We start from the raw sequence: 144,179 nt of genomic DNA, 5'->3' as shown, positions 1-144,179 counted from the left end.
GTTTTTCCAGTGGTCATGTATGGATGTGAGATTTGGACTGTGAAAAAAGTTGAGTGCCGAAGAATTGATGCTTTTCAACTGTGGTGTTGGAAAAGAGTCTTGAGAGTCCCTTGGACTGTAAGGAGATCCAACCAGTCCATTCTAGAGATCAGTCCTGGGTGTTCATTGGAAGGACTGAAGCTAAAGCTGAAACTCCAATACTCTGGCCACCTCATGTGAAGATTTGACTCATTGGAAAAGACCCTGATACTCGGAGGGATTGGGGGCAGGAGGAGAAAGGGACTACAGAGGATGAGATGATTGTATGGCATCACCGACTCGATGGACATGAGTTTGAGCAAACTCCGGGAGTTGGTGATGGACAGGGAGGCCTGGCGTGCTGCAATTCATGGGGTCACAAAGAGTTGGATATGACCGAGTGACTGAACTGAACTGAACTGAACTGAGTGGTTTTGTAAATTCTAGAAAGCAGCTCTTTCCTTCATGTTACAGGAAAATTAGTTTAGTGTTGTGACCAGTGCAGACATTGAGCATTGAGACCTAGAAGCTAAGGCTAATGACATTTAGGTTTACACATTAGTTATCTGTTGTGATAGTTGATTATATGTGTCAACCTGCCTGGATCAGGAGATGCCGATTTATTTCTGGGTGTGTTTGGGAGGTTGTTTCCAGATGTGATTAGCATCTGTATCTGTGAACTCAGTAGAGTAGATAAACTTCCCCATAGTTGGCATCATCCAATACACAGAAGACCGGAATAGGACATAAGAGTAGTGAGGAATTTGCTCCTTCTTTTCTACCTCAGTGCTTGAGCTGGGGCATCTCATTTCATCTTCTCTAACTCTTGGAGTGGGACTTACAGCACCAACTTCCCTTGAGTCTTGGGTCTTCACATTTAGACTGAATTACACCACTTATTTTTCTGGATCCCTGCCTTGTAAGATGGCTGATTGTGAGTTTTCTCAGCCTTTATAATCTCATGAGACATTTCCCTACAATCAGTCCATGTATCTATCTATGCCTATCTAACCTACTGGCTCTGTTTCCCTGGAGACTACTTCCTTCCAAAGGCAAAGTATCACTCATTACTTATGCTTCCTTTTTAAGTTCAAAGAAAATTGCAGTTTGTAAAGATAATACTGGTTGTCTTGATTTGGGGGCTATGAATGTATTAATATTTTTATGGATATCATACTTGGAATTTGGGAAGACTTCATCAAGCATTGCTAACAGAATTGATTCTGATGCTTATGCTCGTTACTTTAAATGCACAGCACAAATCCTTACAACATTTTAGGTTTCTGTAGCATTTACTCCAATAATTTGCATGACACTATCATCACCCAGTGATTTAAAATGGAACATTTTTTTTTTTCACCTATAGGTCCCTATCAGCTTGTTTCCCATTTTCCTACAACTGGTGTCTCCTAACCCCCACCCACAACACTGCAGTTTCCAGAACAAGCCTTTTCTAATGACTTCTAGCCCCAGCTTCTCACAGTAACCTCTGTCACCTGTGCCTCTTGTCATGCAATAGTTTTGAAAAATTTGCCTTTGTTTCATTCTCACATATGAGTTACAACAACTGGGCACTGTGTTTTCCCCTGAGGCCTCAAATCCCTCTCTTGGTTACTTACCCAGTATTTTATATCCTCTGGGTTTACTTACCTCCTGAAACAATGGGAAGGGCTGTAATCTTGCCCTGTTCAAGGTCTGCTGCCTGATCTGAGGAGGAGATTCAGCTGCTGCCTGTCTGCCTCTCTGCCTTCTGGCTGGAATTTCTAAACCTGGTCCTCTCAGTAGGCTTCCTCTGACACCACAGCTTCTAAAGTTGTCATCTATTATGATTTCTTTTCAACATTATAATCTGCTTCCCAAAATGCACTCTTCCTGACTCCTGGAATCAAGCTCTGTTTCAAAATTATCATTATACCTGGGTCAAGGTCGAGATTTCTCTAGGATTATCCAAACTCTATTTCCTGGGCCATACTTGGTCATATTAAAAAATGAGAATGTGCCACATAAACAACATATTCTTATCTCTGGGATATGCTTGATGTTTCCTTCTTTCTCTTTCCAGCCAAATCCATAGCTAGTCCATCACGAAATATATTTCTAATTCCATTAGAAGACCCAGGATGAAGTCACCATTATCTTTTACCTAGAATAAAATAGACTCTAAGGTGCTCCCCAAGTTCACTATTATCTCTTCCCCCATCTCTTCTGCATGGAGAGCAAAGAGGATACAATCACCCCCTGTTTCAAAGCCTTCAGTGTCCTCCTCATCGTTTTCACTTAGGCTTTCTGAGCCTTTTCTTTGACTAATACCTTCAGCTTCAACTTCTTTCCCAGTTACTCTTTCTCTCTCAGTAAGTTCCAGCCATACTGGACTGCTTTCTGGACTGTGAAAGTGTGATTTATAGCTCTGTGTTTTCAGAACACTTTCACCTTCACTCTTGTGGCCAAATAGTAGTAAATCTATCCTTTAGGCACCAATATCTCTTCATATAGGACTGAAATTTCTGTTGGATTACTGTTATATTCTCTGAGAGCACTCTGTACTTTTTGTTAGTAGCACTTCCAGCTTTTAAAAAAGTTCTTAGTTTCAACACTAGTCTGATATTTGGTTCTGCCATTATCCTGTAAACTTCATGATGCTATTTGGTTCATCAGTTCCAGACTCGCCCTAGCAGTATCTTGTACAAGTAGAGACTCAAAATATTTGGTCAATGAATGAAGAAAAATAGATGAATGTGAAATGTAAATGAAATGTCAGCAATTTACCAATAACATTAACTATTTCTTATTAATAAATTATGTACTTAGTGACGGGGCTTCCCTGGTGACTCAGATGGTAAAGAACCTGTCTACAATGCAGGAGACCCGCATTTGATCCCTGAGTCAAGAAGACCCCCTTGAGAAGGGAGTGGCAACCCCCTCCGGTATTCTTGCCTGGAGAATTTCACGGACAGAGGAGCCTGGCAGGCTACAGTCCATGGAATCGAAAAGAGTCAGACAGGGCTAAACGACTAAGCGTGAGCGTTAAAATATTAGTCCACAAGGAAGTCTATCAGTATTTTCTTTTATATAGGGAAAAAAAAGAAGAGAGAGGGGGGCGAGTATTGGGGTGGGATATAGTTTAGTGAAAGGAAACAGTTGATTTAATAAGTAGTGGGCCTAGTTAAGTCAGTTCTGTAAACATAACCAAAGCTTTTAAAATACTTAATTTTCATAAAAAATTTCATCTGTCGTTGGGAGAATGTAAACATTTTTATTCTTTATACATGATATTAAAATAGATATAAAAACATATTTTACCAAAATTCATATAACAAGTAAGAAGATGAGTACATTTCTTAATTTTCATTCCTAAATTTTGTCTGCAAAACTGCTGATAAAGCAGGTTCCTTCACCCTCCTCTCTCAATTTATTCTGAGACATCTAAATAAGTCTGAATAACTCTCCTGATATCTATCTTCCTAATGCAATTTCCAAAGAATCTGCGGAGTTATGCATCACAGGTATGAGAGGTGTGATGTCAGCTGCTCTCAGAGGATCAGCTAGTGACCTGGGTTTAGCTCCCTGTGCTTTCCCTTTCCCCTACTATAGATTCTTGTTTCTCATCCTCTGAGTACTGGTGTTGAGACTTCTTGAAGGTGTTGGAAAGGTTTTGCCAAAGATGCAGATTCCTGGGTTTTACCTCACAAATTTGAGTTTGGTCATCCTGAACCAGGGCCTAAATATCTGAATGATCACTTTCACTAAAAGGTCACATCTGGTCCTCCTTATGCAGATGGTCCATGCTAACTAAAAAACCATCAGCAACTTCTGTTGTTTTTCATCTAATCCTCTATTATCTGAAGTTAGCACGAGCATTCTTTGGCTTAAGGTCACCAAATTTTGTCACTGAAGCTAGTGGCTGCAGTACAGGGTCTGCTGCTGCTAAGTCACTTTAGTCGTGTCCGACTCTGTGTGACCCCATAGATGGCAGCCCACTGGGCTCCCCCATCCCTGGGATTCTCCAGGCAAGAACACTGGAATGGGCTGCCATTTCCTTCTCCAATGCATGAAAGTGAAAAGTGAAAGTGAAGCCGCTTAGTCAAGTCCGACTCTTAGCGACCCCATGGACTGTAACCTACCAGGCTCCTCTGTCCATGGGATTTTCCAGGCAAGAGTACTGGAGTGGGGTGCCATTGCCTTCTCCAGCTGTACAGGGTCAGCCTTATTTAAAAGAAATATTGGTTTCTACAAATTAGCATTCATTAAATTAGTATTACTTTTGAGAACTCATATGAATTTTTCAATTAACTTTTTAAAATGCTTAAATTCTTTTATTCAACTATCAACTTAATGAATACAGACACGATGGATTCAATTTTTGAATTTGTATATAAATTTTTTATTCTACCACTTTGACGGTACAGGTTCAAATATTTTCAAAGAATGAAAGCATGATCTAATAAACTGTAAATGAATTTGGCAAGAAAAGTAAATGTTCATTAATTTTCTTTAATATTAACAGCTCAAAACAAATATACAGTTTTATATAGATAGAAGTGGCATTCTGCTACAGTTTCATGGACATATTGTGCTGGATTACCTGTAAGAATCCCCTTTCCAATCAGAAATGGTGATAGAAATACGACTTTTCGTCACTTGACTAAAATATCTTTACTCATCAGACTTCTAAGAGTCAAACTGCAGATGCTCCAGAGTTTACTTCAGATGTCTTTATTTTTCTCCATTTTAAACTTCTTTGAAGCAAAACAGCTTAAAGGACTATCAGGAAGCAATTTGTTGGAGATTATGTCTTTACTTTAATCAACATAGAGAATTAATTCAATGACTGTAATACATTATCTGGATTCAGTTACACTCTATGTTTTCTTTATAGATGAAATACCTAATTTTCCTGCAATTCATTCAGTATGATAGAATTTCTTCTCTTTTAAATTAAATTTGAGTCTAAGTCAATTATTATTTTTCACATTAAATACTATTCTTTACTCCAGGTCAAGACATATAACCTTATATTCTATCTCAAAATCATGTCAGTACATGATCTTCAGTACAATTTTTCATACTTCTAGAAATCCTTATAAATTCTATCTTTATGATTTGCAAAAACAAAATTTAATCTATATTTCTTTAATTATCTATGTCAAAACTAAGGCAGTGTGTATTTATTTACTTCAAGATGAGGAAATCAGTATAGGTTGGGCTTACCCTTCTAATTTTTAATTGTATAATCTACATGATTGAAACAATTTACTACAATTTTTAAAACACTATAATTTTTAATTTTGCCTATTTTTTCTTTCAAAATGTTGTCATTTCCCTTGTTTTATACCAAATTAGAATTATTTTTACAATTATATAATTAAAATTTTAGTGATGCCAGGCACAATTAAATGCCCTAAATCATATTGATTAAAAAAAAATGCTTTTTCTTGATTTTAATAGAACTATGAGCTCATTAATGTCCCTGGTGGCTTAGACGGTAAAGCGTCTGCCTGCAATTTAGGAGACCCAGTCTCGATCCCTGAGTTGGGAAGATTCTCTGGAGAAGGAAATGGCAACCCACTCCAGCACTTTTGCCTGGAAAAATCCCATGTACAGAGGAGATGTGATAGGCTACAGTCCATGGGGTCACAGAGTCTGACACGACTGAGTGACTGAGTGATGAGCTCATTGTTAAAGAAATAAAAGATGTAGCAACAAAATTAAAATTTTCTGTAATCCAGAGAAAAATATCTTTTTGGTTTTCTTTTCTGACTTTATAACATATATGTAAAAAATATTCTATAGGTACCCATAGCCTTTCACTCTGTTATTGTATAGCCTGTTTTTCACTTAGCAAAGACTCATGGTTATTTTTCCATATTATTTTGTATCTTTATATATGATATGGATGTATTCATATGTATATATGATATAGCTAATATTTCAATTAAAACATAATATGCAATTATGTAAATATATCTTTCTATATATAATCAATAATGTTATGGACATTTAGATTTGCTGATGGTTTTTGCTATTATAAACAGTACTATGATAAATATCCTTATTTTTACACATTGGTCCAGTTAACTTCCGTAGATCTAATTCTGGAGGAAAAATTGGACCAAGGTATTATTTTAAAGAGTGGCATATACTTTAGAATGTTCACAAATGTTTGAAAAAAATGTAGGAGAGTGCTGTTTTATCTATACTATGGATATTATAATCTATAAAATTATTTTATCTTTTTCAATCTGAAAATTTTTGAACTCTGGAGTTTGAATTGTATTTTGTTGACCATATGTGAAGATTAATTGAAACTGGGTACATAATGTGCAGAACCTGATGCAAAATGAAAGTGCAAGGACTTTGTTGAAAAAAAATTAAGAATTTCAAGCCTGTGACAGAAAAATATTATATCAAGCATGACGCCTTTAGAAGCTTGGGACACACTGTGACTGAAAGTTTCAGACTCAGGAATCCGGTTCTGGCCTGGGCTTTTTAAATGCATGTTAACCCTTTCAGTTAGATTTCTGTTTCTGACTGCTATTTGACAATGGTTTTAACCAAGTTTTTAAAGTTCTAGTGTATTTTTTTCAGTTCAGTTCAGTCACTCAGTGGTGTCCCACTCTTTGCAACCCCATAGACTGCAGCATGCCAGGCTTGCCCATTCATTACCAACTCCTGGATCTTGCTGAAACTCATGTCCATGAAATTGGTTATGCCATCCGACCACTTCATCCTCTGTTGTCCCCTTCTCTATCTGCTTTCAATCATTCCCCAAATCAGGGTATTTTGCAACAAGTCAGTTCTTCTCATCAGGTGGCCAAAGTGTTGGAGTTTCAGCATGAGTCCTTCCAATGAATATTCAGGACTGATTTCCTTTAGGAATGCCTAGTTTGATCTCCTTGCAGTCCAAGGGACTCTCAAGAGTCTTCTCCAACACCACGTTCAAAAGCATCAATTCTTCAGTGCTCAGCTTTCTTTATGGTCCAGCTCTCACATCCATACATGACTACTGGAAAAACCATAGCTTTGACTAGATGGGCCTTTGTTGGCAAAGTGATGTCCCTGCTTTTTAATATGCTGCCTAGGTTGGTCATAGCTTTTTTTCGAGGAGTAAGGGTCTTTTGATTTCATGGCTGCAGTCACTATCTGCAGTGATTTTGGAGCCCCAAAAGATAAAGTCTCTCACTGTTTCCATTTTTCCCCCACCTGTTTGCCATGCAGTGATGGGAACAGATGCTATAATCTTAGTTTTTCGAATGTTCAGTTCTAAGCCAACTTTTTCACTCTCCTATTTCATTTTCATCGAGAGGGTCTTTAGTTCTTCACTTTCTGCCATAAGGGTGGTGTCATCTGCATATCTGAGGTTATTGATATTTCTCTTGGCAATCTTGATTCCAGGAGAAGTTTGTACTTCATCCAGCCTGTCATTTCACATGATGTACTATGCATATAAATTAAATAAGCAGGGTGACAATATATAGCCTTGACATACTCTGTTACAAATTTGGAACCAGTCTGTTGTTCCATGGCTGGTTCTAACTATTGTTTATTGACCTACATACAGATTTCTCAGGAGGCAGATAAGGTGGTCTTGTATTCCCACCTCTTGAAGAATTTTTCACAGTTTGTTGTGATCCACACAGTTGAAGGCTTTGACATAGTCAATAAAGCAGAAGTAGATGTTTTTCTGGAACTCTCTTGCTTTTTCAATGATCCAAAGGATGCTAGCAATTTGATATCTGGTTCCTCTGCCTTTTCTAAATCCAGCATGAACATCTGGAAGTTCATGGTTCAGATACTCTTGAAGCCTGGCTTGGAGAATGTTGAGCATTGCTTTGCTAGCGTGTGAGATGAGTATTATTGTGCAGCAGTTTGAGCATTCTTTGGCATTGCCTTTCTCTGGGATTGGAATGAAAACTGACCTTTTCCAGTCCTGTGGCCACTTCTGAGTTTTCCAAATTTGCTGGCATACTGAGCGCGGGACTTTCACAGCATCATCTTTCAGGACTTCAAATAGCTCAACTGGAATCCCATCACCTCCACTACCTTTGTTCATAGTGATCCTTCCTAAGGCCCACTTGACTTCACATTCCAGGATGTCTGGCTCTAGGGGAGTGATCACACCATCATGGTTATCTGAGTCATGAAGATCTTTTTTGTATAGTTCTTCTTTGTATTCTTGCCAGCTCTTCTTAATATCTCCTGCTTCTGTTAGATCCATACCATTTCTGTCCGGTATTGAGCCCATCTTTGCATGAAATGTTTCCTTGGTATCTCTAATTTTCTTAAGAGGTCTCTAATCTTTCCCATTCTATTGTTCTCTATTTCTTTGTATTGATCACTGAGGAAGGCTTTCTTATTTCTCCTTGCTATTCTTTGGAACTCTGCATTCACTTGGGTATATCTTTCCTTTTCTCCTTTGCCTTTCGCGTCTCTTCCTTTCTCAACTATTTGCAAGGCCTCCTCAGACAGCCATTTTGCCTTTTGCATTTCTTTTTCTTGGGGATGGTCTTGATCACTGCCTCCTGTACAATGTCACGACCCTCCTCACACAGTTCTTCAGGCACTCTGTGTATTAGATATAATCCCTTGAATCTATTTGTCCCTTCCACTGTATAAGGGATTTCATTTAGGTCATACCTGAATGGTCTAGTGGTTTTCCCTTCTTCTTCAATTTAAGTTTGTATTTGGGAGTGAGAAGCTCATTATCTGAGCCACAGTCAGCTCCTGGTCTTGTTTTGGCTCACTGTATAGAGCTTCTCCATAGTTGGCTGCAAGGAATATATTCAACCTGATTTTGGTGTTGAGCATCTGGTGATGCCCATGTGTAAAGTCTTCTCTTGAGTTGTTGGAAGAGGGTGTTTGCTATGACCAGTGTATCTTTTCAGTTATTTGTCAAAAATTTAGAGTCTCATGCCTAAATTATGGAAGCATTATCTAATTTTTCTTATATGTATATGATTTTTTGTTTATACTTAAATTGCATGTAAATATTTAATCTTGTTATATGTCTTTTTTTACTTCAGGTCAGAATTTAACTGTACTTTCTTTTCACCAAACTATTCAGTAGACCTGATATCATTTATCTTGTAATCTATATTTCCCCCAACGATTAGAAATGCTACATTATTTTCCCATGCCAATAAAAATATAGGAACAAATTTCTAGATTTTCTATTCAGTTCCATTGATCTAACTTGTTTTTCCCCCAAGCCATGCTATTTTAATTACTGCAGCTCTATGATTCCTTTTATTCCTCTACTTTCAATAATATTCATTTATTTTCTTGTTAATTTTCTAACCTTTACTTTTTGTTTCATCAGATGAGTTGGTAATGGAACCTTTCGACTTTGATTGCAAAAGCAGTGAATATGTTGATCCAACTGCATAAACGAATGCCTTTTTATTGTTTATTTTTAATTGGAGTATAATTACTTTACAATGTTGCGTTACTTTCTGCTGTACAGCATTGTGAATCAGCTCTACAGCATTGTGAATCAGCTATACATGTCCATATATTCCCTGCCTCATGAACCTCCCTCCCGCCCCTCATCCCGACCTTATCTCATCATGGAGCACTGAGCTGAGCTCCCTGTGCTTCCACTAGCTGCCTTCTTTACACATCAGTGTCTTCAAACATTAATGTTTCACACATGAAAACAAGATGTAAACCTCCATATTTGTGTTTACTCATATATTTCATTAACATATATATTTTTTTCTTATGGGCCCCACATATTTTTAAGTCTATTCTTTTAGATTTGATCTTTTCGAAGGGAAATAAACAAACATGCAGGCTGTTTTGCATGTTAGCTGTGTTCGCTGTCATCATGTTCTTTCTTCTAGAGGTCTGTTTTTCACCTTTTTGCATGCTGTGCCAAAGGGAAAGCCCACCATGGACTGTATCAGGTTCTTGTATTCTGGCTGCCGGTTGAATTCATAAGAAAAGGATAGCTTCAAGTACTTTGTCAGAATGTCATTAACAATTTGCAGATGAGTGACTTCTCTGCTAGAAGAATTTGGTTGAATTCTCAAGTTTTCTATTCAGTGGGCCCCATTTGATCATTCGCTTAGAACTTCAGTTTAACAGATTGGCAGGGTGTAAGATTTTATTACCTATTCACCTACTCATTTGTTTAGCTGCCTAAAGAGAGAGAATCGAGAACTATACTCTCAGACCACGAAAGTCTAGGGAATTTTATTTCTTAAATTACTTCGTCCAGGACAGTATCAACTACCTATTACAAAAGTGTTTAATATAGATTACTCTTTCATTTTGTTGTGAACTTACCACATCGGTAAAAATTTTAAAGAGATTGAAAACAAACAAACAAACAAAAACCTCCTTGCTGGCTTTCTCTTTGTTGCATGCATTATATTTTACCTGCACTTGTACCTTTTTCTATAGGCCTTCATTTATGGACTCTGGTCTAAGCAATTTGGATGTACCTTTGTATTCGGACTTTACACATCCCTTTTCTATTGAAACTCCTTGCTCTTAGTCAACTGCCAGATTAGAGAAGTATGACAAAGAGTGTCCCTTAGGACACTTTCCTGTCTACTCTTAACTGTGTTGAGTCAGTAGTCTCTGGTTATTGACCTGTGGTAGGGAGTAAGGCATCAATTATAGCACACATCTTCAGCCCAAATCCTTGAAACCTAGCGTACAGAGACTTTTATAGGATTTGAAATTAGTATTTTGATTATCATTTGTCTTACTTTTTTTTTTTTTTTACTTCGAGTCCATCTAAATTTTTGGCACTTTTATACTTATCTCATTTGACTAATTAATAGGGCATACTATTTTAATTAATTCCCTAATGTCAAACTGTTATTCCACTGTGAAGATGAATCTAAGTGTGTTGTGCTGTATTATTTTTTTTAATGTACTAGTGGGTTCTGTTTCATTTTTAGCTCTCATCTTTTTTTTCTATATTTCTTATATATAATTTCAGCCAGTTTCCCACCTCTACTTTATGGATAAATCCCAGATCTTGGCTTCCCAGGTGGCTCAGGGGTAAAGACTCTCCCTGCCAATGAAGGAGATTCAAGAGACTCCAGTTCAATCCCTGTGTTGGAAAGATCCCCTGGAGGAGGAAATGGCAACCCATTCCAGTATTCTTGCCTTGGGAAATCACATGGACAGAGGAGCCTGGTGAGCTACAGTCCATGGGGTCACAAAGAACCCAACATGACTGAGCACCTGTGCACACCACACACACACACGGCCATCCACCCACATACACACAGATCTCACTACCTACTTTTGCTTTTCCCATAGGCTCTGGTTCCACCATTCAGACGAGTGTCTACTCCTACTTTGGATATTATGATGATGTTTTTAAGTCAAAGCAACATGTTCAAAACTCTATATCTTTCCATATCCATTGCCTTTCCATATCTATCTCTCTGTATGCTCACTTATCTGTTCATTTGTAACTTTATTCATTGTTGTATTTATTGACTACTTCCTTTCTATCAAGTCTCATTGCTGGATGTATGTTAGTGAAAATAACTGACAAGTTCAGTCCTCTGAGGCGATTTCATAGAATCAAGAGACATGCACGCAGCATAAAGTTAGCAGTGTGGGATGGCATAAGAAGTGCCAAGTCATGATGATATTGGGATAGAATGAAAAAACAAAGGGAGCACCTAATCCTGACTTGGGTGTCAGGAAAAGCTTCTTAAAGGAAGTAACATCTAAGTTAAGTGCTAAAGCTTGGGTACTATTTTATCCATGTAAAAGAGAGAAGAGAGTGTCCCAGGTAAGGAAGACAGTGAGTATAAAAGTGAAAAAAAAAAAAATCATGGCACACAGCAAGACTAGAAATAGAAAGAAAGTGAAGTCGCTTGGTTGTGTCCCACTCTCTGTGACCCCATGGACTGTAGCCTACCAGGCTCCTCCATCCATGGAATTTTCCAGGCAAGAGTACTGGAGTGGATTGCCATTTCCTTCTCCAGGGGATCTTCATTATATCTGGATGCTTCTTAGAGGGTATGAAACAGTGAGTTTTCACACTAGAAAAGGAATCAGGAGTCAAATCCATAAGGGCTCTTTCAGTTCAGTTCAGTCGCTCAGTCGTGTACGACTCTTTGCGACACCAAGAATCACAGCACGCCAGGCCTCCCTGTCCATCACCATCTCCCGGAGTTCACTCAGATTCATGTCCATCGAATCAGTGATGCCATCCAGCCATCTCATCCTCTGTCATTTCCTTCTCTTCCTGCCCCCAATCCCTCCCAGCATCAGAGTCTTTTCCAAAGAGTCAACTCTTTGCATGAGGTGGCCAAAGTACTGGAGTTTCAGCTTTAGCATCATTCCTTCCAAAGAAATCCCAGGGTTGATCTCCTTCAGAATGGACTGGTTGGATCTCCTTGAAGTCCAAGGGACTCTCAAGAGTCTTCTCCAACACCACAGTGCAAAAGCATCAATTCTTTGGTGCTCAGCCTCTTTCACAGTCCAACTCTCACATCTATTTCCTATTTGACCACAGGAAAAACCATAGCCTTGACTAGACGGACCTTAGTCGGCAAAGTAATATCTCTGCTTTTGAATATACTATCTAGGTTGGTCATAACTTTTCTTCCAAGGAGTAAATGTCTTTTAATTTCATGGTTGCAGTCACCATCTGCAGTGATTTTGGAGCCCCCAAAAATAAAGTCTGACACTGTTTCCACTATTTCCCCATCTATTTCCCATGAAGTGATGGGACCGGATGCCATGATCTTAGTTTTCTGAATGTTGAGCTTTAAGCCAACTATTTAACTCTCCTCTTTCACTTTTGTCAAGAGACTTTTTAGTTCCTCTTCACTTTCTGCCATAAGGGTTGTGTCATCTGCATAGCTGAGTTTATTGATATTTCTCCCTGCAATCTTGATTCCAGCTTGTGTTTCTTCCAGTCCAGCGTTTCTCATGATGTACTCTGCATATAAGTTAAATAAGCGGGGTGACAATATACAGCCTTTATATACTCTTTTTCCTATTTGGAACCAGTCTGTTGTTCCATGTCCAGTTCTAACTGTTGCTTCCTGACCTGCATACAGATTTCTCAAGAGGCAGGTCAGGTGGTCTCTTTAAGTCGTGTTAAAGAATTTGTACTTTATTCAAAAGGACAGAGAAAACATTGGAGGATTAAAAGGAAGGATAATTTGATCAAATCTGAAGTTACAAATATCATTTTGACTGCACTGTGAAGGTTACATTCACTGCGAAAGCCAAAGACAGAGGAAAGAACAATTAGAATGAAATGAGAGATGATGAAATCTTTGATTGAAGCAGTGACATTAGAAATGGAGAAAAGCTAAGGATATTTAAATATATTTTGAAGGTCATGGTGTTTTCATTAACTGGGGATTTAGAGGGAGAAAATTCAATGATTTCTATCTTGAGTAATAGGATGTATAAGGATATCTGTGTGTGTGTGTGTGTGTGTGTGTGTGTGTGTGTGTGTGTGTGTTTTCTTCTGACCAGCTGGGTGTCCTACAATTCAGTTAAATTCTGATACTGACTACCCTGGAGGTAGCAGCAGACTCCACAAACCTAATGGCTCAGTCCTCAAGTTTGCCCTCCCTTCAGATGCCAGTTTCAAGTATTGAGTTACCATGTTATTTTCACTTCTGTCTCACCAAGCTAGAGAGTCGGAGTTTCCACAGTATGCATATCCTCTATTTTCTAGTCTCAATAATTTCCTAGAATAACTCATGAGGATCAGGAACACACTGTACTCACTACTACTGCTTTATTATAAAGGATAAAACTCAGGATTAGCCAATGAAAGAAATGCATAAGGCAAGGCACATGGGAAGGGATACATAGCTTCTGTGCCCTCTCCAGGTGTACCACCCTCTTAACACCTTGGCATGTTCACCAGCCCAGTAACTCTCGGAACTCTGTTGTTGAGGGGGTTTTATGGAGGTTTCATCAGAGTTACCTCATTAGAATAAAAGATGCTTCTATAATCCTTATCAGTCAGGAAATTTCAAGGATTTTAGGAGCTGAGTGTCAGAAATGGGGAACAAAGACCAAATATTTAAGTTTGTTTTACTACAGCCTTCTGCTGAGAAGTGGAACAGAAGAACAGCAGGTTTATTTATTTTTTTATTTTTTTAATTTTAAAATCTTTAATTCTTACGTGTGTTCCCAAACATGAACCCCCCTCCCACCTCCCTCCCCATAACATCTCTGTGGGTCATCCCCATGCACCAGCCCCACGCATGCTGTATCCTGCGTCAGACATAGACTGGCGATTCAATTCTTACATAATAGTATACATAATAGTATGCCATTCTCCCAAATCATCCCACCCTCTCCCTCTCCCTCTGAGTCCAAAGAACAGCAGGTTTAGAAACGAAAAATTTGAGTTCAATCTTAAACGTGTTGCACTTGAGTTTCTTTAAGTATAAGCATAAATAATCAGTAGAAAGTGAATGGTTCTGGAGTTTAAGAGAAAAATTTAAATTGGAAACGTTGCCTTAGTGAGCCTTAGGGCATGAAAGGTTGTTAAAAGCATGAAACTAAATGACGATTGCCAACAGTGAGTACACCACATGAAAAGAGAGAGGCTCCAGATTCTTCAAGGGCTCAACCAAGAAATGGAAGCCTGCAAAGATGGGGAAGGTAAGTCATCAAAAAAAATAACAGGAAGAATCAGGATTAAGCTAATATATTTTGAGTGTGTATGTTCACTGAGCATTGAATGCAGTAAGCACTTTGCATGGATGGGTTTATGTAAAACTACAGAGAGTAGAGTCAAGGAAGTCAAAGGAAGAAATTGTTCAATATGGATGAAACCAACTATAGAGCTGAATACAACCAAGACATTAATTATGGTAGAGACTGCCGTGTGTTTATTATATTTAGTGTAAGGAAGCCTCTGGAAAACTTGAGGAAAGCAATTCTGAAAAGTATTAGAAGCAATAACCATCCAATATTAGGTCTAGGAAGTAAAGAAGGCCAAGGAAATGTTTCTTATGACTACTGCTAGTTCAGTTCAGTTCAGTCACTCAGTGATGTCCAACTCATTGAGACCCCATGAACTGCAGCATGTCAGGCTTCCCTGTCCATCACCAACTCCCAGAGCTTGCTCAAACTCATGTCCATCTAGTCAGTGATGCCATTCGACCATCTCATCCTCTGTTCTCCCCTTCTCCTCCTGCCTTCAATCTTTCCCAGCATCAGGGTCTTTTCTAATGACTACTGCTAAAAGTGAAAAGTGAAAGTGAAGTCGCTTAGTCATGTCTGACTCTGCAACCCCGCTACAGTCCATGGGATTTTCCAGGCAAGAGTACTGGAGTGGGTTGCCATTTCCTTCTCTAGGGGATCTTCCCAAGCCAGGGATTAAACCCATGTCTCCCACACTATAGGCAGTCACTTTACCCTCTGAGCCACCAGGGAAGCCCGCTATTCTCCGTATCCAGATTTGAAGACTTGTCTTCATTTTGGATCTATTTCTTTCATTTGTTTTCTGATATTAATTCTAATTGCACAATTACTGTTGCTTCTCTCAGGCTTCTCCTTGTTGTTGACGCTAAGAGGGCCACTGTTGTTCAATCCTGGTCTCATACTCCCGCACCTCAAATTCAGCTCCTGTTTAGGTAAAATCATACCATAGTTACTATTTAAAGCCTAGTTCAAATGCTGCTTATCTGACGAATAATTTCATACTCAAGCAATCAACTTTTCTCTAAACTCTTATAAGGCTTCATAGATACCCTTTTGGTGATTTTCACAGCTTTCAGCCTTGAGTATGACCACCCACATACATGTCTTCTCTCCGTTTCTATGTGTTAACTTCATTAGAACAGAAGTCATACTTATTTTTAAATTGTGCTTAGTTCCTTAAACAGAACCTTTAAGTACTTATTTTGTTTCTGTATAATTTTGAACTTTTGGACCTTGGGCAACTCCTAAATCTTCTGAATATTATTTCTTCCAAAAAGGGATGATAATATTATCTGCTCTGCCTATTAATATTGTAGAATGGCTTTGAGAATTTACAAAATGAAAGCTTTAAAAAATGCTTTAAAAATGGTAGCATATACCCCATTAAGGTATAAACAGTTTATTATTTACACTGTTACTATCACTGTGGCATAATAGTGTTATTAGAATTATTATTATAGTGATACAAATATGATTGTTCTATGCTAAAAATGGCTGGTCTATTTAGTTATGTAACAATTCAGCCAATTAGTAGTTTAAAGGTTAATTTCTTCAATTCATAGCATATAACACCTGTGGGAAAGTATCTGCCAATTGATTTTCATGAATAATTCAAGAAATATATATTTTATTCAGAGACCATTTCTTTCCCTGGATGTTTATATTAGGAGATAACTCTGGTGATTTTGATTAAGTGTCTTGAGCCTCATTCATCACTTTGCTATTCTTTTACTTTTTAGTAAAGTGCAAAATTAATGTGTGCTTATTGTAAAAATGCAAACCATTCTTAAGAGTACACATAAAAACTAAAACTCCAATTCCAAGAAATAACTACTGTTAAAAAGTGCTTGGTATGTGTATTTCCAGAAAATTGTTCAATATGCACACATATTTATTTTTTATTATCGATATTGTTCTCTATTTTTCTCTTTCCTCATCCCTGTGGTTCTTATATATATTTGTGTGACATGACTTAGTGACTAAACAACAAAAATGTACATACACACAAAGGTATACATATGTATGTGTTAGTCAGTCAGTCATGCCCGACTCTTTGCGACCTCATGGGTGGCAGCCTGCCAGGTTCCTCTGTCCATGAGATTTTCCAGGCAAGGATACTGGAGTTTTCCATGTCCTTCTCCAGGGAATCTTCCTGACCCAGGGATCTAACCCAGGTCTCCTGCACCGCAGGCAGATTCTTTACCAACTGAGCTACACACACACACACACACACACACACACACACGTATATTAAGTGTAATATAAATATTGTGGTTGGAGAAGACTCTTGAGAGTCCCTTGGACTACAAGGAGATCCAACCAGTCCATCCTAAAGGAGATCAGTCCTGGGTGTTCATTGGAAGGACTGACATTGAAGCTGAAAATCCAATACTTTGGCCACCTGATGAGAAGACCTGACTCACTGGAAAAGACCCCGATGCTGGGAAAGATTGAGGGTAGGAGGAGAAGGGTATGGCAGAGGATGAGATGGTTGGATGGCATCACTGACTCAATGGACATGGGTTTGGGTGGACTCCGGGAGTTGGTGATGGACAGGGAGGCCTGGCATGCTGCGGTTAATGAGGTTGCAAAGAGTCGGACATGACTGAGCGACTGAACCTAACTGAACTGATTCATTTTTTGGTTCTCACATGTATTCTAATGTGATATGGTAGAGGGCCACCTATGATTTTGTGAGAACACACTCGACGTAGTAGAGTTCCTTGGGCTTCCTTGGTGGCTCAATAGTAAATAATCTGCCTGCAATGCAAGAGACTTGCAGGAGAGGTGGATTTGATTCCTGGGTTGGGAAGATCCCCTCCAGAGAAGGAAATGGCAATCCACTCCAGTATTTCCGTTGGGATAATCACATGGACAGAGGAACCTGGCAGGCTACAGTCCATGGGTTACAAAGAGTTGGAGACAACTGAGTGACAAACCAACCAACCAATCAATTCATCTTCCAAAAAGCACTTACTATATGTTGGATGTAGGAGACACTGCTGTGAGTCAGATATCTCTGCACCTGCAGAGATGGAGCTTAATACAGTGGGAGGTAGACAAAATGTATTATACAAGGCACCGACCTGCTTTTTAATTGAGCTCTCTAACAGAAAAAAAGGTTTTATCAGAGAGTAAATGCATGTTGTTTCCTTTTCTCTTTTAACAAGAGAAATTGCCAGGTACTTCTTAGAATAAGCAGGCACAGAAAAATCACCTTGCAGCAAATACTGTTGAGAAGAATTACTTGCGGAGTCTCATGTATAAATAGAGAATAAGTGGGCTCATCTATCTTAGGAAATGGCAAGCCTGTCTCCCCCAACCCCCACCTTTCAGTGACTTTATAAACCGCTCCTGTTTTATGTAAGGAGAGGATGGTGTTATGGAAGAAGACAAGTTGGGTCAATTTGGTTAAGGAAACTAAGGCATTCTAAAAAGGAAGAAACCCAAACACTAATGGCTTAGGAAATGACTCTATAAAACCTAGATTTCAGTGATGTAACGTTGGGAGTTTGGCTGATTAGGATATGAAGCTAATACACTATCACAATACATGACACTTCCTCCCCTCAAAATACCAAGAGGTTCTGGATCAACCTATAGAGCAGTTTCACTCAGGAAGTGTTGCATCTCCAGGCTGGCTCAGCTTTCAACTAAAGGCATGTATCTGTCTCAACTCCCACCATTCCTGTGAAAGGAACAGGGTCTCCCTCAGAAGAGCTGGTCCATACCCAGGCATTGGTGCATTCACATCTAGCATCGCCAGATACCCAGAGGTGAACAATCTGCCACCTCTATATGGGAAGTTACGACACTGGAACTCTCTCCTATCTCCATCAGTCAGGACTACCAGGACCCAGGATAGTGCTTGAATCAGAGAATGAAAAATGCTTTTGTCAAGGGATTTAACCTGTTTAGTTAGTGTCTTAATTTGCTCAGGGATGCTATAACCAAATACTATAGACAAGATGTTGTATAAATATCATTTATTTCTCATAGTTCTGGAGGCAGCTGGATATCCAAGATTAGGGTGCCAGTGTGGTCAGGTGATGATTCTCTTCTGGGTTGTAAAATTCTCATTTTATCCTCCTATGGCAGAAAGGGGCAAGGGATCTCTTTGAAGCCTCTTTTATAAGGGCACTAACCTCATTCATGAGGGCTCTGCTCTCATGACTTTATAACTTCCAAAAGGCCCCACTTTCTAATACTGTTATGGGAAGGACACTGATTGAAACCGCCCACCCTGGCCAGGCACCATAGTAACCATTTGCATGAGTTGTTTTATGACAGGAGATCCTGATAAGGAATACGGAACTAATAAGCCACCACCAACCTGAAGAGTTCAGGAAATGTCTAAAGGAGACAATGCATGTCCGTCCACTTCCCAGAATCCCTCTCGCTAGCATCCATCTTGGCTGAGCAATGCGTGCACCACCAGGAAAGACTCTAAATTAGAATGATTGGTCAAAGACCACCCAGAAACTAATCCCATCATCATAAACCCCGACATAGGCAGAGCAGTTCTCCTGGGTTCCCTTACCCTACTGCTCTCCACCCGGGTGCCCTTTCTCAATAAAATCTCTTGCTTGGTCAGCATGTGTCTCCTCGGACAATTCTTTTCTGAGTGTTAGACAAGAGCCCACTTGTGGGGCTCTGTAGGGGTCCCCCCTTCCTACAACAATACCATCACTTGGGGAAGCTAAGGAGATACACACATATAACCTAGGCTTAGCTAAGCAGATTATTCCTGTCCAAAATTTAAATCTTGAAGAAATGGGAGAAATAATACAGGCAGAATTGAGAAATTATTCGCTGTGGTATCAACGACTTTGAGGGTTCAGTACATCCTGAAATTATCAGTGCCTTAATCTGTACTGTGGTATGAGGCTGTGCTACCAACGCCCAGCCCCGCTGGGGCTGATACTAGCCATTGCCTAAGTACTGATACTAGCCTTTACCTTCATGCAGTACTGGATAGCTTTTCATAAAGCTATCTGTTTTAGCTGACAGATTCAGCTTCTATTCTCTGCAAAAAGTAACTGCGACTAATGGAAGTGGCATGCGTGTATCCTCAGTTGTATCTGACTCTTTGCAACCCCATGGACTGTAGACCACCAGGCCCCTCTGTCCATGGAATTTCCCAGGTAATGATACTGGAGTGGGTTGCCATTTCCTACTCCAGAGGATCTTCCTGTCCCAGGTGTCGAACTTGGGTCTCTTGCATCTCCTGCATTGACCAGAGGATTCTTTAACACTGAGCCACCGGGGAAGTCCAGTGGGAATGGAGATGATGTGAAAATGAACCAAAAAGACATCTCAAGTGAATGGCAATAAAATGGCATGATTTAATCTAAGAGATTCTAATAAAACTTCCAAGACTGGAGGGGAAACACAGACTTGAAATATAGCTGGTCTTCTCTATCCACAGGTTCCACATTTTAAAAAATTAAAATTACTGACAGTTCCAAAAAACAAAACTTGAATATGCCACACTCCGGCAACTATTTACAGAGCACTTAAATTGTATTTACAACTATTTACATAGCGTTTACATTGAATTAGGTATTATAAACAAACTAGGTGTGATTTAAAGTATACGGGAGGATGTTCCTGGGTTATATGTAAATACTACACCATTTTATATAAGGTTCTTGACCATACTAAGATTTTGGCATGGGGTGGGGTGGTTCTGGAACTAATCAATCCTCTGCAGATACTGCTGAACAACAACTGTATTCAGGAGACAGGTAATAAGGACAGTTTGGGGACTAGAACAAATAGTACATATCGGGAAGTAGGGTTAAATAATAATTACGTGTGTGTGTGTGCACGCACGTGTGCACGCCATTGTGTCTGACTCTGTTGGCCATGGACTATAGCCTGCCAGGCTCCTCTGTCCATGGGATTTTCCAGGCAAGAATACTGGAGTGGGTTGCCATTTCCTACTCCAGGGGATCTTCCCAATCCCATGTCTTGAACCCATGTCTCCTGCTTGGTAGGTGGATTCTTTACAACTAGCATCACCTGGGGAGCCCAATAATGACTAAGTGACCTCCTAATTGTTCACTCTTTTATCACTCCCAAAAACTGTTTGTTGAATTCTTGTTATATGGCAACAATTTTGTTGGCTCTGGACACTTAAAGATGAAATGGCAAAAATCTATGTAGTCAAGGAGACACTAGTCTTTTCCAGAGCAGTGGTGAATTTCAAGGCACAAATTTCTTTCATTAAAAAATTTTTTTTTTCAATTTTTTTCTTTTTTTCAGTTTTATTTATTTTAATTTACAATATTTTATTGGTTTTGCCATACATTGACATGAATCCGCCATGGGTGTACATGTGTTCCCCATCCTGAACCTCTCTCCCACCTCCCTCCCCATCCCATCCCTCTGGGTCATCCCAGTGCACCAGCCCCGAGCACCCTGTCTCATGCGTCGAAACTGGACTGGCAATTCGTTTCACATATGATAATTTGCATGTTTCAGTGCCATTCTCCCATATTCTCCCACCCTTTCCCTCTCCCACAGAGTCCAAAAGACTGTTCTATACATCTGTGTCTCTTTTGCTGTCTCACATACAGGGTTATCGTTACCATCTTTCTAAATTCCATATGTATGTGTTAGTATGCTGTATTGGTGTTTTTCTTTCTGGCTTACTTCACTCTGTATAATAGGCCCAATTTCATCTACCTCATTAGAACTGATTCAAATGTATTCTTTTTAATGGCTGAGTAATACTCCATTGTGTATATGTACCACAGCTTTCTTATCCATTTGTCTGCTGATGGACATCTAGGTTGCTCCCATGTCCTGGCTATTATAAACAGTGCTGCAATGAACACTGGGGTACACGTGCCTCTTTCAATTCCGGTTTCCTCAGTGTGTATGCCCAGCAGTGGGACTGCTGTGTCATATGGCAGTTCTATTTCCAGTTTTTTAAGGAATCTCTACACTGTTCTCCATAGTGGGTTGTATTAGTTTGCAACAGTGTAAGAGGGTTCCCTTTTCTCCACACCCTCTCCAGCATTTATTGCTTGTAGACTTTTGGATCACAGCCATTCTGACTGGTGTGACGGTTTGGCTGTGCCAGGTCTTCATTGCTGTGTGCAGTTTTCTCTGGTTGCAGCAAGTGGGGACTAATCTCTAGTTGCAGTGTGTGGGCTTCTCACTGTGGTGGCTTCTCTTGTTGTAGAGCATGGGCTCTAGGGCACATGGGCTTCAGTAGTTGTAGCACATGGGATTAGTTGCCCCACAGCATGTGAGATCTTCCCAGACCAGGGATTGAACGTGCATCCTCTACACTGGCAGGCAGATTCTTAACCACTGAACCACCAGGGAAGTCTTCCTTTCAGTTTTAATTTGACTATTTAGATAACTCTCTTTCTCGGGCAAATTATCATAATCCATTTATTACTTTTAAAAATTGACAGAAATAGAAACTAATATTTCCTATATCAAATAATAATAGAAGAATGAAAGCAAAAGAGTGTGGATCCTAAGGGCTACATTCTCTATTTTATGAAAACATACCTATTTGCTAGTTATGGTTAATCTTAAATTTTAAAGTTTATGTAAAATAATACAGTACAGAAAATAAAGAAGTGAGATTCCACATATGACAGTAGAAAGGCTGGTGCCATCAACTCTGCCCTGCTAGTTACCACTTGACCCAGCTGCCCAGAGGCACATATAAACTTGGACTCTCAGAAAGTCCTTCTTCCTGAGATACCCTTCTTCCTGAGATACCCAGGCTTGGATTAAAATTCAATTGCTACAATTCTAATAGCCCTCTTGAAACTGTCAGTTCAGTTCAGTCGCTCAGTCGTGTCCGACTCTTTGCAACCCCATGAATTGCAGCACGCCAGGCCTCCCTGTCCATCACCAACTCCCGGAGTTCACTCAGACTCATGTCCATCAAGTCAGTGATGCCATCCAGCCATCTCATCCTGGGTCGTCCCCTTCTCCTCCTGCCCCCAATCCCTCCCAGCATCCGAGTCTTTTCCAGTGAGTCAACTCTTCACATGAGGTGGCCAAAGTACTGGAGTTTCAGCTTTAGCATCATTCCTTCCAAAGAAATCCCAGGGTTGATCTTCAGACTGGACTGGTTGGATCTCCTTGCAGTCCAAGGGACTCTCAGGAGTCTTCTCCAACACCACACTTCAAAAGCATCAATTCTTCAGTGCTCAGCCTTCTTCACAGTCCAACTCTCACATCCATACATGACCACTGGAAAAACCATAGCCTTGACTAGACAGACCTCAGTCAGCAAAGTAATGTCTCTGCTTTTGAATATGCTATCTAGGTTGGTCATAACTTTCCTTCCAAGGAGTAAGCGTCTTTTAATTTCATGGCTGCAGTCACCATCTGCAGTGATTCTGGAGCCCAAAAAATAAAGTCTGACACTGTTTCCACTGTTTTCCCATCTATTTCCCCTGAAGTGATGGGACCGGATGCCATGATCTTCATTTTCTGAATGTTGAGCTTTAAGCCAACTATTTCACTCTCCTCTTTCCCTTTCATCAAGAGGCTTTTTAGCTCCTCTTCACTTTCTGCCATAAGGGTGGTGTCATCTGCATATCTGAGGTTATTGATATTTCTGTAATTGAATAGAATAGGGAGTCTAAAGCATGAACTGGTATAAACTCACTAGCCAATCAGAAAAGGAAAAAGACAAAATGTATCTCTCAGGACCAAAATGACACTGATGTCTCACCATTTTCCAAGTCCCCCTTTACTTCAAGAGAAAATAAAGGCATGCACTAAATTATAAAACAAAATTACATGATGCAGAGCTGGGAAATAACACGAGTACATGGAAGATTCACAGGGGTTTACTTACACAGAGCACTGATACGGAGACTGTGCAAACCTAGCCCTCCCTCATAGATGGATGTTACTAATGGATGGTTTCCCGATCTATCCACAAGCCACAGCGGCATACACTGTGGTCTTCTGCCAGCATAACTGTTGGAGCCCCAGTTTCCTGAGACTCTATATAGTGGTGTCTTTTGGTGAAGTGAAATTAATTAGTTATGGAAGAGCTTCTCATTAGGGTGCCATCAATGTGTGTGCCAAAGTATCAGTCTCCTTAACTCTAGGATTTACCCCGTAGAGTCTGGGATATTCAGAGCCACAGATCCATCATGTTCACTGCAAGCAGGCCATTTGCCTCATAGCTTTATGAAAATATTCTTTTTATCTGTTTGGCAAAATGTGAACAAGGATGGGAAACACCAGGCAGAACCAATACTCACTAGTCTCTCTAGGAACTCTGGGAGTCTGGTGGCACAATCCAGTCATTATCTACATAGAGCTCAGTAGGCCTTTGCCAATTCCATTCCAATTAAATTCAAGCAGAATTTTTGGGTCTTGGCTGATTCATCTTAATCTTTATGTGAAAAAGCAAAGAGCCAAGAATAGCCAAGGCAATTTTAGAGAAGAATCATATGGAAGCGGGACTTGCAAAACGTTTGGCTAGGGTGCATGGGAGTTCATTATTTTATCTGTATTTTCCTGTGTCTGTCTAAAGTATTTCACAATTAACTTAAATTTAGAAGAAAATAAGAGGGTAGCTATAGTCTCTGATTGTTAAAACTCTTGCAAACAAGACTGTAGAGAGCACAAAATATAACCTAAAAAGCTGTTTAATTCAGCTAACAGTACCTTAAAATATATAGCATTTAGTCATCAAAAGACACCATAAAAAATTAAAAGACAACCTGCAAACTAAGAGACACTATTTGTAACACATACATCTGACAAAAGAGGAGTATTTAAACTTTAAAAATATATGAAGATTATCTGAAAATTAATTAAAAAAAACAAGTCAACCAAAAAAATGAGCCAAAATTGATAACAGGCATTTCACAGAAACCCAAATAGCCACTAAACATATAAAGATGCACAACCATATTAGCAAGACAGAAAATACAAATTAAAAGATCAATCAGATGCTACCACCATCTGATTATAACAATCAGTGTGGGTTGATTACAATAGTGTGTGGGTGTTACAAATAATGATGTGACAGTCCAGTTCATGTGAAATGGATTTATGTGTAGATGAACCTCAAAAACTGAATATGCAGTGAAAAAAAAGAGGAAAAAATGTAGTGTAAACTTATTAGATCAAAATACAATACCAGGATAGCTGTATTTTTAGGGAATTACACACATAAATATTTTCAAAAAGAGCATGTAAATGAGTAATATAAAATTTAGAGTAATAATTACTTCGGGCTGGGATGGAAAAAATTTTAAAGAGGGCTCTTCAGTTCAGTTGAGTTCAGTTACTCAGTTGTGTCCAACTTTTTGGGACCCCATGAATCGCAGCATCCCTGTCCATCACCAACTCCCAGAGTTCATTCAGACTCACGTCCATGGTGTCAGTGATGCCATCCAGCCATCTCATCCTCTGTCATCCCCTTCTCCTGCCCCCAATCCCTCCCAGCATCAGGGTTTTTTCCAATGAGTTGGCTTCAAAAATGCTGGCACTTTTCTGGATCTTCAGGTCTGCAGTAAGTACCTGGGTATTGTTTTTTATTATTATCCTCTAAAATGTGCACATATGGGGTACATTCACATATATATATTTCACAATTAACATTTGTTTAGAAAATCCAGTGAGATTTAAAGAAGAGCTCTTACAAAATTGTTCATATCAGCAACTTCTAGACTGTCAGTGAGGATTTCCTTGCTACTAGGTAACCAAACAAAAGAGAGAATTCTCTTGGTTTCTGACGTAAGGTGAAAACCTTCAGCTGTAACCGCTATTTCACAAGTTCTTTTTCTTCACAGCTGCCTCATTGTTCTGAGTTATTTCTAAAAGTATTCCAACACGTGATTTTACGCAATTTGTTTGCAAATAAAAAGTGTCATTTCTGTCTTTTAGCTTCCAAGTAAAGTTTCATATATATATATATATATTTTTTTTTTTTGGAGGGCAAGATGTTCTCTAATTTACAATGTTCGAATACTGCCAGTGTAATCCAGTTAAAAGGAAGTTTTGGATTCCTCTGCTTCCCTTGTGGCTCAGCTGGTAAAGAATCCACCCGCAATGTGGGACACCTGGGTTCAATCCCTGGGTTGGGAAGATCCCCTGGAGAAGGGAAAAGCGACTCACTCCAGTATTCTGGTCTGGAGAATTCACAAAGAGATGAACACCACTGAGCGACTTTCACTTTCACTTTCAAAGCTTTCCAGCAAAACCTTAGAACACTAGTTTCTAAGGAATGGGTTTCTCTAGTTGGGGAAAGCGGGCGGGGGGAGTCCAGCTTAACTCAACTCTGAAAAATCTCTCCCTGAACGCATCTACACCCCTTCCCTCCCTTACAGACCAGAAGGACCTGTGCCGGGAAACCAGAGCCCCGCCCACTTAGCGAGCCCTACCCCACTCTGGCCCCGCCCCTAGGGGCTCCCGGTACGCGGTGCGCGCGCCCTTCGGGAGGCGGGGCTGCTCAGGCTCACTGCCCGGCAGCGGCGGGCTACCTCTGCTCTCAGCTTCAACGTCTCCGCCGGCTGATCCTCTACTGGTGTCTGGATTCCCAGACCCTGGTGAGTAGCTGTAGATTTCTGGGCCCAGCTGGCTCAGTTGTGGCCGGCACTGGGGCCACCCTCGGCGCCTGCGCTCTTACCCGCCAGCCAATCTGCTCGCCTGCAGATGGCCTTTGACCCTGCGCCCCAACGCCCTGCGGCGGCCGCGGCGGGCTGCGTCTCGCTGCGAGCCTCGAGAACTCGGGAACCCCACTCCTTCTCTTTTATACCTAATTTTGCTAGGGTTAGCTTTGTTGTCTTCTATCCTACTTTATCCCGAGCCTGTCGGCCTCCTCTCCGCCACTTTTTTGCAGCGGAACCTCTTGTCGCCTCGGTATTTTTCGCTTCCCAGGAAGTTGCGACTTCTAGGAGTGATGGAAAAGCCTTTCAGCGCCTTACCCTCTGTCCCCAAACTCGGCCTTGTGCCTCAGGGGCAAGTGGGAAGGTTGAGGCCTACCTGGCTTGGGCTGCAGCAGGAAGGTGGCAGGCTCCGGTCTCCGGACGCCGAGGCGTGGGGAGAGGAGAGCGAGGGTGGGGAGGCCAACGCATAGATGTGTTTTCCATTCACCTGTTCCGCGTTTGGCACTATTATTTTAGACTTACCGTTTGCTAAATTGAACGATGCAACTCTGCTGGAATAGTATCTTTCACGATTTTCCAGAGGAACCAATGAAAATTTAGGCAGTTAGGACTGTTGGTTTCTGTTTCAACAGAGACCTTGCAGATACAAGTTAAGGAAAAAAGTGGAAGTACTTTAAAAAAGTAAAACAGGGGAAGATAATGTTAATTATATGACTTCAGAAAAAGGCAAGTAAGACTGAAATGAGTTGGTTATGTTAATGTATTAAGGCAGGAGCTTCCTGGGTGTCTTAGTGGTAAAAATCCACCTGCAATGCAAGAGATCCTGGTTTGATCCCTGGGTTGGGAAGATCCCGTGGAGAAGGAAATGGCAACTCACTCCAGGATTCTTGCCTGGGAAATCCCATGGACAGCGGAGTGGGCTACATACAGTTCATGGAGTCGCAAGGAGTCAGACATGTTTAGCAACTAAACAGCAACAACCAAATTTAGACAATAGTTGAAAGAAAAATACAAAATAAAATCAAGGTATTGGCAATATTAAGTCACACGATTGCACATCATTTTCATGACAGTGTGTTACTCCATTCATATTGAACTATATGTAAACCTTGGAAAAATAGTGTTGTGTAGGGAATCTTGCGGATTTCTAGGTTCTATGCATAAAACATTACCAGAGCTGTTGCTGTCAGTCACACGGTGAATATTGAGTATGTAAGAAAATAAACTTTCTTCAGATTTAATCTGGACTACAGTTTATGAGTAAGTAATAACATAATCGTCTTTAAGTGAAAACATAATCACATGTCCGCAGTTTTCATCTGTCACAAAATTTATGGTGGTGTATTCTCTAAGCTTGCTTTGTCTAAAATGTAGGAAGGATGTGATAACAGGAGGAGCTTGAGTTCTAGAACTGAATTTCTCTGCTCTTTGCTCATTGCTTAACCTCAGGTTACTCAGCCATTTGTTTGCACAGGTACTGGGAAGAAGTTGGCAACTGCTCTGTTGGCAGTTTAGTTCAGTTCAGTTGCTCATTTGTGTCTGACTCTTTGCGACCCCATGGACTGCAGCTCGCCAGGCTTCCCTGTACGTCACCATCCCCCTGAGCTTGCTCAAACTCATGTCCATCAAGTCAGTGATACCATGCAACCATCTCATCCTCTGTCCTCCCCTTCTCCTCCTGTCTTCACTCTGTCCCAGCATCAGGGTCTTTTCCAATGAGTCAGTTCTTCGCATTAGGTCGCCAAAGTATTGGAGCGTCAGCATCAGTCCTTCCAGTTAATATTCAGGGCTGATTTCCTTTAGAATTGACTGCTTTGATCTTGCAGTCTAAGGGACTCTCAAGAGTCTTCTTCAACACTACAGTCAAAAGCTAGAATTAGTTATATTTCTCTTCAATGGTTTCTCAGAAGATAATGTCAGGAAAACAGCTAGAAAATGAAAGCAATCAGAAATCTGTATAACATAATAATAAAAATTAAAAAATTAAATTTTGGGGGGCTTTCTGCATAGCAGGATGGGAGCTAATCCTTTTTGAAATCATAGTATCACACTGATTCTGGATCTCTCATATCTCGCTAGATCTACAAGTTAAAGTTAATCATTTCAAAGATTGAAAGACCTCCAAATCACAAAAAGCAAAAGTAGAAGCCATAGAGTTTCAAAAGAACAAATATATTACTTCTGTGTGTTAGTTTATCATGTGTCCTTTGAAGATGCTAGATTTTCTCTTATCCAGTACCCTGAGTACTGAGTAGGTGACTCCTCTGGAAATTTATACATCTGTAATTAACTTGGAACTTTTTTCCTGAGGTGACTTCTGGAACTTTTTTGTGTTGAAACCAACTAAGTAGTTCCACCACACTTTTTCTACTAAAGATCATTAGACCTGGTAGGCATCTCAAGTTTCATTGTTTTGCTAATTTGGACACAATAGTTTTTAGTAAAATGGATTTTAAAAATTATTGGACCTATCTATTTAGCTATGATTCTTCCTATATAATATGTTCAGTATAGACTGGGCATGTCAACTGTATGTATAGTCTGTAGAACCTGTTTGTACACATACTGCCCAAATAGATACCAATGTCAAAAACAAAAGGGCCAGAAATTAAATTTTTTAAGTTGAACATTTAATAGTCATTGACTAAATATAAGATTGGAGAAGGCAATGGCACCCCATTCCAGTACTCTTGCCCGGAAAATCCCATGGACGGAGGAGCCTGGTAGGCTGCAGTCCATGGGGTCACTAAGAGTCAACCAGATTGAGAGACTTCACTTTCACTTTTCACTTACATGCATTGGAGAAGGAAATGGCAAGCCACTCCAGTGTTCTTGCCTGGAGAATCCCAGGGATGGGGGAGCCTGGTGGGCTGCCATCTCTGGGGTCGCACAGAGTCGAACATGACTGAAGCAACTTAGCAGCAAATATAAGATATGTTGGGTTCTACTATAGTGTAAAGGTAAGGACTCCATTTCTGGATCTTATGGAACAATCTAGTAGGATGTATAATACATTAAATAGCATGGTGCAATAGATAAAGAGATGCCAGTTTAAAAAGTAGATAATAATGTCATAATAGACTATATGGGAAAGTGAGTATTTTTCAGTCTGGAATCATTGGGAGAAGTATCAAGAAGAGGCAACAGTTTAGCTTTGTCTTGATGGATTAGTGTAGTAGTCCAGAAATTAGCCATATGGAGAATAGTATTTAGAGAGAGTAAACTGTGTGTTAACTGATTGCTTGCTAGACACCTGTCTTTAATGACAATCATCATCAAAATAAATGTTTGTATTCATTCAATATTACACTAAGCCAAAAAAGATTCCAAGGGTTTTGGAATATTAACTTATTTCATCCTCATAAAAATTCTTTGAGTGAGGTAATAACTCATTGTAAAGATGAGAAAGGAAAGGAAATTTTCAAGTCACTTATATAGATGAAATGGCTAAAAAAAGCCCAGCTAGAATTTTAACTGCAGAGTCCAAATTGTAAGCACAGGAGGCCTGTCTTTATTTAGGTAGATTAGATTTATTGGAAATAATATGAAAGGAAAAGAGAAATAGATTTAGAGGTAAAGGAGAGAGCAGCAGCTTTTTTAACTAGATATTTTGTGTTTTGTGTTCATCTATTGCTCTGAAAAGTGGGTCTTACAAATATATAAATGTCTCAGAACTGTTTCATATTTCTTCACTTTTTTAAAAATCTAATTGGTATTATTTGATTAAAACATTACCCTTTTATATTTTATTTTGCATATATTATCTTGCATGATTTACAGAACAACTTTGTCAGAAAACAGAACAGTTAATTGTTTTTTAGACCAGTTTTACAAAAAACTCAGGGTCACACAGTTAGGTTGACATAGTTGACTTAAACGTACATCTTCAAATTCCTGAATCAATATTCCTTCCATTATGTATCCTGACTCTTCCTTGAATTTCACCCTATTCAGCTAATCAGTGTTTCAAAAATCCATCTTATAATTTCTAAATTGAGTAGTTATTGTGCCCATTCTCTATGATTTGTCAGTATTCATTACCATTGATTATTTCCTTATAAAATACCTATTCCATATAAATTTTTCTTCCTTATCTTGTCAACTTTGAAATTTTAGGGCAACAAATCATAGAGGCAGGTCAGAACTTGGTTATATCACCTCTTTATTCCTGTGCACGAGACTGTCACATTCCGTACAAAGTAATGTTACTCCCTGGAGTCCTGCAGTGCAGAGTTGAAAGACTGTATGGGTTGGTCCTTCCTGGAAATAAGCAGGTTTATATTAACAGTTCAGGTGCTCCAGTTTGCTGGTGATAGCTTTTTTCCTTTCTTACCTGTTCTTAAATGATTTTAGACTTAAAAGTTTCAAAAAATAAACAACTTGAAAATCTCTGTATATTTTTCCTGTAAATTCACTAAATGATACTGTTTTGCCATAAAACATTTGCTTTATTGTGACACAGACACACACATTCATATATTACATTGTATATAATTTTACATACACATTGTTTATAATTTTACATACACATTGTATATAATATGTATACGTATGCATATCTTAATATGTTGTCTGATGTTTCTTCATGATTAGATCCAGATTAATGCTGACAGAAGTACTGCAGCAATGATTGTATGTTTTTCTTGGGGCATTCACTGTATGGACTCATGTTAATCTGTTTATTCAAATCAACTGATAAAATTAATTTTGATCACTTGTGTAAGGCGGTTTCTGCTAGGTTCTGCACTGTTAAGTTGCTGTATATATCTCCCTTTGTAGTTAATTTGGTATATTTTTTTGGGGGGGGGGACACTCTGCCAATATGTAGATGTCCTATTTCTCATAAACCCTATTTCTTTGAACCCCTCATTAATATCCGTTAATGATTCTTGCTTGATATAGTAGTAGCCAAGTGGTGATAGTCTAATTCTATTATTCCATCTAAATTTATTAATTGGTATTCCATTATGTTTTTATTTATTCCATTTATTTATTTTCACATTTTTAAAATATCAGTATAGATTCATAAAGTCTTATTTTTAAAAAAATAAAGCCTTATTTTATATCTATAATTTATTATTCTTATTCATAATTTTGATGTTGAAATCATCCCATATTTTGTCAGTAGTTGCCTCTTTAAGCTAACTTCTGTGTCCTATGAACATATCTCTACATTTTTTGAGTAATTCCTGATTTTCAGGCCATACTGGTTTTCATTTCAGGCTGATTTTCCTTTACAAGTTGTTCCAAGCTCATCTTCTACTTTCTTAGCCACATTCTTGAAATCAACCTGGTTCTATTCAGTATAGAAGTGTATGTAAAATTCACAATGTTGTCATCAGATGGGTTTATTGCTGCAAGGATTTCTTTGGTTCTAGACTCTCAGTGGACAGAACTAGGAAATAATGTGCATGTATTTGTATGTGTACACACCCATTTACCCACCCCCACACATGAATTTGTTTATCTTTTAAAAGCCATGCGTCTGACAATACAAGTTTCATTTTAGCTTCCTACTTTCTGTGTTTGTAACACTTTTTTCTTTTTGTTTTGTTTTGTGTTTTTTTGGTCAGTAAACAACCTGAGCCCCATTTTCTGGCTTATATTGCTTATTTTCACAATGTACATTGAATATTTTAAGAATTGCTAACCTTCATCATAGCATAAATAACCTACTTGTTAACTGGAATTTAACCTCTAATATATTTTGTTTGTTTTGAGTATGTGAAATGTAACATAACTTAAAATGACAAACCTATATAAAAAGTTATACTCAGTTACTTTCGTTATCCACACTTCTACCCTGTTTTAATCACCCCATATTTTTCAGTTTCTCTTTACCCTCTGTAGACAATCAACCTTACTAGATTCTTGTTTTTCTGTTTCTTTTGCTCACTTGGGAAAATCTATTTTTTCTTATTGTCGTTTTGCTTTTTTCACTTAGCAGTATATCCACAGAATCACTTTCTTTCATCTCAAAGCTCTTCCTCATTTTTTCTGAATACTCAGTATTTTACAAACAATGCTGCATGTTAACTTATGTACTTACTATTGGCTGTGTATTTTCAAGGTAAATTCTGTGAAGTAGGATTCTTGAATCAAAGGAAAATGGATGTGTAATTTTGTTATATATTGCCAAAATCCAAAAAAGGTTGAAGAGATTTCATTCACTATCAACGCATAAAAGTGATTATTTTCTCACTTTCCTGCCAACAGGATGTAGTTTCATGCTTTTTATTTTTTGCCACCCACATAGATAAGAAATGATATATTTGTATTGTTTTAATTTACATTTTTCTAATATTGAATGATACAGAAGATCTTTCAGATATTTTCATTAAGATTGTCAGTTGTCTTTTCGCTTTATTTTGTAGTGTTTTTTGACATATATATTTAAAAATTTATGTATTAATCTTTTTTTTAATTTATTGCGTCTGAATTTTGAGTCTTAGGTATAGAAAGTCTTTTGTTACACTAAGGATATAAGCGAATTCAGGAGGGATTATATGAATATTTGAATGATTCTGAACCCTATAACTTACATTATTCTTTGAGAGATTAAGGTGGGAAATAGGGGCATTATTTAAAACCTCTGCTTCAAAAGTAGCATCAGAGAAGCTGAGAATATAAGGAAAAAATGGCAGCTGAGAAAATGAACAGAGCTTTCAGTAGATTCATGGCTCTTTGGGGACCAAAATTGGAATTCAGGGCCCTTCTAAAGCCCATCCTAGAGGAGATATCTTGGTAAATACTTGTGACTTTGATTTCAGGACCTGTAAGTATAATGGAGTAAAGATGAATCAGAAATACACCAAATATTTGCAAGGACTTAAACCCAGTTTTGAAGATTTCCATCTGTGATTGTTGTTGTTCAGTCACTAAGTTGTGTCCGACTTTTTTGACCCCATGAACTATAGCACGCTAGGCTTCCCTGTTCTTCACTATCTCCCTCAGTTTGCCCAAACTCATGTCTATTTGAGTCAGTGGTGCCATCCAACCATCTCATCCTCTTCTCCTCTTGACCTCAATCTTGCCAGCATCATGGTCTTTTCCAAAGAGTTAGCTGTTTGCATCATGTGTCCAAAGAATTGGAGCTTCAGCTTCAGCACCAGCCCTTCCAATGTGATTATACTAAGATAATCTTCCTCTACCCTAAAAGTGTTCAAGAAATAAAAATAAGCTTTCTTTGAGGGAAGATGACATGTAGAGCCTCACATTATCTCTGAAACTTTTCATATTCTATGTGTAGCATTTAGTAAAAATAATAATTTAGCCTATAAAAAAATAGTTACTATCTGGATATTAAGAGGAAAAAACCAAACAGGCAATAGAAACAGAATCTTAAGATTCAAATTCAGGTTATTAGAGGTAGACTTTAAATAAATGGGGTTACAAAATTCAAGGAATAGGAAATTTTAGCAGAAAACTGATATCTTTGAGAAGAATTAAATGAAAATTTTAAGACTAAATTTATAACTGAAATTAGTTGCCACTGAAGAGAGTCAGGAAATTGAAGCTAGTTCAGAAGAAAATATTCAGACTGAACCATAGAGAGACAAAAGGAGGAAAATTTTAAAAATGTTTAAGGAACACATGGGACATAAAATTCTGATGTGTGTAATTTATTCCATAATGCGAGATGAGAGACAAGATCAAAATTGAGTATAACACTTGAGTTGGTGAAATGGGGTGGGGAAAAAATGGTGATTATAATTGATGCAGTCAAATAATAAGTTTGTTGAAATTAAGTTTGTTGAATGACTAGGCTTTTTATATATTCATAAATATTTCCTTTTTAAATCTAAAGTTTTTATTTTATATTTAGAAAATTTTAGTCTCTGGGTGGAATGTTTCTTTTCTATAGCCGTATATGGAAAATCTGTCCAAAGGGTGAAGAATATATTCACTTTCTTAAAAAACATGCTTAAAATCTTTATCTGACAAAAATGTAATTGTGATATTTCCAAATAACTACTGCTATTCAGTCTAATTATGTATAGATTCTTTCTGTAGCTATTAATTGTTAAACATCATAATACTCTAAAATTTTTCAGTGTAACAAACTTTATGGATTTTAGTTTTCCTTTTGAATATATTGGAAAATATTATTAATACCACTTACTAAGAGTTGTTTTTCAATATGTTACAGCTAAACATTTACCGTTTGGGAGTTTAAAGGATGACATCATGGCAAAATTTCGAAGAAGGACTTGCTTCATTTTGTCACTTTTTATTCTATTTATTTTCTCTCTGATGATGGGTTTAAAAATGCTGAGACCAAAGAAAGCAGCTTTTGGAGATCCTTTTGGACTTGAGCTTCTTCCAGAAATTCGGCAACAAACTCATTTGACGAAAGGTTTTGATTCCCAAAAGAGTGACAAAATCAGCAGTAAAACAAACATCAAGAACTTAAAAACTGAGGAAATCACTGTGAAAGCTTCCGTAGCCTCTGACGCTCATCCAGAACAACTGCCACCTCTGAATTATTACTTACATGTATTTTATTACAGTTGGTATGGAAATCCACAATTTGATGGTAAATATATACATTGGGACCATCCAGTTCTCTCACACTGGGACCCTAGGATAACCAAGAAATATCCCAAAGGGAAGCACAACCCCCCTGATGACATTGGCTCCAGGTTTTATCCTGAGTTGGGAAGTTACAGCTCTCGGGATCCTTCTGTCATCGAAACTCACATGAAACAAATGTACTCAGCTTCAATTGGTAAGTATTTTAGATATGTATGTGAATGTATCAGTAAATTTTTGTAGAACATTACTTACTAATTGACCTTCCCTGCTGGCTCAGCAGCAAACATTTCACCTGCAATGCCGGAGACAGGGATTCGATCCCTGGGTTGGAAAGATCCCTGGAGAAGGAAATGGCAACCCATGCCAGTATTCTTGCTTGGAAAATCCCATGGACAGAGGAGCCTGGCGGACTACAGTCCATGGGGTCAGAAATTATTAATTAGTCTTGCATTATAAGTTTATAATTTTAAACGTACAAATTCTAGATTAAACTGTTATAACATGTTAACACTAACATTTCTGGGTGTATTATTTTTATTGATTTCTAATTTAATACTCTGAATTTTATAAAATTCTGATTGACATAAGATACAATGAATTCTCTCACTTTATGGTATACATCTGTTTAAATATCACCTCAATAAGAAGTAAAATATTCTATAGCCCCCAAATTTTTGTCTGCTGTTTAGCTCTCCCTACATTCAAGGAAACTATGTATCATATAGAGTAGTTGTTATAAATGTTTTACTATTAAATAAAAATAGAATAATTAAATATTTGTGTGTATATATGTGTGTAGGGGGGAGTCATTTACTCAGCATGCTGTTCTGAAATTTAGTCATTATTGCCAGTCTTATTCCATTGTATAATTGTAGCAATTTGTTTCTGCATTCATCTTGGTGCACATTTGTACTGTTTCAAATTTTAGGCATGTAGCATATAATTTGGTCTTTTCTTTAAAAAAAAAAACTAGTTTGACAATCTCTTCTTTTTTAGCACCTGTTTATTTCGTTTATTTTAATATTGGTATAGTTGATTTTACATGTTTCATTTTGCTGTTTGTTTTCCATTTATCGCATCTGTTCTAGTCCTTTTCCCCAATTTTTTCTGCCTCTACTTGTATTGAAAATGTTTAGTCCATTTTATATTCTTTTCTGACTTATTAGATATATTCCTTCATTTTATGATCGGTCTGACATTTACAATATGCACCTTTATCTGATGGGAAGTCACAAAGCATTCCTACTGTTTTCCCCTGTTCCCTTCAACTTTTTCTTCCCTCTAATTTCTGTCCCTTCAGTTACATGTATTTACATAGAATCATGTCCCACAGATAAATAATATAGAAAAATATGTAATTGAGTATATGAAAATTCAACTCATTAATACACCCTTTATAAAACACTCCCTGTTTTGATTCCGTCTTCTTAGTGTCTCTACCACTAGGGCCAAAAGGAGAAACTGAGTGTTCTTAAATTTTTCTGATTCTTCAAAAGGTGCCAGCTCACTGTTAAGCTGCTATGGGTAGAGAGACATACAAGATTTTTTCATGAACAAAATAATACAGAGACATGTGAATCTATTATATATCAACTTTGTGCAAGATGACTTGTTTTTCCTTTTTTAATTGAGTATAGTTGTTTTGTAGTGTTTCTGTTGTACAGCAAAGTGAATCAGCCATAGCTATACATATATTCCCCCATTTTTGGATTTCCTTCCCATGTAGGTCACCACAGAGCATTGGACAGAGTTCCCTGTGCTGTAGTAGGTCTCTTCAGTTACGTGTTTTACACATAGTGTGTGTAAATGTCAATCCCAATCTTCCAATCAGTTTCACTCCCTCTTCACCTCTTGGTATCCATGCATTTGTTCTCTATGTCTGTGTCTCTATTTCTACTTTGCGAATAGTGCATCTATACCATTTTTCTAGATTGCACATATATGCCTTGATATACAATATTAGTTTTCCTGACTTACTTTGCTCTCTACAACAGTCTTTAGGTCCATCCATGTCTCCACTAATGGCACCGTTTTGTTCCTTTTTATGGCTGAGTAATATTCCATTGTGTTTATGTACCACTTCTTTATCCATTCCTCTGTTGATGACAATTTAGGTTGCTTCCATCTTCTGGCTATTGTAAATAGCACTGCAGTGAACACTGGATGCATGTATCTTTTTGAATTATCATTTTCTCCAGGTGTATGCCCAGGAGTTGGATTACTGAGTCATCTAGTATTTCTAGTTTTAGTTTTTTTAAGGATCCTCCATACCGTTCTTCATAGTGACTGTACATTGATATAGTATAAGAGGATTCTCTTTTCTCTATGTCTTCAATAACACTTGTTATCTCTTGTGTTTTTTTGATGGTAGCTGTTGATATAGGTACAAAAGGGTATCTCACTGTGGTTTTGACTTGTAAATATTTTCCAAGTGATTACTAATTTTTTCATTTGCCCATTGGCCATTTGTAAGTCTTCTTTGGAAAAAGGCCTGGTTTTAGTCACTGCTGCTGCTGCTGCTGCTAATTCGCTTCAGTCGTGTCCGACTCTGTGCAACTCCATAGACGGCAGCCCACCAGGCTCCGCCGTCCCTGGGATTCTCCAGGCAAGAACAAAGGAGTGGATTGCCATTTCCTTCTCCAGTGCATGAAAGTGAAAAGTGAAAGTGAAGTCGCTTAGTTGTGTCCGACTCTTCGTGACCCCATGGACTGCAGCCTACCAGGCTCCTCCATCCATGGGATTTCCAGGCAAAAGTCCTTTTGTTACTGAGTTATATGAATTTTTGTAAATGATGGATATTAACCCCTTATTCATTATATGATATGCAATATAATTTTTCCTATTCAGTATATATCTTTTAACTGTGTTATTGTTGCTTTTGTAGAAGCTTTTAAGATTGACATAGTCCTACTTTAAGATATTTCCTTTTGTTATATGTGCTTTTGGTGTCATATGCAAAATATCAGTAGCAAGACCAGTGTCAAAGATCTTTCCTGTGTTTACTTCAGGGAGTTTTATATCAGGTCTGTCTTATATTTTAAGTCTTTAATCTCTTTCAAGGTGCTTTTTGTGAGTAGTATAGGATAGACCCAACTTTCTTTTCTGTGTATAGCTATCCAATTTTCCTAGCACCAAAGGATGTTCTTGGTCCTCTTGTCGTGTATTAGGTCCTAGAGGTGTAAAGCCAGATTGTTTCTTTGTAAGTTTTCCCATTTCTTAACATCTTTATTTTATGGCTACAAATATCTTTTTCAGAATGGCTTTTGGAGCATCCCATAAGAAAGTGAAAGAGGAGAGTGAAAAAGTTGGCTTAAAACTCAACATTCAGAAAACTAAGATCATGGCATCTGGTCCCATCACTTCATGGAAAATTGATAGCGAAACAGTGGAAACAGTGAGAGACTTTGTTTTGGGGGGCTCCAAAATCACTGCAGATGGTTACTGCAGCCATGAAATTAAAAGGTTATGACCAACCTAGACAGTATATTAAAAAGCAGAGATATTGTTTTGCCAACAAAGGTCTGTCTAGTCAAAGCTCTGGTTTTTCCAGTAGTCATGTATGGATGTGAGAGTTGGATTGTAAAGAAAGCTGAGCACTGAAGAATTGATGCTTTTGAACTGTGCTGTTGGAGAAGACACTTGGACTGCAAGGAGATCCAACTAGTCAATCCTAAAGGAAATTAGTCCTGAATATTCATTGGAAGGACTGATGCTGAAGCTGAAACTCCAATACTTTGGCCACCTGATGTGAAGAACTGACTCATTGGAAAAGACCCTGATGCTTGGAAAGATTGAAGGCATGAGGATAAGGGGATGACAGAGGATGAGATGATTGGATGGCATCGCCGACACGATGGACATGAGTTTGAGGTGGCTTTGGGGGTTGGTGGTGAACAGGGAGGCCTGGTGTGCTGCAGTCCATGGGATCACAAAGAGTCAGACATAACTGAGTGACTGAACTGATAGGTTTAGTAGAAAGTGATTTTATTTTCATTTGTTTTAAGGTAATCTTTGGTTCCTATTTTGATTTCTTCTTTCACCCATTGGTTGTTCAGGAGTTGCTTGTTTATTTTTCATGTATCTTTAGATTTTCCAACTCTTTTGATTGTTAGAAGTACAGCTGTCATAGCTTCCTTTTGGTTCCCACTTGAATGGGATGCCTTTTCATCCTTTCACTTTGAGTTTATGGGGATCCTTAAAGCTTTCTTGTTGGAACCATAGAGTTGGCTCTTGTTTTTCATCCTTCCAGGCCCTTATGTGCCTTTTGCTTGCTGAATTCAATCCACTTTTGTTTAGAATAGTTATTAATACTTAAGGACTTATTCAGTCACTCGGTTGTTTCTGACTCTTTGTGACCCCATGGACTGCAGCATGTCAGGCTTCCTTGTCCATCACAAAATCCTGGAGCATGCTCAGACTCATGTCTGTCAAGTCAGTGGTGCCATCCTACCATCTCATCCTCTGTTGTCCCTTCCTCCTCCTGCCTTCAGTCTTTCCCAGCATCAGGGTCTTTGCAATGGGTGAGTTATTCGCATCAAGTGGCCAAATTATTGGAGCTTCAGCTTTAGCATTAGAACTTCCAGTGAGTATGCAGGACTGATTTCCTTTAGGATTGAATAGTTTGATCACCTTGCAGTCCAAGAAACTCTCAAAGGGTCTTCTCTGACAGCACAGTTTCTTCAGTGCTCAGCTTTCTTTATGGTCCAATTCTCACATCCATACATGACTACTGGAAAAACATAGCTTTGACTTGATGGACCTTTGTCAGCAAAGTCATGTGTCTGCTTTTCAATATGCTCTCTAGATTGGTCATAGCTTTTCTTCCAAGGAGCAAGTATCTTAATTTCATGGCTGCTGTCACCATCTGCAGTGAATTTGGAGCCCACGAAACAAAGTCTGTCACTGTTTCCATTGTTTCCTCCTCTATTTGCTATTAAGTAAGGGGACCTGATGCCATGATCTTCGTTTTCTGAATGTTGAGTTTTAAGCCAGCTTTTTCACTCTCCTCTTTCATTTTCATTAAGAAGCTCTTTAGTTTCTTTTCACTTTCTGCCATATAGGTGGTGTCATCTATGTATCTGAGATTATGGATATTTCTCCTGGCAATCATGATTTCAGCTTGTGCTTCATCCAGCCCGGCATTTTGCATGATGTACTCTACATATAAGTTAGATAAGCAGGGTGGCAATATACAGCCTTGACGTATTCCTTTCCCGATTTGGAACCAGTCTGTTGTTCCATGTCCATTTCTAACTGTTGCTTCTTGACCTGCATACAGATAGCTAAGGAGGCAGCTAAGGTGGTGTGGTATTCCCATCTCTTTCAGAAGTTTCCACAGTTTCTTGTGATTCACACAGTCAAAGGCTTTGATGTAGTCAATAAAGCAGAAGTAGGTGTTTTTCTGGAACTCTCCTGCTTTTTCGGTGATCTAGTGGATGTTGGCAATTTGATCTCTGGTTCCTCTGTCTTTTATAAATACAGCTTGAACATCTGGAGGTTCTCAGTTCACATACTGTTGAAGCCTAGCTTGGAGAATTTTAAGTGTTACTTTGCTAGTGTGTGAGATGGATACAATTGTGTGGTAGTTTGAACATTCTTTGGCATTGCCTTACTTTGGAATTAAAATGAAAAATGACCTTTTCCAGTCCTGTGGCCACTGCTGAGTTTTCCAAATTTGCTGGTATATTGAGTGCAGCATTTTCACAGCATCATCTTTTAGGATTTGAAACAGCTCAACTGGAATTCCATCACCTCCACTAGTTTTGTTCGTCATTTTTCCTATGGCCCACTTGACTTCACATTCCAGGATATCTGGCTCTAGGTGAGTGATCACGCTGGTCATGGTTATCAGGGTCATTAATGTTTTTTTTTGTATAGTTCTTGTGTGTATTCTTGCCACCTCTTCTTAATGTCTTCTGCTTCTGTTAGGTCCATTCCATTTCTGTCATTTATGGTGCCCATCTTTGCATGAAATGTTCCCTTAGTATCTCTAATTTTCTTGAAGATACCTTCAATCTTTCCCATTCTGTTGTCCTCCGTTTCTTTGCATTGATCATTGAGGAAGGCTTTCTTATCTCTCCTGCTATTCTTTGGAACTCTGCATTCAAATGGGTATATCTCTCCTTTTCTCTTTTGCCTTTAGCTTCTCTTATTAATGGCATTAAATTAAAAGATTTATTAATGTTACCTCATTGTGTGTTGGTTTCATATTTCCATTATTGTATTTTCTGCCTGCATTTGTAAAGGTTATTTTCCATGATGGTATGCTCTTTCTCCTCCTTTTTTGTCTTTTATTGATCTGCTCTTGATTTTTGTTTTATTTTTACCAACTTCAGTTCACCTCAGTTCAGTCGCTCAGTCGTGTCCGACTCTTTGTGACCCCATGAATCACAGCACGACAGGCCTCCCTGTCCATCACCAACTCCCGGAGTTCACTCAGACTCACGTCCATCGAGTCCGTGATGCCATCCAGCCATCTCATCCTCTGTCATCCCTTTCTCCTCCTGCCCCCAATCCCTCCCAGCATCAGAGTCTTTTCCAGTGAGTCAACTCTTCACATGAGGTGGCCAAAGTACTGGAGTTTCAGCTTTAGCATCATTCCTTCCAAAGAAATCCTAGGGCTGATCTCCTTCAGAATGGACTGGTTGTATCTCCTTGCAGTCCAAGACACTCTCAAGAGTCTTCTCCAACACCACAGTTCAAAAACATCAATTCTTCAGCGCTCAGCCTTCTTCACAGTCCAACTCTCACATCCATACATGACCACAGGAAAAACCATAGCCTTGACTAGATGGACCTTAGTCGGCAAAGTAGTGTTTCTGCTTTTGAATATGCTATCTAGGTTGGTCATAACTTTTCTTCCAAGGAGTAAGCGTCTTTTAATTTCACGGCTGCCGTCACCATCCGCAGTGATTCTGGAGCCCCCAAAAATAAAGTCTGACACTGTTTCCACTGTTTTCCCATCTATTTCCCCTGAAGTGATGGGACCAGATGCCATGATCTTCGTTTTCTAAATGTTGAGCTTTAAGCCAACTGTTTCACTCTCCACTTTGACTTTCATCAAGAGGCTTTTTAGTTCCTCTTCACTTTCCACCATAAGGGTGGTGTCATCTGCATATCTGAGGTTATTGATATTTCTCCTGGCAATCTTGATTCCAGCTTGTTTTTCTTCCAGTCCAGTGTTTCTCATGATGTACTCTGCATATAAGTTAAATAAGCAGGGTGACAGTATACAAACCCCAGGTCAGTAGGTGCCCAACACGCTACTGGAGATCAGTGGAGAAATAACTCCAGAAAGAATGAAGGGATGGAGCCAAAGCAAAAACAATACCCAGTTGTGGATGTGACTGGTGATAGAAGCAAGGTCTGATACTGTAAAGAGCAATATTGCATAGGAACCTGGAATGTCAGGTCCATGAATCAAGGTAAATTGGAAGTGGTCAAACGAGATGGCAAGAGTGAACATCGACATTCTAGGAATCAGCAAACTAAAATGGACTGGAATGGGTGAATTTAACTCAGATGATCATTATATCTGCTACTGTGGGCAGAAATCCTTCAAGAAAAATGGAGTAGCCATCATGGTCAACAAAAGAGTCTGAAATGCAGAACTTGGATGCAGTCTCAAAAACGACAGAATTATCTCTGTTCGTTTCCAAGGCAAACCATTCAATATCACAGTAATCCAAGTCTGTGCCCCAACCAGTAACGCTGAAGAAGCTGAAGTTAAACGGTTCTGTGAAGACCTACAAGACCTTTTAGAACTAAGACCCCCAAAAGATGTCCTTTTCATTACAGGGGACTGGAATGCAAAAGTAGGAAGTCAAGAAACACCTGGATTAACAGCCAAATTTGGCCTTGGAATGCGGAATGAAGCAGGGCAGACTAGTAGAGTTTTGCCAAGAAAACGCACTGGTCATAGCAAATACCCTCTTCCAACAACACAAGAGAAGACTCTACACATGGACATCACGAGATGGTCAACACTGAAATCAGATTGATTATATTCTTTGCTGCCAAAGATGGAGAAGCTCTATAGAGTCAACAAAAACAAGACCAGGAGCTGACTGTGGCTCAGATCATGAACTCCTTATTACCAAATCCACTTAAATTGAAGTAGGGAAAACCACTAGACCATTCAGGTATGACCTAAATCAAATCCCTTTTGATTATACAGTGGAAGTGAGAAACAGATTTAAGGGCCTAGATCTGATAGAGTGCCTGATGAACTATGGATGAAGGTTCGTCACATTGTACAGGAGACAGGGATCAAGACCATCCCCATGGAAAAGAAATGCAAAAAAGCAAAATGGCTGTCTGGGGAGGCCTTACAAATAGCTGTGAAAAGAAGAGAGGCGAAGAGCAAAGAGAAAAGGAAAGATATAAGCTTCTGAATGGAGAGTTCCAAAGAATAGCAAGAAGAGATAAGAAAGCCTTCTTCAGCGATCAATGCAAAGAAATAGAGGAAAAGAACAGAATGGGAAAGACTAGAGATCTCTTCAAGAAAATTAGAGATACCAAGGGAACATTTCATGCAAAGATGGGCTCGATAAAGGACAGAAATGGTATGGATCTAACAGAAGCAGAAGATATCAAGAAGAGATGGCAAGAATACACAGAAGAACTGTACAACAAAGATCTTCATGACCCGGATAATCACAATGGTGTGATCACTCATCTAGAATGTGAAGTCAAGTGGGCCTTAGAAAGCATCACTATGAACAAAGCTAGTGAAGGTGATGGAGTTCCTATTGAGCTATTTCAAATCCTGACAATGATGCTGTGAAAGTGCTGCACTTAGTATGCCAGCAAATTTGAAAAACTCAGAGTGGCCACAGGACTGGAAAAGGTCAATTTTCATTCCAATCCCAAAGAAAGGCAATGCCAAAGAATGCTCAAACTACTGCACAATTGCACTTGTCTCACATGCTAGTAAAGTAATGCTCAAAATTCTCCAAGCCAGGCTTCAGCAATATGTGAACTGTGAACTTCCTGATGTTCGAGCTGGTTTTAGAAAAGCCAGAGGAACCAGAGATCAAATTACCAACATTCTCTGGATCATGGAAAAAAGCAAGAGAGTTCCAGAAAAACATCTATTTCTGCTTTATTGACTATGCCAAAGCCTTTGACTGTGTGGATCACAACAAACTATGGAAAATTCTGAAAGAGATGGGAATACCATACCACCTGATCTGCCTCTTGAGAAATCTGTATGCAGGACAGGAAGCAACAGTTAGAACTGGACATGGAACAACAGACTGGTTCCAAATAGGAAAAAGAGTACCTCAGGGCTGTATATTGTCATTTTTACCAAAGAGTTAGGTATAACATCTTACAGATAAAACAGTCCAGTTTAGGCTAATAACAATTTCTTTTTAACTTGCAAAGTTTTTCCTTCGTGTGTAGAGAATAAGATGGTTAGATAGTAATACCGACTCAATGGACATGAATTTGAGCAAACTCCAGGAGGTGGTGGAAGACAGAGGAACCTCACGTGCTGCATTCCATGGGGCCACGGAGAGACAGACACAGCTTAGGGACTGAACAACAGTAAAGTGTCTGCCATTTCGCTCCTCCCTTTATATTATTGATGTCACAGTTTACCTCTTTTTGTTGCATATTTATGAATAACTTACAGTAGCTCTTCTTTTCCTCCTCTTTCATTCAGACTGTGTACTCTTGTTGAGTGGTTAACACGCCATCCTACTACATAGTTACAGTTTTCTAAATCTAACTGTATATTTCTGTTCTTTCCCAGTGTATTGTGTAATTTTGTGTGCTTTCATGTGACTGATTAGCTTGTTTTCATTTTAGCTTGAACTCCTTTTAGCGTTAAGTACAAGGCTGATGTAGTGGTGGTGAACTCCCTTAGATGTTGTTTGTCTGGAAGTCTTTACTTCTTTGTATCTGAAGGATAACTTTGCTAGATAAACCATTCTTGGTTGGGAACTTTTATCTTTCACCTCTTCAAATATGTCATTCCACTGTCCCCCTGGCTTGAAGAGTTTTTGCAGAGAAATTAGTCATTCAGTCATGTTCAACTCTTTTCGACCCCATGGACTGTAGCCCACCAGGCTCCTCTGTCCAAGGAATTCTCCGGGAGCAGGTAGCCATTCCCTTCTCCAAAAGAATCTTTCTGACCCATGGATCAAACCCAAGCCTCCCGCATTGCAGGCAGATTCTTTACCATCTAAGCCACCAGGGAAGCACAACTTTGCTAGATAAACCGTTCTTTGCTGGGCATTTTTATCTTTGAACTCTTCAAACATGTCTTTCCAGTGTCCCCTGGCCTAAAGGGTGTCTGCAGAGAAATCCTAATGGTAGTCCATTGTAGCTTCCATTCCTTTCTCCCTCCCCACCCCACCCCGCCCCTGCCTGCCTTTAAAGTCTTAGAGGGTGTCTTTTTGCTTTGAGATAGCAGGATGATCTATTAGCTTTGTAAACTTATATGTCCAAGTCTTTCCTCAGATTTTGGAAATTTTCACCTCTCATTTCTTTAACTCCCTGCCCTCCCCCTTCTCTGTCTGGAATCCTGATTATCCTGATATTTGTCTTTTTTATGGATTTCCATTGATCACATAGAATTTCTTTGTTCTCTTTTAGTTTAAATTCCCTCTTCTATCATTTTAAAATTCCTACCCTCTAAGTTACATTTTTTTCTTCCATGTGGGCAGCCATGTTGCACTGCATACTTAAGGTCATTTATTGAATTTTGTTTGGTTCTTTTTAACAATTTTAATAATTTCCTTCTCTTTAATAAAGAATCATTTGTTCATCTTTTTATTCTTGAATTCATTGATGTGTCTTTCTAAGTTTCCTTGTAATTTGTTGAGTTCCTTTAGAACAGCTAATTTGAATTCTTTATTAGATTGTATATTTGGCATATTCTAGCTTGCTTGCTGGAAAATATCAATACTATTTTCTTTCTGTGATGCTGTATTTCCTTGATTTTTTTTTTATTGTTCTTGTGGATATATGTTGATGCTGTCACATTTGAAGTAGTCGATATCTCCTTAACTCTGCTTGTGCCTTTTGCATATGCCATTGGTATCTTTATAATGTTGATATTTGAGTTTTTTTCCCTTGTAAAGCTGTATCTGCTCCAGTATACTTCTTACCCTTTGAGGAAAATTTTTAAGCATAAATGCCTACTCAGTTTTTAACATTTTCCCAGGCTGGCTTTTGGAAACCTCTTGTTATCCAGAAAGTGGCCACTATAGATCAAGGTTTTTGTGGTTTCTCACTCATGCGTTATTGATTGTGGTGGTTTGTTATCTTAGTGGACTTCCTGTTTGCCAGAATACATTTCTGGAGGCTTACACAGGAGCAAGCACAAGGAACTCATGGCAAAGTGGGAGGAGGTGTGGGCTGTAGCCTTGAGGTGCATTGAGGAGGGAGGTGTAGGCTGTAGGGCTGAGGTGCATTGAGGAGGGAGGTGTGGGCTGTAGGGCTGAGGTGCATTGAGGGGGGAGGTGTGGGCTGTAGCCTTGAGGTGCATTGAGGAGGGAGGTGTGGGCTGTAGGGCTGAAGTGCATTCAAGGGGGAGGTGTGGGCTGTAGCGCTGAGGTGCATTGAGGGTGCTGATAGGCCCGGTGAGCCACATCAGTGGGTGGTTTCCAGTAGGCTCATGGGTGGACTTTCTGTTCAGTGGTGTCCCTTTCCTCCTCTTTGCCATCACCCCCCCTTTCCTGAGTTGTGAAGCTCTCACTTTCATACTCCAGGTGAAGAGAAATGGATTTCTCCAGCCATATCCTACCCAGCTGCTTTCTTTATCCCGCAAGGGAGGAGTTGCCTCCACTGGATAAATCAGCCTTGTTCAGTGTTTGCAGCACCAGGAAGTTTTTCATACTTCATACTCTCTGACCAAATTCAGATCCTTTGGTGAAAGCTGGACTTATGCAAGTTTTCTTTCCTGCCTAAGTGCCTGCCAGGGACAGCATTCTGTCAGTTTTTGCCTGATAGCAGCTAGTGGAGGTCTAGGCAGATTTACTGGCCTAGTAAAGAATCCACCTGCAGTGCAGGAGATTCGGGTTCAATCCCTGGGGTGGGAAGGTTCAATGCCTGGGTTGGGAAGATGCCCTGAAGGAGGAAATAGCAACCTATCCCAGTATTCGTGCCTGGAAAATCCCATGAACAGAGGAGTCTAGTGGGCTTCAGTCGATGGAGTTGCAAAGAGTTGGAGATGGCTGTGTGACTGAGCACACACTGGTTCGATAGCCCTGTTTGTCTCTTTCTTCCTTGCCATATTATGGAAGAGATTCCTCACAGGTCCCTTGGAGTAAGGTACTGGAGTAAGGTATTAGATCCTGAAATAACCACAAAAGTAATATAAGGATGTCTCATTCGCTGACCATCTTATGGTACCATGTTGCTGATGTCAGTTCCTATTATACTCATCATTATTAGACAAAGAATAACTGGACTTGTTATAAAAATTGTGGACACGGAACACTATTTTGGTCCATGGACTTTTCCTGCTGACACTGGCATTTTTTGAATTGAAGAAGATAGTGAAGGCTATTTAAATTGCTATATGAATGTGCTTTGACTTGTTTAAAATTCATATTTTTCTTTGATATAAATATCCTTGTTTTTCCTTTTATTGAAATTGCTGTGTGAAATAATTATACTTTTGTATCACCCAGTGCAAGCTGATTATTTGTTTTACAATTAAAGTGTTATGTGTTTTAAATATTAGTGGTCTAACCTTTTTTTTCCCCCTGAGAAAAGAATGATGAAATTAAAATGAACTATTAATGCAATATTTAAACTCTAACCACTATAATAATGTATCAGATAGAAGTAGCCACTGATAGATATATATCCTTTTCAAGTCTTTAAAGTACCATAGGCAAGTACTTTCCATTTTTTAATTTTCTATGAAATGCTCAAAAAAACATAGTGGGGTATTCAGAATAATGGCTCCCAAGATGTACACATTCTACTCTGGAATCTTTGAATATGTTGTCTTACAAGTCAAAAGGAATTAAGGTTGCAGATGTATAATTAGGGTTGCTAATCAGTTGACCTTGAAATAGGACTAATATAATTACTAGAGTCCCTAAAAGTAGAAGAGGGAAAAGAGAGATAAGTGATCTAAATAAGAGATAAGTGATCTAAGTTGGAGATAAGTGATCTAAAAAGGACTTAGTTTGTGGTGCCTGCCTTTGAAAATGGGGTTAGAAAAGTCAACAGCCACATAATGTGGTGTCTTCTGTAAGCTAACAACAGCAAGGAAACAGCTCTTCCTTGAAACCTCTAGAAAGGAATGTAGTTCAGTGAACCCTCTTGATGTTAGCCTAGTAGACCCATGTCAAATTCTGACCTGTAAAACTGTAAGGTTATAAATTTTCATTGTTTTAAGCCATTAAATTTGTGTTAATTCATTATAGCAGTAATAGAAAACTAATATACTTCAGCAAAACATAATTTACTCTATATCTTTAAAATTATCTTCCCTTTCCTTCAGTTTAGCACTATTTATTTATTAAATTTCTACCATGTCCCAGCCTTGTGCTAGATTCAAGATGAATAAGTCACATCTCCTGGATTTCCTTTTGTTTCTTTATCAGTACTTGAAAAGCGCTAGATGGAAACAAAGCTGAAAATTATCAGTTTTTATAAGGCAACACTTTGTATTTCTGAAACTCCTGTCTTTAAAATTTGTACATAAAAGTAGAAGAAACAGAACTTATAGTAAGACAGTTCAGTTCAGTCATACAGTCATATCCAACTCTTTGCGACCCCATGGACTGCAGCAGGCCTGGCTTCACTGTCCATCACCAGCTCCCACAGCATGCTCAAACTCATGTCCATCAAGTCAGTGATGCCATCCAACCATTTCATCTCTTGTCGTCCCCGTCTCCTCTTGCCTTCAATCTTTCCCAGCATCAGGGTCTTTTCCAATGAGTCAGTTCTTTTCATCAGGTGGCCAAAATATTGGAGTTTCAGCTTCAGCATCAGTCCTTCCAATGAATATTCAGGACTGATCGATCTCCTTTAGGATTGACTGGTTTTATCCCCGTACAATCCAAGAGACTCTCAAGAGTCTTCTCCAACACCACAGTTCAAAAGCATCAATTCTTCCATGCTCAGCTTTCTCTATAGTCCAACTCTCACATCCATACATGACTACTGGAAAACCATAGCTTTGACTATATGGACCTTTGTCAGCAAAGTAATGTTTCTGCTTTTTAATATGTTGTCTAGGTTGGTCATAGTTTCTTAAGCTTCCTTTAATTTCATGACTGCAGTCACCATCTGCAATGATTTTGGAGCCCAAGAAAATAAAGTCTCTCACTGTTTCCATTGTTCCCCATCTATTTACCATGAAGTGATGGGACCAGATGCTATGATATTTGCTTTCTGAATGTTGAGTTTTGAGCCGATTTTTCACTCTCCTTTTGCTTTCATCAAGAGGCTCTTTAGTTCTTAGCTTTCTGCCATAAGCGTAGTGTCATTTGCTTATCTGAGGTTACTGATATTTCTCCTGGCAATCTTTTCTTTTTTTTTTTCATTAATCCTCCCAGTAATCTTGATTCCAGGTTGTGCTTCATTGAGCCCAGCATTTTGCATGATGTATTCTGCATATAAGTTAAATAAGCATGGTGACAATATACAACCTTGATGTACTCCTTTCCCGATTTGTAACCAGTCTGTTGTTCCCATGTCCAGTTCTAATTGTTGCTTCATGACCTTCATACAGATAGCTCAGGAGACAGGTTGGGTGGTCTGGTATTCCTATTTCTTTAAGAATTTTCCACAGTTTGTTGTGATCCACAAAGTCAAAGGCTTTGATATAGTCAATAAAGCAGAAGTAGATGTTTTTCTGGAACTCTCTTGCCTTTTCAATGATCCAGTGGGTTTTGGCAATTTGATCTCTGGTTCCTCTGTCTTTTCTAAATATAGCTTGAACATCTGGAAGTTCATGGTTCACAAATTGTTGAAGCCTGCTTGGAGAATTTTGAGCATTGCTTTGCTAGCCTGGGAGATAAGTGCAATTGTGCAGTAGCTTGAACATTGTTTGGCATTGCCTTTCTTTGGGATTTGAATGAAAACTGACCTTTTCTAGTCCTGTGGCCACTGCTGAGTTTTACAAATTTGCTGGCATATCGAGTGCAGCATTTTCACAGCATCATCTTTCAGGATTTGAAATAGCTCAACTTAAATTCCATCACCTCTACCAGCTTTGATCGTAGTGATGCTTCCTAAGGCCCACTTGATTTTGCATTCCAGGATGCCTGGCTCTAGGTGAGTTATCTGGGTCATGAAGATATTTTTTTGTACAGTTCTTCTTGTATTCTTGCCACCTCTTCTTAATATCTTCTGCTTCTGTTAGGTCCCTACCATTTCTGTCCTTTATTGTACCCATGTTTGCGTGAAATGTTCCCTTGGTATCTCTGATTCTTGAAATGATCTAGTCTTTCCCATTCTGTTGTTTTTCTCTATTTCTTTGCACTGATCACTGAGCAACGCTTTCTTATCTCTCCTTGCTATTCTTTGAAGCTCTGCATTCAAATGGGTATATTTTTTCTTTGCTCTTTTGACTTTTGCTTCTCTTCTTTTCATAGCTATTTGTAAGACCTCCTCAGACAACCATTTTACCTTTTTACATTTCTTTTTGTTGGAGATGGTCTTGATCACTGCCTCCTGTACAATGTCATGAACCTCTGTCCATAGTTCTTCAGGCACTCTGTCTATCAGCTCCAATCCCTTGAATCTGTTTGTCATTTGTACTGTATAGTTGTAAGGGATTTGATTTAGGTCATAGCTGAATGGTCTAGTGGTTTTCCCTACTTTCTTCAATTTAGTCTGAATTTGGCAATAAGGAGTTCATGATCTGAGCCACAGTCAGCTCGTGGTCTTGTTTTTTCTGACTGTACAGAGCTTCTCCATCTTCGGCTGCAAATAATATAATCAATCTGATTTCGGTATTGACCATCTGGTGCTGTTCACGTGTAGAGTTTTCTCTTGTGTTGTTGGAAGAGGGTGTTTGTTATGACCAGTGCATTCTGTTGGCAAAACTCTATTAGCCTTTGCCTTGCTTCATTTTGTATTCCAAGGCCAAATTTGCCTTTTACTCCAGGTATCTCTTGACTTCCTACTTTTGCATTCCAGTCTCCTATAATGAAAAGGACATCTTTTTTGAGTGTTAGTTCTAGAAACTCTTATAGGTCTTCATAGAACCGTTCAGAAGGTCTTGTAGGTCTTCACTGAATCGTTCAACCTCAGGTTCTTCAGCATTAGCAGTTGGTGCATAGACTGATTTACTGTTATATTGAATGGTTTGCCTTGGAAATGAACAGATATCATTGTATTGTTTTTGAGATTGCAACTGAGTAATGCATTTAGGACTCTTCTGTTGACTATGAGGGCTGCTCCATCTCTTCTAAGAAATTCTTGCCCACGTTAGTAGATATAATGGTTATCTGAATTAAATTCACCCATTCCAGTCCGTTTTAGTTCACTGATTCCTAAAATGTTGATATTCATTCTCATCATCTCCTGTTTGACCACTTCCAGTTTACCTTGATTCATGGACCTAACATTCCAGGTTCCTATGTTAAATGTTCTTTACTGCATTGGACTTTACTTCCATCACCAGTCACAGGCATTGTTTTTGCTTTGGCTCCACCTCTTCATTCTTTCTGGAGTTATTTCTCCACTCTTCTCAAGTAGCATATTGGGCACCTACTGACCTGGGGAGTTCATCTTTCAGTATCTTATCTTTTGCCATTTAATACTGTTCATGGGGTTCTCAAGGCAAGAATACTGAAGTGTTTTGCAGTTCCGTTGTCCAGTGGACCACGTTTTGTCAGAACTCTCCACCATGACCTGTTTGTCTTGTGTGGCCCTACATGTAATGGCACATAGTTTCATTGAGTTAGACGAGGCTGTGGGCCTTGTGATCAGTTTGATTAGTTTTCTGCGATTGTGGTTTTCCTTCTGTCTGCCCTCTGAAGGATAAGGAGAAGAGGCTTATGGAAGCTTCCTGAAGAGACTGGCTGTGGGGGAAACTGGATCTTGTTCTAATGGGTGGGGACAAGTTCAGTAAATGTGTAATACAATTCTCTGTCGGCTGTGATCCTTCCCTGTTGACCTGAGACCAAATTGTGGTGGAGGTAGGGAAGATGACGGCGACCTTCTTCCCAGGTCTCGTGCATGCGCGGCTGCACTCAGTGTCCCCAGCCCTGAAGCGTGCCACTGCTGACCCACACCTCCACTGGGGCCTCCTGGGCATCATAGGCGAGTCTGGGTTAGTCTCTTGTGGGGTCACGGCTCCTTTCTCCTGGGTCCTGGTGTGCACAAAGTTTTGTTTGAGCCCTCCAAGCATCTCTGGCAGGTATGGGGTTTGATTCTAAACGCAATTTTGCCCCTCCTACCATCTTGCTGGGGCCTCTCCTTTAGTAAGACAAATTAGATTTTTGAAGTTTAAATGAACCCATTCCATTCAGTTCAGTTCAGTCGCTCAGTCGTGTCCGACTCTTTGCGACCCCATGAATCTCAGCACGCCAGGCCTCCCTGTCCATCACCAACTCCCGGAGTTCACTCAAACCCATGTTCATCGAGTCAGTGATGCCATCCAGCCATCTCATCCTCTGTGGTTCCCTTCTCCTCCTGCCCGCAATCCCTCCCAGCATCAGGGTCTTTTCCAATGAGTCAACTCTTCGCATCAGGTGGCCAAAGTACTAGAGTTTCAGCTTTAGCATCAGTCCTTCCAATGAACACCCAGGACTGATCTCGTTTAGAATGGACTGGTTGGATCTCCTTGCTGTCCAAAGGACTCTCAAGACTCTTCTCCAACACCGCAGTTCAAAAGCATCAATTCTTCGGCACTCAGCTTTCTTCACAGTCCAACTCTCATATCCATACATGACCACTGGAAAAACCGTACCCTTGACTAGACGGACCTAACATAATGTCATAAAATTTCCTTTTAGAATAACTATTTTTGTATTAAGTTTAAAGTTCATATTTAAATGTAGATTGATGATAGTTTCATATTGCTATAGACACCTGAGTTTAATTCTTTCGATAACTTTCTCTTGGGATTGTGCCAGGATTTTGTTTTTCCAATTGCCTCGCCATTTTTTTCTTGAAAGCATATTATCTTTTGTAGGTTCAGAGTTCTTGTTCGGTTGCTTACTCGTGTCTGACTCTGCAACACCAGGGACTGAAGCACGCCAGGCATCCGTTTCCTTCACCATCTGCTGGTGCTTGCTCACACTCATGTCCACTGAGTGAGTGATACCACCCTACCATCTCGTCCTCTGTCGTCCCCTTCTTCCGATCTTTTCCAGCTACAGTGTCTTTTCTAATGAGTCAGCTCTTCCCATCAGGTGGCCAAAGTATCGGAGCTTCAGCATCAATCCTTCCAGTGAATATTCAGGGTTGATTTCCTTTAGGATTGACTGGTTTGGTTTTCTTTCAGTCCAAGGGATTCGCAAGAGTCTTCTCCATCACCACAGTTCAGAAGCATGAAATCTTTAGCATTCAGCCTTCTTTATGGTCCAGTTCTCACATGCATGGCATAAGTACTGGGAAAACCATAGCTTTGACTATATGGGCTTTTGTCACAAAGTAATGATGCTGCCTTTTAATACACTGTCTAGGTTTGTCATGGGCTTCCCTAGTGGCTCAGATGGTAAGGAATCTGCCTACCAGTGTAAGAGACCCAGGTTCAATCCCTGGGTTGGGAAGATCCCTGGAGAATGAAATGGCAACTCAATCCAGTATTCTTGCCTGGAGAATCCCATGGGCAAAGGAGCCTGCCAGGCTATAGCCCATGGAGTAGTACAGAGTCAGACACGATTGAGCAACTAACACTTAGGTTTGTCATAGCTTTCCATCCAAGGAACAAACATTTTTTAATATCGTGGCTGCAGTCACCATCTGTCATGATTTTGGAGCAAAAGAAAATAAAGTCTGTCACTGTTTCCATTGTTTTCCCATCTGTTTACCATGAAGCGATATGACTGTTTGCCACAATCTTAGTTTTTTGAATGTTGAGTTTTAAGCCAGCTTTTTCACTATCCTCTTTCACCATCATCAAGAGGCTCTTTAGTTCCTCTTCACTTTCTGCCATAAGGGTGGTATCATCTGCATATCTGAGGTTATTGATATTTCTCCCTGCAATCTTTATTCCAGCTTGTGCTTTCCAGCCTGACATTTTGTATGATGTACTCTGCATATAAGTTAAATAAGCAGGGTGACCATATACACCTTGACGAACTCATTTCCCAATTTGGAACCATTCTGTTGTTCCATGTCTTGTTCTAACTGTTGCTTCTTAACCTGCATACAGGTTTCTCAGAGGGCAGGTAAGGTGGTCTGGTATTCCCATTTCTTTAAGAATTTTCCACAGTTGTGAAAAATTGATCCAAAAGTTGTGATCCACCAGGTCAAAGGCTTTAGCACAGTCAGTAAAGCAGAAGTAGATGTTTTTCTGGAACACTCTTTTTCCAAGATCCAATGGATGTTGGCAATTTGATTTCTGGTTCCTCTGCCTTTTCTAAATCCAGCTTAAACATCTGGAAGGTCTCATTTAATGTACTGTTGAAGCTTGGCTTGGAGAATTTTATGCATTACTTTGTTAGTGTGTCAAATGTGTGCAATTGTGTGATAGTTTGAAAATTCTTTGGCATTGCCCTTCTTTGGGATTGAAATGAAACCGACATTTGCTAGTCCTGTGGCCACTGCTGAGTTTCCATATTTGCTTGCATATTGAGTGTAGCCCTTTCACAGCATCATCTTTTAGAGTTTGGAATAACTCAACTGGAATTCCAATCCCCCCGTTAGCATTGTTTGTTATGATGTTTCCTATGGCCCACTTGACTTTGTACTCCAGGATGTCTGGCTCTAAGTGAATGATCACACCCGTCGTGGTTATCTGCATCAGATGTTTTTTGTATAGTTCTTCTGTGTATTCTTGCCACCTCTTCTTAATGTCTTCTGCTTCTATTAGGTCCCTACCGTTTCTGTCTTTTCTTGTGCCTATCTTTGCATGAAATATTCCTTTGCTATCTCTAATTTTCTTGAAAATATCTCTAGTATTTCCCATTCTATTGTTTTCCTCTATTTCTCTGCACTGATTACTGAGGAAGGCTTCTTACCTCTCCTTGCTATTCTTTGAAAGTCTGCATTCTGATCTTGTATCTCTTCTTTTCTCCTTTGCCTTTAGCTTCTCTGCTCAGCTATTTGTTTGAGGAGTCCCTCAAACAGCCATTTTGCCTTTTTGCTTTTCTTTTTCTTGGGAATAGTCGGGGTTACTGCCTCCTATACAGTGTCATGAACCACCATCTGTAGTTCTAACCCCTTGAATCTGTTTATCACTTCTACAGTATAATCAAAAGGTTATGATTTAGGTTATACCTAATGGCCTAGTGGCTTTCCCTACTTTCTTCAATTTATTCTGAATTTGGCAATAAGGAATTCATGATCTGAGCCACAGTCAGCTCCTGGTCTTGATTTTGCTGACTGTATAGAGCTTCTCCATCTTCGACTGCAAAGAATGTAATCAGATTTTATTATTTCCATCTGGTGATGTTCATGTGTAGAGTCTTCTCTTGGGTTGCTGGAAGAGGGTGTTTGCTATGACCCCTGTGTTCTCATGACAATACTCTGTTAGCCTTTGCCCTGATTCATTTTGTACTCGAGGGCCAAACTTGCCTCCTCCCATGATGAAAAGAACATCTTTTTTTGGTGTTCACTGTGGAAGGTCTGTAGGTCTTCATAGAACCTTTCAACTTCAGCTTCTTCAGCATTAGTGGTTGTTGCATAGACTTGAATTACTCTGCTCTTCAATGATTTGCCTTGGAAACGAACAGAGATCATTGTGTCGTTTTTGAGATTGCACCCAAGTACTGCATTTTGGTCTCTTGTGTTGACTATTAGGGCTTTCATCTCTGGAAAATGGGCATGGCTCTCTTTATGATAATAATATAGTACGGAAATTTCTCACTTTATTTATTAAGAAAACTGTAGCATCTCCATTTATGTGTTCTTTCACTTTTATCAGATGTCCAATGACTATATTTGTTTATTTCAGGATTCTTTCCTAACCTATTAATTTATATGTCTATTCCTTTCATCAATACTGTTCTGTTTTGATTACTTTAGCTTCCTGAAAGCAAGTAATATTATTCCTTTGTGTTCTCTTTGAAAATTTCTTTTGCTATCTAATTTCTTTGCCTATCCATATCAACTATTCCATATCTTTAAAATATCCTGGTGGAATTTAGAGTGGAATTACCTTGAATGTATAGACAAATTTTGGGAAAGTTGACATTTTAAAAATAATATAATACCACTATTGAACAATAACAAGTTGAATATTCTATTCCATAAGCATGGTGTATCTTTCCATTTATACAGGGCTTTAATTTTTTTAACTTACTTTAGGTTTTTATTATTTAACCACATACAGGTCCTGTACTTATTTTTAAGTATTTTGGGGAGGTTTGTTATTGTAAATAATACTGTTTCTTAAATTTTTATTTTTGCCCATCAAAAGTATATAGGAATACTGTATATCTATATCTTATGTCTTGTGATTTTAATAAACTCAGCTTATTGATTCTAGGAGCATTTTTTAATGGATTTTTTTTCTTTATAGACAATCTATGTCTTCCTTTCTAATCTGCATACTTCTGTTTCTTTTTCTTTTCACACTGGTTTGGACTTCTGATGTTATGTGGATATAACTGTTAAGAGAAGAGGACATACCTCACTTGTTTTTGATCTTAGAGGAAGTCTTTCTTCAAGTATTATATGAGCTGTAGGATTTTTATAAATGTCATTTGTCAAGTCATGGAAGTTCACTTGTATTACTAGTTATGAGCATTTTATCATGTTGAGTTTTAGCAAATGCTTTTTTTCTGTATCCATTGATCTGTAAATTTTTTTTTATTTTCAAGTTCTTTTTATTATGGTAAAATACATATAACATAAAATTTACCATTGTAAGCATATTTAAATGTGAAATTCAGTGATATTAAATATTAATGCATACATAATGTTATAAATCATCACCCCCATCCATATTCATAACTGAAACTTTACCCATTAAATAATAATTCCCTATCCTCCCCACCCCACATTTGACAGCAATCATTATACTTTCTCTATTATTATTTTTTTTTTGATACAAGTAATTCATACAGTATTTATCTGTTTGTGACTGGTTTATTTCAGTGGATTCATCCAGTGGATTCATTCATCCATATGTTGTAACATATTGCAGAATTTCATTCTTTTTAAAGATTGAATGACATTGAATTGTATGTAGATAACACATTTTGCTTATATATTCATCTGTTTATGGATGGACACTTGAGTTGCTCCCACATTTTAGGTATGTGAATAAAGCTACTATGAACATAAGTGTAAGGACTTAAATATCTCTTTAATAAACTGCCTTCAGTTTTTTTAGTTGTATACTCAGAAGTGGAATTACTAGACTAGGTACTAATTCTATTTTTAATTGTTTCAGGAACCCACCCTACTGTGTTCCACAGCAACTCTACTTTTTGACGTACCTACCAACAATGCACAAAGATTCCAGTCTTTCCAAATTCTTGCCAACAATTGTTTTATGTTTTGTTGTTGTTGTTTTGTTATTTGGTAAGAGCTTGCCTTATCGGTGTGAGGTAGTATCCCATTATACTTTCGATTTATTTTTCCCTAATGATTTAATATGTTCCCTAGTGATGTTAAATATCTGTTCATGTGCTCATTGGCCATTATATTTTTTCTTAGGAAAATTTTTCATTTAAGTCCTTTGCTCTCTTTTTCTTTTATGTCTGGTAGTTTATTTTTGTAACTATTGAGTTTTAGGAGTTTTCTCTATACCTGGGATGTTTTAATCCCTTGGCAAATATGTGATTTACACATTTTCTCCCATTCTGTGAGTTGCATTTTTACTCATTTGATAGTATCTTTTGATGTACACATTTTTAAAAATTTCAGTAAGTCCTGTTTGTTTATATTTCTGATGCCTGTGTTTTTGCTGTCATATCCAAGTTGTCATTACCAAATGTGATATCATAAAACTTTTACACTATGTTTTCTACTAAGAGTTTTGTTTTAGGTCTTAAATTTAGATCTATGATCCATTTTGAGTTAATTTTTGTGTATGGTGTTAGGGTTCACCTTAATTATTTTGCATATGAAAATCTAGTTTTCCCAACAGGTTTTGTTAAAAAGACTGTCCTTGCCCCATTGAATTGTGTTGGCATTTTTGTCAAAAAATACTTGGATGTATATGCAAGGGTATATTTCTGGTCTTTATTCTGTTCCATTAGTCTATATGTTTGTATTTATCCCAGTACCACATGAGGATGATTAATATTACTTTGTAATAAGTTTTGAAGTCAGGAAGTATAAATCCTCTAATTTTGTTCTTTTTCATGATTATTTTGGCTTTTAGGATTACATGAAATTCCATATGAATTTCAAATGCATTTTCATATGAATTTCAAATGCATTTTTCTGTTTATGCAAAACAAAGTCATTGAGATTTTGGTAGGGATCACATTGAATCTGTGTATCACTTTGAATAGCTGTGGCATTTTAGCAAAATTAATTCTTTCAGTCCATGAATATGGGCTGTGCTTGCATTTTTCATATTTTAATTTCTTCTGGCAATGTTTCATAGCTTTCATTGCACAGGTCTTTCACCACCTTGGTTAAGTTACATCTGAAGTATTTTTTTTTTTTATTTTGCATGTTATGTTAGAATTGTTTTTGTAATTTCATTTTCAGATTGCTTGCATAGAAATGAAACCAGTTCCTGTGTATTAACTTTGTATTCTGCAATTTTGATTAATTCAGTTCAGTTCAGTCACTCAATCATGTCCGACTCTTTGCAACGCCATGGACTGCAGCAGGCCAGGCCTCCCTGTCTATCACCAACTCCTGGAGTTTACTCAAACTCATCTCCATTGAGTCAGTGATGCCATCCAACCATCTCATCCTCTGCCGTCCCCTTCTCCTCCCTCCTTCAATCTTTCCCAGCATCAGGGTCTTTTCAAATGAGTCATTTCTTTGCATCAGAGGGCAAAAGTTTTGGATCATTCCAGTGAATTTTCAGGACTGATTTCCTTTTTGAAGGACTGGTTGAATCTCACTGCAGTCCAAGGGACTCTCAGGAGCCTTCTGCAACACCACAGTTCAAAAGCATCAGTTTTTTGCCACTCAGTCTTTATAGTCCAAATCTCATATCCATACATGACTACTGGAAAAACCATAGATTTGACTAGACAGACCTTTGTTGGCAAAGTAATGTCTAGCTTTTTAATATGCTCTCTAGGTTGATCATAACTTTTCTTCCAAGGAGCAAGCATCTGTTTAATTTAATGGCTGCAATCACCATCTGCAGTGATTTGGGAGCCCCCAACAATAAAGTCTGACACTGTTTCCACTGTTTCCTCATCTATCTGCCATGAAGTGATGGGACCAGATGCCATGATCTTAGTTTTCTGAATATTGAGGTTTAAGCCAACTTTTTCACTCTCTGTCACTTTCACAAGAGGCTCTCTAGTTCTTCTTTGGTTTCTGCCATAAGTGTGGTGTCACCTGCATATGAGGTTATTAATATGTCTCCTGGTAATCTTGATTCCAGGTTGTGCTTCATCCAGCCCAGCATTTTTCATGACATACTCTGCATATAAACTAAATAAACAGGGTGACAATATATAGCCTTGACATATTCGTTTTTCCGATTTGAAACCAGTCTGTTGTTCCGTGTCCAGTTCTAACCGTTGCTTCTTGACCTGCATACAGATTTCTCAGGAGGCAGGTAAGGTGGTCTGGTATTCCCATCTCTTGAAGAATTTTCCACTGTTTCTTGTGATCCACACAGTCAAAGCCTTTGGCATAGTCAACAAAGTAGAAGTAGATGGTTTTTTTGTAACTCTCTTGCTTTTTCAGTGATCCAGTGAATGTTGGCCATTTAATCTCTGGTTCCTCTGCTTTTTCTAAATACAGCTTTAACATCTGGAAGTTCATGGTCCACATACTATTGAAGCCTGGCTTGGAGAATTTTGAGCATTGCTTTGCTAGCATTTGAGATGAGTGCAATCATGCGGTATTTTGAGCATTCTTTGGCATTGCCTTTCTCTGGGATTGGAATGAAAACTGACCTTTTCCAGTCCTGTGGCCACTGCTGAGTTTTCCAAATTTGCAGAATACTGAGTGCAGCACTTTCACAGCATCATCTTTTAGGATTTGAAATAGCTCAACTAGAATTCCATCACCTCCACTAGCTTTGATCATAGCTATGCTTCCTAAGGCCCACTTGACTTTGCATTCCAGAATGGAATGTGGCTCTAGGTGAGTGGTCACAACATCATGGTTATCTGGGTTATGAAGATATTTTGTGTATCTTTCTTCTGTGTGCTCTTGCTGCAGCCTCTTAATAACTTCTGCTTCTGTTAGGTCCACACCTTTTCTGTCCTTTATTGTGCCTATCTTTGCATGAAATGTTCCCTTGGTATCTCTAATTTTCTTGAACTGATCTAGTCTTTCCCATTCTGTTGTTTTTCTCTATTTTTTTGCATTGATCACTGAGGAAGGCTTTCTTATCTCTCCTTGCTATTCTTTGAAACTACCTTCAAATGGGTATATCTTTTCTTTGCTCCTTTGACTTTCACTTCTCTTCTTTTCATAGCTATTTGTAAGGTCTCCTCAGACAACCATTTTGCCTTTTTGCGTTTCTTTTTCTTGGAGATGGTCTTGATCACTGCCTCCTGTACAATGTCACAAACATCCATCCATAGTACTTCAGGCACTGTCTGTCAGCTCTAATCCTTTGAATATATTTGTCACTTGTACTGTATAGTCATAAGGGATTTGATTTAGGTCATACCTGAATAGTCTTGTGGTTTTCCCTACTTTCTTCAGTTTAGTCTAAATTTGGCAATACGGAGTTCATGATCTGAGTGACAGTCAGCTCGTGGTCTTGTTTTTTCTGTACAGAGCTTCTCCATCTTTGACTGCAAAGAGTAATTCAGTATGATTTCAGTATTTACCATCTAGTGATGTTCATGTATAGAATCCTCTCTTGTGTTGTTGGACGAGGGTGTTTGCTCTTACCTGTGCGTTCTCTTGGCAAAACTCTATTAGCCTTTGTCCTGCTTAATTCTGTACTCAAGGTCAAATTTGTCTGTTATTCCAGGTATTTTTTGACTTCCTACTTTTGCATTCCAGTCCCCTATAATGAAAAGGACATCTTTTTTGGATATTAGTTCTAGAAGGTCTTTAGGTCTTCATAGACCTGTTCAACTTGAGCTTTTTCATCGTTACTGGTCGGAGCATAGACATGGATTACTGTGATACTGAATGGTTTGCCTTGGAAATGAACAGAGATCATTCTGTTGTTTTTGAGATTAAATCCAAGTACTGCATTTCGGACTCTTTGGTTGACTATGTTGGCTACTCACTTTCTTCTAAGGGATTCTTGCTCATAGTAGTAGATATAATGGTCGTCTGTGTTAAATTCACCCATCCCAGTCACTTTTAGTCACTGATTCCTAAAATGTCAATGTTCACTCTTGCCATCTCCTTTTGACCACTTCCAGTTTACCTTGATTCATGGGCCTAACATTCCAGGTTCCTATGCAGTATTGCTCTTTACAGCATCAGACTTTACTTCCACCACCAGTTACATCCACAACTGGGTGTTGTTTTTGCTTTGGCTCTGTCTCTTCATTCTTTCTGGAGCTATTTCTCCACTGATCTCCAGTAGCATATTGGGCACCTACTGACCTAAGGAGTTCATCTTTCACTGATTCAGTTATTCTAATATTTGTTTTTTGTGTGTGGAATGTTTAGCATTTTCTACATATAAGATCATATCATCTGTAAACAGAGATTATTTTGCTTTCTTTCTAATATGAATGCCTTTTACTTCTTTTTGTTTCCTAATTGCTGTCTAGAACTTCTAGTATTGTGTTAAATTGAAGTGGTGAAGGTAGACCTCCTTGCTTTGTTCTTAATCTTTGAGGAAAAGCTTTTAGTCTTTTGGTATTGAGTATGCTGTTCATTGTGGCTATTTCATATGGAATTTCTCTTATGGTAGTTTTGTTTTACTTTTTCTATGCCTAGTATTTCAGCGTTTTCATGAAAAAGTATTGAATTTTGCCAGTTGCTTTTTTTGCATCATTTGAGACGACCATTTATTTTTCCCTTCATTCTATTAAGGCAGCATATTACATTGATCAGTTTCCATGCGTTGCATCATCCTAGCACTCCAGGGATAAACCATACCTAGTCATGTTATGTAATCCTTTTAGTGTGCTGCCAAATTCAACTTGCTAACCTTCTGTTGAAGAGTTGCATCAGTGCTCATAAGGGATAGTAGTTTATAGTTTTCTTGTGTTTTGGTCTTGCTTTGCTATTAAGGTAATACAGATATCATAGAATGAGATCGAAAATGTTTTCTTCTCTTTGGCTTTTGGAACAGTTTAACAATGATTGTTTCATTTCTTCTTTAAATATTTAGTAAAATTCACCCATGTGAAGCCATCTTGTTTAGGGCTTTTTCTTCCCTTGCCAGGAGATGTTTGTTTATTGATTCAATTTCCTGAATAGTGATAAGTCTATTCAAATTGTTTATTTCTCCATAATTCAGTCTGGGTAGGTTTTGAGCTTCTAGGAATTTGCCCATTTTATCTAGGCTATCAAATTTGCTGGTGTAAAATTGTTCCTGGTACTTTATAATAATCATTTTGCTCCCATAGAATCAGTAGTAATACTCTCACTGTCATCTTTGATTTTAGTAATTTCCACCGTCTCTTTTCCTCTTAGTTCATCCAGCTAAGGTTTGTTAATTTTATGACCTCTTCTGAAAACCAAAGTGTGGTTTCATTGATTTTCTCCATTGTTTCTCTATTTTCTGTTTCATATGTATCTTATCTAAGCTTTTATTATCTTCTTCCTCTTCTAGCTTTAGAATTATTTTGTTCTTCTTTTAATAGTTCCTTAAGTTTGTAAAGTTAACTTGTTTGAGATTTTCATTGTTTTATAGATGTAAGCATTTACAGCTATTAGTTTACCCTTTAGTATCACTTTGGCCACATATCATAAGTTTTGTTATATCATATTTTTGTTTTATTCATCTCTTAAGTGTTTTCCAGTTTCCCCTTTAATTTTTTTTTCTGTAATCCTTTGGCAGTTTAATCTTTACTCTTAACATAGTTACTTATATGGATTAATTTTCAAATGTTGAATCTCATTCTTTATTCCTAGAATAAACCCTATTTGGTGATGATTTGTTATCCTATTTGTATATTGCTAAATCCTATTTGCTCATCTTTTGTCGAGACTAGCTCGACAAGCAGGGTTTCTGAAAGTGTGATCCAGCGAAAGACTGAGAAACGAGACACAAGAATTCAGAGAAAAGCAAGGATCAGGGGACCAACACTGCTCCAAGGTGAAGGTGCTGAAATTGAATCCAAGCCAGCTTTATTATACTTTCAGCCATGAATGAAAGAATAAGTGGGGAGTTAAACTATAACTCATGTGGCCTTCAGGGACAAAGAACAAATGATCATTAACCATTGAGTAGGACTAATATTCTTATCTATAGATTTTCCACCAGATACGTAAAACATGTGACTCTGAGAGGCCAGTTGAGAAACAGTCTGGGGTTGGTTTTCCGACCCGAGGATCATATCTTGTTTTCAAGATTATTAACTGTGCCCTCTGGACTTGTTCCAAGAGTGTCATGCCTTATAGCATCCAGTTTATCAATAATTATAAATTTCTTTTGCAGCCCTTGCCGGGGCCTGCTTTTCTTTTATTCTTCCTGTCTCCTACAATATTTTTAAAGTATTTTGTGTCCTTTTTCATATGAAATATTGGAGATATTGGTCTGTGGTTTTCCTTTTTTGATGTGTTTTGTCTTTTGTTATTAGATTAGTTTATGATCTCATGAAATTATTCAGGAAGTCTTCCTTCTTTCATATTCTGGAAGAGATTTCATAGAACTGTTTTTTTTTTTTTTTTTTTTCTTTCTTACTTGATAGAATTCACCTGTGAAACCCTTTTGGGCTGGTAGATTCATTATTTTTTTTTTTTTAACTACAAAATGAATTTCATTAATAGACATAGGACTGTTCACGTTATTTATTCTACAGTGACTTTAGATACTTTCATTTTTCAAAGAACTGGTCTATATCATTGAATAGTTTTAGTTCTTGGACATAGAGTTGTATGTATTATTTCTTTCTAATGCTTTTAAAGCCTCTTACACATCTGCTTTTGATAATCCGTTTCTGTTCGCCTTCTTTTCTGGTCAGTGTTTGTAGAGTATGATTATTATTGTTGACTCATTCAGTGACCCAACTTTTGGTTTCATTGATTCCTTGGTAAAAGAATGTGTGTTCTGCTGCCGTTGAATGGATTATCTTATAAATGTCCATTTATAAGACAGTTAGTTCACGTTCTTGACGGTATTGTTCAGATCTTCTTATCCTTGCCTATTTTCTGTTTGTTTTATCAATTACTGATAAAGCAGTTTTCAAGTCTTCAGAAAAAAATTGTGGATTCATCTATTCCTCCTTTCAGATTTGTCAGATTTTGCTTCATATATTTTGAGGTCTTTTTTAAGTACATAATCATTTAGGACTGTTCTATCTTTGGGGACAATTGAAACCTATACTGTTATAAAATAATCCCTCTTTATGATGGTAATATTCTTTGTTTTGAAGTCTACATTATTTCACATTTTTATAACAACTGCTCCTCTCTTTGATTAACTTTTGTTTCCTGTATCTTTTATCATTCTTTAGCTTTTAACTTATCTTTGTCTTTATACTTAAAGTGCTTTTCCTAGACACAGCATATGGTTCAGTTCTGTTCAGTCACTCAGTCATGTCTGATTCTTTGCAACCCCATAGACTGCAGCATGCCAGACTTCCCTGTCCTTCACCAACTCTCAGAGCCTGCTTAAACTCATATCCATTGAGTTGGTGATGCCATCCAACCATCTCGACCTCTGTCATCCCCTTCTCCTCCTGCCTTCAATTTTTCTCCACAACAAGGTCTGTTCTGATGAATCAGCTCTTCATATCAGGTGGCCAAAGCATTGGAGCTTCAGCTTCAGCATCAGTCCTTCCAATGAATGTTCAGGACTGATTTCCTTTAGGATTGACTGGTTTTATCACCTTTCAGTCCAAAGGACTCTCAAGAGTCTTCTCCAACACCACAGTTCAAAAGCATCAGTTCTTTGGCATTCAGCCTTCTTTATGGTCCAACTCTCACATCCATGCATGAGTACTGGGAAAACCATAGCTTTGACTATATGAACTTCTGTCACAAAGTAATGACTCTGCCTTTTAATATGCTGTCTAGGTCAGTAATAGCTTTTTTTCCAAAGAGCAAGTGTCTTTTAATTTCATGGCTGCAGTCACCATCTGCAGTGATTTTGGAGCCCAAGAAAATAAAGTCTATTATTGTTTCCCCATTTATTTGCTATGAAGTGATGTCACCAGATGCTATGATCTTCACTTTCTGAAAGTTGAGTTTTAAGCCAGCTTTTTTACTCTCCTCTTTCATCTTCATCACAATGTTCTTTAGTTCTTCTTTGGTTTCTGCCATAAGGGTTGTGTCATCTGCATATCTGAGTTATTGCTATTTCTTCTGGCAATCATGATTCCAGGTTGTACTTCATCCACCTGGTACTTCTCATGATGTACTCTGCATATAAGTTAAATAAGCAGGGTGACAGTATACAGCCTTGACATACTCTTTTTCCAATTTTGAACCAGTCTTTTGTTCTATGTCTGGTTCTCACTCTTGCTTCTTGACCTGCATACAGATTTCTCAGGAAACAAGAAAAGTGGTCTGGTATTCCCATCTCTCTAAGAATTTTCCACAGTTTATTGTGATCCATACAGTCAAAGGCTTTATTATAATCAATGAAGCAGAAATAGATGTTTTTCTGGAATTTTCTTGCTTTTTCTATGATCCAACGTATGTTGGTAATTTATTCTCTGTTTCCTCTGCCGTTTCTAATTCTAGTTCTCGGTTCACATACTATTGAAGCCTCTCTTGGAGAATTTTGAGCATTACTTTGCTAGCATGTGAGATGAATGCAGTTGTACAATAGTTTGAAATAACTCAGCTGTAATTCCATCACCTCCACTAACTTTGTTTGTGGTGTTGCTTCCTAAGGCCCACTTGACTTCACACTCCAGAGTGTGTGGCTCTAGGTGAGTGATCACACCATCATGGTTATCTGGGTCATGAAGATCTTTTTAGTATAGTTCTTTGGTGTATTCTTGCCACCTCATCTTACTATCTTCTGCTTCTGTTAGGTCCATACCATTTCTGTCCTTTATTTTGCCTATCTTTGCAAGAAATATCCCCTTGGTATCTCTAATTTTCTTGAAGAGATCTCTAGTCTTTCACACTCTATTGTTTTACTCTTTTTCTTTGCATTGATCACTGACAAAGGCTTTCTTATCTCTCCTTGTAATTCTTTGAAACTCTGCATGTAAGTGGATATATCTTTCCTTTTCTCCTTTGCCTTTCGCTTCTCTTCTTTGCTCATAATATGGTTTATTTATGTTGTTGGACTGATTGAAATCTACTGTCTTTTCAGTCTTTGTATTTCTTCCCTTCTTTATTTCTCTTATTCTGTATTCCTTTGGGTTAATCAAACTTTTTATGATTGCGTTTAGTGCCTGCTATTTGCTTTGTTGTTGTTACTCAGTCACTAAGACGTGTCGATTCTTTGCAACCATGTGAACTAGAGCACGCCATCTTCCCTGTCCTTCACTATCTCCCAGAGCTTGCTCAAACTCATGTCCATTGAGTTGACAATGGCATCCAAGCATTTCATCTTCTGTCGCCCCCTTTTCCTCTTGCCCTCAATCTTTCCCAGCATTAGAATCTTTCCCAGTTCGATAGCTCTTCGTAGCAGGTAGCCAAAGTATTGGAGCTTCAGCATCAGTTCTTCCAATGAATATTCAGTGTAGATTTCATTTAGGATTGACTGCTCGATTTCCTTGTGTCCGAGGGACTCTCAAGTCTTCTCCAGCACCATAATAGAAAGCATTAATTCTTGATGCTCGGCCTTCTTTATGGTCCAACTCTCGCATCTGTACATTACTACTGGAAAAAAAATTAGCTTTGACCATAGAGACCTTTGTTGTCAAAGTGATGTCTCTGCTTTTTAATATGCTCTCTAAATTTGTCATAGGTTTTCTTCCAAGGAGGAGGAATCTTTTAATTTCGTGGCTGCTGTCACCATCCACAGTGATTTTGCAGCCCAAGAAAATAAAATCTGTTACTGTTTCTCCGTCTATTTGCCATGAAGTGATGGGACTGGAGGATGCAGTGATCTTTGTGTTTTGAATGTTCAGTTTTAAGCCAGCTTTTTCACTCTCTTTTTTTACTCTCATAAGAGGCCCTTTAGTTCCTCTTCACTTTCTGCCATTAGAGTGGTATCATTTGCATAGCTGAGGTTATTGGTATTTCTCCTCTGAATCTTGATTCCAACTTTATAGTCATCCAGCTCAGCATTTCACATGATATACGTTGAATAAGCAGGGTGACAGTATTCAGCCTTGATGTATTTCTCTCCCAATTTTAAACCAGTCCATTGTTCCATGTCCACTTGTTACTGTTGCTTCTTGTCCTGAATACAGGTTTCTCAGGAGGCTGGTAAAGTGCTCTGGTATTCCTCTCTCTTTTTAAGAATTTTCCAGTTTGTTGTGATCCACACAGTTAAAGTGTTTAATGTAGTCAATGAACCTGAAGTAGATTTTTTTGGGGGGTGGGGAGGGAGAATTGCTTGCTTATTCCATGATCCAGCAAGTGTTGACCATTTGATCTCTGGTTCCTCTGCCTTTTCTAAATCCAGCTTTTATATCTGTAAGTTCTTGGTTCATGTACTGTTGAAGCCAAGCTTGAAGGATTTTGAGCAGTACCTTGATAGTATGTGAAATGAGGGTAATCATTTGGTAGTTTGAACATTTTTTGGCATTAGAATTGGGAATAGAATGAAAAATGACCTTTTCCAGTCCTGTGACCACTGCTGAGTCTTTCATATTTGCTGGCATATTGAGTAAAGCACTTCAACAGCATTATCTTTTAGGATTTGAAATAGTTGAGCTTTTATTCCGTCACCTTCACTAGCTATGTTCCTAGTAGTGTATTCTAAGGCCCACATGATTCATATTCCAGGATCTCTGACTTTTATAGGAGTGATTACACCATCGTGGTTATCCAGGTCATTAAGAGCTTTTTTGTAGAGTTCTGTGTATTATTGCCACTTCATCTTAGTCTCTTCTGCTTCACTTAGGTCCTTGCCATTTCTGTTATTTATCATTCCTATGTTTGCATGAAATGTTCTCTTGGTATCTCTGATTTTCTTGAAGAGACCTCTAGTCTTTCCCATTCTACTGTTTCCTCTGTATCTTTGCATTGTTTACTTAAGAAGGCTTTCTTATCTCTTCTTGCTATTCTCTGGAACTCTGCATTCATTTGTGTATATATGTACCTTTCTTCTTTGCCTTTTGCTTCTCTTCTTTTCTCAGCTCTTTGTAAGGCCTCCTCAGACAACCATTTGCCTTTTTGCCTTTATTTTTCTTAGGGATGGTTTTGGTCACCACCTCCTGTACAATGTTATGAACCTCTGTCCACAGTTCTTCAGGCACTCTTGTGTCTCAGATCTAATCCCTTAAATCTGTTTGTCACTTATACTGTATAATCATAAGGGATTTGATTTAGATCATATCTGAATAGCCTAGTGGTTTTCCATACTTTCTTCAATTTAAGTCTGAATTTTTCAATTTGTAGCTCATAATCTGAGCCACAGTTAGCTCCAGGTCTTCTTTTTTTGACTGTATAGAGCTTCTCTGTCTTTGGCTGCGAAGATTATAGTCAGTCTGATTTCATTGTTGACCGTCTGGTGCTGTCCACATGTAGAATCATTCTGTTGTTGGAAGAGGGTGTTTACCATGACCAGTGTGTTCTCTTGGGAAAACTCTTGTTAGCTTTTGCCCTCCTTCATTCTGTACTCCAAAGCCAATTTACCTGTTATTCTAAGCAGCTCTTGATTTCCTACTTTTGCATTCCAGTCCCTAATATGAAAGGGACAAATTTTTTGGTGTTAATTCTTGTAGGTCTTCTTTGAACCATATGACTTCAGCTTCTTCAGCATCAGTGGTTGTGGCATAGACTTGGATTACTGTGATGTTGAATGGTTTGCCTTGGAAATGAACTGAGATCTTTTTGTTGATTTTGAGATTACACCCAAGTACTGCATTTCGGACTCTCTTGTTGACTCTGAGAACTACTCTATTCCTTCTAAGGGTTTCTTGCCCACAATAGTGAATATAATGGTCATCTGAATTAAATTCACCCATTCACATCCGTTTTAGTTCACTGATTCCTAAGATGTCAATGTTCACTCTTTCTGTTTCCTGCTTAACAACATCCAATTTACCTTGATTCATGTACCTAACAATCTGGGTTCCTATGCAATATTGTTACTGACAGCATTGGACTCTACTTTGATCACCAGACTCATCCACGACTTAGCGTCTTTTCCACTTCAACCCACCCTCTTCATTCTTCTGGAGCTATTTCTCTGCTCTTCTGAAATAGCATATTGGACATCTAAGGACTTGGGGGGCTTATCTTCTGTTGTCATATCTTTTTGCCTTTTCACATTGTTCACAGAATTCTCAAGGCAAGAATACTGAAGTGGTTTGTCTGTCATTCCCTTCTCCAGTCTCAAATGGTAAGGTTAAAAATATGTATTGTAGAGCTTTGAAATTTACCCCAGAGGTATTGGATGCATTTGCTTTGTATTTTTTGTCCCAATCTTTTTTTTTTTTTTTTTTTTTGGTAATTTCTGTGACTTGCCTAATTACATGACCCTTTCCTCAGCTCTGACGTTCATGAATCTTTTGAAGGCATTTTTTATTATTACCTTTAGTGATTTTTTTTGCTTGGTTTTTTTTTTTTCCCCCAGCATTTCTATTTAGTTCTAGTTTTCATCTCTCTGCTGGTATTTCCCACCTGACCTTACATGTTGACTATCTTTCCTATTAGATCTTTTAATGTTAAATCATAATATTAATTTTAAATTCTTTGTTTAATGATATCAGCATCTATTTCAGATCTGAGCCAGTCTTTCTCTACTGAATGCTTTGACTGTGCATTACTTTTCTTGCTTTTTATACTGTCTCTTTTTTTTAAATTGTCATCCTGTGTAGTTGTAAGTGTTTATGTATGGAAATGGAATTTACATTTTGCCTTTCTTTCTATGAAATCTTTAATTTGAAAGAATGTTTGAGATGTTTGAAAGAAGCACTAAGTATGTTCCCCATATGTAAGAGAAACTATCACAAGCTCTGTTGAGGTAAACAAAAACAAATTTAGTTACCATTTTACTGTCTTACATATTTTATTTAATAATTCTTTTTATTAATTTTTTAAATTACTTTTTGGAAGAATGCCACTCTGTATAATGCATTCTCTCATGTATGATTTTTAAAACAGACTTTTAGGTTATGAACTAAATTTATTCCCATTTACAAATGTGAAGACTTAAGTAGGCTAACTTACCTAAAGATAAACATCTATCAGATGACAAAATTGGACTGGATTTTCTGTGTCTATCTGTTTCCTACCTGTATTCTTAAGTATTATCCTGTTTAGAATCACTTAGCTTAACAAAAATATTATTGTTGGGTTTCACTTATATTGAAGGTCTTGTGATAAGTGATGTGGAAGGAGGACTTGATCATTATGAAGTGATCTGCATTTAATATACTAATGTTCCAAGAATGGACTTTAAAGACTATCCTTTTTCACTTAGCAATTGGAATGGTAGAAATATGCTGTAATAGATTTTATGTATAAATGATACTTGGTCGACATATTTTAGAGAAACCTTTCAGGTTATTCTGAAGGATTCATTAACATTTTAAATGGACCAGTTCCCCTCCCAAAGTAGGACCATCATTGGCTTGGTTCCCAGGCCATTACTTATTCAAAGCTCATGAGTAACACAGCCCAAAATACACTGTACAAAGATAAATTGGATTATGGAGCACAATATGGGGATATAATTCAACATGTAGAAGTGATAATCAATACAGTAAAACAGCTGAAACACAATAATAGGATAAGGCAGAACAAGGAACATTTTTCCTAAGCCTTAGAGTGTATCTTCAGCAAGGGTAAAGAGGAAGAAATCACTGGACGAGAACCAGTTGCTAAGTTGTTTGGAGAATCAGTGTATTAGCAATGCTATACAATAGAAATTTCTGTGATCGTGAAAATATTCTATATCTGTGGTTACCAATACAGTAGGAAATACTAGCTACTTTACATTCTCTGTGGAGTGGAGTTAGAGGACTTCCTGTGCATTATCCATGTGGGATTTCATCTGCTGCTTTTGAGGGCTGGTTTACTTCTGCCGGTTTTGCTTAGGGCAGACTGACTTCTTGCTCAGTTACCTCTCTGACTTCACATTTTCACTTCATTCTAGACATGTAGTTAGTTCTTTACTCTCTTCAGCTCTTTGACTTTTGGAAGTTTTTCGTTCCCATTTTTATGTGATAATTTGTTTTTGTTGGAAATTTTGGTCTGAGTATCCTAATCTACTATTAGAAACAGGAATCTTGTTTTGCTTTTAATTTCATGGAAACATGCCATGTTCATAATTTTCTGAACTCTGTGGCATAAACTTTCTTTTGTATGTTTCTCCTTTATATTGTTTTCTCATGTTCTTTCTCATTTCTTTTTTTTCAGGGTTTTTTGATAGGTCCCATGTTGAGAAAATTCGTATTGTCGCTTTTCATTGGTGACACTTTACAATCAATTTATATGAAGTTTACAATCACATTGCATGAAATTGATGTACTTCTTATAAGCTGGGAACTTTGGCAGCTTAAATGTTTGATCAGTTGTCTACAGTTTCCTGATCAATTTTTTTTTTTTAATGACTGCTTTCATGGCTAACTAAAAGCTCCCCTGAAGCCCCATGTATTATAATTTTTTTTCTGTCTCACTGTCCTTGTTGCTGTTTTTATATTTTTCATAAAATAAAATTGTATAGGAGACAGATACCTTTTTTTCTGTTAACTTAACCTCCAAGTTCTGTTTTGTTTCTGTAGGTGGGACTGCTCTGTTTGTATTGGTTTTCTTGTATTTGCTTTGTTTGGTTGGTTGCTAAGTTGTTTCCAACTCTTTGTGACCCCATAAACTATAGCCTGCCAGGCTTCTTGTCCACAGGATTTCCCAGGCAAGAATACTGGAGTGGGTTACCATTTACTTCACCAGGGGATATTCCTGACCGACGGATTGAACCTATGTCTCATGCATTGGCAGGCAGATTCTTTATCACTGAGCCACTGGGGAAGCTCTTCTGTTTGTACATGATATAGGTAACACAAGGTTTAAGTCTTAAATTTAGTTCTCTGCCAGTTTCTAACTTTGCCTTTTTGTTTTCTATTTTCATTTCCACATGCTTGTCTTTTGATAACATTGTATTTTTCTTCTTGTCCTAAAGAGTCTGTTATATGATTTAGAGGTGGATCAGACTAAAGAATCTACCCATAATGTGGGAGACCTGGGTTCGATCCCTGGGTCAGGAACATCCCCTGGAAAAAGGGATGGCTATGCACTCCAGTATTTTTGCTGGAAAATTCCACAGACAGAGGAGCCTGGTGGGCTACACTCCATGTGGTGGCAAAGAGTCAGACATGACTGAGCTACTAACACTTTCACTTTCTTTCACTTTCACCATGCTTTCAGTGGCCTCTTGCTTTATGTAGGTAATGAAGGTTTGAATTAGTTGATTTCAAAGATTTCTTCCCCTAGTTAGTAATTCTTTGCAAGCTTATTGTTTTTAAAACTTTCTTTTTGTAGTTTATTAGCTCAAAAGTAAGTAGGTATTATAGGGATAAACTGTAATTTTAAAATCACTTGAGTCTTCTGTTAAGTTATACTGATCCACACAAAAATTTGCACTTATTTGTTTATAGCAACTTTATTGTTATAATTGCCAAAAATTTTAAGAAACATTGATATCTTCAACAGGTAAATGGATAAACTGTGACATATTGATAGAGTGAAATGTTATTTAGCAATAAAAAGAATGCGCTGTCAAGTCATAAAAAGATATGAATGAAACTTCAATGCACATTTCACAGTATAGAAGCCGTCTGAAAATGTTACTTTGCGATTCTATCTATATAACATTCTGAAAAAGGCAAAATATATAGAGACAGTAAAGAGATCAGTTATTTTCTGGGGGATTGAAAAGAAGAAAGAGGAGTTATTAAGTGGAGTGCAATGGGTTTTGAAGGCAGTAAAACTATCCTTGTGTGATACTGTAATAAATAGTGGGTTCCTGACACTATACAATTTGTCAAAAACCATAGAACTGTGCAGTACAAAGAGGGAACCCTAATTTAAACTGTGGACTTTAGTTAATAATGATATATCTACATTGGTTCATCACAGTTGTAACAAATTTACCACACTAATGTAAGATGTTAATATTAATGGAGAAACTGTATGGCATGGGAGGATGGTGAGTAGGAGAGGAGAATACAGAAACTCTTATTTTCTGTACAGCTTTTCAGTAAATCTATAACTTATTTTAAAAACTAAAATCTATTAATTAAAAGATACTAATACCTGAGAAAAAGGTTAAAGTATTGAGTATACAAAGTAATCGAATAACTATAAGTGGTATTTAAGTAAAGTAACAAAATAACATTATTTGAATATGTTTCTTTTTATTGTTAATACTGTCCTTGTGTGCCTTTTTTTTTTTTTTTAAGAAAACCTGTAGTCTTTTCTGTTCCTATGTTTATTTTTATTTTCTTTTTGGTTGTTTCTATTAGGTGTACTAGCCCTATCTTGGTACCCACCTGATTTGAATGATGAGAATGGAGAACCTACTGATAACTTGGTACCAACTATTTTGGATAAAGCTCATAAATATAATCTGAAGGTATTTAATTTATTTTATTGAGATATAATATTAGATTAGTTTAAGGTATTCAGCACAATGACTTGATATATGTATATATTGTGAAATAATTGTCACAATTAGTCTAGTTAACTTTTATCCCCACACATAGTTCCATTTTTTTGTCTTTTTGATATGATGAGGATTTTTAAGTTGTATTCTTTTAGCAAGTTTTAAATATACCATGCAGTATTATCAACTGTAGTTATGAAGCTGTACTTTACATCCTGGAAGCTTACTTATTTTATAACTGGAAGTTTATGCCTTTTAACTATCTTCACACACTTGACCCACCCCCTGTCTCAAACAGTCTCAAACCTGTTCTCTGTATCTATGAGTTGGTTGTTTTATGTTTTGTGTGCATGTGTGTGTGTGTGTGTGTGTGATTGCTGTTTTGTTTTTGATTCTGTATATAAGCAAGATCATATGATATTTGTCTTTATCTAACAGACTTATTTCAGTTAGCATAACACCCTCAAGGTTAACTCATGTTGTCACTAGTGACAACATTTCCTGGTTTGTTTGTTTGTTTGTTTTGACTGAATAATATAATATTTGTGTGTGTGTGTGTGTATACACACCCCATTTTTCATTATTCATTCATTCATCATTATGGATGCTTCCAGCATAAGCATTTCCATTTCCTGGGTATTATAAATAATGATGCAGATGTATTTCCAAGTTAGTGCTTTTGCTTTCTTTGGATAAGTACCCAGAAGGAGAATTGCAGGATAGTATATTTCTATTTTAAATTATTTCAAGAAGCTCCATACTACTTTCATAGTAGCTTCATCAATTTATATTCCCACCAAAGTGAACAAGTGTTCCCTTTTCTTCTCATGGTCACTAACAGTTCTTGATAATAGCCATTCGAACAGGTATAAGGCAATATCTCAATGTGGTTTTGATTGGCATTTCCCTAATGATTAGTGACGTTGAGCACCTTTTCAAGTGTTGGCTATCTGTGTATGTTTCTGGGGAGAATGTCTATTCAGAAGCGATGCACATTTTTCAAACTGTTTGTTTTTTGCTGATGTGTTAATAGGACTTGTTTATATATTTTGGATATTAACACTTTTTCAAATGCCTGGTTTGCAGGTATGTTCTCCCATTTATTATGTTACCTTTTCATTTGTTAGTGGTTTCCTTTGCTGTACAGAAGCTTTGTAGTTTGATGTAGTGTCACTTGTTTATTTTCACTTTTGTTGTTTTTGGTTTTGGTATCAAATCCAAAAAAATCACAGCCAACACCAGTTTCAGGGAGCTTACACCTTTGTTTTCTTCTAAGAGTTTTATGGTTTCAGATCTTATGCTTAAGACTTTAGTCCATTTTTAGATATTTTTTGTGTATAGTGTAAGGTAGTTCCATTTCATCTTTTGCAAGTGGCTGTTCAGTTTTTCCAATGCTCTTTATTGAAGAGACTGTCCTTTCCCTATTGAATATTCTTAGCTCCTTTGTTGCAGATTAGTTGACCACAGGTGCCTGGGTTTATTTCTGGGCTCTGCATTCTATTCCATTGATCTATGTATTTTTATGACAATACTAAACTATTCTGATTACTATAGTTCTGTAATATAGTTTGAAATGAAGTATGGTGCCTCCAACATCGTTCCTTTTTCTCAAGATTGCTTTGGCTTTAAGGTCTTTTGTGGTTGCATACAAATTTTAGAATTGTTCTATTTCTGTGACAAATACCTTTAGTATCGCATTGAATCTATAAATTGCTTTTGGTAATATGGATATTTTAATAATATTAACTGTTCCAATCCACGAGTGTGGGATAGCTTAACATCTACTTCTGTTTTTTTAATGTCTGTCATTAACATACAATTTTCAGGGTACAGATCATTCACCTCCTCTGTTAAGCTTATTTCTAGGTAGCTGATTCTTTCTGATGCAGTGATAAATGGAATTGTTTCATAAATTTATCTTTCTTCATTCATTCTTAGTGAAATGTAAGAGATTTTTTGTATATTGATTTTTATATCCAGCAAGTTTACTGAATTTGTTCATTTTAAGTTTTTCAATGAAGGCTTAAGAGTTTTCAGGATGTCACATATTGTTGTCTGTAAATAGGGACTATAAATAGAGACAACATATTGTTTTCTGTAAACAGAGACAACGCAGTTTCTATTTTTCTCCTTCTTTTCTGAATTTGATACCTTTCATTTGTTTTTGTTGTTGTTACATTATTGCTCTGGGCTATGAATTCCAGTGCTGTATTGAATAAACGTGGTGAGAGTAGGTATCCCCAAGTTGTTGCTGATCATGGAGAAAAAATGTTTGGCTTTCTCCCTTGAGTCTGATTTTAGCTGCAGTATTGTGATATGTGGCCATTATTTTGTTGAAGTACTTTTTCTCTATACTCACTTTGTTGAGAGTTTGTATCATGAATGGGTGTTGAATTTTGTTGAATGCTTTTTTTTCTGTTTTTTTTTTTGAGATGATCATATATGAATTATATGGTTAATTTTGTGAATGTGTATCACATTGATTTGAGGGTGTCAATTCATCCTTGCATCCTGGAAATAAATCCCACTTGATCACAGTGTATGATCCTTTTGTTGCATGTTGAATTCAGCTTATTAATATTTGTTGAGAATTTTTGCATCTCTGTTCATCAGGGATATTGGCTTTTAACTATTTTTTATTGTGGTGTCCTGACTGCTTTTAGTATCAGCATATTGCTTGTCCCATATAATGAGTTTGGAGGTGTTCCCTTCTCTTCAAATTTTTGGAAGAATTTGATAGGATTAGTATTAATTCTTTGAATATTTGGTAGAATTCACCAGTGAAGCTGTCTGATGCTGGGTTTTGTTTGTTGGAGATTTTTGATTACTGATTATTTCCTTTCAAGTTACTTACCAGTCTGTTCAGATTTTTCTGTTTCTTAATGATTCAGTCTTGGAAGATTGTATTTCTAGAAATATATCTATTTGTGATGTCTGTGGAGTATTAAAGTCCTCTGTTATTATTCTATGGCTGTTTTACTCTTTAGGTCTGTTAATATTGTATTTATATTTACATGCTCCTATGTTAGGTGCTAACATATTTACAAATGTTCTATCCTCTTGTTATATTGATCCCTTTGTCACTATGTAATGACCTTCTTTCTCCTCTGTCTCTTATTACAGTCTTTGTTTTATGTTCTTCTTTGTCTCTTACAAGTGTTGCCACCCCAGCTTTCTCTTGGTTTCCAAGAGTATGGGATATACTTTTCCAACCCTTTGTTTTCAGTCTGTGTGTTTGTACATCTAAGTGAGAATCTTGTGGGGGAGATAAAGATGACTTTTTATTATTGATAGGTATGAAGTTCTTGCCATTTTGTTAATAATTTTGTAGCTGTTTTATAATTTTTTTTTTCTTTCTATTTTTCTTGCTATTCTTTGTAATTTGATGATTTTCTGTAGTGGCATTCTTAAATTCTATATTCTTTATCTTTTGTGTCCCTATCCCTATTCTAGGTTTTGCTCTATAGTTACCCCATAAGGCCTACATAAAACAATTTATATTTATAATAGTCTATTTTAAGTTGACAACAAATTAACTTTGGTAACAGTCTAAAGCTCTATGTTTTTACTTACTCATATTTTATATTTTTGAAGTCTCCATTTACATCATCTTACCTTGCTTATTCACTGACAATTACTGTGCTTATAATTATTTTTACTGTTTGTCTTTTAACCTTCATGTTAGCACTTTATATAAGTGATTAATCTTGTTTACAACATTAGCTTTTTCTAATTTTACTATATGTTAATTTTTACCAGTGTGGTTTATATGCTTATTTTTTTTCCTTTTGTTTCATCTTCAAAAGTCCCTTTAACATTTCTTGTAGGACTGGGCTATTGGTCATTACTCTTATGTTTTATTTTTCTGGATAACTCTTTAAATCTCTTTCCAACTCTGAGTGATAACTTTGCCATGCAGAGTATTCTTGCTTGGCTGTTTAATTTTTTTCAGAGTTTTAAAATGCCACACCCTTCTATATTTTTTTCAGCTAGAAAATATGCTAATAGTCTTATAGGGGTTCCCTTTTATATAAGAGATTGTTTTTCTCTTGCTTCTTCAAAGAGTCTGTCCTTTAACTTTTGACTATTTATATTATACATTGGTGTGGGTCTTCTTAAATTCATAATGGTTGGAACTTTCAGGGCTTCCTGGATGTGGATGTCTGTTTCTTTCTCCAGATTAGGGAAGTGTTGAGTCGTTATGTCTTCACACAAATTTTCTTCCCCTTTTTCTCTCCTCATTTTGGGACTCATGTAAATAATTGTGTTCTTGATGTTTTCTCATAAATTCCTTAGACTATCTTTGCTCTTTTTTGTTCCTTTTTCTTTTTGCAGCTCCAGTTGGAAGAATTCAACTGCCCTGTCTTTGAATTCACTGATTCTTTCTTTTGCTTCTAATCTTCTAATGAAGGATTTTGAGCCCTCATGTTTGTCAGTACAGTTGTATTCTTTAACTTCATCATTTCTGTAGAGTACTTTGCTATATTTTCTATTTGTTGAAATTCTCACTTTTTTCATGGTTTGTTCTCCTGACATTGGTGAGCATCTTTATTAGTTATTTTGAACTTTTTGTCATGTAAATCATTTACATTATGATAATCTCATTTTCATTAAGTATATTTCTGAAGTTTTTATCTTGTCCTTTTATTTGGAACTTGTCCTTTGTTTACTCAGTTTCCCTAACATTCTCTGTTGGTTTCTTTGTATTAGATCAGGGGTTCCCAATCTCTAGGATCTAATGCCTAATGATCTGAGGTGGAACTTATATAATAATAATAAAGTGCACAGGAAATGTAATGTGATTGAATCATCCTGAAACCCCCCAGTCCATGGAAAAATGGTCTTCCACAAAGCCAGAATCTGGTGCCAGAAAGGTTGGGGACTGCTATATTAGATAAAACAACCTCTTCTCCCTGTCTTGAAGGGGTTACTTCATATAGAAGATAAACCTTAATGTTTAACCCTGTCCTATTTCTTGGTTGTCTCTCATATCCTTGTGATTGTCCAAACTGCCTACTTGGTTCTTAGGCTCCCAGCAGTTGAGGGTTTAGCAAGACCTGCCCGTATCCTAAAAGGGAGGATCTCAGTCAGCACCTAAATTTGGGCTTATTGGAAGCCAGACTTTGGGCAGCAGCTTTTAAGTTATACATAGATACCTCTTTCCATGGACGTCTGGGAGATGGACCTTTCACTCTGCTCTCTGTGTACTGAGTCCTGCATGATAGTTAAAAACCATTTCTTCCTTTGTGTCATCCAAATAGATTCATGAACTCAAGACCCACTAGCCACTAGAGCCAGGCATCAAGGGTTATTTCTTCTGGACAGCAACCACAAAAGTTGGTACACCAAATATGGGCAGAAGCTCCTTTCTCAGAGATAACCAGTGACCTGGGGCTGGGCACAGGGTCTTTGCGAAGTTGATGTCCAATTAGTTCCCAAGATTGCAGCTGGCCCTAGACTTGTGTTTAATTTGATGCCCTCCCCTCAGGCCAAATCTATGAAAATAGGACAATAGTCCTCTTTCACAGAAAGATTGGGTACCTGTCTGTTACCTCTCTGCTTTGTCCACTGAGTTGTTGCTGCTTATGTTCTCTTTCTCCATTTGTTTCAGTCCTGTGGGGCTGACAAATGCTAACCACTGTGACAGCCAGAGCCAGATGATCAAGGTAGTACCTCCTTAGCTGCAGCAGCAAAAACCAGGCCACCAGACACGAGCACACGTCTCTTTCTGGGAGATACTGGTGACCTGGAGTGAGACGGAGGAGGACACCAAGGTGGCTCTTGCCAGCCTTCTTGGTCTTTGGAGAGTATTCAGTAAGCTTCTAGGTATGTCCTAAATTAGATGCCTGACACTTAAACTGAAGCTTTAATATAAGTGTCCAAGTCTCTTTTACAGAAAGACTAGGCAATTTTAATTGTCTGCCTTTTGGCTGGGCCCTGGGTGTTGGCATAGTGAATCCTCATGGACTGTCTGTGTAATGTTTCTGAGCTCACTATAGCCTTGTGTGTATCATGGACAGAAGCCCTGTTAACTTTCAAAGTTAAATGTTTTGGGTATTTGTTGCTCAGGTGCAGGTCTTAAAAGTTGGGGTACCAGATATAGAGTTCAAATTGTTTGCTCCTCAAAAAGAAGCTCAAGAGCTGTGTGTTTTCTTCCTATTTGTGGGTCTCCATACCAGGAGTGGAGTTTATAGTTAGATTGTGACTCAGCCTCTCCTACCCATTTCAATATCAGTCTTTCCTTTTTTTTTTTTTTTTTTTCACTAGTATGTAGGAGTCACTCAGCTAGTTTTTGGATTTCTTTCACAGAAAATTGTTCCCTGTATAGTTGTAGATTTGGTGTGTCCCTGGTAGGAGGTAAGTTATGGATCCCCCTACATTGCCATCAAGAACTAGAACCTCTAAAGGTATTTTAAGGTCTTTTATTATCAAATTATTGACAATTTGATAATAAAATACTCATGGATTATTCTTTGGGATATGAGGAGAGTAATTGCAATATTTGGAGTAGTCATTTTGATTAAAACTTGATGTGAAAATAATGACTTAGAATCTTTTATAATAATATATTTTCTCATGAAAAATTTCTGAGTCCAAACCTCATCTAGAGTATAATTTGCTAATGGTTCCATTCTATTAATATGTTTCTATATATGTTCTATTTTCATTATGGCAGAAAAGAGAGAATTGCAGTATTCTTTTATAAAGCTAATGAAATGGCAACCCACTCCAATATTCTTGCCTGGAGAATCCCATGGACAGAGGAGCCTGGCAGGCTACAGTCAATGGGGTCGCAAGAGTCAGACACAACTAAGTGACTAAACCATCTAGTGAGATCTACATATCTAAGTATCTTCGATGGCAAAGATTTACTAAAAATAAATTTTTGTAACCATATGAGTTTAAATATTTCTAAGATAGTTTGAAAACAAACTACTGTCTAAAAATCTGTCAAAATTAGATTTTAATTTAAACCTTGTATAGCACATACATACATGTACACACACACACACACTCATACACTCATGTACCTAAAAAATGCAGATGAAAGTCTGAAGGCAGTCATAAGATCAAGTATATTCTACCCATATAGTAAGATGTGTTACAACTGTGGGAAAATTTCATTTATTTCAGAAATTAATGAATCATGGAAACAAATAGAAGTAATGATTAAAAGGATTCTAACATGTATACTGTCATGTAAGAATTGAATCGCCAGTCCATGTCTGACGTAGGGTGCAGCTTGCTTGGGGCAGGTGCATGGGGATGACCCAGAGAGATGTTGTGGGGAGGGAGGTGGGAGGGGGGTTCATGTTTGGGAACGCATGTAAGAATTTAAGATTTTAAAATTTAAAAAATAAATAAATTAATTAATTAATTAATTTAAAAAAAAAAACAAAGGAAATTTTTATAATGAATAGCAAGTAAGAGAATAGAAATTATTTTTAAAATCCAGGGATGCTTTTTAAAAATTGATTATGTAGTAGTTCCAACATTAATCTTAATAAATTCACAAAAAAATAACCATACAGGCTGCATTCTCTGTCCATATTCAGTTCAACTGAACATTAAAAGTAATGCCAAAATAAATGTTTCATTAATCATTTAGTTGCTAAGTTGTGTTGGACTCTTTGATCCCATGGACTGTAGCCTGCCAGGCTCCTCTGTCTATGGGATTTCTCAGGCAAGAATATACTGGAGTGGGTTGCCATTTCCTTCTCCAGTGGATCTTTCTGATGCAGGGATTGAACTGGGGTCTCTGCATTGCAGGCAGATTTTTTACTGTCTGAGCCACCAGGAAAGCCCTCAAACATTTTTTTCAACTTTTTAGTATAAAATTGTCTAAAATTTTAATTACAACATTATAACTGAAAATAACACTTCTTTTAAAGTAAAGATCAAAAGTGAAAATTTAGTATGATATAAAAATAAACAGCACTAAGATTATCAATACCAATGTGGGACATGGTTGATGAAATAAATGAAAATTACAAGGAGGGATTAATAAGGATGACATAAGCAAGATTAAAAAAAGGAAAAATAGGCAAAACATGATATCAAAAATTGAAAGGGAATACTAGCCCTATAGAGATAGAAGCACATTTAAGATTGTATATTGCCATATTTAAAATATAGGCTCCCCTGGTGGCTCAGATGGTAAAACATCTGCCTGCAATGCAGGAGACCCAGGTTCAGTCCTTGGGTTGGGAAGATCACCTGGAGAAGGAAACAGCAGCCCATTCCAGTATTCTTGCCTGGACAATTCCATGGACAAAGGAGCCTGGTGGGCTACAGTCCCTGGGGTCTTAAGAATCGGACACAACAGAGTGACCAACACTTCCATATTTAAAATATATAAAAAATGAATAGTATTCTTGGAAAACACAAAATTTTTTTTGTTTATTTGTTTTTTGCAGCGAGAACTTTAAAAAAATCTGAATTGACTTGTATCCTAGAAAACTTTTATTGAATGTACATCTTCCTCAAACACCAGATCTTCCCTAGCAGTTCTGTTCAACCTTTCAGAACCAGTTGATGCTTGTTGTGGTGAAATACAGTGGAAGGTTTTCTCATTATCTGTTGCTTTATAACAAATTACCCCAAAACTCAGCAGTTTAAAATAACAAAGACTTTGTATCTCGCACAGTTTCTAAAGATCAGAAATCCGGAAGTGGTTTAGCCTGGTGAGTCTGGTTCAGGATTTCTTAGAAGGTTGTAATCAAGCTGTTGGCTGGTACTGTAGTCATCTGAAGCTAGAGGATCTACTTTCAGGTTTTCTTATGTGGTAGTTGACATACCTTAGTTTCTTTTAGCTGTTGGAATGAGACTCGGTCCTTTTTTTTTTTTTTCTAATTAAAGTATAGTTGATTTACAATGTTTCAGGCATATGAGACTTAGTTGGTGGATAGCCTGTCCACAAGACTCCCTATGTCCCCTTATGGCTGCTGGCTTCTCCCATAATGATGGCTTGAGAGAGTTCAGTGTAGAAGGTGCAGTGTTTTGTGATCTAACTGAGGAAGTGATTGTCACGTATGCCCTATTTTATTGGTTTTTCTGCTGATAAACCTATCCTCATACAGTGTGCAAGGCAAATGCACGGGTTTTGAAATGTCAGGAGATGGGGATCATCGGTGGCAGTGTTGGAGACTGGTTACCAAGGAAGACTTGCAGATTTATTCTGTAATGATAACACAATTCTGATTCAAAAAATAAACAAGGATCGCACAAGAAATTTATAGAGTGACCTCTTTAAGGAAAATATACGCAAAATTTCCAAGGAAAATTTATATGAGAAGTGTTTATTAACAAGAATCTGAGTGGATTCAGGAGTATGAAATCTTAATCCAAATCACCTGCATTCAGTCCTAGTTCAACCATTTACTAGGCTTGCCTCAGTTTCATCATTTCTCAATGGAAAAAGTAACAAAATCTATTAATACCTTACATAAGGCAATACATGTGAAACACTTAGTTACTGGCACATGTTAAGTAAATCAAGTTTTATTGATTATTTAAAGAAGATAAAACATGATTATCTTGATATTAAACTTTTGAGGGAATAAAAACTCTTTACTGATAGAATTCTTAATAACCAAAGTTCTTTAATTTGATAAAGGATATTCTTTAGTAACCTATATCAAATACCATACTTAATGGATAAACATTAATGCTCAATAAACCACAATCAGTCAAGAATGCCCTCGATAGTCAATGTCACTTAATATTGTAATAGAAAGTCTGAACAAAGTGGTTTAACTTAAGTATCAAAATGTATTCTAAGTAAAATTTTCATTTTTGTACATGGAAAATATTTACAAAACCTGTTTAGATTTAATGAGTCCAATAGGGTAACTAGAACCAAAGAAATATGCAAGTCAATAGGATTCATATATTACAAGAGAAAATATAGGGAAAACTACATTGAGAATAACATTAGCAGTAGATATAGAAAGATTTGTTAGCATTTTATTGAAGGAAATGGAAGATTTACATAAATGGGAAAACATGAATTTTATGGAAAGATTCAAAATTTCAAAAGTAACCATTCTCTCTGACATTTGTAGTTCATTTTCAGTATAATTTATAAATTGAACACAGTCCCAGATAAAAGTTTCAGTGAGATTTTAAATGAAGAATTTAACAGTCTATTCCAAAGTTTATAAATGCTAGGAAAGTGTTTATTAAACATTTAAAACTTGTCTTCCCAGATACTAAAATGTGTTATAAAAGGACAGAAGTTAAGAGTGTGGCATTAGCATCAGTATACACACAGAGATCAGTGAAAATAATAGCGGGTCTAGAAACAAGACATTTCATATGAAGATCTAACATAATTCAAGAATCATTAAGAGTGAGGTATAAAAGGAATGTTTTTTAATTATCTTAACTTCATGATGCTGGTTTAGTTTTTTGAATTATCTATCCTGCTGTTTTGTGTCCTTGGGCCTTAATTTACATGTCTAATAATTCTACTTCTCAGATTGTTCTTTCTTCAAGTTTATTCTTTTTCAATGCAGTGTGTTTGCAAATCTTACTGAAAACATGAATTAGAATATCTTTTAACTAGAGACTTACGTGCCCTGAGGTTGCTCTCACTCTTAAAAACTTCTTGCAGTTTATATAGCTAAATTGAACATAGGCTGATTTGTCCAATACAAGTAATTGAGTGAGTTCTTTTAAGAGATAATATGGATCCAAGTTGAAATATTAATGTCCAAATTAAAATGTGGAAAATTAGTCTTAATATTCCTTTTGCAGCTTAAAGACTTGGTAGCTACTGGGGAATATAAATGGAACTCTAGAGAAAGAGAAATAGCTAAATAGGCAAGAATTTTTTATTCTTGTCAATGAAGCCTCCTACTTTATAATCCTGAAGGTAAGGAAGCATCTCTTAAATTAGCTGACTGGCAAGAGCTGTCATATGCCATGTCCTCAGTTTCTTTCAGTGAGCTCTTATTGGTGCTTGAAATCTGTGAGTAGACAGACGTATAGGTTCTGGCATCAGGTCTGAGTCTGGATGGTTAGTAGTGTAGTGTTAGTTGCTCAGTCGTATCCAACTCTTTGCAATCCCATGGACTGTAGTCTGCCAGGCTCCTCTGTCCATGGGATTCTTCAGGCAAGAATACTGGAGTGGATTGCCATTCCCCTTTCCAGAGGATCTTCCCAACCCAGGGATTGAACCTGTGTCTCCTACATTGCAGGCACCATTTGAGCTACAGGGAAGTCCGTCAATGCTGGAGAAACATGATTTATTTTCCCTAAAACAGATCCAAAGGCCACTTTTTTTGTCCAGGCTCTACTGTTATTCTGGGAGATGGGAAGTAAGAAGCCTCCGCAATTCAAGAGAGCTGGCAATTTTAGTACTTTCAGGACATTCTTAAAGGTAAAGTGAAATGTCCTGATGCATATAAATAGCTGGCTGGTTCTATTTAAAGCCTCTGTGCAGAAGGAGAATGTGGCCAAGAGGTGTAGTCACCAGCATACTTAATTTCTCTGTGCTTCAGATTGTATATATCATGATCAGAAAAATGTGGAACCAGTCAGGCTAATAATTTGCAAAAATTTTAGAAACATTTCTTGGCCTTGTGTCTGGTAATGAACTCTATCCAGTGCCAAAAAATAGACCAGGAACCACAAGACTGGAGTTCTTGTCCCAGCTGAGTACTCTGGAATCTTCAATTACTGACTTCATCTTTTTGGCTTATCTGCTTCATTTGTAGAATGACAGGATGAAGTGATATGGTTTTTTTTTTTTTTTTCTTTCTTTTTTCCTAGACATTGTTGTTTATTTATTTTTTTTTAATTTTAAAATCTTTAATTCTTACATGCGTTAAGGTGGTTTTATTTATAATAATTTTGTGTGATTTCTGTTGTGTTGATATTCAGCATAACATTTTTTATAATTTGATGAAAATTTTATTTGTAGTAAAATTTTGTTTTTGTAAAGAATGAAAAGCTTTGCTTCTAAATATGAGGAAAAGTTAATGTTTAATTAATGATAATAAATTACTAGAATAACTGAAACTTCTAAGGCAATATGATACAAATAGAAGAATAATAGTGTTATGAGTTCTGTGCTGATAAACTTGGGTCTAAATTCACATAACTGTTCACACCTGAAACCTTAAATGTAAAACAAATGGGTTCATTATTAACACTTTTTGCCTGCTAATCTTTAAGGAAATAATCTGCCCTTTCCCTCAATTTGATTAGTATAGATTTACTTTGCCCTTTTCCCCCAAAAATGGCCCTTCAATTTATCAATGATTTTACTTTTTTTTTTTTACACTGACTGCCATTTTATATTTTTTCTTTTTTTGCCATACATCAACATGAATTCACCACAGGTATACACATGTTCCCCATCCTGAACCCCTCTCCCTCCTCCCTCCCCATACCATCCCTCCAGGTCATCTCAGTGCACCAGCCCCAAGCAATGATTTTACTTTTAAAATATTCTAATGATTATATCTGCTTCATTATTGATTAATGTGCTTCTCATTCTTTGCTTGAGTTTGTTTTACTCTATTTTTTGAGATGAAAATGTTTTTATTTTCATTCTTTGTTTGTTTAGGAATAGAGAGTTTTTAAGAAATTAGCCTCACAGTTAAGCTTTTGTCATAGCTCATTAGTTTTTATTACATAATGCTTTAACTAATATTCATCTCTAAATACATTGTGATTGCAATTTTGATTTATTAACTTCAACTGAAAGTCATTTAGTGAGTGCCTTTTAAGTCATAAGAAAAATAAAAATGACAATAATAAAAATGTTATTCTGTATTATATTTTGCAAATGTACACTAATTTCTTTTGGAAGAGTAATTGAGTAAAAGTGAAAGTCGCTCAGTACTGAAATGTAAATCATGATGTTTCAAAAAGACTTAGAGATCTGCTCTTTTATATACTTGCCTGCATATTCACTAGAACAAGTATTATAGCAATTTTAACTGTCATTGAGTAGTCTGGTTTTGTAGAGACTATAAATTTCACAGCGGGGTATTTACCACTATATCATTAATAACACAGCAGTGAAATAATCTTTTGATGAAGCACAATAGATAGTTTTGGTAGATTTTCAACAACTATTCCTGTTTTCCTTCTTTTCTGTGGGAAGAGCAAGTATATCGCTTGTCCCATTGATGTTGGGCTTGGGCTGATGGCTTGCTTTGACTAATGAGATGTTAAAAAAATTCATGTATGCCATGTCTGAGTGGTAGTATTATGTGTTTCCATGGTTGTGTTCCTCTTCCATGTGAACAGCATGCCCCAGGTGCTCCTTCTGTCTGGGACCCAGAATGACAGACATATGGAGCAAAACTGAACTTGACCCATAGTCTGGAACAAAATCAGCATAGCCAGTGCATAGACCTATGTGTAGTAAGCAAATGTTTGTCTTTGAAGACACTCAGATTGTGGGTTGTTATTACTATAAAACATCATTACCTTAAACCTGACTGAATTAAATTATCCAACTAGAAAGAAAATCAGAGTTATAGGGGAAAGAACTAACTCAGCCACTAGTGATGTTCTTGTATTTAAATAAATTTAGTATCATATTTTAAAAGAGCAAGTTTTTTCTACTTTATATATAAATCATATTTCTTACACTGTTGATTTATCACCGTCCATTATTTATTTGACCTATTGCTCGAGAGTCATCGTAATGTCTGCTACTCAGGCTTCCGCAGATTTTTGATCATGTGAAACTTAAAATTAGGAGTATTACATCTATGGTTCTTTTCTAAATGATTTTCTAGCTTCATTTGGAAAACAGTTTACTGTTTGTGACCTTTTTTTTTTTTTTACCTTATTGCTCTTAAATTAATAAAGTGAATTTATGGTGAAAACTTGATGAATGTTACCTAAATGGGTATGTAAATGGCAAACCTAGAATTTAATTTGATGGTTGTCTGTTTCATGGAAATCATTCAGGGTCTGCGATGTGGCAGGTACTGTTGGAGATGCTGGTAGTATGAAGAAAGGCATTTTCCTTATACTTGAGACCTTGCAATCTCTTGGTGGTCAGAGACAAACACAAGTAATTGGAGGAAGAGTACAATGGCAGCACATAAGAGTAGGAAGGTCTGCCTTGTTCTAACTGCAGTGGGGGATGGAGGGCGTGCAGGAGTGAATCAGGGAGTAGAGGACTTTGAGAAGCAGAAAAACATATCAGATTTGTGCTTTTTAAAAAAATTTTATTGAGGTATAATTAACATAAAATTGTGTAAGTTTAAAATTATAACATTGATTTATTTATATTGTAATATCACTGTCATTGATAGCTAATACCTCTCTATCATGACACACAGTTATCATTTCTTTTTGTGATGAGAACAGTTAAGATCTAGTTTCTTAGCAAGTTTACTATAATACAGTTTTGTTGTTTATAATCACGGTTAGATTCGCTCTCCATAACTTAATTATCTACTAGTTGCAAGTGTATATTCTTAGTAAAAGTGAAAAGTGAAAGTTGTTCAGTCATGTCCGACTATTTGTGACCCCCTGTACTGTACAGTCCAGGTAATTCTCTAGGCCAGAATACTAGAGGGGGTAGCCTTTCCCTTCTTCAGGGGATCTTCCCAACCCAGGGATTGTACCCAGGACTCCCGCATTGCAGGCAGATTCTTTATACCAGCTGAGCCACAAGGGAAGCCCAAGAATACTGGAGTGGGTACCCTATCCCTTCTCTAGAGAATCTTGCCAACCCAGTAATTGAACCAGGGTCTCCTGCATTACAGGCGAATTTTTTACCAACTGAGGTATCAGTTCAGTTCAGTTCAGTCGCTCTGTTGTGTCCGACTCTTTCCGACCCCATGAATCACAGCACGACAGGCCTCCCTGTCCATGACTAACTCCCGGAGTTCACTCAGATTCACGTCCATCGAGTCATTAATGCCATCCAGCCATCTCATCCTCTGTTGTCCCCTCCTCCTCCTGCCCCCAATCCCTCCCAGCATCAGATCTTTTCCAGTGAGTCAACTCTTCACATGAGGTGGCCAAAGTACTGGAATTTCAGCTTTAGCATCATTCCTTCCAAAGAAATCCCAGGGCTGATCTTCAGAATGGACTGGTTGGATCTCCTTGCAGTCCAAGGGACTCTCAAGAGTCTTCTCCAACACCACAGTTCAAAAGCATCAGTTCTTCGGTGCTCAGCCTTCTTCACAGTCCAACTCTCACATCCATACATGACTACTGGAAAAACCATAGCCTTGACTAGATGGACCTCAGTCAGCAAAGTAATGTCTCTGCTTTTGAATATGCTATCTAGATTGGTCATAACTTTTCTTCCAAGGAGTAAGCGTCTTTTAATTTCATGGCTGTAGTCACCATCTGCAGTGATTTTGGAGCCCAAAATAATAAAGTCTGACACTGTTTCCCCATCTATTTCCCATGAAGTGATGGGACCGGATGCCATGATCTTCGTTTTCTGAATGTTGAGCTTTAAGCCAACTTTTTCACTCTCCTCTTTCACTTTCATCAAGAGGCTTTTTAGTTCCTTTTCACTTTCTACCATAAGGGTGGTGTCCTCTGCATCTCTGAGGTTAGTGATATTTCTCCTGGAAATCTTGATCCCAGCTTGTGTTTCTTCCAGTCCAGCGTTTCTCATGATGTACTCTGCATATAAGTTAAATAAGCAGGGTGACAATATACAGCCTTGACGTACTCCTTTTCCTATTTGGAACCGGTCTTTTGTTTCATGTCCAGTTCTAACTGTTGCTTCCTGACCTGCATACAGATTTCTCAAGAGACAGGTCAGGTGGTCTGGTATTCCCATCTCTCTCAGAATTTTCCACAGTTTATTGTGACCCACACAGTCAAAGGCTTTGGCATAGTCAATAAAGCAGATACAGACATTTTTCTGGAACTCTCTTGCTTTTTCCATGATCCAGCGTATGTTGGCAATTTGATCTCTGGTTCCTCTGCCTTTTCTAAAACCAGCTTGAACATCTCTACAGTCAACAAAAACAAGACCAGAAGCTGACTGTGGCTCAGATCATGAACTCCTTATTACCAAATTCAGACTTAAATTGAAGAAAGTAGGGAAAACCGCTAGACCATTCAGGTATGACCTAAATCAAATCCCTTATGATTATACAATGGAAGTGAGAAATAGATTTAAGGGACTAGATCTGATAGAGTGCCTGAAGAACTATGGAATGAGGTTCGTGACATTGTACAGGAGACAGGGATGAAGGCCATCCCCATGGAAAAGAAATGCAAAAAAGCAAAATGGCTGTCTGGGGAGGACTTACAAATAGCTGTGAAAAGAAGTGGAGTGAAAAGCAATGGATAAAAAGAAAGATATAAGCATCTGAATGGGGAGTTCCAAAGAATAGGAAGAAGAGATAAGAAAGCCTTCTTCAGCGATCAATGCAATGAAATAGAGGAAAAGAACAGAATGGGAAAGACTAGAGATCTCTTCGAGAAAATTAGAGATACCAAGGGAACACTTCATGCAAAGATGGGCTTGAAAAAGGACAGAAATGGTATGGACGTAACAGAAGCAGAAGATATTAAGAAGAGGTGGCAAGAATACACAGAAGAACTGTACAAAAAAGACCTTCAGGACCTGGGTAATCCCGATGGTGTGATCACTCATCTAGAGCCAGACATCCTGGAATGTGAAGTCAAGTGGGCCTTAGAAAGCATCACTACGAACAAAGGTAGTTGGAGGTGATGGCATTCCAGTGGAGCTATTTCAAATCCTGAAAGATGATGCTGTGAAAGTGCTGCATTCAATATGCCAGCAAATGTGGAAAACTCAGCAGTGGCCACCGGACTGGAAAAGGTCAGTTTTCATTCCAACCCCAAAGAAAGGTAATACCAAAGAATGCTCAAATTGAGCTATCAAGGAAGCCCAAATATATTCTTAAACACCATCAGTTTCATTCCCCCTCCTCCCAGCCTCTGGTAGCCATCATTCCTTTCTGTGTTTTCAAGTTCATTTTATTTTGGATTCCACTATAAGAGATACATAAAATACTTGTCTTTCATTGTTGGGTCTGTCTCACATCATGATAATAATGTTTATCCACGTTGTAAACAAATGGCAGTATTTCCTTTTTTCTCATGACTGAATATATTTTCATGGTGTGTGTGCACGTTTTATTTATTCATTTATTTATTGATAACTCTTAAATTTTCATTGGAGTATAGTTGATTTTGCTGTCTTAGTTTCAGTTCGGTTCAGTCGCTCAGTCGTGTCCAACTCTTTGCGACCCCATGAATCGCAGCATGCCAGACCTCCCTGTCCATCACCAACTCCCGGAGTTCACTCAGACTCACGTCCATCGAGTCCGTGATGCCATCCAGCCGTCTCATCCTCTGTTGTCCCCTTCTCCTCCTGCCCGTAATCCCTCCCAGCATCAGAGTCTTTTCCAATGAGTCAGGCATACACATGTCCACTCATTTTTTAGGTTCTTTTCCCATAGGTCATTACAGAGTATTGAATGAGAGTTCCCTGTGCTAAACAGTAGGTTCTTACTAGCTTTCTGTTTTATATATAGTAGTTTGTTTATGTCAATCCTAGTCTCCCGGTTTATCCCTCCCCCTCATATCCCATGTAACCATAAGTTAGCTTTCTACATCTGTGATTCTGTTTTGTAAATAAGTTTCACCTGTACTATTTTTGTTTTAGATTCCACATATAAATGACATCATATATTTCTCTATTAATATGTCTGACTTTCTACAGTCAGTACGACAATCTCTTGGTCCATCCATGTTGCTGCAAATGGCATTATTTTGTTTTTTGTGGTTGAGTAATATGCCATTGTATGTATTAATATACACCACATCTTTATCCATTCCTCTGTTGATGGACATTTAGGTGGCTTGCATACCCTGACTATTGTAAGCAGAGCTGCAGTGAACATTGGGGTGCATGTGTCTTTTCAAATGATGATTTTCCTACAGTATATGTCTAAGAGTGGGATTACTGGGTCATATGGTAGCTCTGTTTTTAACTTTTTAGGGAACCTCCATACTGTGCTCTGTAGTGGCCGTACCAATTTACTTTCCGCTGAACAGGGTAGGAGGGTTCTTTTTCCCTACACCCTCTCCAGAATTTATTTTGTATAGATTTTTTTGATGATGGCCATTATAAGCAATGTGATGTGATACTTCATTGTAGTTTTGGCTTGCATTTCTCTCACAGTTAACAATGTTGAACATCTTTTCATGTGTGTTTTGGCCATCTGTATGCCTTCTTGGAGAATTATCTGTTTAAATCTTATACCCATTTTTTTCAATTGGGTTTTTTAATATTGAGTTGCATGAGCTGTTTGTGTATTTTGGAGATTAATCCCTTTTTGACTTTGTTCTCTTGTTTCAAGATTGACTTTGGCTATTCAGGGTCTTTTGTGGTTCTGTACAAGTCTGAGGATTATTTTTTCTATTTTTGTGAAAAATGACATTGTATTCTGATGCAATTTTTGTTGAATATGTAATTAGCTTTGGGCAGTATTGACATTTTAACAGTATTAACTCTTCCAGTTCATGAACTCAATCTCCTTAAATGTTATGGTCATTTCCTGGTTCAGTCTTGGAATGATTCTAGGAAAGTGTACACTTCTTCTAGGTTATGTAATTTTGGGGGCTTATAATTATTCCTGGTAGCCTCTTATCCCATGTATTTCTGTACTGTCAGTTATAGTTCATTCTCTTTCATTTCTGATTTTTTGTGTGTGTTCTCTTTTGTTTTCTTAGTTGTGTTTGAGTGATCTAGTTTCATTCTTGTGTATTCTGTCTAGGCCTTTGAAAAGCACCCAGATTTTATGTAAAAGAAACCCATTTGCTAATTTTAAGAGCGTTGGTCTGAGAGGCAAAGGCCTGCTAGGATATTCTGTGGGGAAAGAGGCCGGAGATCTCTGTGCCCCCTCTACTTCCTAAAGCCAGCAGGGCAGGTGCCATCCTTGTGCTCCACACCTGCCTCACTCCACATAGTGGGCAGCATCACTGGGGTCTCCCTCTGTCATGCTCCGGGGCATGATATTTCTAACACTATTTTCTAATACCATTTATTGAAGACTGTCCTTTACCCATTTTATGTTTTTGGCTCCTTTGTTATAGATTACTTGACTGTATGTATGTGGGTTCTTAACCTTTTAATTATAATATGTCCTGGTGTGGTTTTCTTTGGGCTCATTTTATTTGGCATTCTTGGGCTTCTTTGACCTGGATGTATTTTCTTCCTTGTGTTAGGGGATTTTTCAGTTAACCCTTCTCCCAATAAGTTTCCTGCACTTTTCTCTCTTTCTGCTCTTTATAGGATAGCATCAAGTAAGCATTCACATGTAAGTGTCCCAGAAGTCCCTTAATTTGTCTTCACTGTTTGTCATGCTTTGTGCTGTTCAGATTGCATAAGAGCCTGATGCCCTTTTTTTCTGCTTCTAGTCTGCTGTTGAACCTCTCTAGTATATTTATCAGTACAGCTATTATATTTAGCTCTGTGACCTCTTATATTTTCTCTTTGTTGCATTTTCACTGTGTTCAACCTTTCTTCCCCCCTTGAATTTGGTTAGCATTTTTATTGCTATTACTTTCAGCTCTTATCAGGTTATTTACTTATCTCTGACTCTTTAAAGTTTGTTTTCTTTTTCTGAGGTTTTATCTTATGTTCTTTCATTTGGAGCGTACTCCTCTGAATACATTTCTTCATTTTGCTTGACTCTCTGTGTTAGTTTCTGTGCATTTAATGACATACTCACCTTTCTCTGTCTTGAAGCACTGACCTTGTATATAAGATGAATCTTATCATTTAATACTTCCCTAACTGTCTCAAACCTTTGTGGTTGTTTAAGCAACCTATTTTGTTTTTAATAGATCCTAATAGTTGATGAAAGTGAAAGAGGAGAGTGGAAAAGTTGGCTTAAAGTTCAACATTCAGAAAACTAAGATCATGGCATCCAGTCCCATCACTTCATGGGAAATAGATGGGGAAACAGTGGAAACAGTGTCAGACTTTATTTTTTGGGGCTCCAAAATCACTGCAGATGGTGACTGCAGCCATGAAATTAAAAGATGCTTAATCCTTGGAAGAAAAGTTATGACCAACCTAGAAAGCATATTAAAAAGTAGAGATATTACTTTGCCAACAAAGGGCTGTCTAGTCAAGGCTATGGTTTTTCCTATGGTCATGTATGATGTGAAAGTTGGACTGTGAAAAAAGCTGAGCACCGAAAAACTGATGCTTTTGAACTGTGGTGCTGGAGAAGACTCTTGAGAGTCCCTTGGACTGCAAGGAGATCCAACCAGTCCATCCTAAAGGAGATCAGTTCTGGGTGTTCATTGGAAGGACTGATGCTGAGTCTGAAACTCCAATACTTGGGCCATCTCATACGAAGGGTTGACTCACTGGAAAAGACCTTGATGCTGGAAGGGATTGGGGACAGGAGGAGAAGGGGAAAACAGAGGATGAAATGGCTGGATGGCATCACCGATTCGATGCAGATGAGTTTGGGTGGACTCCGGGAGTTGGTGATGGACAGGAAGGCCTGGTGTGCTGCGATTCATGGAGTCACAAAGAGTTGGACCTGACTGAGTGACTGAACTGAACTGAACTGAATAGTTGAAGGTATGCCAAGACCAGTGTCCTTTAGGTGCTACCTGAAAGCCTTCTGTTGATTGTGGCTGATTGAAACTCGAACCTTCAGGCAGCAGGTTTTAAAAAGTATGGATATATTCAGCCTTATAGGACCACAATTTAAGCTCCCCTGGCCTCCTGATCAACAGGTGTTCCTTCATGGCACCTGCAAAATCTAGAAGCTCCTCTCTTGGAAATACTGTGCTCTGGAGCATGACAGAGGGAGACCCCAGTGATGCCACCCACTACCTGGAGTGAGGCAGGTGTGGAGCTCAAGGATGGCACCTGCTGGCTTTAATAGCTGGTCCTCTTTCCCCATAGAATATCCCAGCAGGCCTTTGCCTCTCAGACCAATGCTTTTAAAATTAGCAAATGGGTTTCTTTTACATTAAATCTGAGGACTTTTCATTAGGGCTGCTTTTGCACTGGTCCCTGGACTTAATGTGTCTGCATGCAAGCCCTTTAAGAGCTACATCTCTTTGGATATTCAAAGATGATATCTTGGGGACTCATCTTTCATGTGCTGGTCTTAGAAATTGGTATGCCAGATATGGGATACAAACTATTTATTCCTTAGGGAGAAGCTCTGGGTTTTGAGTTCCCTCTGGATTGTATGTCACTACTGGGGATAGGGTTTATGACGAGATTCTGTCTCAGCCTTTCCTACCTGCTTTGGTTTGATTTCCCTCTCATTTACCAGATGTGATGAGGTCACTCCAGCAGGTTCTTTCTGGAGGAAGCTGTAGATTTGGTTTGTCTGTGGAGGGAGGTAAGTCATAATCTTCCTACATCACCCTCTTGAAGCAGAACCATTTTATTTTTCCTAATAGAACAGAGATATAGTTATTTCAATAATATTATACAGTAAAACTACAAAGAAACAAAAATATTTGATCACTGAGTTTATCTGAGTTTTGTAAACAAGAAAGATAGCAGTAATCATAAGTACAATGAATTGTAAAGATATGTTGATATGAAGGAAAATAACCAGAAGAAACACAAAAAATAATTTTAAGATACAACATCGCAATTGTCACAGCACATGGAAACTTTTCCATAAACAACTTCTACTTGGTCCTGTTTAAATTTACATTCTGAAATTGATATTCCACTATAGTTTCCACCTGCATGTAGTATATTTTTCATCCTTCCACTTTGAGTCTCTGTGCATCCTTAAAGCTTAACTGGGTCTCTTGATAACACACCACACAGTTTGGTCTTATTTTTTAATCCATCTAGTCACTGTGTGCCTTTTGACTGGTGAGGTCAATATGTTTACATTCAGAGTAATTATTATATGTAGTCTTATTGATTGCATTCTGGTTTTGTATTGTCATTATTTCTTTTTTTCTTATCTATTCCTGCCTACATTTGTAAATTGGATTATTTTTCATGGTAATATGCTCTTTTATGCCCCTCTTGTTGATCTGCTCTAAATTTTTGCTTGTGGTTATCAAGGGAGGTTATATAAAGCATCTCTCAGATATCACAGTCCATTTTCGGTTTATACAAACTTATCTATAACCTCGTAAGTTATCCACTATTTTGCTCCTCCCTTTTGTATATTGATGTTACAATTTACCTCTTTTCGGTTCAGTTCAGTCGCTCAGTCGTGTCCGACTCTTTGTGACCCCATGAATTGCAGCACGACAGTCCTCCCTGTCCATCACCAACTCCCGGAGTTCACTCAAACTTATGTCCATCAAGTTGGTGATGCCATCCAGCAATCTCATCCTCTGCTGTCCCCTTCTCCTCCTGCCCCCAATCCCTCCCAGCATCAGAATCTTTTCCAATGAGTCAACTCTTCGCAGGAGGTGGCCAAAGTACTGGAGTTTCAGCTTTAGCATCATTCCTTCCAAAGAACACCCACGACTGATCTCCTTCAGAATGGACTTCTTGGATCTCCTTGCAGTCCAGTTCAGTTCAGTGCAGTCTCTCAATCGTGTCCGACTCTTTGCAACCCCATGAATAGCAGCATGCCAGGCCTCTCTGTCCATCACCATCTCCCGGAGTTCACTCAGACTCACGTCAATCGAGTCGGTGATGCCATCCAGCCATCTCATCCTTTGTCGTCCCCTTCTCCTCCTGCCCCCCTTCCCTCCCAGCATCAGAGTCTTTTCCAAAGAGTCAGCTCTTTTCATGAGGTGGCCAAAGTACTGGAGCTTCAGCTTTAGCATCATTCCTTCCAAAGAAACCCCAGGATTGAGCTCCTTCAGAATGGACTGGTTGGATCTCCTTGCATTCCAAGGGACTCTGAAAGTCTTCTCCAACACCACAGTGCAAAAGCATCAATTCTTCGGCACTCAGCCTTCTTATCTCCTTCAGAATGGACTGGTTGGATCGCTATGCAGTCCATGGGACTATCAAGAGTCTTTTCCAACACCACAGTTCAAAAGCATCAATTCTTTGGTGCTTAGCTTTCTTCACAGTACAACTCTCACATCCATACATGACCACTGGAAAAAACATAGCCTTGACTAGATGGACCTTTGTTGGCAAAGTAGTATCTCTGCTTTTGAATATGCTATCTAGGTTGGTCATAACTTTTCTTCCAAGGAGTAAGTGTCTTTTAATTTCATGGCTGCAGTCACCATCTGCAATGATTTTGGAGCCCCCCCAAAATAAAGTCTGACACTGTTTCCACTGTTTCCCCATCTATTTCCCATGAAGTGATGGGATGAGATGCCATGATCTTCGTTTTCTCAATGTTGAGCTTTAAGCCAACTTTTTCACTCTTCTGTCACTTTCATCAAGAGGCTTTTTAGTTCCTCTTCCCTTTCTGCCATAGGGTGGTGTCATCTGCATATCTGACATTATTGATATTTCTCCCGGCAATCTTGATTTCAGCTTGTACTTCATCCAGCCCAGCATTTCTCATGATGTACGCTGCCTTTAAATTAAATAAGCAGGGTGACAATATACAGCCTTGATGTACTCCTTTTCCTGTTTGGAACCAGCCTGTTGTTCCACGTCCAGTTCTAACTGTTGCTTCCTGACCTGCATATAGATTTCTCAAGAGGCAAGTCAGGTGGTCTGTTATTCCCATCTCTTTCAGAATGTTCCAGTTTATTGTGACACACACAGTCAAAGGCTTTGACATAGTCAATAAAGCAGAAATAGATATTTTTCTGGAACTCTTTGTTTTTTCTATGATCCAGCAGAGGTTGGCAATTTGATCTCTGGTTCCTCTGCCTTTTCTAAAACCAGCTTGAATATCAGGAAGTTCACGGTTCAGGTTTGCTGAAGCCTGGCTTGGAGAATTTTGAGCATTACTTTACTAGTGTGTGAGATGAGTACAATTGTCCGGTAGTTTGAGCATTCTTTGGCATTGCCGTTCTTTGGGATTGGAATGAAAACTGACCTTTTCCAGTCCTGTGGCCTCTGCTGAGTTTTCCAAATTTGCTGGCATATTGAGTGCAGCACTTTCACAGCATCATCTTTCAGGGTTTGAAATAGCTCCACTGGAATTCCATCACCTCCACTGGCTTTGTTCGTAGTGATGCTTTCTAAGGCCCACTTGACTTCACATTCCAGGATGTCTGGCTCTAGGTAAGTGATCACACCATCATGATTATCTTGGTCATGAAGATCGTTTTTGTATAGTTCTTCTGTGTGTTCTTGCCACATCTTCTTAATATCTTCTGCTTCTGTTAGGTCCATACCATTTCTGTCCTTTATCGAGCCCATCTTTCCATGAAATGTTCCCTTGGTATCTCTAATTTTCTTGAAGAGATCTCTAGTCTTTCCCATTCTGTTGTTTTCTTCTATTTCTTTTCATTGATCGCTGAAGAAGGCTTTCTTGTCTCTTCTTGCTATTCTTTGGAACTCTCCATTCAGATGCTTATATCTTTCCTTTTCTCCTTTGCTTTTCACTTCTCTTCTTTTCATAGCTATTTGTAAGTCCTCCCCAGACAGCCATTTTGCTTTTTTGCATTTCTTTTCCATGGGGATGGCCTTGATCCCTGTCTCATGTACAGTGTCACGAACCTCCATCCATAGTTCCTCAGGCACTCTATCTATCAGATCTAGTCCCTTAAATCTATTTCTCACTTCCATTGTATAATCATAAGGGATTTGATTTAGGTCATACTTCAATGATCTAGTGGTTTTCCCTACTTTCTCCAATATAAGTCTGAATTTGGTAATAAGGAGTTCATGATCTGAGCCACAGTCAGTTCCCGGTCTTGTTTTTGCTGACTATATAGAGCTTCTCCATCTTTGGCTGCAAAGAATATAATCAGTTTGATCTTGGTGTTGACCATCTGGTGATGTCCATGTGTAGAGTTTTCTCTTGTGTTGTTGGAAGAGGGTGTTTGCTATGTCCAGTGTGTCTTCTTAGCAAAACTCTATTTGCGTTTGCCCTGCTTCATTCCATATTCCAAGGCCAATTCGCCTGTTACTCCAGGTATTTGACTTCCTTTTGCATTCCAGTCTCCTATAATGAAAAGGACATCTTCTTTGAGTGTTAGTTCTAAAAGGTCTTGTAGGTCTTCATAGAACCGTTCACCTTCAGCTTCTTCAGTGTTACTGGTTGGGGCATAGACTTGGATTACTGTGATGTTGAATGGTTTGCCTTGGAAACGAACACAGATCGTTCTGTCATTTTTGAGATTGCATCCAAGTACTGCATTTTGGACTCTCTTGTTGACCATGATGGCTACTCCATTTCTTCTAAGGGATTCCTGCCCACAGTAGTAGATATAATGGTCATCTGAGTTAAATTCCCCCATTCCAGTCCATTTTAGTTCGCTGATTCTTAGAATGTTGATGTGCACTCTTGCCATCTCCTGTTTGGCCACTTCCAATTTGCCTTGATTCATGGACCTGACATTCCAGGTTCCTATGCAATATTGTTCTTAACAGCATTAGACCTTGCTTCTGTCACCAGTCACATCCAGAACTGGGTATTGTTTTTGCTTTGGCTCCATCCCTTCATTCTTTCTGGCATTATTTCTCTACTGATCTCTAGTAGCATATTGGGCACCTACCGACCTGTGGAGTTCCTCTTTCAGTATCCTATCATTTTGCCTTTTCACACTGTTCATGGGGTTCTCAAGGCAAGAAAACTGAAGTGGTTTGCCATTCCCTGCTCCAGTGGACCACATTGAGCCCAGGTCTCCCACATTGTAGGCAGATGCTTTACCATCTGAGCCACCAAGGAAGTTTTACCTCTTTTATTGTATATTTATTAACAATTTGTAGTAGTTATTTTTCCTACTTTCATTTAACCTTTAGACTATAGTTGAGTGTATGTGTGGCAGCTGTCATGTCTGACCCTTTGCAACCCCATGGACTGTAGGCCACCAGGCTGCTCTGTTCCTGGGATTTCCCAGGCAGGAATACTGGAGTGAGTTGCCATTTCCTTCTCCACGGGATCTTCCCAACCCAGGGATTGAACTTGCATCTCTTGCATCTCCAGCATTGACAGGTGGGTTCTTAAACACTGGAGCCACCTGGGAAGCTGTTAACACATCATTGACTGGGCGATTTTTACAGAAACTACTGCCTATGGCCTTTAATACATTACCAGACAATAATGTGTTAACACACCATCCTACTACAGAGTTACAGTGTTTTAAGTCTAATTGTGTATTTCTCATCTTTATCAGAGTACTGTGTAATTTTTTATGTTTTTATTTCAGCTTGAAAAACTCCTTTCAGCATTTCTTGCATGGCAGGTATAGTGATGGTGAACTCCCTCAGATTTTGTTTATTCTGGAAGAGCCTTTACTTGTCTTTTCTAGCTGAAGGATAACTTTGCTCGATAAAGTATTCTTGGCTGGCCATTTTTATCTTTCAGTTCTTCAAATATGTCATTCCACTGCCCTGAGGCCTAGAGTTTCTACAGATAAATCTTCTGATAGCCTAATGGCAGTCCATTGTAGGGTTCATTCTTTTTTTTTTTTTTTTTTTTCCCTGCTTACCTTTAATATCTTGGAGACTGTCTTTTTGTGTGGAGATAATAGGATAATCTACTAGTTTTGTGGACTTGTATGTCCAAATCTTTCCTCAGATTTTTGAAGTTCTCATCTATTATTTCTTTAACTCCCTCACCCTGCCTTCTGTGTTGGAATCCTGTTTATCCTGACATTTTTCAGGATATATGGATGAATATCTGTAGACCATGTAGGCTTTCTTTAATCTTTTTCTCTTTTTTCTCTTTTAGTTCTCTCTTCTCTTTTGTGTGATTTCAAAATTTTCCTCCAAGTCAGTCATTCTATCTTCATGTTCTCTGCCCTGCTAAATATTCTCTGTACTGCATGCTATCTAGTTCTAGAATTTTTGTTTGGTTCTTTTGAAAACTTCATTCTCTTTAATAAAGAATTGTTTTATTCATGATTTTATTGAATTGTCTTGAGTTTTCTTGTAACCTGTTGATTAACATCTGTTTTCAACTATCAGATAGTTTGCAGTATTCTGTGCCTCTGAGTTTGACCACTAGAAATAGATAATTTTTCTGTGATGCCATGTTTCCTTGATCTTTCATATTTATTTTAGATTTGCACTTTTGTTTTTGCATATGAATTAGTAGATACCTCCTTAACTCTTTTCTTATTGCTTTCAGCAGATGGTGTGTTTTTGTAGTATTGATATTAGAGTTTTTACTTTGTTTTTGTGAATTTGTATCTGCTCTAGTCTTCTTTGTTTCCTCTTTTGAGTGAATTTTTAAACTTTTCTGCCCTCTCTCGTTCTTTTTAAAGGGTTGCTATACCTCCAATTTGTAGTTTCTGAGCACGCCCTCATTCTACTGGAGCTTTCTCTTGGCAGTGGCCCTTAGGAACCCATACATGGAGCCAACATAGAGTGGCAGTAAAGAGTGAGTTTAGCACTGGGTACATGGGGGGTGCCTGCAGTTCTGACAGGGTAATCCCAGTGACTCCTAGGTGGACTGCTGCTAAGAACAGTCCCTTTCCCACCAAGTGAAGTTCTTATTTGCATCTTTCCTAATATCCTCCCTTCCCCTAGTTATAAATTTCATATCTTAGTACTCTAGGTACTGGTGGAGAGAATGGATCTTTTCAGCCACTTTCCAGTCCAGCTGGCTTAGCCAGGCACTTCCCCTCTCAGTGTTTCCTTAGGCAGAACTTGATGCTTAGAAAGTTTGTCTACTGCCACCAAACTAGCATTTATCTGTTTACTTAATTACTTACTTTTGGTCTCCAGTTATGTGCTGAAGTCTCTCTTTGGGAGGATTAGACTTCAGCAGGTTCTCTGTCATATGTGAGTGCCTGCCTTGGTCTTCACTGACCCAGTGTTTGCCTGACAGGAGCAAAAGTCTAGGCAGTTTGGCTGACTCCTCTGTTTCCCAGCTCAAATAGAAGTTTGTCTCTTATCATCTTTGTGGTGGGTGAGACAACTCCTGGGTTCCTTGGCGTAAGACACTAGGTCCTAAAACACCACGGAGGCACTTTTGCTCATGTATGAATATCTCGTATGTTGATTTAAAAGGGAATAAATAATAGGAGCATTTTATGCCATCATGTTTCTAATCCCACTCTCCAGGATCATCAGGTTTTCACTTAAGAGGTTCACTTTGGGTGCATGGTTAAAATTAGAAGCATGAAATGAGGAAACATCTGTATGACTCTTGCTGCTGCTACTGCTAAGTCACTTCAGTCGTGTCCGACTCTGTGCGACCCCATGGACTGCAGCCTACCAGGCTCCTGCGTCCATGGGATTTTCCAGGCAAGAGTACTGGAGTGAGGTGCCATTGCCTTCTCCTGTAACTGCATAGTGATACACCAATTCAACTTACTGCTATGGGGGAAAAACACCATTTAATGAGACATGAATTTAAAGAGATACGACTCTTACTTCCCCTTGTAAAGATATTGCAAACATCTGATTAAAACATGTATAGGATTCTGTCATTTTTAAAGTTGTAGTATTGGTGTAATAGATTTTTTTTCCAAACAGAATAGTGAAATGGTGATACATCACATTATTAATTAAACCTACAAAGAAATATCATTACCATTAATGAGTTAGAAATATGAAGGATAATATTTTGTTGTATATCAATAATAGCTTTTTGAATTACTATAAATGTATTGATCTGCATTTTATAGAAAGAAAGCCATTTACAGTTTACAACTTTACAAGCAAATTCATTTTAATGTAGGATATTTGTTTAAATATGGTATCTTTATATATAAAATAAAACTTACTTAGAAAATGTTGCATCTAAAGGAAGATTATCCAACGTTACATTATGTAAGAGTATGAAAATACAAATATCCTTGTCAATTTTCTTTCAGTTGAAGTTAAAAAGCAAATATCAGAGCTACTGCAAAATCTGCCCTAGCAGGACTTAGAGTGTACTGCAGAAATGAATATATTTTGTTACTACCAAAACCTTTCTTTGTATAATATTACTGAAATTTTATTAAAAGTGGGAAGTGAGTTACACTGAATGTTGTCTGACTTTAAAATTAATTCTATGAGAACAGTAGCACTGATTAATGCAAAATACATTTCACTTTAATTAAGATAGTTGAAAACAAAGACATTTCATATTGCAGTAGCACATAAGTCTCTAATTCCATACATGCTTCATAGGAACCACTCTAAACTTAAAATATTATCAATGTTCATTAGATTTCCATAAAGATTTTTAATGGTAAGTCAGTAAAATTAGTAATAAAAATGAAAATTCTCATAGTTGTCTTGCACATCTTAAGTAGATATAGTACACATGATCTTTCCTTTAAATGACAATCTATTCCGCTAGTAATAAATGACCTACAGAACGGTTTTGGTAGCCAAAATTAGTTTTTCTTGATTTATATATAACCTTTTTTCGTTAGAAAAATTGAATTTTTCTGTGCACAGTATTTTAAAAGTATTTTTGGTTGCTGCTTTCTATCATCATTGTAGTGATGTATAAGCCACATCAATAATGAGTATTTAATAATGAGTCTTCTGAAAATTATTGTTCAGCATAGTGTGTTTTTAAGTAATTTTGTTATAAATTATTTGAATAGTACATATTAAATGTATATTATTTTGTAAAATGCTATTTTAATTTATAGGAGAATCTGTCATTTAAAGACATTTGCTATTGACTTCATTTAAATGTAAACTTAATGTTCACACATGAAAAAAGAATCCAGGTTTTTCTAGATCATAATTTGTTTTGCCTTTTTTTAAAGAAAGTATTTCTGAATATAGAATATATTCCTATTTACTCTTTAAAAGGAATAAGCATATAGGATGGACCACTGCACAGTGATCAAACATCTGAGCTTTGAATTCAGATTGCTTATATTGCCTCCAGCTGGCTGGGTGACAACTCACTGAGCTACCTTATCTTTGATTGCTTCATATGGAGATACTAACTACCTTATAGAGTTGTGAGAATTAACTGAAGTTAAAAAGTATAAAATATTTAGAGAATTATTTAAAAGAGAAAGCACTTGGTAAACATTATTACTGTTTGTTAGAATTCTCTAGCAACTTCTTTGTTCAGTAAGTATTCATCTTACCTTGCCAAGAAAGACTTATACCCTGAGAACTGTAAAACATTAATAAAGGAAACTGAAGATAATTCAAAGAAAAATCTCCTCAGCAAGTGTTGCTGGTAACGTTGGAAAGCTGCATGTAAATCAGTGAAGTTAGAATACACCCTCACACCATACACAAAAATAAACTCAAAATGGCTGAAAGACTTAAGACATGATACCATAAAACTCCTAGGAGAGAACATAGGCAAGACATGCTCTCATGTAAATTGTACCAGTATTTTCTTGGGCCAGTCTCTCACGGCAATAGAAATGAAAACAACAATGAGACCTAATCAGATTATAAGCTTTTGCATAGCAAAGGAAACCTAAAGAATGGAAGAGTGTGTTTGCAAATGATGCAACCAACAAGGGCCTAATTTCCAAAATACATAAACAGCTCATTCAGTTCAGTAACAGAAGAACAAGCAAACCAATCCAAAAATGGGCAGAAGGCCTAAATTAGACATTTTTCCAAAGATGAAATACAGATGGCAGTAGTTGAATGAAAAGATGCTCAACCTACTAATTATTAGAGAAATATAAATGAAAACTATAATGAGATGCCACCTCACACAAGTCAGAATGACCAACATTAAAAAGTCTACAAATAACAAATACTAGAGAAGGTGTGGAGAAAAGGGAACCCTCCTGCATTCTTGGTGGGAATGTGACTTGGTGCAACCGCTGTGGAAAGCACTCTGGAGGTTCCTCAGAAAACTGAAAATATAATTATATTATCTAGCAATACAACTCCTAGGTTTATATCCAGACAAAAACTATAATTCAAAAAGATACTTGCACCCCTATGTTCATAGAAGCACTGTTCCCAATAGCCAAGACATGGAAGCAACCTAAATGTCTTATCAACAGATGAATGGATAAAGATGTGGAACATAAACACAGTGGGATACTACTCAGCCATTAAAAAGGAATGAAGCGATGCTGTTTGCAGCAACATGGATGGACCTAGAGATTATCGTACAAAATGAAGTAAGACAGACAGATACCACATGCTGTTCACTTATATGTGAAATCTAAAACATGACACAAATGAACCATCTGTGAAGCAGAATCACAGACATGGAGAACAGACCTGTTGGGTGCTGTAGGGTGGGGAAGAATGGAATGGGAAGTTGGGGTTAGTATATAGAGAATGGATAAACAACAAGCTCCTACTGTATAGCAGAAAGAACTATATTCGATATCCCATGATACACCATGGAAAAGAATATGAATATAAAAAAAGAATATATATGTATAACTGAGTCACTTTGCTCTACAGCAATAACTGAGTCACTTTGCTCTACAGCAATAATTAACACATTGTTACTCAACTATTTAAGTCAACTTCAATAAGGTATTCATCTTAAGGTTAAGTCAGTTTATATTATTTCATCTTTACTTTTAATCATAATTTTTTCTCTATCAATATTTTTTGTTTTAGGTCACTTTTCACATTGAACCATATAAGAATCGAGATGATAAAAACATGTACAAAAATGTCAAGTACATTATAGACAAGTAAGAAATCTTTTCTCCTATAATTCCTGTTATAAGTATATTTAAATTATATTTGAGGGATTTGAATGACATAGTATGACATTAATATCAATTTAATTTTGTAATGAATGTTGCAGTCATTTTAGGAACTTTTCTGAATTTCCTTATAATTCAGTTTCTCTATGAATAATTACAAGTTGCTGTTTTTACTCTTATGTGTATATTAGACTATGATGTTTGTCATCTAGCATTTTAAATTGTTATAAAATTGTAACATATTTATAAAAATAATTTACCAAATTATTCTGTAAATTTTATGAATATAAAGTTGTCTTTTTTAAAAAAAGAAGTTCAGAATATGAAATGGGAATTGCTGTTAGATATGGTAGATTCACATCTAATATTTTCATTTATGTTTCAGTATGTTTACAGGGAAAGAATTTAGTAGTACAGTTTCATTTAAGGGTTTACTGATAATAGTCTGTGACAGATGCCATACTCTTATAAAGAAACATGTCAGCAACAGTTGGGGCATGCATCACTTAGAACACGCACACACAAAAGCAGTATCTTCATGTAGAAAAATGGATTTTTTATTGTGTTAGTCATCATTTTTAAACCTCCATATAAGTAATTACTATCGTTTGTTAATGTCTTAATATATCCAGTATCTCATTTCCCAACGTGTAAAATTAAAAATGTATTTTTAATGATTACACTTACATAGCTAATTCCACAAAGAAGGTGAACAATACACTTAAACTGTACTACTTACCTTCATTTTCAGTACATAAATAATTGGCCATGGGAAATAAGACATGAATTTTCATTTTATTTTCATATATGTTTATATTCTAGATATGGAAATCATCCTGCCTTTTACAGGTACAAGACTAAGAACGGCAATGCTCTTCCAATGTTTTATATCTATGATTCCTATATCACAGCATCTCAAAAATGGGCCAATCTGTTGACCAGCTCAGGGTCTCAGAGCATTCGCAACTCTCCTTATGATGCATTGTTTATCGCACTTCTAGTAGATAAAAAGCATAGATACGGAATTCTTCGAGGTGGTTTTGATGGAATTTACACATACTTTGCCACAAATGGCTTTACTTATGGCTCATCCTATGAAAACTGGGCTAAGATAAAGTATTTTTGTGATCAGTTCGACCTAATGTTCATCCCAAGTGTGGGCCCAGGATACATAGATACCAGCATCCGACCGTGGAACTCTCATAACACTCGTAACCGAATCAACGGGAAGTACTATGAGACTGCTCTGAGTGCTGCACTCCAGGCCCACCCCAGTATAATTTCCATCACCTCTTTTAATGAGTGGCATGAAGGAACTCAGATTGAAAGAGCTGTTCCCAAAAGAACCGGTAATATCGTGTACCTGGATTACCGGCCTCATAAACCAAGTCTTTATCTAGAGCTAACTCGCAAGTGGTCTGAAAAATACAGAAAGGAAAGAGCAATTTATGCATTAGGTCACCAGGAACTTAGCACACAACCTGTTTCTTAACGGATTGATTTAAGTTTAATAATTATAGAAATTACCTAATTTCAATACATTCCTTTTGTTTTCAGTTATGGGAAGAAAACTGTCAAAATCAATATGTACTGTTACCATTATCTCTAATAAAAATAACTTGTACATTGTTAAGGATTGTCATATCATTACCACCTTTCACAGTGATACACTGAGAGAAAAGTTGTGCAAATAATATTCCTTATGGCATAAATTTGCTGAATCTGTGACTGGAATTGAAATCTTGCTTTGATAGCTGTTTATATTTCACAGTAGGCAATTGCTTATGTTTCATAGAGTAGTTAGCACACAATTAATCCTACTAATATTCTGCACCCAAAGAAATAGAACTGTGTATATATTTGATATGTCTGTTGAAGAACAAAGATGTAAAAGATAATATACATGGTTCATATTTTAATGATCTGATCAACTTTGTCCTATTAGCATTCAGACTCTGGAAAACGTTCCAATAATTCTTCAGAAGAAAATATGCCTTACGCCTTACTGAGATGAAGGCCTGCTTTCTGTAACACAGTATATATCATCATATGCAGGTTTCTGGTTTCCTAGAGCTTGCTAGGTATTTTGCATGTCTAATGTTTCTACTTTGTAATGATGAATTCCAGACTTCAGAAGGAAAATCTTTTCATAAAGGCTTTTCATAAAAGTTAAGAATTGCTTCTCAGTTATTGAAAAAACCATAGCCAATTTACAATTATTATGGAAATACAATGCCTAAAATACTATTTTTATGATATCTTGTCAATCTTTATTATTCATGTTTTTAAATTTAATATTAGAGATGAATTGTTAAGAAAAAGTTGATACTAACATTGGATTGCCACCTTTTAAGTTTTTAAGCTATTTTTACTAAAATTAATAGAGAAAATTTATGTAGCATTTCAGATTTTAAGGATATGGAAATAAAATTTCATTCCTAAGTTTGACTTTTTATTAGATGTAACATTTAATAATGGAAATACTTTATTTAAAAGACTTTAAATTATTGTATATAATAATATCCCCATCTAAAAACATTATACTTTTATGTTACCTAACGGGATAAAGACTTGTGGTCTGTTGTCATATTGTGACAAATTGATCATCTGTAAAAAATGAATCTCTTTAAAAACTAGAGAATAAAAGACGCTCTGTTATTTTAGTTAATATTTGTAACTAGACCTATAGAAAAAAACTAATATATATGCTCTTACATGAATATTTTTTAGATATTTATTAAATGTTAGCAATACAGAATACATATAGTCAGAATATAAGGACGTTCATTGAGAAACAAATAGTGGAATTTGTCATAAATGTCATTGTCTAATGAGTTATTTTTCAGCAGTACTTTCAAAGCAAACTAGCATGTCTTTGAAAAGAGGCATGATTAATGTTAAACTGATTTATAACTTGAGAATTTGCCATATCTCAGAATATTCAGACCATGGGAAATTAGTACAATAGTGATTAGTAAATTCACTTTCTAGAGGAAATTATAAGAATAACTCCCTATATTATAACTAACCATATTCATAGGAACACTCATGCTGATATAACCTGTGGAATTTTTTTGTTTTTATTACAGTTTGCCACTAAATGTTTTATTAGGGATAAACTCTAAATATGTCATACCTAATAATTTTTACTTACTATATTTTATTAAAGTTTAGTTAGAGAGATATCTACCACACAGGAATTTTTGTCTTTGCTTATGTTATATGCTTGAACCCATAATAGACAATTTTATGAAACAGTTCTGAGGTTAAGAGAAAGTATAAAAAACAAGGTCAGCAAATCCTCAGCACGGACACCACCATTTATCTCCTGCTCTCATTACAGATATAGATCATCTAGGATCTCAGACTCACCTCTGAGCTTTGTTGTGGTTCCCAACACACTACCCCAACCAGCCACTAACAGTCAGATTTCAAATTAAGATAAAATAGATTCTGTCTTCATTACAGAAAGTTAATTCTCAAGGGAAGAATGTTTGGAATCAGCTCTAAAGATAGTTTACTAATATATAATTCTTTGAATATGTTTATTTTCTTTTTTAAAAAAAGTTATTTGAAAGAATTAAAATAGATTCTGTTTTCATTACAGAAAGTTAATTCTCAAGGGAAGAATGTTTGGAATCAGCTCTAAAGATAGTTTACTAACACATAATTCTTTGAATATGTTTATTTTCTTTTTAAAAAAAAGTTATTTGAAAGAATTTTCTCTAATAATTGTGTTATTCTTAGGGAAGAACGCTTCAAAATCTTCCTCAGGTATTCATTACCATTTAACTCACAACAAGTTTAGATTGTATAATCACAAAAATTATTTGCTTTTATTTAATTTAATAAATTAAAGGAACTGTTTAAAGGGAGAAGTAGTGTAATATATATAATGCATGGATTAAAATGAATTATTATTATTTTAAGGTTTAATCAGGCTAATTTTTTTGACTGTATAAAAACCAAGTCTTTCTTTTACTACTCCCTTTTTAAGGACTGATACTGTAAAAAATTGCTGTTATTAATGTTGATCTCAGTTCTATATTTTTTTGTTTTAACAGTACAATTTAAAAATGACTATTTTGTTATGTAAAATAGTTAACTTTCATCTTATAAGAGCATGCACAGAATAAATTTTATCTTAGATATAAAAAATTATTTATGAAATGTTTACTTTCTGATTAACAGTTAAAAAGTAGTATTCAGTCAGCACTCTATATAGCATTTAAAAAGAAGACATCTTTTAACTGTACATAATTTTAAAATCTGTGAATTTGTGTTATATACAGAAAAATAATAAACCATTTCCCAAATTTAAAAATTTTCTATTTTATATTCTTTGGACATAATTGTATTGCTCTGACATCCTTTAGGAAATTGATCTTTCCTGAACCAGCTCAGTTGGTAAAAAGTCTGCCTGTAATGCAGGAGACACAGGTTTCATCCCTGGGTTGAGAAGATCCCCTGGAGAAGGAAATGGCAACCCATTCCAATATTCTTGTCTGGAGAATTCCAGGGATAGAGGAGCCTGAGTGACTAACACTTTCAGTTTCACTTTAAAACATCAAAGTAACAAACCACTAGAGAACCTACTAAGTTCCTGTGCTGTGCTGTACGTAGTCACTCAGTCGTGTTGCACTCTTTGCAACCCTATGGACTGCAGCCCACCAGGCTCCTCTGTCCATAGGGATTCTCCAGGCAAGAATACTGGAGTGAGTTGCCATGCCCTCCTCCAAGGGAACTTCCCAACCCAGGTCTCCCACATTGCAGGTGGATTCTTTACTGACACGACTGAGCGACTTCACTTCACTTCACTTCACTTCTTTACTGACTGAGCCATAACCAAACCTTTTTTGAAACTGACCAGAGTTATGAAATTTAAACATAATGACTGCTCATAAACTCTACAGGGCTTACATGTGGAAGCAGTCCTTAAAAGTTTTTACCTAAGTTTTGAATTAAGGGTGGACACTTACATCCCCTAGTGTAGAAGCAATATTTCTTTTTACTACCAGCAAAATTTCAGTTATTTTTACAAATATTTAAAATTTCAAAATGAAAAATTGAACCAAAAAGAATTTTTTGGCTCAGCTATTTCTTTTTTTTTAAATGTACTTTGAATTGTATACTGATTATTATATATCACATAAAAGCTAAATGTTACTGTATGCTTAATATAAGATTACTATCTGGGAAATTGAAGTACTACTTTGGCTTACTTACAGAGACTCATTCATCCTTAGTCAAATCAAAGAACTTAGTGGTAGTGCTGTTATATTCCAACTATCAGTGAAGGGAAGAACAGTTTTCAGTGTGACTGACTAGATTTTGCTCTTGTTATAATTACTATTTATGAATCAAAAGGAAGAATAATTTAAGACCTAATAAGCAAGTAGTCACAGATCGAAAATTTATTAAGCTGAAAACTTGTAGCACTTTTTATATTGTATGTTCTAAACTTCATTTAAGGTAGCTTACATATTGAATGTATATAACCATAAATGTAACCATAAAGTTAAAATGCCTTTTAGAGTCTATCCCATTGAAATAATTATTTCTCTACACAAAATAATGATGTACCACGGTAGCAATAATTCTATATACAATTCATTTATAGTTAATGATTGTATCATCATGCTTTTGTGTTTTTGACTTTTTAAAAGAATAGGTTAAAAGTCTGAACAATCATAAACAACACAAAGTGGCAGTCTTCAGCTACTTAACAGCATTTGAAATAAATAATTAAGGAATTATGTCCATGGATAAAAGTATTTTTGAGTCAGTTTTACAAAAGCTATTTTGAAAACACTATATATCACCATGTCAATTTGATTATAGTATCTAAAGTGACCTTTATCTTGATCTTGAAAATATCAAATCCAAAAGAGAAAATATTTTAAAGGAAATTCAGTTGTAATACATGCAATACATTTTAGAAATATATATTTGAACAGAGTCACTTAAGAGTAGCTGCTATACTTCTTCAGTTTATACACACTAAATTTATATTTCTTGACCACCATTCTATATAACGTTTTTTAATCACCCATATTATCCATATGCAGACTGTTAAGCTATTAGTATTATGATAGAGCAGTCCAATCTGACATCATGTAAAAGTCAACTGCAGATCTGGTTGCTAAATTCTTCCTTGAAAATGTGCTATGTTGTTATGTTTATTTAAAGTACATTCTTGAAAATTATGTTCTTGGTTTTTCAGATATCGTGTAGAACAATATGTAGGGACAGTCATTATATGAATAGCAGCTGAACTCAAATTTTATTTTTCTTCATATGAGTATTATGTGTTTGTAGCTTAAGGCTTAATTTAATTTGCAAATAAAATATTCCATTAACACAGTATTTTGTCATTTCATTTTTTTACTTGAGTCATCCTCGACTAAAATTTATTTGATGTTTCCTGTTATAAGAATATGTACAAAAAAAAAAAGAATATGTACACACTGACTCTGCAGAAAGGATTTGACATATTTTTTCTAAGAAATAGTTACAAAATTAACATATAATCAATGATGGAAGTTTAAAAGGAATGTATATATGATACTAGTGTATATGGTTGACTACACATTTGGTAGTGAGAGAGCTTCTAAGCAGTGAATGCAAGATGTTATATGGCTCTTCTTGCCAGAAAAGAAGCACCCACTCCCCTCTGAAGACAGACTTTGCCTTGTCAATACATTTTAAAATACGTTTCTCAAACAGGCATTATACCTAGGACCAAAACTGCAGAAACCTACTGGAAACTACCAGGTAATGTAAGTAAATGCATGTGATTTATACCCCATAGAGTACTAGCAACTGTGGACAATTGTAACCTAAGAGGAGTAGATGCTAACAGCTCCTGTCTGTGTTGCCCCCGCTGTAGCTTTGCATCCCTAAAATGAGGATGTATGTCTGCGTATTTGGGGATTTTTCTAATTATACCTGTTGGCAAATATTGCAAAATATTTTTAAAATGTTTTCTGGTTGGACCAGTTCTTTGGTCACTAATCTGTGACTTCTGATGTAAAGGAGGTAAAATTGTATCATGAAAAATGTCCTCAACATTTTATAACAGTCAAGGGAATTCCATAAGACTAGTTACTGTGATGATTATTACACAATAGATTCCAAGTATATAACAGCAAAACACAAGTCAGTGAAACTGAATCCTTATGGCTCTGATTATGCAATAGCTTTCCCTAGGTCTTATCAAAAATTAAAGCATCAAAAAGTGAGTTAGGTACATATCTCTCAGCCAGTCATCTATTATTCCTACTAATTTGACTTCTAAATGGCTGATTTGAGTAAGTATTCACTGAGAGAAACTTGGAATGCTTTTATTCTGTTGCTATTTATATTCATTGAGAGAGACTTGGAATGCTTTTATTCTATTGCCAGTTAGATATGGATCCATTGTTGATGTCTGGTAAGTAGGTAGGGAAAAAAAAAACAAAACTATAGGTAATTGAGTTTAATTCTAGTCTCTACTTCTCAGGTGACTCAGCAGTAAAGAATCTCCCTGCTAAGGCAGGAGAAACAGGTTGGATCCTTGAGTTGGGAAGATGCCCTGGAGGAGGGCATGGAAACCCACTCCAGTATTCTTGCCTGGAGAATCCCATGGATAGAGGAGCCTGGTGGGTCACAGTCCACAGGGTTGCAAAGAGTCAGACATGACCGAGTGACACACCACCACCAGCAGCACCACTTGTGAAGCCTGTTTTCTGTCCTTTTGCTGCCTGTCTGCCTCTGCCTACCTACCTGCCATTCAGCCTTCCTATCTTAGTCTCAACTCATCTGCCTTTCTTATCTGCTTTGTTTCCAAAAGGATATTAGTGATTTGCTGGAATATTTAACATGTAGCGATATATTCCCCAAAAGAGAGCAAGAATAAAAGTATTGAACCCAGCATTAAATGAAAACTAAATAATGTAAATACACTGCTATACTGGTGGTCACAAATTTAAGCTTTCAAGTGGCCAGTATGTAAAAGGACATGTAATCATCTACACATCATGCAATGTCTATAGTATGAGACAGCAATTAATTTCTCAAGAGAAAACTACAGGTGCTTTGCTATTAGAGGAATTCCTCCTGAGGATTCTCATAAAGAGGATACTATTACTATATGATGTATTTATCAGCACCATCCCTAAAATGCATGAAGATCAAGTTTCATAAGAATTTTACAAATATCTTTATAGTATGTGATTACAGCATGTGATTATAGTATGTGATTATAGTATGTGATTACATGCACCATTTACTGATAGCAGTTATGTCTCTTTCCATCTATATCCATCCCAAGGAGTGGATGGGCCTCAAGCAGTGCTTCATGTAATTTATTTTTGAGTATTCATTAATTAAATATTTCTTGACTTTCTATCAGAGAGTATAGTGGTGCTAGCTTTCTTTCATGATAAGTTTTTAACTTATAAGTTAAAACTTATAAGTTAAACACAAGTTTTTAACTTACAAAGCATTATATTTCAAGTGATGCAGTTTACATTTTCTGATTCCTTATGTCTGATCAGCTATATCCATGACAGAACTTTTCTCATAATCAAAATGAGAGGAACTGAGTCAAATATACATTAGTTCCAGAAGGGAAAGTGAAATTATATAGCTCAGAATTTTATATAGAAAAAGATTTCCATTTGCTGCATCAGTAGTATATTAACCATGGCTCATCACTCTTTAACAAAAATAAACCAAAATGTTTACTAAAAACTGATCTGCTTAGTTTCCATATCTTTATAATGAAAGGATTGGTTTAGATGATGGCTAAGATTGCTAATCAGCACTAAAATTATTCTTATGTTAATGTTATCAACAGCATCAAGAAAAAAAGAAAAAGTCTTCATTTCTGTTATAATCAAGAAATAAAATCTGCCATGGGGGGAAGAATTCTATAAAATTATACCAACTTTAAAATTAATTTTTGTCTTCTACTCTATATTTTATTACTCTAATCTTTTCCTTTCAATTACCATTGTGAATATTAAATATGTTAATACAAATAAAGTGCCTTAAACAGTCCTGAAACATGGTAATGTTCAACAAATGTTGGCCATTGCTGTCATTTTTATACTCAAAATAGGAACAACCCAAATGTCTTTCAGTGGGTCAAAGGATAAGTGCACTCTGGTATATTCATACAGTACTGCTTGGCAGTAATAAATAACAATGCACTGATACGTACAACCACATGGATGCATCTCAAATGCATTAAGCAGAAGAAGTCAGCCTCCACGGATTATGTTTTTTATGATTCTATTTATATGATATTCTGGAAAAGACAAGTCTACCAACAGATTAAATTAGTGGTCACCAAGGTTTAGGAGTGAGAACTACTCTGTATCCTAACCGGATAGTGATTACCTGAGTCTCTACATCTGCCAAAATTCACAGCTATACATCTCCACCAACATACACAAAAACAGATAAACTATCTAATATATTAAAATTTTTAAAAACCCCAAATGTGGTATTACTACACACTGACACAAGAGCTAAAATTGAAACGACTGACAATGCTAAAGTTCTCATAATTTTCTGGTAGTAGTAAAAAATATTTTACCTACTTTAAAAACCATGTGGCAATTTCTTACTAAGTTAATCACATCTTTACCATATAACCAACAATTCCACTTCCACTAATAGTACAATTTCTCAACCCACCTTCTCATACTCTCAGTGTACCACACTGTCGTTCACGCCATACCACCAGAAACCCGGGGTCATTCTTTGCCTTCTCACACACCCTTATGCCTTAAGTCCCATCAAACATTAAGTACTCCTTCCTTTTTTTCCATGGATATCTCATAAGTATTTATGCTATTCTCCATGTGTACTGTTTCTTATCATACCCAGGACATCATCATCTTTCACCTGGCCTATTATATCATCTCAACTAGTGTATAAAGCTGCAGTATCATCTGATTCAAATCAACCTCCAAAGTCAGAGTCTAGGCCATTCTCATGCTTCAAATTATTTAGTGATTCCCAATTTCCTGTCTACACAATAAAGCACAAACTTTTTTGCCGGGAGCCAGCGTGAGGAATTCCACCCGTGACAAGGTCATGCGGCAAGAGCTCTGATGGCAAGGCTAATCAGAACTCAGGTTTTCCCCCTGGAATTTCCTGAGCATCCACCCCCTCAAAAATAAGAATCTGCCGGCTTTTGTGCTCTGCTTTTCCACTTTTCTAATATTCTCTGGAAAAAGTCAACTTAGGGCTTTAGTCTTCTGCATTTGAAAGGGATATTTCAGTTAAACCCCTTCTGATAGCTCTCTAGCTTGCCTAACAGGTTCCCCAGACCTCTTACAGCTTGTGAATTGCTTACAACCCCCCAACCGCAAGAGGCACAAAGCTTAAAAGCATCTTAAAAGATACAGAGCCTTTTCTAAAGAGTTAAAAATTATATTGGTAGAGTTTTCACTGTTGACTCAATGACTGCTGCCAGACCTCCATATTCTTTATCTTTTAGGCACCTGGAAGGATGTTACTCAATGTAAGCAGGATGTAGAAAAAGATACATAGTAGTTTTGATGTTAGCAACACTAGACTTTTGAGTTAATTGCTTCTCTTTTGCTGTAAATCACTGTACTCCCTCTACTTGTTATAAGTTGCTGTATCTTTGCTGTGTAAGAATGTAACTTTATTTAGTGCTTTCTGAGAGTGGCACCAGACCTTGGGAAGATCAACACAAATAAGTCTTCTGGTTGACAAACCCTTATCAGAAAAATGTTAATTGGCCCTTTTGGCTGGAAGATGATGTAAATTACCTAAGACTTGTGTATACAATTAGGTATGCAGAGAGAAAAGCCTGGTTTTGATAAGAGTCTGGACTGCTAATGCTGCATAACTTTGTGTTACCCATTGATCTCCATGTTTTATCAAAAGTATAAAAGGCCTTCTGAACAATAGAGGACGGAGCCAGTCGCTGGACTGATTTCCCCCGTGTCTCTCTCCTTCTCCTCTTTACTTTAATTTCAGGCTGAATTTCCATCTGGGGCGCGGAGGCTTGCTAAGTCTACTTACTTGCCCTGGCTGTTAAGATCTGCGCAAAAGGGAGCCTAAGGCGAGGCACCCTTAGATATTCAAGTGAGCGCCAGTGGCCCATCGTAGATGGTGCAAATTCCTTGTCTGGAATTTTATTGGTCTTCCGCGTAAACCAAGCTATTCAGCCTTCTTTCTCCACTTAATCTTCCTACTACACTATTTCTTCCTAATCTAATCTTATATTAATAAGTAAGTTTTCCTCACCGACTCCGTCCACTCTTCGAATTCCCTGGATCCACCGGGGCTGGACCCCGGCACTTTTTCACAAGGTATATAAGATGTTCCATGCCTATATAAACAGTTTATCTTCTGGTTCTTTTTTTTCCCCTCAGAGTTTCTGCTACAATAATATTATCCTTCAGAGGGATAGCCAAACAAAAACTTGTTATGTCATAACTGCATGAAGAATGGGGGCCTTTTTTTTTTTTAAAGTGACACCTTTTCTATTGTTCCTCATTTAGTTTACTCCTACTGGAAGTTCAGTTCAGTTCAGTTGCTCAATTGTGTCCAACTCTTCACGACCCCATGAACTGCAGCATACCAGGCTTCCCTGTCCTTCACCAGCGCCCAGAGCTTGCTGAAACTCATGTCCATTGAGTCAGTGATGCCATCCAACCATCTCACACTCTGTCCCCTCCACCTCCTGCCATTAACCTTTCCCAGTTTCAAGGTCTTTTCCAAGGAGTCAGTTCTTTGCATCAGGTGGCCAAAGTATTGGAGTTTCAGCTTCAGCATCAGTCCTTCCAATGAATATTCAGGACTGATTTCCTTGAGGATGGACTGGTTGGAATTCCTTGTGGTAGAAGGGACTTTCAAGAGGCTTCACAACACCACAGTTCAAAAGCATCAATTCTTCAGCACTCAGCTTTCTTTACAGTCCAACTCTCACATCCATACATGACTACTAGAAAAACCATAGCTTTGATGAGAGGGACCTTTGTTGGCAAAGTAATGTCTCCTTTTTAATATGCTGTCTAGGTTGGTCATAGCTTTTCTTCCAAGGAGCAAGTGTCTTAATTTTATGGCTGAAGTCACCATCTGCAATGATTTGGGAGCCCAATATAGTAAAGTCTGTCACTGTTTCCATTGTTTCCCCATCTGTTTGCCATAAAGTGATGGGACTAGATACCATGATCTTAGTTTTCTGAATGTTGAGTTTTAGCCAGCTTTTAAACTCTCCTCTTTCACTTTCATAAACAGGCTCTTCAGTTCTTCTTCTCTTTCTGCCATAAGGATGTTGTCATCTGCATATCAGAGGTTATTGATATTTCTCCAGGCAATCTTGACTCCAGCTCATGCTTCATCCAGCCTAGCATTTTGCATGACATACTCTGCATATAAGTCAAATGAGCAGTGTGATAATAAACAGCCTTGACATACTTCTTTCCCGATTTTGAACCAGTCTCTTGTTCCATGTCCAGTTCTAACTGTTGCTTCTAACCTGCATACAGATTTCTCAGGAGGCAGGTCACGTGGTCTAGTATTCCCATCTCTTGAAGAATATTCCACAGTTTCTTCTGATCCATATAGTCAAAGGTTTGGCATAGTCAGTAAAGCAGAAGTAGATGTTTTTCTGGAACTCTCTTGCTTTCTCGAATATCTAATAGATGTTGGAAATTTGATCTCTAGTTCCTTTGCCTTTTCTAAATCCAGCTTGAATATCTAGAAATTAATGGTTCACGTACTGCTGAAGCCTGGCTTGGAGAATTTTGAGTATTACTTTGCTAGCATGTGAAATGAGTGCAATTGTGTGGAGGACTGAACATTCTTTGGCTTTGCCTTTCTTTGGGATTGGAATGAAAACTGACCTTTTCCAGTCCTGTGGCCATTGCTGAGTTTTCCAAATTTGCTGGCATATTGAGTGCAGCACTTTCACAGCATCATCTTTCAGGATTTGAAATAGCTCAACTGGAATTCCATCACCTCCACTAGCTTTGTTCATAGTGATGCTTCCTAAGGCCCACTTAGGCATTCCAGGATATCTGGCTCTAGGTGGGTAATCACACCATCGTGGTTATCTGAGTCATGAAGATCTTTTTTGTATAGTTCTTCTGTGTATTCTTGCCACGTCTTCTCAATATCTTCTGCTTCTGTTAGGTCCATACCATTTCTGTCCTTTATTGTGCCCATCGTTGCATGAAATGTTCCCTTAGTATCTCTAATTTCTTGAAAAGATCTCTAGTCTTTCAAATTATTCTGTTGTTTTCCTCTATTTCTTTGCATTGATTGCTGAGGAAGGCTTTCTTATCTCTCCTTGCTTTTCTTTGGAACTCTGCATTCAAATGGGTATATCGATCCTTTTCTCCTTTGCCTTTGCCTTAGCTTATCTTCTGTTCTCAGCTATTTGTAAGGCCTCCTCAGACAACCATTTTGCCTTTTTGCATTTCTTTTTATTGTGGATTATCTTGATCTCTGCCTCCTGTACAAGGTCACAAACCTCCATTCATAGTTCTTAAGGTGCTCTGTCTATCAGATCTAATCCCTTGAGTCTATTTGTCACTTCCACTGTATAATCGTAAGGGATTTGATTTAGGTCATACCTAAATGGTCTAGTGGTTTTCCCTACTTCCCTCTGTTTAAGTCAGAGTTTGGCAGTAAGGAGTTCATGGTCTGAGCCACAGTCAGCTCCTGGTCGTGCTTTGGCTGACTGTATAGAGCTTTTCCATCTTTGGCTGCAAAGAATATAATCAATCTCATTTTGGTATTGACCATCTGGTGATACCCATGTGTAGAGTCTTCTGTTGTTTTGTTGGAAGAGGATGTGTGCTATGACCACTGTGTTCTTTAGCAAAATTCTGTTAGCCTTTGCCATGCTTCCATTTTGTACTCAAAGGCCAAATTTGCCTGCTACTCCAGGTATCTCTTGAATGGAGATATTGACTTCTACTGGAAAGAGGATGAGAATGGAACAGAAAAGCAAAGGAAAAAAGGAAATAAATATTTCTAACAAATATCTAATGTGTATCAACAACTGTGTTAAGTTCTGTCCATGTTATTCCAGCGACACTGAAAGGTATGACACTAAAAGATGAATTCCTCAAGTCAGTAGGCACCCAATATGCAACTGGAGAAGGATGAAGAAATAACTCCAGAAGGAATGAAGAGGCTGATTTAAAAAGTGGAAACAATGCCCAGTTGTGGATGTGTCTGATGGTGAAAGTAAACTCCGAGGATGTAAAGAACAATATTGCATAGGAACCTGGAATGTTAGGTCCATGAATCAAGGCAAATTGGAAGTGGTCAAAAAGGAGATGGCAAGAGTGAACATTGACATTTTAGGAATCAGTGAACTGAAATGGACTCAAATGTCCATTATATCTACTGCTGTGGGCAAAAATCCCTTAGAAGAAATGGAGTAGCCTTCATGGTCAACAAAGGAGTCCAAAATGCAGTTCTTGGGTGCAATCTCAAAAATGACAGACAGATCTCTGTTCATTTTCAAGGGAAACGATTCAGTATCACAGTAATCCTAGTGTATGCCTCAACCACTAATGCTTAAGAACCTAAAGTTGACCAGTTCAAAGAAGACCTATAAGACCTTCTAGAACTAACACCCAGGAAAGAAGTCCTTTTCATTATAGGGGACTGGAATGCAAAAGTAGGAAGTCAAGAAACACCTATAGTAACAGGCAAGTTTGGCCTTAGAGTACAAAATGAGGCAGGAAAAAGGCTAACATAGTCTTGCCAAGAGAAACTTGGTCATACCAAACACCCTCTTCCAACAGCACAAGAGATTACTCTACACATGGAAATCACAAGATGGCCAATACAGAAATGAGATTGAATATATTCTTTGCACCTGAAGATGGAGAAGCTCTATACAGTCAGCAAAAACAAGACCAGGAACTGACTGTGGCTCAGATAATAAACTCCTTATTGCCAAACAGATGTAAATTGAAGAAAGTAGGAAAAAAACCCACTAGAACATTGAGGTATGACCTAATCAAACCCCTTACAATTATACAGTAGAAGTGACAAATAGATTCAAGGGGTTAAACCTAATGGAATGCCTGAAAACTGTGGACAGAGGTGCATGACATTGTACACAAGGCGGTGATCAAAACCATCCCTAAGAACAAGAAATGCAAAAAGGCAAAATGGTTGTCTGAAGAAGCCTTATAAATAGCTGAGAAAAGAGAAGCGAAAGGCAAAGGAGAAAAGGACAGATATACCCATCTGAATGCAGAGTTCCAAAGCACAGAAAGGAGACATAAAAAAAGCCTTCCTCAGTGAACAATGCAAAGAAATAGAGGGAAATAATAGAATGGGAAAGACTAGAGATCTCTTCAAGAAAATTAGAGATACCAAGGGAACATTGCATGCAAAGAAAAAGGACAGAAAGAGTATGGACCTAATGGAAGCAGGAGATACTAAGAAGAGGTGGCAAGAGTACACAGAAGAACTGTACAAAAAAGATCTTCATGACCCAGATAATCACAATGGAGTGATCACTCACCTAGAGCCAGATATCCTGGAACGCGAAGTCAAGTGCGCCTTTGGAAGCATCACTACAAACAAAGCTAGTGGAGGTGATCGAATTCCAGATGAGCTGTTTCAAATCCTTCATGATGATGCTGCACTCAATATGCCAACAAATTTGGAAAACTCAGCAGTAGCTACAGAACTGGAAAAGGTCAGTTTTCATTCCAATTGCAAATGAAGGGCAATGCCAAAGAATGTTCAGACTACTACACAGTTGTACTTATTTCACCTGCTAGCAAAGTAATACTTAAACTTCTCCAAGCCAGGCTTCAACAGTACACGAACTGTGAACTTCCAGATGTTCAAGGTGGATTTAGAAAAGGCAGAGGAACCAGAGATCAAATTGCCAACATCTGTTGGATCATTAAAAAAGCAAGAGAATTCCAGAAAAAACATTTGTTTCATTGAGAATGCTAAAGTCTTTGACTGTATGGATCAGAACAAACTGTGGAAAATTCTTCAAGAGATGGGAATACCAGACTACCTTACCTGCCTCCTGAGAAATCTGTATGCAGGTCACAAAGCAGCCATTAGAAAGGGCCATGGAACAACAGACTGGTTCAAAATTGGGAAAGTACACCAAGGCTGTATATTGTCACCCTTATTTAACTTATATGCACAGTACATCATGCAAAATTCCAGGCTGGATGAAGCACAAGCTGGAAGCAAGATTACTGTGAGAAATATTAATAACCTCTGATATGCAGATGACACCACCCTTATGACAGAAAGCAAAGAGGAACTAAAGAGCCTTGTGATGAAGGTGAAAGAGGAGAATGAAAAAGCTGGCTTAAAACAACATTGAAAAACTACGATCATGGCAGCCGGTCCTATCACTTCATGGCAGATAGATGGGGAGAAAATGGGAACAGTGACAGACTATTTTCCTGGGCTCCAAAATCACTGTGGACAATGACTGCAGCCATGAAATTAAAAGATGCTTGCTCCTTGGAAGAAAAGCTATGACACATTTGGAGAGCATATTAAAAAGCAGAGAGATTACTTTGCCAACAAAGGTGTGTATAGTCAAAGCTATGGTTTTTCCTGTGAGAGCTTGAGCATAAAAAAGTCTGAGCACCAAAGAATTGATGCTCGAATTGTGTTGTTGGAAAAGACCCTTAGTCCCTTGGACTACAAGGAGATCAAACCAGTCAATCCTAAAAGAAATCAATCCTAATATTCATTGGAATGACTGATGCTGAAGCTCCAATACTTTGGCCACCTGCTGTGAAGAGCCGACTCTTTAGAAAAGATCCTGCTGCTGAGAAAGATTAAAGGCAGGAGGAGAAGGGGCTGAGAGGACAAGATGGTTGGATAGCATCACTGACTCAACGGACATGAGTTGGAGAAAACGCCAGGAGATGGTGAAGGACAGGAAAGCCTTGTGCGCTGCTGTCCATGGCGTTGCAAAGAGTTGGACACGACTGAGCGACTGAACAACAACAGCAACAATTCATCCAACATTCTTAGTTGGCTTTCATTTCATAAATTAAGAAAATATATGTACCGAAGTTGCCAATGTCCCACAGTTGAATCGAGACAGAGCTGAATAAACTCTGTCATTCAATTTTAGTGGTATTGTTTCCCTACACCCAACCTTTTCCTACATGCACCAGGCTAGGCACTCAGATTACACTTCTAGTCTAACTTCAACTACTTTGTTTTGAAAGAAGTTTCATACATGTGTATCTCTTACCATAAGCACCTTGAGGGTAGAAAATACCTTTGCTTTCAATTCTTTTAAGAATTTATAATACAGAAAACAGAACATAATAAAATAGAAGTTAAAAAAAATACAGTCATGGATTCAACACTAAGTTTAATGAAATGCAGCATTCCCTGGAGCTTTTAAAACTGGCCTTAATTAGTGAGTATCTTTTCCACCATTACGGTGCTGGTACTTGACACTGAGTAGGTGTGAATTAGATGTTTGTTGAACTGAAGAAAGATTCATATGAAGCTCTGCATATACAAAACATGGTATCCACACGTTTGTGTTGAACATTTCCTATTGTTTTTCTATTCCTCTTGGGCTTCTTGTAAGAAGACTGTAAATGCATTCCATATTTGATTGTTGTAACCAAATAATATTGGCATATGTAATTTCATTTTATTCATTAACTAAGATATTAAAAATAAAACTCTAGCTCTATTTCATATGTTATTATTTTTAACGAGCCTTTTATACAAAGTAAATTTTAGGGACGTTCTATAAAGCAAACAGAAGCAATATACAAAAACTCCACTCCTTCCATAAAAGTAAGGCTATTGTATTGATTTAACATATTAGTGGGAGAAATTCTAGAAGTGTCCTAGTTAAACAGACTTTTAATCCGTCATTTACTTTAACAGTATAATGCTTGAGAGAGTCATAGTTTCTGGGTTATTTGCATAATCCCTGTGCTCCTTCCACCAAACATTTTGCTAAATTTAACACAGCTATTAAAACAGCATGGACCACAAATTTTTTTATTTTTTTTATTTTTTTTTTATTTTTTTTTAACACAAATTTTTTTAAAGTAAATATTGACATGCATATCAATCAGTATTAAGATTTAGAAGACCATGAGTTGACTATTAACCTCATTTCTCCATTAGTCATAATTTCTCCTAGATCACTAAATCTTAGGGACAGTAAAATTAATTCTTACTATTTATGACAAAGCCCCACAAATATCTTTTGGAATATTTAGTAGCTAGCTACAGTATGAGGATTGGGTTGGATAAGCAGTTACACTAGAAAACTACATTCTGGAGAAGCCCTACAAATCTTGAAGAGATTGTTTAGAGTCAGATTACACACATTCTTAGATATATTTCATACTCTTTTCCATTTCCTCAAACCTCCACTACTTTCTCCTCTGTCCAAACAATGTGTGATCTTGCTTCTTGCTTACCTAAGAAAGTAGAAGCTATTGAAGATGATTCCAATGAGCCATGCCGTTATAGAATCATCTTCCCTTGTATATGGGTAAGATCTATAATTTACCTCTAAAGAAGAAGGCAACGTTAATGAGTTATCATTCCTATGATTATTAAATGGCCAAGGTGAAGAGCTTTTGAGGATGATAATTTGAGATTGCTAATAGTTGACTTTAAGTTAATCGAAAAGTCGATAATCCTTGGTGGACCTACCTAATACACTTGAAACCTTTAAAAGAAAGTCCAGAGGTTAAAGACAGAAGACAGAGATATTCTCTTGCTGGCCTAAAGAAGCAAACCACCGTGAGTCTAGAGCTTCAAGGAAATGAAATTCCCCAAAGACTACAGGAGCTGGAAAGAGGGCTCTGAACTTTACATGAGTCTTCAGCACCAGTTGACACCTCAATTACAGCAGGTGAGACCCTGAGCAGAGAAGCAAGTTAAGCTATGCCAGGTATCCTAACTCGTGGAAACCGAGATAATAAAATATATGTTGTCTTAAACTGCTGAATTTGTGATAATTTGTTACACAGCAATAGAAAACTAATACCTGATCAAAGGAAAATAGGCCCAATCTTCCAACACCACAGTCTTACTTGTATCATCTGTGCTCAGAAGCTCTGTCAACAGTTCTTTTAACTATGAGTATCTTCTAAAATCTATATCCTCTTGTTCGCTCAAAGGCATTCCTCTGGCAATTGTCCCCTTTCACTTCTACATCATTAAGTCTACCCTCTCCTAGTGAATCATTCCCATCACCAAACAGGATCTGTTTTCTTCCAACTTCCAAAAGCATGCTCCCTCTGTATTATTCTTTCCAAATATATAACCCCAGTCTAGTCATGAGAAACCATAACATACTCACCGTAATGGAGGGGCATTCTGAAAAATAATCAGAACTCCACAAAACTGTCAAGGTCATGAAACAAAGGAAGACTGAGAAACTGTCATAGACTAGGGAAGACTAAGACCACATAGATATGAAATGAAAATGGTATCTAGGATGGATCCTGGAACAGTAAAAGACATTCAGGAAACAACTGCGGAAATCTGAATAAAGTTAGAAGCTACTTTAGTTCTTGGCTTTGATACATATACCATGGTGATTCCTCACCTTCTTGACATCTTTGCTCAAATATTATCTTCCCAATGAAGCCTCTTTTGACTACTTTATTTTGCTTTAGATTATGCCCCACTATTTCCATTTAACATACACAGAGTGCTTACTTTTAGATGATGAGGAATGAAATTAATGTGATATGTCCATGTCCAAGGAATTCACAAACTTAAAAGGAAAGAATCATTTCTTCACAAGTTATCAGTTGTTTCTGATTGCCTAGTGTCCCTGAACCCCACTGATAAAAATTCTGTCCTTTATATTTGAAGAACCACTCTGTATGTTCCTCATAGGATTATTAATCTCTATATTTTGGAGTTGGACATATGATATCAACTGGCAAGTGAGTTTCCTCCCTTTGCTAAGTGATAGCTCCAGGGCTAGGCATGTGAACCAAGCTTAGCTGAGCTCTAGTAATACAGGCGGGGAACATTTCATAGATATATTTTGTCTGACATGGAAAGTTTCTGTCTGAGCAAAAAGGTAACACATGGAAGAAAACAGAAGAAACAGGTAAAGAAATAAAGCCTTGATAATGTGTTTTGAACCCTCAAGTTCTACCCTGAACCATGCCTGCCTTTTGGCTCCACTCCGTTAGCCAGTAAATCTTCCTTATCAAGTTAATTTTAGTTAGGTTTATTTCATGGAACAGAAAGAGTCCTGATTAATATAACTGCATATAGTCACATAAGTCTCAAAATAGAGGTTGATATGAAGAAGGCATGGGCTTCCCAGGTGGCGCTAGTGGTAAAGAACCCAGACATGGCAACCCATTCAGTACTCTTCCCTGGAGAATCCTATGGACAGAGGAGCCTGACTGGCTACAGTCCATAGGGTAGCAAAGAGTCAGACAGGACTAAAGTGACTTAGCACACATGTACGCATGAAGAAGGCATTAGGAAGAGAAAGTTCAATCCCTTCTGAAGGGTTACAGAGACATTCACAGAGGAGTCACTGAAGTCTTAAAGTCTAAGGGCTCAACGTATAGGCAACAGAGTTCTCACTATGTGCCAAGCACTATTTTAAGGACATTACATACATTATGAAACAGATTCTAGTATTTTCACCAGTTTTGAGGTCGAAAGCAATACCTTGCCCAAGTTTACATCAGCTGAATTCCACAGTATTTTTTTTTTTTTTTTCATTCAGGGAAACAAGTTTAATGATATGTAGGTCTTGAAATTTTTGCCATGTGTTCTGAGAATTCAAACTAATACACAGTTTATTAATTGTGGATTGGATTTCCTTATGTGTGTGTGCTAAGTTGCTTCAGTTGTTTCTGACTCTTTGTGACCCCATGGACTGTAGCCCTCCAGGCTCCTCCGTCCATGAGATTCTCCAGGCAGGAACACTGGAAGTAGGTTACCATTTCCTTCTCCAGGGGATCTTCCTGACCCAGAGATTGAAGATTGAATCCCTGTCTCTTATGTCTCCTGGCTTGGCAGGAGGGTTTTTTACTAGCGCCACCTGGGAACCAGGTTTCCTTATAAAGGGGTACAATTTGGGGCCTGAAATCATCAAACTTTGGTTTAATTAAGATGAACAATATACTAGAGACCAATGGGTAAAACAGAAATGTGACTTGAGAAAAATAACTATAAGGTTGTATAAGACTGTAAGTCTACTATCTATGGGCTGCTAATGCCTGAGTGGAACTGTTATTGCTGAGTACATACAATAACCTCAGATATGCAGATGACACCAATCTCAATGGCAGAAAGTAGAGAGGAACTAAAACGCCTCTTTTTAAAGGTGAAAGAGGAGAGTGAAAAAGCTGGCTTAAAACTCAACATTCAAAAAACTAAGATCTTGGCATCTCATCCCATCACTTCATGGCATATAGATGGAGAAACAATAGAAACAGTGACAGACTCTATTTTCTTGAGCTCCAAAATCACTGTGGGTGGTGACTGCAGCCATGAAATTAAAAGACTCTTACTCCTTAGAAGAAAAGCTATGACAAACCTAGACAGCATATTCAAAAGCAGAGACATTACCCTGCTGACAGAGGTCCCTGTAGTGAAAGCTATGTTTTTCCAGTAGTCATGTATGGATATGAGAGTTGGGTCATAAAGAAGGCTGAGCACCAAAGAACTGATGCTTGAACTATAGTTTTGGAGAAGACTCTTGAGACTCCCTTGGATTGCAAGAAGATTAAACTAGTCAATCCTAAAGGAAATCAATCCTGAATATTCATTGGAAGGCCTGATGCTGAAGCTGAAGCTCCAATTCTCTGGCCACCTGATGCGAAGAGCTGATTCATTGGAAAAGACTCTGATGCTGGGAAATATAGAAAGCAGGAGAAGGAGATGACCGAAGATGAGACGGTTGAATGGCATCACCGACTCAAAGGACAGGAGCTTGAGCATGCTCCAGGAGATGGTAAAGGACAGGCAAGCCTAACATGCTGCAGTCTATGGGGTCACAAAGAGTCAGACATGACTGAGCAACTGCACAATAAAATATACAATTTTGTACAGTTTCTTATGAGAATCAAGGATTTCCCCTACTGTGGCTGAACCACGGAATCAGATAGTACTCCTGACAACTGCTTGGATGGGTTTGCAGGCGTTCTCTCCATGAATGCAATTTAGTCAAGCAAAGGAAAATAAACTGAGACACAGTAGTGTGATATTTCCAAATGCCTTATGTCTGAGTAGTAGTAGGGTGTTTTACAGCAATTTTAATTTCTATGGAGAAAAGTAAGTATTTCTGAGGATGTCTTATGGTCTTATAAGAGCTGACAGTTTTGAGAGAGCTTCAGATTTATTTGCTCACAGAATCTAGTAAAATCTAATACCGATTGATATAGTTTTTTTTCTATGTGCTACAGCTTCTTAAACTTCTCTCCTAAATAGCCCTTATAAAATATTCATTTTATTTAAATAATATCTGCTTTTCTGCAGACATGATTATAATGCCATGTGGACTGATTTCCGTCATCTCTTTATCATTAATGAAACTCCCAAAACTTTTCTCTAATTAGGATGTCTCTCAGTAATTGACAGTGTTATTTTGTTTCTTAGCATTATGGCATCATATATTATTACAATAGCTGAGAAAATACCTATTTTCTTTAATGATACCCTGCAACACTTCAGTCTTTTTGAATTTTTAACTTTTGTAGGCATAAATCCAAGAATTCATAAGCTGAAATAACTTCTTTATTGTGCACAGATTTCCAAGAACTCCAGAAAATGTGTTTTTATTCACCATTTAGTAGCATCATGCCTTCTTAATGATAATTACTGTGCTCTAGGAAATAAAATATTTTCTACTCTGAATATGAGAAACGTATTTTACCTAACTAGCTTCAAGTGAGCTAACAATTCACTAGTGACACTAACACTTTAAAAAAATAATCAGCACTTTGGAAATAAATGTATTTTCAAACTTTAAAATTTTTATCTTTTTATACTTTACTTTCTTTCTCTTTGTCTCTTCCTTGCTTTATGCTTTTGCCCCTTCTTTCCCTTCCTCTCTTCCTAGTTTCCCTCTTTTCCTTTCTTTAAAAAAAAAAAAAAAAAAGCTTAGTGTTGCAAATGACATTTCTACAGATCAGATTTTTTTATAGGCAGAACTATCAGGATCCAGAGTGGATGCCATCAAAACTACAATGAGGTACTACCTCCTACTGATCAGAATGGCTATCATTAAAATGTCTACCAATAAGAATCCTGGGGAGAGTATACATAAAAGGGAACCCTCCTACACTGATGCTGGGAATGTAAGTTGGTACAGGCACTATGGAAAGCAGTATGGAGGTTCCTCAAAAAAAACTAGAGTTGCCATATGATCCAGCAATACCACTCCTGGACATATATCTGGACAAAACTCGAATTCAACAAAATAAAATAGAGTTCATAGTGGCGCTAGTCACCATAGGCAAGACACAGAAGCAACATTAATGTCCACTGACAGATGAACAACTGATCAACTGAAATGAACTGAATTGAACAGACAGATGAATGGATAAAGAGGATGAGGTACAAACATACAGTGAAATATTAGTCATAAAAAGAACAGAATATTGCCATTTACAGCAACATGAATGCACCAAGAGATTGTCAAGCTAACTGAAATCAGAAAGAGGAAGACAAATATTATATGATATCACTGGTATGTGGAATCTAAAAGAATAGTACAAATGAATCTGTCTACAAAACAGAAACAGACTCACAGGCATATAGAACAGAGTTGTGGTTCCTGGAAAAGGAGGCAGAGGAGGGATGGACTGAGAGTTTGGGTTGAACAGATACAAACTATTACATATAGAATTGATAAACAACAAGGTCCTACTATTTAGCACAGGGGACTATATTCAATATCCTATGTAAACCATACTGGAAAAAATATAAAAAGAATACTTATGCATATTTATGTATGTATGTATAACTGAATCACTTTGATGTACAGCAGAAATTAATACAACATTGTAAATCAACTGTCCTTCAATTTAAAAAAAGCAGGATGACATATCTTTTTTAACACTCCATAACACCATGCACAAAAATAAAATCAAAGTGGATTAAGCCTGGGGGCACTCTCCGCCCCTCTTCTGATGTCTATGTCAGAAGCTTCTCTGTCCCTTTTCATACTTTAATAAAACTCTGCTACACACACACACACACACACACACACAAATACACACACACGGATTAAGCCTGAATGTAAGGCCAGACACTATAAAACTCGTCATTTCAGTTCAGTCACTCAGTCGTGTCTGACTCTTTGCAACCCCATGAATCGCAGCACGCCAGGCCTCCCTGTCCATCACCAACTACCGGAGTTCACTCAGACTCACGTCCGTCGAGTCCGTGATGCCATCCAGCCATCTCATCCTCTGTCGTCCCCTTCTCCTCCTGCCCCCAATCCCTCCCAGCATCAGAGTCTTTTCCAATGAGTCAACTATTTGCATGAGATGGCCAAACACTGGAGTTTCAGCTTCAGCATCATTCCTTCCAAAGAAATCCCAGGGCTGATCTCCTTCAGAATGGGCTGGTTGGATCTCCTTGCAGTCCAAAGGACTCTCAAGAGTCTTCTCCAACACCACAGTTCAAAAGCATCAATTCTTTGGTGCTCAGCCTTCTTCACAGTCCAACTCTCACATCCATAAATGACCACAGGAAAAACCATAGCCTTGACTAGACGGACCTTACTCAGCAAAGTAATGTCTCTTAGAGGAAAATATAGGCAGAACACTCTTTGACATAAATTTCAGCAAGATCTTTCTTGACCCATCCCCTAGTGTAATGAAAATAAAAACAAATGGGACCTACTTAAAAGCTTTTGCACAGCAAAGAAAACCATAGACAACACAAAAGGACAACCACTGGAATGGGAGAAAATATCCACAAACAAAGCAACTGACAAAGGATTAATATCCAAAATATACAAGCAGCTCAATATCAAGATAACAAACCCAATCAAAAACAAACAACAAAAAAATAAAAACAGTGGAAGACCTAAATAGACATTTCTCCAAAGACATACAGATGGTCAATGAACACACGAAATGGTACTCAACATCACTAGTTATTAGAGAAATGTGAATCAAAACTACAGTGAGGTATTACCTCATACCAGTCAGAATGGCCAACATCAAAAAATCTACAAACAATAAATGCTGGAGAAGGTGTGGAGAAAGGGGAACCCTCCTGCGCTGTTGTTGGGAATGTAAATTGACACATCCAGAATGGGCAGTATTGAGGGTCCTTAAAAAAGTAAACATAGAACTATCATATGACCCAGAAGTTCCACTACTGGGCATATACCTGGAGAAAACCATAATTCAAAAAGATACATGCACCCCAATGTTCATTGCAGCACTATTTACAATAATCAGTGCATGGAAGCAACCTAAATGTCCATCAACAGAGGAATGTATAAAGATGATTTAGTGCGTATATACAATGCAATATTATTCAGCCATTAAAAGGAACAAAACTGAGTCATCAGTAGAGATGTGGATGGATTTAAAGAGTATCGCACAGAATGAAGAAAGAGAAAAACAAATATTTTGTGTGTGTGTGTGTGTGTATCATATATTAACGCAGTTGTGGAGTCTAGAAAAAAATGGTATGCTACTGCTGCTGCTAAGTTGCTTAAGTCGTGTCCAACTCTGTGAGACTCCATAGACAGCAGCCCACCAGGCTCCCCCATCCCTGGGATTCTCCAGGAAAGAACACTGGAGTGGGTTGCCATTTCCTTCTCCAATGCATGAAAGTGAAAAGTGAGAGTGAAGTCGCTCAGTCGTGTCCGACTCTTTGCGATCCCATGGACTGCAGCCTACCAGGCTCCTCCATCCTTGGGATTTTCCAGACAAGAGTACTGGAGTGGGGTGCCATCGCCTTCTCTGAAAAAATGGTATAGATGATCTTGTTTGCAAAGCACAAATAGAGACGCAGATGTAGAGAACAAATGTATGGACACCAAAAGGGAAAGGGGGAACAACTGGGAGACTGGTATTGATACATACAGATAGCTAAAGAGAATATACTGTATAACACAGGGAACTCATCTTAATGCACAGTGGTGACCTGAATGGGAAGAAAGTCCAAGAGGTATGGGATATACATATGCACATGTATGGGGGATTCATTTTGCTGCACAGAAGAAACTAACAAAACATTTTAAAGCAACAATAATCTAATAAAATTAATGTAAAAAGAAATTAATAGAAGAATTAAAAGTAGAAGAAATATAAAATTCTCTTTTCAATTCTTAAATCTAAACACAATAATTTTCATATTTTAAATTTTATAATATGCTTTGAACTTTATGGACTATGAATAGTCCACAACATATTTTCATGAATTACAAGCTCTAAATAAGAATAGTTGAAATTGCATCACTCCCTAAATATATTTTTGATTAGAGAATGTTAATTCGTCATAGATAAGGATAATATTTCTGGCTAATATTTTCTGAGTGTCTATGGTTTTGCTTTAACTTTATTGTTTCGTAAACCTTCAGAATATCCTTGTAGGGTAAAGGAGCTAATTTTAGCTCCACTTTTAGTTTCCTCATCTATAATGCAAATAATTGTAACACTTAATTCCTAGAATTATGTGCTATTAGTTAAAGTAAGTGATAGCAACCTAATTAGGGTTGCAAAGCTCATGAGGGATAGGATCAGGATTTAAACCCAGACTCATAAAACTCTAGAGCTTGTATGCTTGTACTATAATGACATACTGTAAGCTAACTGCAGCTGGAAAGAACACCTTTCACTAGCTCTTTTACTTCTCCTTCTCAATTGAATTATGAGGAGGGTGACAGAGCTTGGCTTACTTTCACTATGACCATGAGTTTCCAAGCTCAAATCACCCCCACCTTATCTTAAACCAGATCCAAGAAGGGTTTACATTTCAATTTAATCATCCATGTCTCCATAAGACACTAACATTATGAAAAACATTGTGTGCTATATTCCTGTTTATGTTAGTCCTTCTGATAGGAAGTCCAAACCCCATTCAGTTCAGTTCAGTTCAGCTGCTCAGTCATGTCCGACTCTTTGTCTTTGCGACCCCATGAATTGCAGCATGCCAGGCCTCCCTGTCCATCACCAACTACCGGAGTTCACTCAGACTCACATCCATCGAGTCAGTGATGCCATCTAGCCGTACTATCCTCTGTCGTCCCCTTCTCCTCCTGCCCCCAATCCCTCCCAGCATCAGAGTCTTTTCCAATGAGTCAACTCTTTGCATGAGGTGACCAAAGTACTGGAGTTTCAGCTTTAGCATCATGCCTTCCAAAGAAATCCCAGGGCTGATCTCCTTCAGAACGGACTGGTTGGATTTCCTTGCAGTCCAAGGGACTCTCAAGAGTCTTCTCCAACACCACAGTTCAAAAGCATCAATTCTTTGGCGCTCAGCCTTCTTCACAGTCCAACTCTCACATCCATACATGACCACTAGAAAAACCATAGCCTTGACTAGACGGACCTTTGTTGGCAAAGTAATATCTCTGCTTTTGAATATGCTATCTAACTTCTCTTCCAAGGAGTAAGCATCTTTTAACTTCATGGCTGCAATTACCATCTGCAGTGATTTTGGAGCCCCCAAAAATAAAGTCTGACACTGTCTCCACTGTTTCCCCATCTATTTCCCATGAAGTGATGGGACCAGATGCCATGATCTTCGTTTTCTGAATGTTGAGCTCTAAGCCAACTTTTTCACTCTCCTCTTTCACTTTCATCAAGAGGCTTTTGAGTTCCTCTTCACTTTCTGCCATAAGGATAATGTCTTCTGCATAGCTGAGGTTATTGATATTTCTCCCAGCAATCTTGATTCCAGCTTGTGCTTCTTCCAGCCAAGCGTTTTTCATGATGTACTCTGCATATAAGTTAAATAAGCAGGGTGACAATATATAGCCTTGACGTGCTCCTTTTCCTATTTGAAACCAGTCTGTTGTTCCATGTCCAGTTCTAACTGTTGCTTCCTGACCTACATACAGATTTCTCAAGAGGCAGGTCAGGTGGTCTGGTATTCCCATCTCTTCCAGAATTTTCCACAGTATATTGTGATCCATACAGTCAAAGGCTTTGGCATAGTCAATAAAGCAGAAATAGATGTTTTTATGGAACTCTCCTGCTTTTTCCGTGATCCAACGGATGTTGGCAATTCGATCTCTGGTTCCTCTGCCTTTTCTAAATCCAGCTTGAATATCAGGAAGTTCACAGTTCACATATTGCTGAAGCCTGGCTTGGAGAATTTTGAGCATTACTTTACTAGCAAGTGAGATGCGTGCAACTGTGCGGTAGTTTAAGCATTCTTTGGGATTGCCTTCCTTTGGGATTGGAATGAAAACTGACCTTTTCCAGTCCTGTGGCCACCGCTGAGTTTTCCAAATGTGCTGGCATATTGAGTGCAGCACTTTCACAGCATCATCTTTCAGAACTTGAAATAGCTCAACTGGAATTCCATCACCTCCACTGGCTTTGCTCGTAGTGATGCTTTCTAAGGCCCTCTTGACTTCACATTCCAGGATGTCTGGCTCTAGATGAGTGATCACACCATGGTCATTATCTGGGTCGTGAAGATCTTTTTTGTACAGTTCTAGCCTTTCTGAATTCATATGGCACTGTTATTCAAGCTATCATTCTTTTTTGTAGTTGACAGACTCTAAGACAACTTTAGTTTTCCTAACCTCTTGGTACTCAAGTTGTCCTATGATCTGTTTCCCCTGAGTGTGGATGTGGCCTGTGACTTGATTCTACATAGTGACTAAATATCACATCTGTGAATATGATATACCAGATTGTATTGTCTGGTTTTCTAGAAGACTCTCTCCCTGGCTGGTTTTTCTGTTTGTTAAAATTTTATCCCATTCTGTGATTTTATTTATTTATATATTTTTGGCTTTGCTCAGTCTTTGTTGCTACACGTGGGCTTTCTCCAGTTGCAAGGAACAGGGGCTACTCTCTAGTTGCCGTGTGTGAGCTTTTCATTGCAGTGACTTCCCTTGTTGCAGAGCAGAGGCTCTAGATCTCAGGCTCAGGAGTTGTGGCACATGGGCTTATTTGCCCCACTAGGCATGAAGACTCTTCCTGGACCAGGTATCAAAGCAGTGTCCCCCTGCGCTGGCAGGTGAGTTCTTACCCACTGAACTACCAGGGAAGTCCCCTTGCTGGTTTTGATAAAACAAGCTGCTTCATTTGAAATATATGGCAAAGAACTGAGGGTGACCTCAGGTGACCAGGCAGCAAGAAACAAAGGCTCTGAATCCATTGGTCTTTAAGTCTGAATTCTGCCAACAATCACAGGAGTTTGGAAAAGAATCCTTCCCCTGTCAAGTCATAAGAACAGAACATAGTTTTGGCTGCCACCTTGATTGCAGCCTTTCAGAGAATCATATTAACCATGCTTAGACTCCTGACCCACAGAAATTGGAAGATGATAAATATTCATTGTTTAAAGCTGCTAAATTATGATGATGTTTCCCAGCATTAAGCAACTTGTGAAAGCAAAAGTTGCTCAGTCGTGTCCAACTCTTTGCAACCCCATGGACCATATAGTCCATGGAATTCTCCAGGCCAGAATACTGGAGTGGGTAGCCTTTCCCTTCTCCAAGGGCCCTTCCCAACCTAGGGATCAAACCCACGTTTCCCACATTGCAGGCAGATTCTTTGCCAGCTGAGCCACAAATTGACACTTAAAACCCCAGTTCCTTGTCTATGTCTTCAGGAGCTCACTGAGGAAAAAGGGGTCATCAGAAGAGAATTTCTACCTCCATCATCATGTATTCCAATCTACCTACATTTTTTTTCTTGATAATTCAACTTTCTCTTCTGTTGAAATGAATTAACTTTCCATACTCCTAAAACCATCTTCTGAATTGTGCGTTTGAGTCAATCGCCTTTCTCCATCTCAAAGACTCTGCTCCTGTAATTATTTTTCCCTTGCCGTCATTTTTCCTTTCTATTGGATAGTTCTTATGTTCATAGAAGTATGTATAATATCCCCATCATAAAATGATAAAAAGAGTTTCCATGGAATTCATCTCTCACCAGTTACAGACCCTCATTCCCTGATATACCAAATATTTCATAAGAGTTGTTTATAATTTCTTATCTACTTCTCCTATTCTCCTTTGATTCAATTCATCTTTCTTTCCTACCAGTCAACTATAAAGCGCCCTTATTTGGGTCCCTAATAACCTCCAAATTGACAATTGAAAAGGTAATTCCCAGTCTCCATCTTATTCAAATTCTCAGCAGTGACACAGTTGATTACTTCCTAGTCCTTGAAGCACCCTCTTCTAGTTTTGGTGACATCCTCCACTTCGTTTTCTTTCAAACACTGTCTCCTCCTTTTCACTACCTTGCTGTATCCTTCTGCCTTTCTTAACCACTAAAAGTCACAGTGCTCTGGGCTTTGTTCTTGCATATCTTCTCTTCTCTATTCACATTCCCTTCCTAGGCAGTCTTTTCTAGTTTTATGGCTTTAAGAAGTCTCATGGATATGCATATCAGTTCCCAAAATGTATCTACAGCCCTGACTTTTCATGTGAACTCTACTGCTGCTGCTAAGTCGCTTCAGTCGTGTCCGACTCGGTGCGATCCCACGGACGGCAGCCCGCTAGGCTCCTCTGTCCCTGGGATTCTCCAGGTAAGAACACTGGGGTGGGTTGCCATTTCCTTCTCCAATGCATGAAAGTGAAAAGTGAAAGTGAAGTCGCTCAGTCGCGCCCGACTCAGCGACCCCATGGACTGTAGCCTACCAGGCTCCTCCTTCCATGGGATTTTCCAGGCAAGAGTACTAGAGTGGGTTGCCATTGCCTTCTCCATCATGTGAACTCTAAGCTCATATATCTAATCTGCATTTGGATTTCTAAAAGGTAAATTTTAGAACTTTTTAAAAGCTGAACTCTAAATTTCTTGCATCCCGTAGTTACAGAAAGTGACACCAGCATACTTTCCTTTCTCATGCCACAATCCTTGGAATCAATCTTGATTCTTCTGTTCATTTCCCACCCACACCCGTTCCTTTGCTGATAATCTGTCAATTCTATCTTCAAAAAGTGTTCTCAATATGAACATTCTCATTCTGTTACCTAAGTCATTTTGGTTCAAGCCACCACCTTTTCTTCCCTGGTTGTACATTCACATGTAGTTTTTATTTTCAGAAACTTACAGTTTATCCACCGTTTTGTAGCTGAATGTCCCTTTATAATATGTTAAATTATATTATGATATTTTATTTCTGAAAACCATCTGGTGACTCCTTTCATCACTGGGAATAAAATCCAAAGTATATACAGTAGGCATGTAAGCCTGCATGATCTAGCCCTTGCTTCTGACCTGACCATTCTTCCTTCATTCTTCCCTTGTTCCCTCCACCCCAGTTACACAGACTTCTGGCTATCTCTGAAGTACTCTGTGCAGGTACATGCCTGCCCCAGGTATATGCCTCCTCTTCCCTTTGCCCTTATTGTTTCTCCTTCCCAGAATGATGCTCCCCAAGATATCTGCAAGGCTCACTGCTACCCGCAGTGTATATAACATCTCTGTCCACAAAGTTTCAAAATCCTTTCCCCGGGTATCAGGTATGCTATGTAAAGTAGCAGCCTCACTTTCTTCTCCCTGCACTACTTTATTCATCTTCAAGGCTCTTTTACTAAAAGACAGTGTTCTACAGCTAAATTTAGAGTCTGGCCTCCTTTCTGGAATGTAAGTTCCTTGTCCTAGTGGATCCTTTGTTTACGAATTACTGTTTCACAACACAGACAAGTTCATGGTGGGTAGGTGAAGCATGAGTGCAGCAGTAAATCACGAAAATGAAAGTATCAAAATATCACCATTTGTTGAATTATAGAAAAGGCAGATTTCCATTAAAATGTTTGCTGTTATGCAATAGATCCATCACCTATGTGCTACAATTTATTTGTAGCTATTTAATGTAGAGACGATCTTATCACATTTCTGATAGGTTTATTTTTTTCTTCTGGGAAATAAGTTTTGTCTCCATTCTCCTTGTTCCTGACCACCATGATTCATTTAAAGTAACATAGCAGCGTTTACCCAAGCTTTTAAGAAATTCTCATCAATCGATCCTTTTTTGCTCCAACAGTTTCACTAAGGAAAAATAACTGGTTAGAGTATTTTGTAAGATTCATTACCTAATCAGTAATCTTCTAGTTAGCTTTGATCTTTAGCAGATGGAGAAAACGTCAAAAAGATGTTTCAAAACTTTTTAAAGACCTTTTCTTTGTCCTGGCTGGCAATGCTTCTTACTTCCTTCCACCTTATTCTTTGTATGTGCAAACATACCCATGAATGTTTTTGAAATTGTCACAAAGCTTTTCCCTTTTATCCCCATTTCTTTTTCATTATGCGAAGTCACTTCAGTCGTGTCCAACTCTGTGCAACTCTATGGACAGCGGCCGACCAGGCTCCTCTGTCCACGGGATTCTCTAGGCAAGACTGGAGTGGGTTGCCATTTCCTTTTCCATTTTTCATTATAAATATTACAAAAGAGTTCTACTTACTTATTCTGATACTTCATTTGTTGAACACACTTCTCACACTCCTGCCTATCCTTATAAGTTCAACACACAACCAATTTGTCATTTAGTGCCAAAGAGCAGTGTTATGCTTCCACAGAGATGAGTCAATGCAAGGTTCCATAACCCCATTGTACATAATCACAAAATTGTCCCTTCATTATATTTTTCCTCTTAAATGGCATTCTCAAATTCCCCCTAAAAATGAAGATGAGAGTCTCTTACTAAAAATACTTCACTTACAATGTGCCTGGACTGCTGACAAAATCAAATCTGGACCCACTGTTGGTAAACTGTATGCATACAACAAATATAACTTTTGTATAAAGTTTTAAATTTGCAGAAAACAATTTGTGCCTTCAGATTAGCATTTCTTCCATTCCTCTTCTTCATTTAGAATGTATAGTTCTGTGCTTCTTGCATTTGAGATTAAAACCTGAGTTTTTCTTAAAACTGCAAGCCGTTTCCATGGAAACACAGCATGGCTTCTCAAATGTCACTTTCTCAAACTGGCACTTTCAGCTTATGAAGGATCTTCCACTGAACTGTGACAATTTCTTCCACCTCTGTGAGACAGGTAGACAATATTGGAACAATATTGAGATACTGAGATACAGAAAAGAGATACTAGGGATGACTATACAATTAAATAGTATTTCCATATATAAAAGTTACAAGGTAAAATCCCATCAATTAAAAATTGGTGTCTGGTGAAAGAATAATTACCCTCCTGCCTATGCATCAAAAATCAGCACCTGAGGAACAAACACAGGAAGCATATTGATTTCATTTTCCACAAAATATATCAGAAGAGCTATGTTCTGCCTCCTTGACTGGCTGTTGAATCTCCTTCACAAAGTACAGGTTCCTCCTCAAGGTCGGAGCTCCTGAGTCTGGACAAGCACTGTGTTAAAATAAGGAAACTGGATACTGCAAAGCTGAGAGAAAAGTGGGCAATTGGGCCTGAGGATGTCACACACTGAGCAGGCTCTGGTTTCTTTCTTCTGGATGATAATGTCCCAGGGAAGAAGATCAAACACATGGATATGTGTACACCTGTATTTCCTTTCTGGAGCACAACCAGAAGCTCCTCACTGGGGTGCCAGATCACAGAGTGGGTCTGTTCTCTCCATCTGATGACTCTACTGTTGTATCAGACAGATTTGCCATGATTCTTCCACTTTACACATCCAACATGCCCTTCACCACAGAATTCTAGAAAAGACAAGGAATAAACCAGTGTTTGTCTCAATAAAGGTATAACTCTAGCCTTTATAATTATCCCTGCAGGTCTCTAGAGGAAAAGCCACTGCCTGTTTGCAGAGTAGTAAGGTATGTGGCAGCTCAGGTGGCAAAGAATCCCCCTGCAATGCAGGAGACCTTGGTTCAGTTCCTGGGTCAGGAAGATCTGCTGGAGACGGGATAGGCTATCTACTCCAGTATCCCTGGGCTTCCCTTGTGGCTCAGCTGCTAAAGAATCCCCCTGCAATTCAGGAGACCCTGGTTCAATTCCTGGGTCAGGAAGATCTGCTGGAGATGGGATAGGCTATCTACTCCAGTATCCTTGGGCTTCCCTTGTGGCTCAGCTGCTAAAGAATCTGTCTGCAATGCGGGAGACCTGGGTTTGATCCCTAGGTTGGGAAGACCCCTGGAGAAGGGAAAGGCTACCCAATCCAGTATTCTGGCCTGGTCACAAAGAGTTGGACACAACCGAGCAACTTTCACAACTCCAGTTGGTATCTGGAGGTCTGCACCAGTACCTTAAAGGGATTTTCAGTCAGTCTTGTGTAGCCTTATTTTCACTCCATTTCCAGAGTCAATTATGAAATTCTGGAGCCCTCTGAAGCATCCATGATCTAAATACAGTTGTCCCTCTGCTTTTCCCACTGTTGACTTTGGGTTCAGTTTTCTCTCAATCAATTCTTCTTTATGCCTCTGCTTTCCAGCTTCCAAATCTTGTTGCCCACTCTCATTGTTTTGTCATTTTCTACCTTATGAACATTATTTCGGTGTCATGTAATGGGATTTTAGGAAGGAGCAGGACTTAATGTGTGTATTCAACACGCCATGAAGTTTTATTATTTATTTGCTGCTACTACACATGAATCTAGTAACCTCTATTAGATTTATACCAGGGAAAATGTTAAGCCAGGGAAAGCCTATGGAAATGAGATATTCTCTTTTGCTTCACACATGAAAAGCCTAACTTGAAGGAGGTTGATAGCCAATTGATAGTTTGTGAAAGTAGATTTGGGATATGGACATGGGTCTTTTGACATTGAAATTTCAGTTCTTAGAATCTCAGAATTTTAAAATAAGACCCTATAAATGATCTCATCAAAACTCTTATACTGTGAACAAAATACCAAAAATCTAAGCGACTTCCACCTGTCAGACTGCCAGGTAGAACTTGGGTCTCTTGACAACCAATCCATATTGTCACAATTGCTTTTTTATATTTTCTTCAAAGTTAGTAAAGTTGAATTTAGAAGAGGAACTAGACATGTTTTATGTCTTGGAAAGTAAATGATGTTGGTGCTTTGATGTTCTCCTTGAGTTCTTAAATTTAGTAAAACTGGTTGAGTCTATGCTGGTGTTAGCCCTGAGCATAGTTCTGGTAAGGTCAATTTGGATTGCAAGAAATCCACTCAGAAATAGTTGCATTATTCAGAACTCACAGAAATCACAAGATAGTAGAGATGATTTAACATGAAAGGTTTTGATGTAGAAAATGTACCTTCAGATATACATAACACAAACTACTGGTAGCAATGATAAAACAAGTGTTAATAATGTTTTATTAACTTCAGTCATTGTAAAACTGAAGCAAATTTCAAACTGAGACTAAGACATGAAAACAAAACCAAAATATAAAACTTTCTGAACTTTTTACCATTTCCAAACTTAGGAAACACACACAGACAAATACAGAGTCACATACACAATTATATATCTATATATAAAAAGGAAATATAAACAATTGAGGTTAGTATTAACTTTAGGGAATATTTACTGATGTGATATAAAACCTAAAATATAGGATTTCATAATGAATGGCTAACATTATAGCAAAGAGAATAGCAGCATGACACAGAGCATATGCAAATAGACTATTATGTTAAAAATCAAGCTAAGGTTCAGTGAAAAATCTGCATGCTTAGAGAAAACAAATAAAAATCATGTTATTGTAGTCTCAGAGTAGCTTCAGAAAATATCCTAGAAGTTTAAAGAAATAGAAGGAAAGGAGTGGACTTGATGATTTATTTTAATAAACTTTGAAAGAGATAGGAATACCAGACCACCTGACCTGCCTCTTGAGAAACCTGTATGCAAGTCAGGAAGCAACAGCTAGAACTGGACATGGAACAACAGACTGGTTCCAAATAGGAAAAGGAGTACGTCAAGGCTGTATATTGTCATTCTGCTTATTTAAGTTATATGCAGAGTACATCATGAGAAATGCTGGGCTGGAGAAAGCACAAGCTGGAATCAAGATTGCTGGCAGAAATATCAATAACCTCAGATATGCAGATGACACCACCTTTATGGCAGAAAGTGAGGAAGAGCTAAAGAGCCTCCTGATGAATGTGAAAGAGGAGAGTGAAAAAGTTGGCTTAAAGCTGAACATTCAGAAAACAAAGATCATGGCATCTGGTCCCATCACTTCATGGCAAACAGATGGGGAAACAGTGGAGACAGTGTCTGACTTTATTTTTCTGGGCTCCAAAATCACTGCAGATGGTGATTGCAGCCATGAAATTAAAAGATACTTGCTGCTTGGAAGGAAAGTTATGACCAACCTGACAGCATATTAAAATGCAGAGACATTACTTTGCCAACAAAAGTCCATCTAGCCAAGGCTATGGTTTTTCCAGTGGTCATGTACGGATATAAGAGTTGGACTATAAAGAAAGCTGAATTCCGAAGAATTGATGCTTTTGAACTGTGGTGTTGGAGAAGACTCTTGAGAGTCCTTTGGACTGCAAGGAGATCCAACCAGTCCATCCTAAAAGAAATCAATCCTGGGTGTTCATTGGAAGGACTGATGTTGAAACTGAAACTCCAATACTTTGGCCACCTGATGAGAAGAGCTGACTCGTTTGAAAAGACCCTGATGCTGGGAAAGATTGAGGGCAGGAGAAGAAGGGGACGACAGAGGATGAGATGGTTGGATGGCATCACCAACTTGATGGACATGGGTTTGGGTGGACTCCAGGAGTTGGTGATGGACAGGGAGGCCTGGCGTGCTATGGTTCATGGGGTCGCAGAGTCAGAAATGACTGAGTGACTGAATTGAACTGAACTCTAACTTCTGGATGTAATACATAAAACTGACTAAAGTATGGCTTAAAAATAGTGATTTCTCAAATTGATTAAATCCTTAGGTTGGAATCAATATCTTAACTGCATTATTTTTCTGGTTAATAAATGTGAGAGTTTCCTGCCTATTTATTAAGTTTATTTTCTGCTGAATAGAAAAGAAATAAGTTAGAAGTCACCTAGCCTGGTTCCTGCAGTAGCCCTTGTCCTGGGCTCTTCTGGAGCCCTGATGTTCTGAAGAGACCAACACCCAGAGTCAGGACTGATGCAAGAGAGGTGTGTGTTACCTAATCATGTTGTTCATTAAGCAACTTTCTCTTGGACCTTGCCAAAAATATATGGGCTTCTGAGAAGGACTGATTTTGTCTTTCTTGGATCTGAGGTCAAGTGCTGCTATTGAGAATGAAATATAAGCCAGTCAAAGAAAGCATTCAGGAAAATTGTGATTCCTTTTCTTTATCCCTTGGTTCACTCTTCCTTTTGGTCTCTATTATAATTTGTTGCTATTTAAAGTGGTCAGAATGGCTTTCCCTTTTATTTTTTTCTTGTCTCTCTAGTCAGAAACTTTTATTTGTAATCTTTCCTAAACTCCAAATTAGGAAAAATTTCTTGGTCATTTAAAAGGTCTGAATATTTTTGTTCCCCCTACCCTACAAATTTTTGAAAATCTAATGCCCCAAAACGAGGGCATTAGGAAGTGAGGTTCTTGGGAAGTTCTTGGGCGATGCAGGTGGAGTCCTCTTGAAGGACACAGTGTTTTCATAAGAGTTTCCAGAGAGCTCCTTGACACTCTGCCACATGAGGACATATGACAAGTCTGTGACCTAAAAGAGAGCCCTCACCCAACAATGGAGGTACTTTCATCTCCAACTTCCAGTTCAGAACTATAGAAACAAATTTCTGTTATTTATAAGCTACTCTGTCATTGGTATTTTGTTACAGAAGCTTGAACTAAGTCATTCATCATAACAGTGGTGATTATGATTTGGACAGTAACCTCAGTCTCTTTCTATACTAATGGACCTATGACATTACATGTATCAAGGAACTATATCCTGAAGTATGAATTAATCCAGTTAATTATTTAATTCTCTATCCTCTATTCTCACATTTGTAATCCAGGAGCTGTTTCCCTTCCATCCATTTTACACTAAAGAAAAAAGAAATACTGAAAGAAAGAGCCAACCTAAGGGGGAAAATGATTTTTTTTCAGAGATAAGCTTTATTAAAATTTGTACGGAAACACAAAAGACAAAACAATCCTGAAAAAGAGAAATGGAGTTGGAGGAATCAGGCTCCCTGACTTCACACCACACTACAAAAACTCAATAGCCAAAATAGTATGCTACTGGCACAAAAACAGAAATTTAGATGAATGGATAGGCTAGAAAGCCCAGAAATTAATTCAAACACCTACGATCAATGACTCTGTGCAAAGAGGCAAGAATATACAATGGAGAAAAGACAATCTCTTCAATAAGTAGTGCTGGGAAAACTGGACAGCTACAGGTAGAAGAATGAAATTAGAACATTTTCTAAAACCATATACAACATAAACTAAAAATGGATTACAGACATAAATGCAAGGCAAGATACTATAAAACTCTTAGAGGAAACCATAGGCAGAACACTCTTTGAAATAAATCACAGCAATATCTTTTTAGATTCACCTCCTAGAAAAATGAAAATAAAAGCAGAAACAAATAAATGAGACCTAATTAAACTTAAAAGCTTTTGTCCAGCAAAAGAAACCATAAACAAAACAAAAAGACAATCCACAGAATGGGAGAAAATATTTGGAAATAAA

General features: G+C 37.7%; 1 protein-coding gene across 1 annotated transcript; it reads left to right on the top strand.

Moving 5' to 3' along the window:
• On the top strand, positions 26,084-109,012 carry MANEA (mannosidase endo-alpha). The gene is made up of 5 exons (XM_005684666.3): positions 26,084-26,225; positions 34,435-35,013; positions 73,694-73,803; positions 105,368-105,444; positions 106,282-109,012. Exons 2-5 carry the CDS (start codon positions 34,473-34,475, stop codon positions 106,949-106,951), a joined length of 1,398 nt encoding a protein of 465 aa, XP_005684723.2. The 5' UTR covers positions 26,084-26,225; positions 34,435-34,472; the 3' UTR covers positions 106,952-109,012.

This window comes from Capra hircus, chromosome 9, assembly GCF_001704415.2.
Source record: "Capra hircus breed San Clemente chromosome 9, ASM170441v1, whole genome shotgun sequence".
Lineage (NCBI taxonomy): Eukaryota > Metazoa > Chordata > Mammalia > Artiodactyla > Bovidae > Capra > Capra hircus.
This window is presented reverse-complemented; position numbering and strand designations above follow the sequence as displayed.

Bases quoted from the DNA above. Each gene is read 5' to 3' on its own strand.
- MANEA (XM_005684666.3), top strand. From the start codon at position 34,473: ATGGCAAAATTTCGAAGAAGGACTTGCTTCATTTTGTCACTTTTTATT. The intron at 35,014-73,693 runs GTAAGTATTTTA...TGTTTCTATTAG, and splicing joins AATGTACTCAGCTTCAATTG to GTGTACTAGCCCTATCTTGG. The intron at 105,445-106,281 runs GTAAGAAATCTT...TTTATATTCTAG, and splicing joins GTCAAGTACATTATAGACAA to ATATGGAAATCATCCTGCCT.